The sequence below is a fragment of the Vicugna pacos genome, chromosome 27 (assembly GCF_048564905.1).
Source record: "Vicugna pacos chromosome 27, VicPac4, whole genome shotgun sequence".
NCBI classification, from domain to species: Eukaryota; Metazoa; Chordata; class Mammalia; order Artiodactyla; family Camelidae; genus Vicugna; species Vicugna pacos.
The window spans coordinates 19,882,940-19,986,974 of NC_133013.1; the positions used below are offsets into that span (position 1 = coordinate 19,882,940).

At 45.6% G+C, this 104,035-nt stretch overlaps 1 protein-coding gene across 4 annotated transcripts; it reads right to left on the reverse strand.

Annotated features, from left to right (window-relative positions):
• Window positions 1-2,734: 2,734 nt before the first annotated feature.
• Window positions 2,735-88,339, reverse strand: HOMER2 (homer scaffold protein 2). Of its 4 annotated transcripts, none has more exons than XM_072950876.1 (10): window positions 86,166-86,354; window positions 42,446-42,602; window positions 30,302-30,433; window positions 20,237-20,329; window positions 16,694-16,800; window positions 13,981-14,137; window positions 11,826-11,936; window positions 11,037-11,117; window positions 9,714-9,909; window positions 2,735-5,091 (listed from the first exon to the last, which is right to left on the reverse strand). In XM_072950876.1, the coding sequence occupies exons 1-9, from the start codon at window positions 86,168-86,170 to the stop codon at window positions 9,721-9,723; spliced, it is 1,032 nt and encodes a 343-aa protein (XP_072806977.1). In that variant the 5' UTR covers window positions 86,171-86,354; the 3' UTR covers window positions 2,735-5,091; window positions 9,714-9,720. The 4 variants fall into 4 exon arrangements, with proteins under 4 accessions (XP_072806977.1, XP_072806978.1, XP_072806979.1 ...); XM_072950877.1 differs by having other exon boundaries at window positions 2,735-5,127; XM_072950878.1 differs by lacking the exons at window positions 2,735-5,091; window positions 86,166-86,354 and adding an exon at window positions 88,183-88,339 and having other exon boundaries at window positions 9,066-9,909.
• Window positions 88,340-104,035: the final 15,696 nt, after the last annotated feature.

Consider the following 104,035-nt stretch of genomic DNA (forward strand, 5'->3'; position numbering starts at 1 on the left):
ACACAAGCATATACTCTCTGCTGCCTTCTGCTCAGAAGGGCAGCCCTGCAGGAGAAAAGGGTCTCTTGGGTTTAGAAAAGCTTTGGTATCGGCCCCGTCTAGGCGGAATGTGACAGACTGGAGGGCAGGTGTCCTCTAAGCATAGCAAGCACGGGGCTGCCCCAAAGCAGGAATCAGAAGTGCTGGCATCCTCAAAAACCCTCATTGTGTTCCAAAGGCTTCTGTACCTCAACCATCCATGCTTTGGCTCAGGAAGTCGCCCCGGAAAACATCAACCTACCCCTGGGGAGATCCAGGGTTTCCAAAATAACTTAATACACAAAGGGCTTCTGAAAGATTTTTGTTCGCTGAAAAACAGACACAAACATTTTACTGAACTATGTATTTCTACATAAACAACTCTTTTACAACAAAATCAGATAAAATCCACAAAGGTATACAAGTCTTTAAAGGAAAATATTTTTTCCCTTAAGTATAAAAAGATGACTTGCCAAATAACATCATACTGAAACACATAAAGCAAAAACCGTTAGAAACACAAGAGAAACAGACAGAAACACAGCAGTAGTGGGAGACTAACACACTTTCCTCAGTCTTCAATGAGTCAAGTGAGCAAAGATTAAAGGCCCACAATATTATAATTAATAAGGTCAAATCAATACATGTAGGTTGAATTGTGTTCCCGTCAGAGGATATACCATCTTTTTCAGTTTCCTGGGAATATTTACTAAATTGAACAATTTATTAAGTCCCAAGAAAACATCAATAAACTCTAAAATGCAGAAGCTTGTACAGGCCATACCCTCTTTGACAGCAAGGCAGTAAAACTAGAAATTTATAACAAATGTTAAAAAACAACAAAAAGTATCAAACTACCTAGAAATTTAAAAGTATAATTTCAAATAACTTCAGTAAAAAATAAAGTCAAATCTGAAATTACAAATTATTTATAACTTAGAATATCATACGTAAGAATTTAAGGGATATGGATAAAGAAATAGAAGAAAAGTCATATAGCCTTATGATTGCTAGCAAATATATCTACTATAAACAAGAAAAGGTTAAAATGACATTCAACTTGAGAAGGTGAAAAAAATAATGAAATAAAGGAAATTAATAAAAATGAAAACAAACCAAAAAAAATCATAAAATGGTAAAATAATAAATTAAGATATAAGTCCCAGAGTTGGTTCTTTGAAAAGGCCAATAAAATAGGCTAATTCTGAAAAACTAATCAGAATAAAAAGGGAAAGCACAGACATGACATTATGGATGAGAGAAGAGAATACAGTAACTCCTTGTGAGCAAATTTGAAAATCTTAACAGAGTCATCATATAGGAAATTTAAATTGCCAAAAACTTACAGAACAGGAAGAAAGTTTAAAGAAGCTAATGAGCATGGAATAAGATTGAAAAAGTTGTCAAAGAATTATTTCCTAAAAAGGCACTAGACTTGGACAGATTTATACATGTTATAAAAACTTCAAGGAGCAAAAAATTCTAAATATTAAACTGTTTAAGGGCATAGAAAAAAGAGAGCACGTTTCCCAAGTTTTTTTTTTTTTAAAGAAGCTAACACAAACCTAACATCAATACCCGACAAAGACAGCAGAAAAAACTATACAACTATCCATCTTAACATAAACAAAATTCCAAAATAATGAGCAAACCAAATCCAGAGTATTTTTCTTATTTTAAAGCTCTTATTTTCATCATACAAGTAATACAAGAACCGTGTAGAAAAATCAGAAAATACAGATAAGAACACAAAATAAAAATCTACCATAAACCAACCCATCATAAATAACCACTGTTAACACTGAGTGGAGATATATCCTGGAAGAACAATATGTCATGACTAAATAAGATTTTTCTAGAAATGCAGAGAGGGTTTAACATTAGCAAATTTATTAAAATGATTCTTATTAAATCATGATAAAAACCATTTGATCATTTTGACAGATGTGAAAAAAGGCATTTAATAAAATTCCAACACCCATTACTGATAAAACTTTCAGCAAACTAGGAAGAGAAGTGTATAACTTTAATATATAAATTCAAATATTAAGAATATCTTATATTAAGAGGCAAATGTGTACTTCTGGAGAAACAGTAGCGGTTTCTCCTCTAGAGTGGAGAAACACTATATTCTCGCCAAGTAAAAAGTGTATATAAAGAAGAATGTACAACATCAGCACAATTTATAGACATGTTATTTAACATTGTCCTAAGATTGCTGGTCAATGTGATAAGGAAGTGGAATAAGATAATTAAAAATATGGAGGTAAAATTATCACAATTCAGAACTTCTTATCTACCTGAAAAAGGCAGAAGAATTATTAACAATAAAACTATTAAAATGAAAGGAAATTCAGTAATTGGCTAGTTACAGAATAAATAAATAACCAACTGCCAAGTTAAACAAGCCAGCAAACAACCACACCACTCTCTATGCAGAGTTAAGAAGAATGAGGTAGATTGATATGTACTGACAGGAAGATGTCCAAGATCTATCGCCAAGTGAAAAATGCAAGCAGTAGAAGGGTGGTATCATACGGTCAAAATGCTAAAACCTATTTTAGGAAAAAAAACTGAGGACTATGCATCAACTATTGACTTTATCTTGGGGCAGAGGAATTTTGATTATGGACAACTTTCAATTTCTAGATTATGTTTTTTCATAATGTTTACATTTCCACAACTTATAACATTTTAAGTCAGAAAAATCAGTGGATTTAATTTTTTTATAAAGTATTATTTTATTTTGGTGGGAGGAGGTAATTAAGTTTATTTATTTTTGGAGGAGATACTGGGGATTGAACCCAGGACCTTTTATATGCTAAACATGCACTCTACCATTTGAGCTGTACCCTCCTCCCAATTTTTTTTAAAAAAAGTAATGGTATACCTTTATACTAACAAGCAGCTAGAAAATATAATGGACAAAACAGCTCATTTACCATAGTAACCACAACTACAAAAAATTACCTATACTAGAAAAAATACACTGAGGGACATAATACTTTATAAATCTACTTAAATGAAAGGTTAAATATTACAAAGATGTTAATTCCCCCTATAGTAACCTATGCATTTTACACAATCCAATTTCTAATTCTTCTAAACATTACAAAATGATCTTGAATTTCTTTTGGAAAGATTAACATACGAAAAGTACTAGGACATTTTTGAAGAAGTTTAATTAATGGAGACATTTAGTCTAAATCTGCGATGATCAAACAATGTGGTACCAGCGCCAGAATGTGCAAACAGACCACAAGAGAAAGTTCAGAAGCATGCTTAACAATATTGCGTATGTAGTGAAAATGGCATTTTGTAACAGTAGAGAAAGGACAGATTTCCTAATAAATGATTCTGGGGTAGTTTCGAAAATAAATTCCACCTGGATCACAGATTTAATTGTTTAAAAGAAACAATGAAAGTATAAGAATAAAATACTGGTGAAAATTAATACAATCTTGGAATCAAAATTGCAAAGATAAGCAAAGGTAGCAACCATAAAAGACAGATTTGACTAAAAATTTTTTTTAAATGTCAACATTTTTTTAAAAAGCCATACATGCAACTTAAAAAAAAATAATGTTTATGGGAAAAAAAATTCTTAGAAATCAATGAGAACAGCTAAACACCTTGTAAGAAAACTGGCCAGAGCAGATAACTAGGTAAACTAGAAAAGAATAAAGTCTAATAAATATTTTTGCTAGTGCACTTTAATCAAAAAAATGCCAATAAAAGATGCCTATCAAAACTAGCCCGGCAGTTCCCATGGTAACACCAGCGTGAAAGAGGGAGTCCGACATTCTCACACATTGCTGGTGGGAATTTAATTTGGTATCATCTTCCTGGAAGGCAATTTGAGTCAATATATATTAAAAGTCCTCAAAATGTGTGTACTTTTTTATTGTTGGTCAGAATAAAAATATGTTATGCTGCAGTAACAAATTAACCCTGACATCCCAGTGGTGTAACCCTGAACGTTTATCCTTTACTCACACTACGTCCATGCAGGTGGGTGGGTAGCTCAGGATATCATGACAGGAGATGCAGTCACTCAGGGACCCAGGCTGACAGAAGGTCCACCCCTGGGATGTCACCATCTCTGGGGCCAGGCGACAGAGACTGGAGACCTTCACAGGGGCATCTCACAGTCTTAGCCTGGACGTTTCAAACGTCACATCAACTCACACTTCATTGGCCAGAATTAGTAACAGGAACCTGCATGACTATAGGGCCTGGAAAGTGGCGTATCCTGTGCGCTCAGGAGGGAGAGGGGACAGAGCAGCATGTGTTACCGCCCATCACACTTTTGAAACAGCAAGTCCAATTTTAGAAAATGATCCTAAGTAAGTATTCTGAATAGTTCACAAAGATGTTAGACGAATGGATTTCATCACATCCTTGAGCACAACAGTAAAAAACTGTAAACAACTTAAGTGTCCAAGGAATAACCAACATAGATGTTAAAACTGATGCAATTACATATTTACTGTTATAGAAATATATTCACAATAGAGTGTTTAAGGAGAAAAATGCAAGTTATAAAACATTTATGTATCATATGATTATATCTCATGAAAGAAGTAATAAAACACATAGAGATGCATACAAAAAAGTCTGAAAAGATATATACCAAAACGTTAACAGTGGTTATAATAAGATGGAGTAAAAACAGGTGATTTTTTTCTTATCATCTGTAGTTTCTTTTTTTTTTAAAGTATATATTATTTATGCGCGAAAAAGGCATTTAAAAAGGAAAAAAAAACCAGTATTCTTGGGAGAGGCCACTTATCCACCTCATACTAATCATTAAATTCTTACATTTGATGCAAGAAATGCCTAAATTGTCTGTCACACCAGAAGACACTGCTACAACGATTTAATAAAGTCAGGACTTTATATTAAAAGCAGTACAATAGGGGAAGAACAGTAACACGTTCCCCACAGCGGCATATCATCGGACCTGTCAATCATCTGCCAAACGTCCAAACAGCCTGGACTCCACCGTGGTTTCTTTGGGCTCCTGCCAGGTGCACCGGGGGTCTGTGGCTGGGGGGCCACTCTTCCAAGGCTCTGCATTCGTCAAAGAGAGTAGGGCACTGTACAACTCTGCTCAGAACAAAAGACCCCCATGTTCTTCTCAGAAATGGATTCCAGAACACATAGCATCACCACCAGGGTGATTCAAGACTCCTCTTAGCTACATATATTTTTTACTGAAAACTCTTCCTTGTTGTTTCTTCTGCCTCCCACTGCTTCTCCCCCAACACACACACACACACACACACACACACACACACACATACACACTCTGTCTCTCTCTCTCTCTCTCCAAAGTTCACTAGACCATTTCATCCAGCTGCCAAATTCTTACCAAAGTCACCTTCTTGCTGGCTGGTGTTTAAAGAGGAAGTGGAAACCTCATATTCTTGAGATAGGTGTACAGAAAAGACATGTAAAATGACACACGTTTCCACACAGGATTCCTTCTCCATGCCGTCACCCCCACCATCCCCAGAATATACAATATTTTTGGGGGGGGGGAACCGGGTACTCAGAAATTAGGATCATTTTAAACCATGCATGTCATCTAAAAATATATATGGATGTTGATTTGCAAGCTTCTAGTTTAAATCACTGCTTCAAAATTCAGTGGTGTTTCAAGTGAAAAAAAGAATCATAGCTTTTAGAAGGACGACCAGCACAAATCGCCACTTTTAGTGATGAGCAGAGGGCAATGGCTGGCTCTCTCACAGGGCAGCCTCTGCCGAGTGCCTCTGCTAAGTCCCATCACGGCCGCCTGCTTTCTAAAAGTGTACCAGGCCACATGACACATCCCACAATAAGGTCCCTGGCACGCCCTGGGGTTGGCTGTCATCCAAAGTTGCCCCTGATTTCTATAAAAAAGCAGTCTGTTCTATAGAAAAGGAGTCTTTTCAAAACAGGCAGATCGTGATGCCCCTAGGCAGCACATTAAGTACATTCTACCCTTTATTTGATGTTTTACGGCAAATGCAGTACATACCAGCCATGCATCGGCCAAACATCACCCAGGCTGTGCCCATGGGCTGCCCGAGTCTAGAGACGTCCATGAGGAGTCTGCAGGACGGAGACCAACTGCCCACTGTGGACAGTCAGTCCTCCTGGGGGTCGGTCAGGTCCCACTCATCTGCTCTGACCAGTGGCCGGCCTGCTCCCTCCCCAGGGCTGGCTCTGGTCTGGGAAGAGGGTAGGCAGGGACAGGTGACCCCCACGCCCCTACCAGAACTCTGCTTACTGCTCTGCCATCACGGGACTCCTGTTTCTTTTAAAGAAACTGCTGTGTCTCCTCGAAAACCATCAAAGAAAGAACTCAGAGTGTTCGCGTTTCATCACTCTGGCCTCTCAGAGCACTGACATTACTTTAACCAACAGTCTCTTGGAAGGATCCCTGCAAAACCAGAACCATTCAAAATTGGAACCAACTGTTGTAGTGAATGTAAATGCCCTTCTGATTCACTCATTTACACGCTGTCATTTGCTGTGGACATATGTTAACATAGTGTAACTGCAAGGTGCTCTTATCAGGATACAAGAGAATCTTTTTTTCTTGGCACCCAAAGGTCACCCAAGGGAGAAGAGAGCATGGCTCACAGAGCTAGATCAGGGTCCAGGAGACCTGGATGCAGCCACACTGCTGCTCCTTAGCTGGGTGACCCTGGATGTGTCCCTTCCGTCTCTGCTTCCTCTGCAAAATGGGGAGTGATCTCTGCCCTGTGCTCTCACCTCAACCAGGTCTAAAGTGGCAGCGTGCAGGACAGTGTGGAACAGACGTAGCACCGTGTGGACGCTGGCTCTCTTTCAAGGCCTGGCCGCACCATCCCTGCCTGTCACTTGGGTGGTTTTCTCTTCATTGGGCACCAGGAAGACTTCATCTCCCCTGGTCGCTCTCAACTGTGCAATGCACCCAGGGAGTCTTTACTGGGAATGAAAATTATCTTTAAGTGTCATTATAGTTAAAGGATTCCAAATTTTATTTTGCTTTTTTTCCTCAGGTTTCACAGAGGCAGGAGGGGAAAAAGTCTAATCAAGGTCCAGGCAACCAGTCTTAGAGATGTCAAATCAGGAGATATCACTTGGAAATGGAAATGCAGTCCTGGCTCTAAATCCTCCAGCAGCACAACGTGGCCGGGATGTTTGTGAGTGAAAGGTTTACACTCTGCCGGTGCTAGACGTCAGATAAGGACAACCAAAGGGCACCGGTGCTGAGCCTGGAGCTGGACGTCCTAACAACCCAGGGTGGGGTAAACTGGCTCCAGGGAAACGGGGCGAACTCAGCGGTCACCCTTGTTATACCCGGTCTCCCCCCACAGCGCCAGGGGCTGTCAGGCAGGGCCAGTCTCTCCAATGACTGCCTAGGTTGTCCCGGGCCATGTTTTTTCTTTTTAAGTAAATGAAGAAACATTAAGCTCTAGCAGAAGGAACTGAAAGGCTTTTGTAAAGTTGTGCTTTCCCTGCTGAGCCCAACTTAGCTCCCCCTTTAGAGGAATCCCCACTGCTCTTAGCTCCTGGGCTGCAGGACTTAGAGCTGGCTGGGCCGCGCAGTGCGGGGATCTCAGCTCCTCCCCCATCATCTACAAGGGCTCACCAAGCTCTTGCCCGGTTGGTGGGCGGGAGTCACGGGTCCTGACCGCACAGGGACACCGTGGCCCACCGTGGTAACGGCCCTGCTGCCGCCAGCGTTTTCTACAGTCTCTGCTAAGGAACGTGCAAGTGGCTCTGACAAGTCTGTCCTCCCATGAATGTGTCCCCTGAGCAGGCTCCAGTCAGTCAAGATGGTTCCTTCTGGATCAGCAAGCCACCTAACAGACAAGGCGGTGGGCCTCCAAGGACCCAAGCTGAGGCTTCAGAACTGCAGCACCCACTGCTCCTGGGCGGCACCTCGCCCAGTCTGCTGACAGCGGGACTGCTGGGCTGTGGGGCCGACTGGCGGCCAGCCCAGCTGTCTGGTCTCCTGGCCAGCAGGGAGCTGCTACCGCTGTCCTGCTCTGGGGACGGGGCAGGAGTGCCCGGTCTCAAATCACCAGGAGGGCTGACCGCACTTTCCACTGCCACCTGCCACTGGCCCCGTGCACTCCACCGAAGCTGCCCCACTCAGCCTGTGGGTCTCCCCTCTGTGCCCCGGAGCCCCGGCTCACCAGCCCTCCTTCTTTCCCTGTCCCAAATAAGACCTCCCTGACCAGGGAGACGGTCTCAGCCACACGAAGGAGAGCAGCAGGACTTGTAAAGTCGCCTTGGGGTCTAGGTCTCATTAGTGTGTACCCCACCCCCCTCCCCAGGCTATTTTATTGTTTATCTAAATTCAGCAGGGAGAGATTCTAACACGTGGGAAAATCCTTCAGAGGGGGCGCTCTCTCGGTGGTTCTCAAAGCAGGTAATGGGGCATCAAAGTCTCTCCCTCCTCCAAAGGCATTTAGAAATGCCTATGGCCAGGGATTCAGACCATCTTGTATGTGGCAAACCAAATGCTCACTGTCCCCCTGAGAATCTTGGTAAGAGAGGGGAGGTTTACGGCTCTGGTTCCTTCCTTAGCAGGAACCGAGAGAGGCAGGAGGCAGACCAGGGCAGAACTCCTCTAAGGCAAGGCTCAGCCTCTCTGAGCCAACTCATCCCCTTGTGGGCCTGCGTGATTTCTTTTTCAATTGTCTAAACCCAATAAAGGATACCGCCCTAGATTCCAAGCCCTGGGCAGCCCCTACACGCAGTCAGTGGTCCTGGAATCCCCAGGCCTGGAGAGGAAGGGTGGTCCCAGCGGCAGAGGGCCCAGGGACAGAGCACCATGGATGGGCTCCTGGGGGGACAGGCAGAGCACCCCAGACCAGCTTCTGCTGCTTCCACTGCCACCCTCCCAACCCCAGAACCACCCGAGCCAGTCCCCCAGTCCGACCACAAAGCTGCATTCACATCTGATCACAACCCAGCGCGCCATGGGGTGGATTGTTCAACAGGGAGGGGCTTGATGGGCTCTGCTGGGGGATTTGATTAAAACACTAAATTCTGTTTACACGTTTAATCGAACAAATATTTATTAAGCACCTACTTGGTGCCAGGCACTGTGCTAGGCACCCTCACCATGTGCTGTTCCCACAGCACAGTCATCTGCTCAGAAATTAAAACCAAGAAAAGGAACATTGTCGCAACCCTACAAACTGGGGGCGGGTGGCAGCGGGCCCAGTGGATGCAGGCAATTCCAGCGCCAGGAAACGCACCCACCAGAAACTTGTTTCCTTTCTCGGGACAAGTCTCAACTAAGTGGTTGTTCTAAAGCATCTCCTCATTTACTGAGAGGGAAGTTGCTATCACACGCCCCACGCACTGGTGCCTGGTAGACATCTGAATACTCTGAACGTTTCTCAAAAAAAGGAGGTGGAAAGGGTATTCATATTTGGATTAGAAAATACTTTTTTTTCAGTTCATATGGTTGCAACAGCCCTTAAGAAAGATATAAACATCCCTGCCCTGACTGCGTAAACGTTTAAGGTAGACCTAGTTCTGGATTCCTGAGTCAGAACTGTCCAGTGGTCCACAGCCTCGCAAGGCCAGAGACACGAGGGGAGATGCTATTCTGGAGAGGAGAGAGTGGACGGCACACCTGGTGTGGAAACACGACACACTGCGCCTGCATTTACAGAAGCGATGTGGACGGGAGGACTCACGAGCGGCCTAGTTGTCAGAGCCCAGCTTCGAGAGGCCCCGGCGGAAGTCGTGCAGGTCATCTATCTTCCCGTCCAGCACCTCCAAGAAGCTCTTCAGCTCCACCTTTAGGTGGCGCTGTCGGTACTTGCTCTCCTCGATGTCCGTCTTCAGGGAACGCACCTTGTCTTCCAGGTTCTGATTGTCTCTCTCTGCCGCCTGAAGCAGAGAGAGATAGAGGGAGAGAGAGAGAAGGGTTTGGGGGGACAGAGCCATAGGAGGGGCTGCTGATTCCCACGGCTGCCAGACCGCCTGTCCCCCTGTGGGCCTGCCTCCCTGGAGGTGTTTGTCCCCCCCGGCATCAAGCATGGGCCCCTCCTGTCCTGCTGTCCTCCGGTAGAGGTGCCAAAAGGCGGACTGCCCAGCCAACATCTGGCCTGAAAAGCGATGTCCCCACACAGAATGCTTAACTGGGCAACCTGACCAAGGGAGCCTGATGTTAATTGACGCTTTCACAAAGTGCCCCAGGCTCAGGGTGGTCAGCAGAGGCCCCCTTTGAGTTCCATTCAGAGAGAGAGAGAAGCAGCACAAATGGGAGACTGACTTGTTTCCCCGGGTTCCACTGAGAAGGTGAGGCCTCCATGGCCCCAGGCCAGTCTCTGGCCGTCAGTGAGGGAGGACTAGCCATGCCAGACACGGGGGGACGGTGGGTCTGTGCACCATCTGTCCCGTGGTGTTGCCATGGAAACATTCAAGCTCCCAGTGGCAGGACCACTGTGAGTCCTTACATGAAGCTTAGGCCCTGCACTCTTCATAGCAAATAAGAGCTTCCCTCTTACGGATATAAAGTGAGACTTTCTGAACATGTGCACAGGAACGCGTTACTAACACTGAGGTTGTGTGCCTGAACAAAGTGCTCTTGAAGAGAGGGGACCCTTAGAGGTGAAAGACATGGAAACGCTCCTTCTGTGGATCAGAAATCTGAGGCCAGAGAGCAGGGCCTGCCCAAGGTCATGTCCAAGATCACTCGCTGGGGGAGGTGGTACAGCCCAGGGTCTCATGCTCTCAGCCCTCCCTTCCGTCCCCTGCTCCTCACTCCTCCACTTTGTGGGTGGGAAATAGTCACCAACACTATGGTTACGTATAGGACACCTTAAGTGGAAAAACCAAAAGACAAACACTGCCAAGTCTGCACCCAGGGGCAGAGTGGCCTCCGGCACAAAGTTAGCTCGGCTTTTCGGGAATACAAAGTCCCTCTCCTTTACCAAGCAAGGCGTGAAAGGGAGAGGCCTCCGAGAAACGGGTAACACCATGGATGCCAAGGTGGGTGTGCTCCCCGCCCTTACCTCTAACTTCTCAGAAACGTATTCACACTCTGACATGAGCTGAGGTATGATTTCACTTTGTTTTCGGAGGTCTTTCAACTCCTTCAGGAGACAGAAATTTGAAAAAGAATGTGAAAGCAAGTCAGATACAACGTACTCTTAAAGATCTCCAAGTCCTGCATACAGTGATGGAAGCAGCTATTGGAATCTGTGTTGTCTGCATAAATAATAATGGTGATGACGCTAGTACTTAACACACATCAGGTAATTCTAAAGGCTGAGTGTGTTATGTGCACTAATGCCCAAAGTCCGTACACCACCATGAGAAGTAGGTATTCTTATGACTCCTGTTTTGTAGATGGGGAACGGAGGCTGAGAGAGGGCTGGTAACTTGCCCATGGTCTCTAGCCTCCGTGTACTTAGCTGTCCTGTTCCCCAGAAAGTAAATGACCGTATAACTGGAGGGGGCAGGGGCGTCTTGCTGCATTAACTTGACAGCAGAATGCACCTTCTGATGAGAGATCATCTATGAAAGTTTCCGGGTGTTTTGTTAATGTTCAACTCCCTCTAGGATGTGAGTGATTGACTATACAGTAAGTACAACGGGGAGACTGCAGAGGGCAATGGCCTGTCCTTTGCTCTGGACTATCTGTACCTGGGAGTGACTCTTGGCTCTGTCTTTGTGCTTATGTCCAGGCAGCTTCCAGGGCCGGTCACATGCCCCATAGCCTCCTGCTGTGTCCTAGGGTGGAGATCACCCTCCGAGGCCCAGGACACGTGAGCAGCACCGCTCAGAGCCCTGTGACTCACCGTCTCCTTTTCCCGGAGTTCTGACTCCAGCTCCTCAATTCTTCTCTTCAGCTGAGTGTTCTTCTCCTTCTCTCTGTTTATCTCACTGCACTGCTCTTCCAGCTCGTCAATCTTTTAACAAATATCACATGTTAACGCACGGATGCCAGTCTAGTCACCAAACAAAAGATCACCACAGCTCTGTTGATGCCTTCTTTCAAAATAAACCATAAACCAACCCACTTGTAAATTTTTCCTTGTGGCCACGAACAAACTCCATGGGGCTCCCCCCGGGCTGTCTTCCCCAGCTGGCACGGGGTGCCCTACTTGATACCAACAGGGTCAGATACATCACAAAACCAGGTTTCAGGATGCTCTGGGCTTCTGGTTTTCTTGCACGGCCACAGGACAGTAGCTTTAGGTTTCCTTTAAGGATCCGTCACAAGTCAGGGCCAGATGTCCCATGAATCTATCTGCTTCTTCCCAGGGTGATTTTTCACAGCATTTTAATCATGCCCCGAATGACTCTGTTGCATCTCGAGGGTTTAAGCCAGCAGGGTAGGGAACTGAGCAACCCTGTGGAACAGTGGCCACCAAATGAGGTGTGATGACATTTCAAATGTTTTAAATCAAGATGACCTTTCTCCACTGATGCATGCAGAGGAGGCCTGGCCTGGGGTACTCTTCCTGGAGAGATGACAAGTGCAGGCTGACTTGGCAAATCCCCAGAGTGCATCTTTCTCTCCTTCCCAAGCCTGACCCCCCCCCCCCACCAAGAAAGGGCGCAAAGGCCTGAAAACCTTGGCAATGCTGTCTGACTTGTGGGTGCAGAGCGGATGGTAGGAGCGGAACAAGAAACACGAGAGCACCAGTGTGCAGGTCCCCACAAGCGGGCAGCAGCAGTCCTCAGGGTGAGGGGTGCTGGGTGGTCGCCATGAGGACAATTCTCAGAGGTGACCTGCACCAACCCTCAGCCACAGGAGCTGCTGGAGATCCCACCACCTCCTACCTCCCGCCCTGGAAATCAAGTTCCCAGTGCTTCCTGTCCAAAGAGCCTGCCACTTCTCTCAGGGAGCAAGTTCTAGGAGATGCACTTCCTTGGCTCCCCTCAACTGCTCTTTGGTTCTTATATTCAAGACACAAAGTGAGAAACTCAGCTCTCTGGTTGGAGAAAGAAAGGGCGATCGATCCCCCTGGCAGGCAGGTCAGCCAGGTACTGGATGGAAAATGTGGAGTCAGCACTTTCTGAAAAAATGACACGAGACAGTTTTATGTGCCACCCACGTGGAAGTAAGACATGAAGCAGGGGAGTGGTTTCCAGTGGCTCCACCCAGGACAGGTGGGCAGGTTATAGCCGGGAGGCAAGGTGAGCGAGCACCAATCTCAACGTGACACATTCCCTAAAATCCTGCACTTACAAAGTAGACTGTGCTCACCGACTGTGGGATAAATGTGCTGACCATCGAAACAGCACAGCAACTCCAGGACCTCAACTGGGGATACTCTGGCCACCCCAAAGCTACCTCATCAACTCAGCCCAAATCCAGAGGGTGAGTGACTAATGACAGGGAAGGGTGCAGGCGAATGCTGAAAAAACTGGAATGCTTGGGCATCAAGGTCCCAGGGTAGAGGGCAAGACAGTGGTCAGCATCCACCCACCTCCCATGTGAAGGTCCGTATTCCTTTCCTCACTTTCAAACTCACAGTTTTTGTTTTTTTTTAAGAAAGAACAATTTGCACGGAAGCAGGGTTTCTGAGCTCCCATTTCCTGAATCTGTTTTCCCCACTCCCCCTCTGGGTCCTTTTTCTCCACCAAAGATCACTGAACCACAGAAAATGCCAAGGGAGGCCGCCCACAAAAGGCCAGCCCACAGCGAGTATCAGAGGGTGCTCCTGGCGAGAGACAAATCTGGAACCTCCCATTGATTTGTCTTCTCCGCAATAGGAATTATAAACCTTGGTTCAATAAAAGTCATAAATCAGCTCTTTACATGGCTCTATTCCCACCAAGGAAGGCGGGGAGATGGAGGGAGCGCCCAGGGAGAGGCAGCGAGTCTCCCTCCTGCCCGTAGGATGAGGGCCACGTGGGAGGCGGGGGTGGGAATGGAGAGGAAGTGGCGGCCAGGGTCTTCCCTCCTGTGGCTGCTGTCCCCTTGACACCCCTGCCTGTGCTCACCTTGTTTCGGAGCCGGTCGTTCTCATCCCGGCAGATGGAGAATTGCCTCTTCCACTGCTCCACGCTGGCCGCTGACTCCTGCAGAGCCGCGGTCAGCCGGGCGTTGCTCTCCCGCAGGGTCTGCAGCTCGATCTCCCATTTCTTCACGTTGGCAGCACTGCGGGGCAGGGGACAGTGGCGGCCGGGATGGTGGACACTGTCCACCCCGCTGCCCAGGGGAGGGGGACCCAGCCACCCCCTCAGTACGTCCCTGGTGGCTGCACCCTCTCCCACCGGCGAAATGGCAGTGAGGACCATGTGCCAAGAGGGCCTGGCGCCTCTCCTGAGTGGGAACATGTTGCCTTGCTGGGCTATTTTCTCAAGGCATCGCTTTAGAAGGGAACAGAATTCTTAGAGAAGGAAGAGATGGAAGGAACTAAGAAGGAAGCCACAGACTGTGGTGGAGACCTCCCTTCCTGCTTCCTACTGACCCCTGGCTGTGGGCGGTTCTCCCATGTCCCATGTCGTGTTCCTTGCTGAAAGGAGCCTTGGGGATGGAGGTTCCAAGGTGCTGGGGTGGACCACGGGCCCACTGAGATTCTCACAGAAGCCACAAATCTTTCAAAGCCCCCAGCACCTCCCCCTGGAGCCCAATGACCCAGGTTTAAGCAAGCAGACGGCCTGGCTCCAGGTGATAACCGCCCCACTGTGACTTGCGCCTCCCCAGCCTTTCAGGGAAGCCAGATTTGAGAGCCAGGGATGCAAGGACACGGGAGATGGTGGCTGGGAATCCTGAACTGGGTTTCTGACCACAGTGTGATGAGGGAGCCCCGGCTGGCCCCATGTCACCTCAGGGGTGCGCCACCACCGCAGGTCTGAGGGACGCCTCCACGTCACCACAAAACCCCGTGATAATCTTTGATCCTCTGTGATCAAAGCTAAGTTTCAAAAAACAAACTAGAATCATCAGGTTCCCCTCAGTTGCTGTTCCGTTTCAACATTCCTTCTGTTTCCTTGCTTTGGCCCACATATCTGTGGTGCTGAGACCTGAGGTGACAGGGCAGAGCTGCAGGTGACAAGCCCATCACAAAGTTTCTGGCTCCTAATCAATGCTGCCTGGCTCAGGAGAGCTCGCTAAGGACTTCTTCTTCTTTTTAAAAATCTTTAAAGTAAATACAACTGCACATGAATAATCTGTTATCTTTCATACACCTCAAGGTCCTAGGAATGTGACTGGAAAATACTTTTGGTTTCAAACACCACAGACTGAAAACATGGTAAAATATTATTATCTGGTTAATCTCATGAAATTAATTTTCATTAATTTGATGACTGGGAAGTTGAGCTGGTTTAGGGAAATGGCTTCACACCCACTCCTGTTAATTCACTTGTCTATTAAACTAGGATTTTAAAACATTTATTTTTAGGGGTGAAAGGTTTTCATCCAGGCAACCCACTGGGACTTAAACAACCTAAAATAGTCCTCACAATCGCCTGATGAGTAAGAAAAGAGACTGGTCACAGTTTTGTCCTTTGAAGCACCTGACAAAACCCACAGACCAAAGAAGGTGGATGGATCTAAGGGTCCCGTGTTCTTTCTGGAATTCCTAGTTCAGATCACAGGAGTTAAGCTCCAAGCACTGATCAGACTTGCTGGGTTGCCGAGGTGGGTGCCAACCGTTCAGTGTCTCCAGCTGTGCAGTGTGACTGGCTGCCTCTGGGAAGGTTCCTAAAGAGACTGCAACTGCAGCCTTGAGTAAAGGCAGGCAGTGTGGGGTGGTGGAAAATTTACCTGCTGTGTGACCTTGGGCAGGGCCTCACTTTACCACCTGGGACTCGGTTTCCTTATCTGTAAAATGGGGGAATTAATATGACAGAGCTCTTAAATGGGGCCACTCTGAGGAAAGCAGCTTCTCAGCCACAGAGAGACTAGGGGAAGCCGGCCATGTCCCCTGCCAGGTGAGCAGAATTTCCCCAAAGGACAGCAGCTCTGAGGGCGCCATGAGGTCCAGTCCAATCTTTGGGAGATGGGCCACATTCTCAAGATCCAAAAACCAAGCACAGCCTGGATAGTCATTAAAAATTAAAATCTTGTTGATGTCATTATGGCGACTGTGTTACATTTATAGACCAATTCAAGGGAAGTTGATACTTTTTAAAATATCGAGGCTCCCTATCACATCCCAATAAACTTTTTTGTTAAATTATTCATTTATGGCCCTCAAAAATCATTTGAGCTTTCTTTATACACTTCTTATTTATTCCTATGTATTTTATGGTTCTAGTTCATACCGTAAAGGAAATCTCTCCTTTAAATATGTATTCTATGTGATATCTGTTTGTACATAGAAAAGCTATTGATTTTTGTGAGATTTTTATATTATTTTTAATAGTTTCTTAGGTGTTTATATGTTTTTCTTGGATATTCAAGACTCAATCTTGTATACGAATAAATGATAAATTTGGCTTCTCAGAAAACAAAACACAAGCACAGGGACATACCTCTCTTTCACACACACACACACACACACATACACACACTCACAAACACTGATGCTGATGTGGACAGAGCTCAGACATGAAGGCAGCGCGTCTTCCTTTGGCCAGGAGACAAGACTGGGTGCTCCAAGCAGGACCCAGTCTCCTCTCTCAGTTTCCTGAAACCTTGCCCAGCAGGCAAGGCTGCAGGGAAGCACTGAACCTGACGGCAGCATTGGGATTCTAACACCCTCACCTCTGTGTCAGAGCGATCTTCAGCTTGTCATTCTCGGACTTGAGGTGTGTGTCAGCAGGACCCGCACAGGAAGCCTTTTCATCATCCGTCCCATTGACACTGGACGCCTGAGTAGAAGATGGGGTTTCACACCCAGATTCCTGGCCAAAGTGATTACCTTCACACGTTGTTGCTTGTCGCCACAGCAAATCAGGCATAATGAAGAACTGTGTGTTTACGAGTGTGGGAGGACCAGCGCATCCAACCAGAACACAGCAAAGACTAGCAAGTCCAGAGACCAATAACCGTATCTCTGAAGAGTCCACGAGGAGTTCAGAAAGTCTGAGCATTTTACTCACAAGGCAGCACCTGGGCTGTTAATCAGAGCTTTTTCACTCAAACTTTACAGATAAACCAAATATACGAGGATCCTTGGTCCCCTTAAACAACACAGGACAGAAGCCACAGGTTAAAAGGGGAGGAGGGCTGTATAGTAAGAAACAGTGAATGAGGACAGAGAAAACGTATAAGAAGCTGAGACAACTTAAAATTCCTGGGGCCACAGAGAGATCAACACGATCATCAAAAAGATAAAAGGAATCAGATACGGATGTCTGCTGTCTCCATTACCATTAGAATTGTTATGAATACTCTGAAACGTCTTCTGTAATTTCACATGGAGGTGAAATCTCATCTGGGCTTAAATCTTAGAAAGATCTTACTTAGCCTCCAATAAGCAGAAAGGCAAGGAAAGGAATCATGAAGTGAATGATGTATGACTAAATTTCGACATTGCAAAAAAAAAATGCCATAAACTATATTAGAGTGTAAACAACAACATGGAGAAAATATTTGCAGCAGGTACTAAAAATAAAATGCTAATACCTTTCCTATATTAAAAAAAAAACTCTTACAGTCACCATGTTTTAGAACTACACATTGAAATATTTATGGATGAAATGATAAGATATCTAGGATTTGCTTTAAAATAAAGGGGAGGGACAGGGGGACAGAGATAAACAATTGGTCACAAATTCCTACTTGTTAAAGCTTACCTATGGGTCCACGGGGATTCATTTATACAATTCTGCTGAGTTTTGTATATGTTCAAAACTATCCTCATTAAAAAATAAAGTTCTTGGAAATCAACACCAAAAAGGGGAAAGAATATGCAATTGACATTTACAGAAGAAGAAATGCATAAAATCCGTAAACAAGAAAATTTAATCTCACTGGTAAAAGAAATACAATATGAAAAAAGCCAATAAAATACATTTTTCTTCTGTCAAATTCAACAAAGCTTTGTTGGCAATGGTGTGGGAGGAAAAATCGCTCTCATTTCACTGCTGGTGGGAGCCGGAATTGTACATTTCTGTACGGATGTTTGCAGTATGCATCAAAAGCTTTTAAAACGTCCCTACCTTTAACCCAATAGTTCCATTTCAAGAATTTATCCTGCAGAAACCATCACATTTGCACAAAAGGTGTGCAAAAATGTTTATCACAGTGTTATCTGTATTAATGAAAAATTAGGACCAACGCAGATGTCCCAAATTATAGGAGTTTAATGGAATAAGTTGTGATACAAACACTGGAACACTATCTAGCCATTAAGATAGTTTTGAAAAAAGATATTTGAAAACACGAGGAAATAATCACAACACATATAAGCTTAAAAAAAAAAGTTAAAAAGAATAACATAAAAAATATACTGGAAAACTACATTTATAAGGAAGAAACATACCAAAATATTAACAAAATATCTTTGGTAAGAAAATAGGTAATTCTTATTCCCTCCTTTATAGATGGCATATTTTTTATTTCTGCAATAAATATGTATTGCTTTTATAGTTGGAAAAAACCCACATTAAATGTTTTTGTAATCAGATTGTTTAAAATCTTTAAGTATTTGGAAAGCTTGGTCAAAGTATTCATTCTCTAAGAGATTCAAAAAGCCAAGCAATTGGTTTCTAATAAATACGATTTCTAATAAAAGAAAAAAATGTACAATGATCTCTATATTTGGGGAAACATCAGGGAGGATAAATAAGAACTAAAAGCTGAGAGACAAAAAGCCAGTCATATATAATTAATATACATATATGTAAAATATCAACTTCTGGGTATACACGATTTTTTAAGGTTTAAAATACTTTTGGGGAGGAAATAAATATTAAAACAAAAACCTTAAATAAAGAAATTGAGATATTAAAGATATCACTATAATATGTGGTATTCAGAAAAAGATGGTATACTAGAAATTCCATAGACCATGGACCATTTCAAGTGCCCAATTTTATAGACCCTCAGGGATTACTCAGTACAATAATTAGTGTACTAAATTAACAGTATCATTTAGATGATATTAAAGATTATTTATAAAGATTCAGGAAAGTTCCTGTCCACCTGAAGTCTAATAAAATTCATTTCCACAAATCCATAGGGACATCTTTCATATGATTCAGCTTCAGCTACTGCTGACCGTCAAGTCTAGCGTGTTGACCTTGACCACTCAGGATACTCATGCCTCCTGGGTCTCTTCCCACCCAGCTGCCCAACATCCATCCCTTCCTGGCCTCCCATTCTCCACCCAAAGCCTCCTCGTTCATCTTCCGGATCTCAGCTGCTCCCTGACTTTCTCACCACCTTCACGCAACCCTCATACCAAGTCCTCATCAGTATCCATAAAATGTCTCCAATGTCTTCCAAATATCCCATAATAAATAATTAACTAAAACACTAACAAATAATAAATGATCCACCAATGAAGAATTCCAGGCCTTTCACAGTACCTCCAAGGACATCTCTGCTCCTCCCATAGCACACTTCATGCCCAGCCAGGAAGATTCCCACTGTCCTGCTATCACGTCATGTTTATTCCTGACCCCAGATCCCTGCTCGTCATGTCTCCCTCTTCCTGTCTCTCTACATATAACTCTGTCATTAGGTCAAGGCTTCTGCCTACCACTGCATGCACCAATCAAGACATCAGGAACACAGGTATTTTTATTTCAGTTTAAAATAAGTCCCTCCTAGTCAATTATCACACTTTTAAGTAGTCGGATTACTCAGTTCCTGGCAAAGCCACGTTTCCTTTGGCTAAATCACAGCTGTTGGAATACCACCTCCCACCTGATTTTTGTTAAAATAAGGAGACAGATGAGGACTCTCTGGCATTGATCAAGTTTTCTCTGTCATGGGCAAGGGTACCTGCATTTGTCCACAAGCATCCTTCATGCAGACCTCACCATTCAGTACAGGAAGAAAACATACTGCCTTGGCATTTGTATTTAAACAGTGACCAGAGAACGTCTCAGACCAGGGACATGTATTAACTCTAATCTCATCAAATGTTTTCCACCCAAAATACATCACCACATCCTGAAAAATTCAAGAGTCTCATTAAAAACATGTCACGTTCATCTCACTGTGAGCAGGCTAATAGCTTAAAAAGCCTACAAAATGCCCTACTGCAAAAATTTCCTGTTTCTTGTCAAAAGTGACAAGGAACAAAGAGACTCAATTGCTGATCACACTCATTTTTTTTATGGACAAATGACTTACTTGGGAATGATTACTCGAGGTCTCGATTTTCTCCTGGGACTTGTCTCTGGCTAATCTGGCAGCTTCTTTTACCTCCTGGAATTTCTCTGCAAACTGAACATGAAGAAGATTTATCAAGATTTTCCTTAACCTCATACACAGCTGATATGCAGAACCCATCTTTATTACTTTGCATGCATTTTAAGCCAATAAGTTCTGTATAAATTCAGAGGAAGAATTTTGAGATTAAAAGGAAATGAACATAAGGAATGCTTTTTCAAAAAAAAAAAATCCTATTGGCCAAGGTCAGATCTGAGTGAATTTCTAAGCTACTGAAGCTATTTTAATGACAAAATGTTAAAAACACACGCCTCTGGTAAACAGGACCTAATACAAATGCAACACAAGGAATTTAGCTGTAGCACACAAGGAATCCACAAAAAACTTCATAATCCCTATCAAAAGATCCAAGAATGCTTACAAGTCAGTGTCATGAAATACAACAACATCCAACAAGCTGGGGAGAAAAAACTGTCCTAGATTTTAAAAGACTGAGACATAAAATAGCAAAATGTAATGTGTAGCCTAGGACTGAATCCTGTTTTGAAAAGACCAACTATGAAAGACCTCAGAGCAACAACGAGGGACATGTGAACATGGACTGGGTAAAATGACATCAAGGACTTACTATTAATTTTGTTAGAAGTGCTGACAATATTGTGGTTATACTGGAAAGTGTCAGTATTTGGACATAAATGCCAAAGTATTTAGACGTGAAATGTTTTGATGTTCACAATTTACTTTAAGGCACTTCAACAATAATAAAACAGATGAATAAATGCCGCAAAGTGTTCGCTGTTAAATCTACGTGATGTGTGCATGGGTATTTGTTATACTGTGCTCTCTCTGCTTTAAAAAAATGTTTTAATATTTTCTTAATTAAAAAGTTCTTAAAATCCCAGGGTAATCATATCAATCACTTGCCTTATAGTCACTGACAAGGCAGCTGATTTTAATTAGCAAATACATCGTTTGAACAGAGAACATTCTGTGGTAGCTGACATCACACGGCAAGAGAGAGCCAAACATGGTTGCTGAGAAACAAGGAAAGCTAGCAAGTGGCAAGGCTACTGAAAATTCTGTGGCTTTTGCTGAGAAGTCAATTTCTGAGCCTAGACCACCCTTTGAGAGGTTCACAAAGCCAACAGGAGTCATCTGCTTTGGGACACCCTGCAGGGTGACAGCTGCTGGTGAACCAAGCACTCCAGCAGAAGCAGAAAAGGTCAGCCTTGCAGTGCTCTGGCTGGTGTTGCTCCTGCAGGCCTGTAAATAAAGCCACAGCTACAGGGTTTCGTTTAACCAACCCAGAGCTGTCAGAGAAAAATCACATTAACTGTTGTCTAAAAGGTGTGAGGTCCAGCAGGGATGGACAGAGCATCCCCTTTCCTTTGCAGGGGCCCCGTGAATAAAAACAAGATGTCATGAACTCCTTGATGGCAGGGTCCGTGCTCTTCCTCTCTGTACCCTCTTCCTGACACCCAGCAGAAAGCAGGCACAAATAAGTTTGTCCCATGAATGAATGAGCTCTGGGTACCAGATTTGCACACCTCCACCCATTTGGAAAAAAAAAAATCACGTCAAAGTACAGGCCAAACTTAAGTACCTAGGAAGGACTGGTGGTAAGTACCTGGGAACATTCTGCCCCATCATTCTGCTTCCTAAGCACCCCTGATTGGATAAACTTAGGAGCGAGGCAGAGCATCACTTGAAATATGAACACTACCCCAGAAGAGACTCTATGCAGGCACCATAAAGGCCTATTGACCTTATTAAGACATTTGCTGTACACCTGAAACGAACACAACGCTGTAAATCAACTATACTTCAATAAAAAAACAAACAAAACAAGACATTAAAACATGCAGCTCTTAAAAGGTATTCTCTTAAACAGCTTTGTGTCCGGTATCGATTAAAAGTCAAATCTCATTTGAAGAAAACAATAGTACATGAGGTTTTCAACAGAAACCTCTGCTAACGAAGTCTGCCGCTGCTGTGCTCAGGAAGGGGCCAGCTCTTTCCCCACAGGCGTCCCAATCTTTACCAGGCTCCCAAACCAAACGCACTGTTTTTTACAGATCCTTCTTGCCCCTGTCGGGGTTTCTTTCTCCCATGGGTCTTACTCAAAGTTGCTTAGAAACTAGATTGGAAGCATCAGGGGCCAGGGTCATGCTTACTCAGTCAACAAACATGGTCTGAGCACCACTCACTCCTTCAACGAACAAGCATTTTTTTCACCGCGAACAGGGCCGTGCACCAAGCCAGGGGCTGGGGCATGTACACTGTGCAAGTATCAGACAGAGGCCCAGAGCTGGGTAGCAGGAGACAGGGGCCAACATGTCACTAAGCAGAGCCCTGCCAGGCTTCGACAGAACAAGTCACTCCTGGACAGAGCTTGGGGCCTCCATTCTGTCTTTCTCCTCCTACCTGACCCTGAATGTCCCCAAATGGGGAAAACCTTAGCTCAACTCTTGGAGACTCTTAGCCCAGAGCACAAACCTTCCGTTCCAACAGGCCCTTCTCTCTTTGTCCCCTGACACCCCTCATGGAGGCCCCTCGAGGCATCCGCCAGGTTTGCCTTGAGTGCAGGTAAACTTACCACCCTCTTCCCCTAGACCTTCAGCACAGCCACATCTACATGTTACGGAGTGTGATGGCTTCTTAATACACATTCTCTCATTTCCTCTTCACCACTCTCTGCAAGACAGGAACTCTTATTTATAGTTTCCAGGTAAGAAAATGGAGTCTTAGGTTAAAATTTGCCCACAGTCACATGATTAGTAAATCGTAAACTGGAACTTGGGCCAAGTTCTGATTTCCACATGATCATCTACCCAACCAACTACTTTTTTTTAAATTTTATTATTTTTTAACGTTTATTTTATTTTTGGAGGGGGTAGGTAATTAGGCTTACTTATTTAATTACTAATTTTTTAATGGAGAGATGGGGATTAAACCCAGGACCTCATGCATGCTAAGCATGCGCTCTACCACTTGAGCTATACCCTCCTCCCCATCCAATTACTTTCTTATGCCAACAGGAATGCCAAGGGTCTTGCCCATAGCAGTTGCTAAATATTTACTGACTGGATTTTCCATTTGCAAAGAGAAGTCCTTACCTTAAAATGTAAAATAGAACTGTGCTCACTTCCTCTTTAAAAGAAAATTATTTACAAAAGTTCTAACTTCAAAACAGGCCATAGGAACCTTTAAGGCAAAGATAAGGCCTGAGGAACAGAATATCAGATGTGGAGAGAGGGGTCTGGGTGACAGGCTCTGATTTTACAGCTCTCCTCAGCTTTGTCATTTAACTGTCCTCCTTCTCAGTTACAAAAGAGAGACAATGCACAGCTGTCACACACATGTCAAGACTCACATCCTTCCAGGACTTCAAGGTGACAGTGCTATTACACAGGCATACCTCATTTTATCACGTTTCACAGATGCTGTGTTTTTGACAAATTGGAGGCTGGCTGCATCCCTGTGTTGAGCAAGTCTATTGGCGCCACTTTTCCAAAAGCATTTGCTCACTTCGTGTCTCTGTGTCACATTTTGGTAATTCTCACCATATTTCAAACTTTTCCATTATTATTATATTTGATATGGCGATCAGTGGTCTTTGATGCCACTTCTACAACTCGCTGAAGGCTCAGATGATGGTGAGCAATTCTTAACCATAAAGTATTTTTTAATTAAGGTATATACATTGCTTTTTCTAGATATAATGCTACTATTGCACACTTAGTAGACTACAGTAGAGGGTAAACAGAACTTTTATGTTCACCAGGAAGCCAAAAAATTTGTGTGACTTGCTTTATTACAATATGTGCTTTATTGTGGTGATCTGGAACCAAATCCATAATATCTCCAAGGTATGCATGTGAACAATCACAGCTTTGAACATCTCAAAAAAGGGGAAAAAAAGACATGTATTCTTGACTTCTAGGGATGAGGTAAGACAAGTGGTTAGAAAGTACAGAGTCTCGCTATTCACTCACAGCTACCCTAGGTGCTGTTACTACTGTCAGGACACAAATATGGGGCACAGATGGATTTTGTAACTGGCCAAGGTCACACTGGGACCTAACACAGGCCATCTGACGCCAGTGCTGGACACTACCATGCCCTACAATTTACCTGCTTAACTGCTGCCTTAGCTAAGGTGCCCAACTCTGATAAGGATCAGCCTTTCAAATGAAGACAAATGAATTGCTCTGAACCTTGGTTTCTTCAGCTATAAAATGTGGGTAATAATACAACCTCCAAGAATCACTGGAGGATGAGAGATGGGGCTTTGCTGGGTGTACAACAGGGATTCAACCAAGAGCTGGATTTGGCTTGTTTCTCAAGTAAGATGACAGCGAAGTCTTAAAACCATGGATTTTAGTAAAAGAGCGCCACAAAAGGGTGAATTCACTCTTCAAAAAAAAAAAAAATGAACTAGTTACCTCTATGTGCTAGGGATTGTGCTGGGTACACTGAAATACCAAAGAAAGACTTGGTTCCTGTCCTCAGAGGAATTCTGAGTCTGTAGAGGATTTTGTTTTACATTCAAGTGGATGAAAATCAAAAAAAATTTTTTCCAAAAATAAGCCTAAAATGTAATGAAGTAGGGAGGGCATAGCTGAGTGGTACAGTGCATGCATAGCATGCATGAATTCCTGGGTTCAATCCCCAATACCTCTATTAAAAAACAAATTAATAGAAATAAATAAACCTAATTACCTCCCCCCCAAAAACAATAAATACATTAAAAAATATTTTAATGTAATGAAATAGGATAAGCCCTGTCAGATAAATTTTAAGTAAATAAATAATTATTTAAAAAGAGGTAGTATTCACACTACTATATGCAAAATAGATAAACAATAAGGACCTACTGTATAGTCCAGGGAACTATATTCAATATCTTGAAATAACCTATAACAGAAAAGAAACTGAAAAAGAATATATATATAATATATATAAAACTGAATCCCTATGCTATATACCTGAAACACTGTAAATCAACTATACTTCAATTTTTGAAAATAAATTTTAAAGAAGTAGTATCAGTTAGTGCATGATGGAAACAGGCCCTATCATATACATACAAATTCGCTATGACACAGGAGGAATCATAAATTAATAGCGAAGATTATTCAAAATATAATGATTGAGATAATTTTAGTAAACTGAGGGGAAATGAATTTAAATCCTTACCACAAACCAGTCGCATGATAAATACTGATGAGTTAAAGGGGTAAGTATTTTTTTCTAATCTGTATGCAAAAAGAATTGAACATTCATCAGTTCTGCTTGAGGGGTGAGAGGGTAATTTTCTAAACTTGGAAGAAATAAAAGAAAATCACATAAGTGACAGATTTGACTGCCTAACAATTTAAAGCTTTTGAATATAAAAAGAAAAAAAAACTAAATCAGAAGGGAAACAACAGCCTAGGGGAAATATCTATAGCTAGGCTAGTACAACAGAAAAGGGCCATTATCTTCAGTATAGAAAGAGTTTGTACAAACTAAAAAGGAACATATGAAAACCCCAATAGACACATGGCAAAATTCACGAATAAAAAATACAATAAGCAACTTATAGAAAAGACCGTTCAGGCTTGCTGGAAATGCAGATCAAAGTAATGAGGTACCATTCTTTGCCTGCTGAATTAGCAAATGCTAAATACAATTATAATCCCCCCGGTGCTGGCAAGGTATTCCTGGTAGCCTTGGGTATTGGTACAGCCCCACTGAGAAGCAATTTGGAACTACGTATCACGAGTGAAAAAAAATGTTCATACCCACTGACCTAGTGATATCACTTGTGGGAAAGCATTCTACAAAAATAATTTAGAATATGGGGGGGGAGGCTTTCCATATAAAGACATTAATCATAGCATAAGCCACAATAATGAGAAACTGGAAGCAACCCAGGGATCCCTGGGAGAAGGATGGGAGAACTTTTCCCCCTACAGCCTCCACCTGTTTGGAGAAAAGCACTGAGGTGCCAGATGACTGTCCTTTGGTGAAAAGTCCCCTCTCTCCAAGTCTTAAGCTTTCTAATATTTCCCCCCTTATCATAAAAAAGCACATATGCTTGTATATTTAGTAAGTATTGTTTAGGAAAAACATTTTTTTAAACCTATGGTTCCATCATCCAGAGACAGATAAGCACTAACCACATAACTTTTGATTTTTTTTCTATCTGCATATATGCATTCACTATATGTTTCTTTTTAAAAATAGAATGATATTGTACATCTCTTTTTATAGCTACTTTTGGTATTAACAATATGACAATACTTCCAAGCAATTATATGATCTTCTATTACATCATCTGAATTGCTGCATAATATTACACTGAAGGATACACTGTAGTTTATTTAACTAATTTCTTACTGCTAGACATTTAGGCTGGTGTCTTTGTGTTTTTGTTTATGCTGTCATAAATGATGTGGCAAGGAAAGTTCTTGTAGCTAATTCTCTGTACTCAGTTGTAATTATTTCCTCAGAATAGATTCCTATAAATAAAACCCACAGATCAAAGGATATTCAAACCACAAAGATTTCCAAATATATGCCAAATTCTCATGTCTTTACTTATTAGGATCATTTTCTGCAGTTTTAACCGTGTGGTAACAATTTTAATCAAAATCAAAATCATCCGCATCTTCATCATATCATGATAGAAAGTGAATGACTATTGTTTTATTTTATTTATGGCTTTTTTGGGCCTTGGCTACTGAAGACCCTGTGACAGATACTACCTATCTGCTTATCTAAAATCCATTTCTTCTTTCCCTTGGCTTAAGAAAATCTTAAATCTGCCTAGAGCAGGAAATTCCCTAGAGGGTAGAGAATGAGAACTGATCTAACCTGATCATGGCAGCCCACTTCCTTGCCCTTTATTTCTCGGAGGGTGGGTGTGGGAGGGTGGCCTAGGGACCCAAGATTGACAATGGAATCCAAAAAGAAGTCTGCCAAGTGAATTTATAAGGAAGCTATATCAAAGGTATTACTCTTCTGCCTCCTCCCTCTTGCCATGAATGCAGATGTGATGGATAGAGCTTGAGACGCCATCTTATCACCATGAGGAAAAAGACAATCAAAGAAACATACAAAACATGCAGAGTCCTACACCCAATATCATGAAGCCACTGTACCAATGCTGGCAATAGCCAGCCACAGGACTTCTTTTTTGTACAAAAAGTATAAGTACTATGATTAGTTGTTACCTGAGGCCAAAGGCATTTTAACTAAAACACATCAAAAGAATGATTAATATTTCCCATTAAAAAAAATGGCCTTTAAATCAGAAAGGTAGGACACAGGGCAATGTTCTTACAACTACAGTGAGTTAATGAAGTGAACGTAAGGATTCAACTTTGCACTAGAGACGAAATAACTGAAATGGGTCGAAACCAAATGCCACATACGGGGCAGGGCCTAAATGATCCCATCCCGGCTCACTCCCCTTCATGGCAGAATGTATTTCCTTCTGTCTGCGATGAAAGAGATGGAGCCAAACTTCTCAAGGTCAGATGCCAGAAACCATCTAAACTTCAACAACTGGTTCATTCTTACACTTCGTTCTCCTTTCTTTTGTCTCTTTTCCGAAGTTCCTCCTTTTGTCAGAAAATGCAAGTCCCCTTTCAACACTCTTCAGTGGGCTGAGGTATTATGTCCTCTCGGATGGGTAGACAGAGCCCCAGCTTACCTCTGGGAATACACAGCTTCTGTTGTTTTTGGAAAGCCTATGTAACGAGCAGAAAGCGTCCCTGTAACACTTTCTGGATTTCTAGTGTGAAGTGGTCCTTACAATGGAAGCAGCAAAGACCAAGGTATCTATTTTCCTTCTAGGGGGTGGAAAGAGAAGTGTGTATAAAGTGTTCTTATATGAAAATATCTACACTGGTGTTCCTTTTTCTAGCCAACTCATAGTGTTTGATTACCAATTCCCTTTTCAGGTCTGTGGCTGGCTGCTCTGTGAACTCAGGAATATTTAGCCACAGCTGTCCCTTCAGCAACACGCCCTGGGAACCCGTTAGGCGCAAGTTCCTCTTTGCTAGCTAATTGCCACTTGTCGAGACTGCCAGCCTCACTTCAGGGTAATTTGTCCGTGTGTGGTTAATCGTTCTCTTCAAAGAGAAGGGGAGACGTTCATTTGAAACATTCTGAACAAAGGAGACATCTGAGGGCTTATTTGATAAGTCTCTGTGACAATGGCAGGTCACAGTCACAGAGCAGGACTCCAGTGCCCCAGGAGGGGACCGAGTGGCTCAGAAGACAGGGCACTCTTCCTTAATGATAGGACATTTTCCTCCATTCAGGAAAAATTAGAAGTGGCCATGCTTGGAAGCAGGTGCAGCTCAAGGTCTCCCCAGTTCTTGGAGGCACAAAGAATGGAACTTTAATAACTTGTTCCCATTTTTGCTTTGAGTTCTCCCTTCTTTCAATACTTTACATTGAAATGTTCCCCTTTCTCCTTTCTAGCCTCCTTGAGTCCTCCAAAGATTGAAGACATTGTTCCAGGAAGCTGAGAATGATCACCTCAAACCATCCTGGGCCCTGGGTGGGATCAGGAGCAGATGAACTGAGGCGGACCCCGCCAGGACCCCATTTCTGACAGAAGCCCCCCAATCCTGCCCTTCCCCAGCAGTCTGAGGCTTCCAGGCTTTTGGTCTGGATATGAGACACTCAGCAGAGGAGGCACTGCTCCCCGCACCCCTCTCCTCCCCACCAGGCACTCCATCAGAGGGAAGAAGTATGTGGTCCCCACCAGCCACTTCAGACAGAGGTTCCAGTTAATTATTCTTTCCACAAACCATCATCACGCTTCTTTGTCTCCCACACCCGCTCCCCAAGTTCTGCCAATTTAGTGCCTCAATATTTCTTAACTCTCTCCAATTCATCATCTCTGATCTGGACTAAAACAAGATAATCTGTCTTGATGCCAGAAAAAAAATCTACCTCAAATGCAAATCTGATCATTTTCTATCTTGGCTTCAAATCCTTCATAGGCCACAGGATAAAGTCCAGAAAGTCTGGCATGACATATAGGGCCTTCCAAGGGCTGGCCTCTATCAGCTTTATCCACCCCAGAAACCTGGACACCCTGTCAACAGTGTACGGTTTGCAGCCTCCCTCACACAGTGTCAGGATTCTGCTTGTGCTCCTCTTGTTGTCTGGAGGAGGATGGAAAGGGGAAATTCTCCCCGTGGCAGAACTGGGAACATCTCCTTGTCTGGTATCCCCAAACCTTTGCCCTGTACATCTATTCCACCTGGCTCTTTCCAAGTTAAACCCTTTTATAATAAACTGGTAATCTAGTAAGTAAGATCTGAGTTCTGTAAACAGCTCTGGCAAATTAACTGAACTTTATGAGGAGGGACGGGGGTCACTGGAATGTCTGATCTATAGCCAGTCGGTCAGAAGCATAGGTGTCAACCAGGGCTTACAAGTGCCTTCTGAAGTGGGAGGAATCTTATAGGACTGAGCCCTTAGCCTGTGGGATCTGATGTTATCTCCAGATAGACAGAGTCAGAACTGACTTGCACTGCAGGACACCCAGATGGGGTCTGAGAATGGCTTGGTGTTGTGGGGAGCAGCCCCCCTGGCCCCTACCTACACACACTGGCAGCAGTAACCTTTTAGAACTCTTACTAAGCATCACCTTACGCCCCCTCTCTGAGGGCTCCAACCAGAGAGTCACCAACGATGGCTGTCAGAGACACCACGGGTGCAGGGAGCGGGGTAGACACGTGGGGAAGGAAGGACTGGCAAAGCTACGTCCTGAGGCTGCATGCTCAGGCGCTGATGCAGCATTGCTTGCTATGTTTTCCTTCTCCAAACGTCTCCATTTTCAAAGAACCTGGCATTTCTAAAAGGTCATCAGTTTCGGTAGCCCGGCGGTGCCAGAAGTGGAGAAATTGAAGACAGGAGAGAAATCTCTCACCAGCGGCAGCACATGATCCCTTAGCAGACAAGCACTGAGGAAGGAGCGCATCGGACCCAGCACTCACCGGGGGAGGACCACGTTACCTTCGTCAGATGCTGCTCCGAGGAAAACCCCAGACCAAACACTGTGTTGGCTCTGCTGTCGGCCCACTGCCCAAACTTCTGCGACGTTTTGGTGAAAGTCATGTTGGGTGTGATTGTGCTGTTTATGATCACCTGTAGCAAGACAGCCCAGAGGGCAGACATTTAAACACTGAATCAGACACCAAAGTAACTCCTTAAAAAGTCCTTTGTTGGCAAAGCTGGCACATAAAGCCTGTGTCCCCACTGTTATGTCTGCTCCTGAGCTCCTCCCCTTCCGGCTCATCCCACGCTGAGTCATTCACACCATCATGATAAGGGGCAATTTCAGAGACTTAAAAACAGACAGTCGGCCTAAAATAAGACCTCACAAGTTATCAGTGAGAGAAAGTAGAGAATAATTTCCAAAGCTGCTATTTATTTTCCCAAAGCTGTCACGCATCCAGTTGCCCTGAACGGCTAGCCATGTCACACGCCTTCTGAACAACTACACTATATACCTTCTGAAGCGCCTGGAGCCCCCGAGTCCAGCTCAAACCATCCGGCATCTCCATGAGCCACTAGTGCTTGCTGCTTCCCCACGGGAAAGAAAAGGCACACTCCAACTGGGATAATTTATGGAGGGTTAATTTACAAACAGACCAATTCCATGAGTGTGGGCTGGGTGTAGGGAAATTGTAAGGGACAGTGCAGGGACCTGGGGCAAGATGCTGTCACCATTCCTTGGCTTTAAAGGATGAAAGGTTATGGGACGTGGAATGAGAGAGTTGTGGAGTCCAGGCTGCCTGAACAAGAAGAGTGACCTTCTTTCTGCTGAGGGGCACGCCAGCACCTGGTGAGCTCACAGGAGGGGGAGCTGGCAGAACAAATGCCCTCACCTCTGTCCCTCTGGTCTCCTGCCATTGGCCAAACCCAACCAGAGCCAGAGGCCCCACGAGCCCATGGATGTCGTCAGCAGGTCAGCCTCTCAGGGACCAGAGCAGGGTAAAGAAGAGTAGAGAACGTATCTGGAGGGGTAAAAGGATGGTGTCCAGCACATGGTGCCCTCATATGTTCAATAAACATTTACTGAATGTTCGCTGCATGCCTGACATTCTACCAACCCAAAGCTACAAAGATGAAGGAGTGAAGATTCCAGGTCTTCAAGTTGCTGTAGTCAGGAAGAGGGTAGAGACATGTAAATAAATAATCACTGCACAATTGATGAGTGTTACAAAGTATCAATAATAGGCTCCCTGGGCAGAAATCCTTGGAAGCCTCAGTGCTAAATACTAAACTACTAAAGATGAAAAAGCTCCTCATATCAGCTCACTTAAACCTCACAACAAACCCAGGACGTATGACCACCCACTTCACCTCGCAGGAGAAACTGAGCTGGCCAGTCACAGAGCCTAGAGACAAAACCCAGGTTGTTGGACTCAAAACCCTGTATTCTGAATTTCTCTATGTGTTTCTCCTTCCACACGTGACGACTCCTGTTCTCCCCCCCGCTGAGAAGTGCTGCCATCTTCACTGCACTCCGGGCTGCCTTTCCTTCCTGTGCTGGCTCTGCTCTAACACCAAGTCCATGTGAGTTAAGACACTTTATTGCATGTTTTCCAGACAACTGGATGCAGCAGTTCGTCAAAAGCTCTGCCTGCTTTCACTGGACACTATCAAGGAATGGGGGCAGAGGAGTGAGGTATGGAAAACACAGATCCAAATCAGGGGCAAGGATAAGGGAATGTTTCCTGGACTTCAAAAGCTAGCTGGGTTCTGGCTCAGCTCCAGGCAGGACCAATGTCGTGGAATGAAAGCAGGCCAAGGGAGAGCACGTGGCTGGGAGCTGGATCAGAGCGGATCACGGGATCCCAGAAAGTCAACCCTGATCACTTCTCCATCACCAGGCTCCTTGGACGGCAAAGCAATGACCAGACCCGTCCAGAAACTTGATTCATTCTAAATATTTCTGCTCTTTCACAACAGACCTCTGCCTCTAGGTCAGCCTCCACACCCCCTCCCTGAGGTCTCCTTGAAAGACAGATGACAGAGGATGACAGACCTCTGAAGCTAGTCTCAAACAGACTGTCCCAGGGTCAAACTGGAATAATAATAGTCATGCTGCCCCCTGCCCCTGGTATCTCCTGAGAACTTAACAGTTCCTACGATAGTTTTTCACAGTCTTTCATCTCATCTCCAGTTTTACAGACGGGGAAACTGAGGTGCAACAAAGTCCAATGACTTGCTCAAGGTCCTAAGACTAGCAACTGGTTAAAAAGAATATAATGTATGTATACAAAACAATGATTAACTAAATCTATATTTACGCTGCTTGGGGGTTCATTCAACTTCTTAAATCTGTGAACTCATCGATTTTGGAAAATTCATCAGTTTCTAGAAAATCCTCAACCGTCCTCTCTATGCATGTTGCCCCCGCTCCATTCTCCCTCTCCTTCTGGGACTCCAACTACGCATACGCTAGGTCTTCTGAGTTCTGTCCAACATGGTTTACACTCTTAACAGTTTCACCCCCAGATTCTTGATTCTCTTCATTTCAACTTGATCATCATTTCTATTGATCTCTTGTCCAGTTCACTTATCTTGGCTGTTGATATATTTGAGCAGCTGTTAAGCCTATCCATTGGGTTTCAAATTTCAGACTTTGTCATTTTTCAGTTCTAGAATATCCATTTGATTCTTTAAAAAAAATTCTAAGCTTCTGGAACTATTCTCCTTCTTTTCGTCTATTTTGTCCACTTTTCCCTATATTTCCTTGAATTTATTAATCACAGTTATTTAAAAATCCTTGATGCTAACTCTTAACATTTGGATTATTTTTGAATCTACTTCTGTTCTCTAGTTTTGCCCTCTTGATTCTAGGCATGTGGTAATTTTTTTTATTGTACAGTAGAAAATGGGTATAAAAGGACTATTAGGGCTTCACACAACGTAACCACCTACCAGGGAGAATCTTCCCTTTCCTCTGCTAGGCAAGCAGAGCAGACAGGGAATCCCTAGCTCCCTCAGGGACTGAGCGTCAGTTCTGGTAAGGCTCAGTCTGCCTCTGGTTCACCCCTGTGTTTAGGGCAGGCCTTCTAAAGCTTTCACCTGAGAGCCTGGCAGGTCTTTATCTCCTCTTCCCTGAAAGATGGCAGGAGATTCACTCCTGTCCGTCACAGGTTTTCAGCTTCATTCCGTAGCCTTCCAAATCTATGCATCTTCAAAATGTGGCAAACCTTAAAGGAGAAGCTAGCCATGTCTTTGGGGCCACTCAGGTCTCCAATTCTGTCACTCAAGTTCCAAAATCTCTTCTGCTTCTCTGTTCCCCAGGTGTAGTCTTTCCCAGGGACCAAGCCTGGTTTTTCAGCATCTTGCCGCTCCTGAGTAGGGTATGGAGATACCCAGCGTCAATTCCCCTCTCCCTCTGGGGCTTTCCTGTCTTTACTGTTCTCGTCTCAGACCCATTGGCAGGTGTTTGCTTTCTAAGCAATTTTACTCTGCCTTTCAGACATGCCCAGTTTAACCCTTTACACTGGCACAGACTTGGAATTCAGCAAATGTCCTGTGGGTAAAACCAGCCATGGGTTTGAAGCCCCTCAAGTGTCCACTTTGTCCCTCTAGCCCTGTGCACCGCCAAATGTTTTGTTAGTGTCTCTTTCTCCCAGCATCATCTCCATACCTGGCCAAGCCCCAATCTCTACCCAGACACCCAGGACTGGCAAATGCTCGCAATAGAGAAAAGAGCAACTGACTGTCACCTCTGAGTGGTCCTCAGCTGTCTGGAATTTCAGTCCCTCTAGTCCCCAACATTTCTACAGTTCCCTGATGCCTTCAGGTTGTGCTTATCCAACTTTTTCTAGTTGCCATCAGAAGGAACACTGGCCTGCTGGAATCTATGTATTTTACTCAAAAGCAGAAGTGCTGAATTATGGAGATGTAATTTACTATGTGTCTCAAGTGACACTTTCCTATAATGTTTATGGGAAGTATGCAACCTCTCATAAGGTTGCCGTTTATATCAAGAAGCAAAATTGAACTTCAACATGCCAATGTAGCTTATTCGTTATAACTTCAAATAGGTAGCTAAGATTAGCCACAGACACTCCCCAAGTCCTCCGATCACCCAGGGCTCACTATAAGCAGTGATTTCAGACCTCTCACCTACCACCCAGCTCTTTCCTCCTCTCCTGTATTACGTGGGTGTTGGTGGCGGCTGGGGTGGAGGTAGAGAAATGGATCAGAACACCCAGCCTATAATTTAGTTCACCAAACCCACCCTACTTCATTTTCTCCAGTCTTACAAGAGAAGGGTCCATTCACCTGCCCAGAACTAAGCCTCCTTCAGTCCCCTAGGTCCCATCTCCTCCCCCCCACCCCCAGGATGTCCCTCCTACTCAACTAATGCACTAGGTGCTCATCACCACAGACCCAGAGTAGACAAAATGTCTATTCACTCCTGGAACATGAACTCCCAGTCTTGAGGGACCTCTTCATCAAAACTTTGCAGTGGGAGTGCCTTTGTCCTCCTCATCCCCTGCTGACATGCCCGCTCTGCTGGGGGACTGCTTTGATCCTGGTTCAGCACCACTACCTCTCACTCTGTCACTGGCATCAAGGTGTCTAGGCGTTTACCAAACACAACCGACAGGATCCCATGAACTGGAGGTCAGCCAGGAGGGAGAAAAAGGAAAGCCTGCTCCCTTCACTGTGCTGCTCCTGCAGTCCCTCGGGCTGGTTCTCTGTAGACCTTGCCACATTCTGGCTGTCTCCTAATGACTCACCAAAGGCTCTGGGACTTCTGGAACTTCCAAGATCCATCGGGGAGGAGAAAGAAGAAAGAGGAAGAAAAGCCATCATTTATTCTCCAGTACCCTTTACACTGCCACGACTCACCAGAGGTAGCTGGTCTGAACAATCTCAAGGTCATAACAGTCAACCCATCTCTACAATTTGTGAGGCAATTGACTGGCTATTCTCCCAGGAAAGGCAGTGCACTGAACCTTCTCAAAAAGCAAGACTGACAGCTAGGGCAATCTAGCCATCAAAAAATGGTCAATCCTAGAACCTTATTCCTTCCTTTCCCACTAACAAGAGAACTCCATCCTGTGCTATACTCGGCTCAGCCCACCAAGACCAAGTCCTCTCCTGAGAAGCTGGGCAGATGGAAGCTTCTAAGGATGCATTCCTTCTGTGTATGTTCCTCTTGGGTCCCCAGATCACTTCCGGTTAATTGCTCTTGCACCTGGAATCCACCTCAACGTCTCTGTTTCTCTTTGAGGCTCTGACTCATTTTTGACTTTTGCCCTCCTCAGGCATGCATGAAGGAGTGAAAGAAAGTGGACACATATGAAAAGAACTTTTGTCTACTCTGGGTCTGCTACGGTGAGTGTCCAGTGCAGCTGTGAGAGCAGGAGGGACGTTCTGGCAGTAGAAGATGGGATCTGAGGGAGGCTTAGTTCTGGGCTGGCGAATGGACCCCTTTCTTGTGAGACTGGAGCGAATAAGGTAGGTTGAGTCTGATGGACATAAGTTACCAGCTCAATTTCACTAGTAATGTGGAAATTCCATTACCATTACCGCTATATACTCACCAAATGCAAAATACGTCTGATGATACCAAGGGTGGGAATGAGGGGTGATGGGAGCTCTCAGAGATGGGCAAAATCACTTTGAAAACCAACGTGGCTTTCTGTGATAAAGTTTAAAATGCACATCCCCTACCACCCAGCAATCCACTCCTAAGTATATACCTGAGAGAAACCTTTGCATAGGTACACCGGGAGAAACGTACAGAAACGTTCACAGTAGCAGCGTTTACAAAAATAAACGTCCACCACCAGCCGAACGGATAAACTGTGGGATACTCATATAATGAAATACTATCCAGCTGTGAAAATTAGCCGAAGCTACAGGTTTCAGCATGGATGACAAAAACATAATGTTAAGCAAACAAAAAAAGTCACAAAAGAAGACATCCAATATGAGCCTCCAGTATAATTCTATTTATATAAAAATCAAAAATAGGGGGAAGGTATAGCTCAAGTGGTAGAGTGTGTGCTTAGCATACACAAGGTCCTGGATTAAATCCCCAGTATCTCCATTAAAAAATAAAAAATAAACTAATAATAAAGAAATAAATAGACCTAATGACCCCCCCCAAAATTTTGAAAAATAAAAAATAGGTGTAAGTAAATAATATACTAGGGCAAAGGTCAACAAACCACAGCTCCCAGGCCAAATCCAGCCTGCTTTTATAAATAAAGTTTTATTGGTACACAGCCATACCCATCCACTTATAAACTGGCTTATAGCTGTTTCCTTACTACAAGAGAAAAGTTGAATAGCCCTGAGAGAAACTATGATTCATTTAAAAAAAATTACTATCAGGCCATTTAGAGAAAGTCTGCCAACCTCTGATTTAGGGATTATATACACAGGTGGCAAAAATATAAAGAAAAGTAAGGGAACGCATAATACAAATTTCAAGAGAGTGGTAACATTTTGTGGGATGGTTGGCAGGTGCATACATTAGGGAGAGGCCGAGAACGGACTTCTGAAGGACTAGTAGAGGACGGACTTCCTCAACCGGGTGTCGGGTACATGAGTGTTGGCTTTATTATCAGACATTAAATGGCACAGATACACAACTAAAAATAAAGCACACAAAACTAACAAAGCTGTCAGGGAGGCGAATCTGCAGGGTGAGCAGAAGCTTGTGGAAAGAGAAGGTGGTACCCTGTGCCTGAAGACACCGGAAAACTGTGTTAGGGGCAGAGGAAGTGGCCAGACCTCTGGGTTCTGGCCTCAGGGGAAATGGGGGCTCAGCAGACTCTGGGGTCACAGGATGGAGGATGTCACCCAGCAGGAGGGGAGGGGACAGAAGTTCAAGAGCAGAGCCTGGGTAGAAGGTGACTCTAGGCAGCACCAAGGAAGAGCCAGCAAAGAAGTGAAGGAGTGCAGGGGGCGGTCGGGACAGTCAGGAGGGAACAAGGAAGAATGAGGCCCTGGGTGTGGATGAAAAGGGCACATGTGGTTGTAACTGCAGCAGACTCAGCAGGACCAGAACTGGTGCCTCCCTGGGACTGGGGAAGGCCAGTTGCTGGGTGGGGGGGTGCACTTAGAAGTGAAGTCCAAAGTGGGGAGAGGCCAATTTAAAGCACAAGCTTTAATCTGGGCTCCCGTCCCTATGCCTCTTCCTCTTTTTTTGTGAATTCTCTCTGAAACTTTCACTGAGAAAAAAAGAGACTTGAGAGAAAAAGACCCAGTTCCTGCAGATCCCTGGAACCAGGTTTTCGGAAAATGCATAAAACACCCATAATCGAGAGGTACTTGGAAGAAGCAAAAAGCTAAGCTCTCTAGTCTCTAGTCTAGTTCTGGTCTTCAGAGAAGGCTGCTTGTTGCAAAATGGGAGACAGGTCCCCCGGATTCCTCTCCAAGGCAAGTTTTCCCAAATCCAGGGAAATTAACTTTGAAGTTTCCTACAAGAAGTTGGGAATGAGTTACAGCAATTAAAACACATGTTGCCTGCTTCCAGAGTAGGTAGTAATAGATGCTTTTATTCTGGTTTTAATACCACAGTCAGGGAAGAAAAGATACTGACATTCATTGAAATCCTACTGTGTGCGGAGAAACTTCCATACGCTCTCTCCCTTAACAGAAGGTGCTCTGTATTTATCCAAAAGAGGAAATGATAACGGTGGGTGGAGGAGGGGACCCTGACTGTGTTTTTGAGAACAAGTTCACATTCTCAGAAGAAAATACCCAACAAGTCAGGATTTCAGAGGCTTATAGCCTCTGAACCGTGGCGATCAGGCAGTACATAGCAGGTGCTAAATATTTGTAGAAACAATGACCTCCAAGATCTCTTCCAATATAGGTTTCTGTGAGCCTATAAATAACTGAGAACCAAGGGCAGGAGAGCCTTCCAGAGCACACGGGAGAAACACCTGCTCCAGGCACGTCTTGTCTACAGGCGCAGGCAATTTCTCCCAAGGATGGCAATGATTAACTCAGCCTGTAAAGACTGCCGACAGCACAATGAAATCGAGTGCTGCGATGGCTCAATTAACAAATGCTCTGGAAACGGAGTTCCCTTTTAATGGAGCTGGCTGATCTACCCAAAAACCTCACCATCAATCATGTCTGTTGGGGGTGGCTGTCGGTGATGGGACGGCTCCCATCAGTGGTCCGGGAAGCTGGAAGGTGGGAGGCGCCCTCACGTGGCTCCCATCTGTCCACGCACGGGACTGAGCCTGGGTGACATTCTGAGGTTTTGGTTCTGGTTCCTTCTTGTTGGGGACGCTACCCTGGCCCACTGTCCTTCGGTGGACATGGCACATCTACTGCAGCCTGACTCATCACCCACTCACTAACCCACCCATGTCTGTGGTGTTGCCCACTCTAGCTTGGTGCTGGGAATCTGAAGTCGAGCCAAGCCTGGCCCCCAGAGAGTGCAGTTTCCTGGTGGCACAGAAGTGGGTGAACAGACCCCTGGGCAATGCTGGGGTGAGGCACCACAGGATTCCCACCCACTTATGCCTTTAGCAGCAGCTGGACCTGACGAGTGAAATATTTTCCCCGAGACGAAGGAAACACCTTAGTGTTTCAGGAAGAAAGAAGAAAAAGTCTGAGCAGAGACTTTTCCTATGATGAGCAGCACCAATGGCTTTCAGGGGAAAGAGGCCTCCCCTGCGTCCCTCCCAAGGAGCACACGACAACTGCTTGGGCAGGGGAGAGGAGCTTGGGCCCACGATGGGCCCTTTGCTCACAACGACTTCCAAGTCTCTTCCATCCCAGCAACTTGTTACTGAAGCACATCACCTCCTTCATTAGGGAGGGTTGAAGCAGGCTTGCCCTCCCAGACTGCAACAGCCTCCTGCCTAGGGAGGGACGGCTGGCCCAGAAGCACCAAGCAGAAGCTCAAGGTCATGGACTCAATGTGGCCAGGCCAAGAGAGAGAAAGGCAGGACCCGGGGCCCTGGGCCTGCCCAAGTTCAGAGGGGCAGCCTATGGGCCAAGACAGCCCCAAAGGCCAAAGGCATCAGATCATCTGTCATCTTAGTTCAGATAACACTTGGGATCAAAGGCCTAAAACAAAGTGGGGCTGTCCCAGTGTACTGGGATGCAACGATGGGGACGCCAGGGGTAGGGTGGAGTAGGGGCATGAGGCCAGAGCCCCGTGACAGGAAGGGACTGGCATCCGCTCAGCAGAGTGCACCCGATTCCAGTCCCTAGAGAGGAGGGAGATCTATCTGGATTATTCAGGCAGGGTGGAAGCTGGGGATGGAAAACTAGGAACTCAGTCACAGGTCGGGAGGAAGACACTGCAGAGGACCAGGCAGCGGCAACAGCTGCCACAACGCTGGGGCATCGCCATCCTGGGGCCCTTCTCCCTGACCCACCTGACCCGTGGGGCAGCGGGAGGCGCAGGGTCTGACCTGGACCTGGGCTATTGGTTTTGCACGCTGTTGCTCATCAGCTGGAGGAAAGGTCAGCAGGGCTGAGGGGGCACGGGGACCATGGTGTTCTGTGCTCTCGTTCTCAGGGCAGGAGACGTGCCCTCCACCCTGGGCCCCAAGTGCCAGTCACAGAAACTAAACAACAAAGGCTTGTCCCTACCTCCCCACTCCCCTGGGCCTTCTGTCCCTCACAGGACACACCCTTTTGCAGAACAATGCCCTGTCACAGTTGCGGTGCCCCAGGGGCAAGGCAGGAACTCTGGGTGAGCTCTCGGAACCCAGGTGACCCCAGGTGGCCCGGTACCACAGGAAGGGTGGCCTGAGACCCTTGGGCTCTGTCTCTGGACCCCAGTGGTGCCCCACAGGCTAGGCTCCCAATTCCCACTTTTTAAGTGACTCCATAACTTGGCAGATCCCTCTGAGCCGGAACGAGCCCTGTCCTGCCGCTAGGGGCTGGCCCGTCCGCCCACACCATCTGATTTCTTAGAGCCGGCTCATTTGGCTCAGACCCCACACTGCCTCAGCCTTCAGGAACTGCAGGGCCGTCCAATGCAGTGGCTGACACACTGACAAATCACTAAAAGCCCAGCTAATAGGACTAAAGCACTTTTTCTAAGAAAATCACTTTATCTGTATTTAAGCCACTTAGATCCTTGGATAACTTAACCAACAGAAGCGCAAACCCATCTCAAGGATGGCAGGTGAACTGACAGACTCAGAAAGCAGGTCAGCTGGGTTTACCACCCCTAGGAGAACACGCTAGTCAGAGCTGAGGAGATTCCAGCCCAAAAGCACGGAGAGGAAAGTGGGGATACAACTGCGGTATCACCACATCTCCCAGAAGGAGAAGACACAATAAAGGCCCCTTTTAGATATTCAGTCCTCAAACACAAGGTGCCTCACCAGATCCCTGCCCTCCCTCGTCTTCCTGCTCGTGGGGGAAGCCTGCGCCAGCCCGGAGGGTCGGGAGCTGGGGTCCGAGGAGCTGGGCGCAGGCACCAGCCCGGCAAGCCTCACCGGCAGCGTGAACTCGGCAGGTCATGGCCTCTGCTTGACCCCAGCCCACAAAATGAGGACTTCTGGGCTCCCCTCCTGAGTAGCAGGAAGGGTTGTGGCAACTGGAAGGAAGAGAAAGAGGATCACGGGGCCAAGCTCCTTTATCTGCAGCCCCCACGGTGCTGAGAGTACAGAGGAGGCCCTTACTAAAAGGAGAATTTTGCCTTAAAACAGGAGCCTCATCAGGAGATCAGGAGGCACTACAGCTCTCACGCTTTCCCTGGGGGATCTTCAGTGGAAGCTTCTGTTGCCTTCTGCTGTGTGGTGGTGGGGGGGGTCATGAAGGGAGCAGCCTACAGCCAGACCCCGCTGTGCTCCCCAGCCCCCACCCACGTCCCCAGCCCCCACAGCCTAGGAACGCTGGCCAAGAGGCAGAGGTCAGGACGGACTGCAGTGGGGGAGAGGAGGCGGCCAGTCAGAGGCTACTGCAACCATCCAAGCAAGACTGTACCAGGACAAGAGTTATGGCTTTGAAACAAGGTATGAGATATAAACATGAGACACTTCAAAGGCAGATTCATTTGACCAACTAAAAAGGGAATAATTCTGTGCTTTTGTTTTCTTTCTTTCTTTCTCTCTCTCTCTCTTTTTTTTTAGCAACAAATGACTGGGAAATGAAAATGGAGAGGTGATTTAGAGGGCTATTAGAGGAATTCTGCTTCAGATACACTGAATTTCAGGTGACAGAGGATAATCCATGTCCATCAGGATAAACCCAGATTAAAGACAGAAAAGAAATTACAAAGCATCAAGTCTACTTCATTTCCTTTTGTGAACTGGGTGATATGTCTATTGAGATCCCTTTTTTATTCCACACCCATAACAATGTGGCAAAAGTATAGAGGAAGACAGCAGAATGATAAAAGCACCAGGTGAAAAATTATTTTAAGAAACTCCCATGCCTCATAGCACCAAAACCAGATGTGCTACAATACCTAGTGCTGGCAAAGGGGCAGTAAACTGGCATTCTCATCCATGCTGGAAGAAAGAACTCTTTGGAAAGCCATTTGGCAACACACATCAAGAGCCATAAAGCGTTAACATTCTGACCTATAACATTACTTCCAGGAATCTATCCTAAGGAAACAGCCCAAAGAAAGCAACAGATATGATGAATGAGTGAGGGTTTTTGTTTCGTGAAGATGCTCATTATCTATAATAGTAAAAAACTGGAAGCCGTATCAGTGTCTAACCATAAGGGAGGAGACTGAGAACATTATAGGCCCTTAGAGGAATTATTAAAATAGCATTACAATGCTAGTTATGAAGACAATGTGGTAACAGGGAAATCTTTTTTTTTCATTTGCCATAATTTTAAACGAAAAAAGTAAAAAAAGTGGGATCTGTGATTATAAAGACATGATGACAATAACATCTCTGTTAAAAGGTGGTAGGATTTAGGGTGCAGCCTTTTCCCTTCACTTTCCACTTTTTGTTTTGTTGGGTTTTTTTGTTTGTTTTGGGGGGAGGTAATAAGGTATTTATTTATTTTGATGGAGGTACGGGGGATTGAACCCAGGACTTTGTGCATGCTAGGTGCGTGCTCTATCACTGAGCTATACCCTCCCTGTCCCTCCACTTTTCACATGTATCATGTTGCTTTTGATGAAAAATAAGTGACTGGGAATGTTAAAGTTAGGCGGCGGGATGGTACCTTGGCTCCATCCACACTGATGATCCGATAGCTGTTCCTTGTGACATCGTAGAAGTAGGAAACCGTGACCGCCTGCTTGCTCGCAGGCACCCAGTTCTTCTTGGTGTTCGGGTCGATCTGGAAGACGTGCGCGCGGGTGGTGAAGATGGGCTGTTCTCTGCAAGTGGAGAGATGGGCACGTGAGTTGATGGAACATGACGTTATGTATAATTTATGATTTCTAAGCCACCTAAGATCTTAATCGTTTATGGGGAAACATACATATGCATGAGAACAATTAAAACAAGAAACAAGAAGTGAGGAGAAAAAAGAGACACCAGTGGAGTCAGAGTCGTTACTGAAACCCAACACCCTGAGGCTGTGGGGCAACTGACCTAAGGAACAATTGGCTTAAAAGGCAGCTCCTCATGCAGTGTTTCTGCATCCGGTCAAGTGTCCTGTTCTTTTTCTGACATCCCGTTGGCATTTTTAGGATTTTGCAACAAATTTATTTGGGGGGATTCTGTAACAATTTTAGGATTCTGCAAACCATTTGTGACTTCACATTATATTTCTATTAAATACTTCTCAAATTTGCAGCATTTTATGAATAATACATTCATTAATTGACCAAACCTTAAAGTTTTATGTTTCCAACTTTATAAACCTTTGGGTTTTATGTAAAATTCATCAGATCTATCTCTTTTGCTATTCGTGCCTCTGGATTGTTGTGGCTTTTTCACTCCACATGTCTGTAAATTCCTAATGTGATTATTAACCAAATTAACACAGTATCAACGTTTCTTTCTGTTGAGTGGGGAATTAATTAGATCTTGACAATAAGCATTAAGAAATAAGGCAGATGGATAAAAATGGTAATTGATTTCACTGCATTTCATATTTCAGGGTATCTATTTCACAAAGTAATACAAAATGAATCACGGGCTCATTACAAAATATAATTATTTTTGAAGAAAGTCTTCAGGCAAACTGGCTTGAAAATCCTTTTAAGTGTTCTGAATAAGACAAAATAAGGGGGGAAAAGCCACCAGTATGTAAAAATAATCCTATCATTCATAAAATGCTATAGATTGGATAAGCACTTATTAGAGATAAAAATTAAATCAAAATTAGAAAAATTATTTTTTTAATCCTCACAATGTCAAAGAGATGACATAAAAGAATAGGACACCCAAGTGGATACAAAAAATAAAATCAAAAGGGAAAAGTGAATTTTAAATATTCTGGTCTCTGGATGGAGTGGTTTCAGGCAAGCCGCCTCTGAACCCATCCTGACTATAGAAGGCTCATTATTGGAAAGAAAGCTGTTTTCCTAGCAGAGAACTTTTTCCTAGAAAAGCAATTTACTATGCATTTGAGCCTCACGCAAGGGATACTAAATAACGCCATGAACACCAGCATGAACCGTCCATTGTGGTTGTAGAGAAATGCAAAAACTTTTTCATGACTATTCCCCTGAATGAATAAAAGCCAAGGGCATGCTCTTCATGCTACCTAAGTGCAGCTGTCTCTAGAGTCCAGCTTTCCAGAAGAACGGACAGAGCCCAGCATTCCCAGCCCCCCTGAGTCTTCCCTTCTAGGTGGTCCCAGGAGCAGGGAAAGTGTCTCTGGGATGTGGGTCACTAGGACGTCTGTCTTCCCTCACCAGTGACCAAGTTCACCCACCCACTCAGTCCTAAACTGACACCCAGCCGCAGGGTGACAGCCGCAGAAACAAAAGGAATATTCTCACTGTAATTTCCCCGCATCTGTGGTCCAGAAGGACCAGCCAGTGGGGGAGCGTGCGTGTGCCCGTCTCGTCAAGTCCACATGGGGAAGCCTGACATCTGCACCCCCAGCTGTGCTACTGCAGCCCAGGCTTCCCGTTTTGCTAATCATCCAAGTACAGCATCATGAAGGAAAACACTTGCTCACATGGAGTTCTGCATTTGGAAGAGGAGGGAGCGACTGAAAGGGCAGTAATACAGAAAAGGTTTTCTGAAAAGTTAAGTTATGCAGTGTATATAAATATCAAATCCTGTGCACCTGAAACTAATATAACGTTATAGGCCAATTATAGCTCAATTTAAAAAAACCTGATTTATGCTAAAATCTCTGTCTCCCTGGACAGAGCACTAACAAGCGGGGCCGGGGCCCACGATCAGGCAGGAGAGGAGCCTCCCAGGGGAAGGGGTCAGGCTTTCGGTCTTCCCTTGTGTCCTCCACACTGAGGAAGGGGGACTGGGTCTGGGTTTTGCACCCTTAGACCAGTGTTCCCTAAACCTCTGATAGGAATGAGCTGGAGCACTTAGGAAAAATACAAGTTCCTTGGCTCCAGCCAGGTTACCCCTGCAGGAACCTGGCTGTCCAGGGAAGGGGTCTGAGTAGCTCTGTTTTTAACAAGAGCTACAGGTGATTTTTATCCTCAAGGAAGCTGGAGAGAGATTCCCATTAGACATTATCAGATGATCTAGAAAAACATAGAAGTGACCCCCTACAGCCAGCATTGCTCCTCCGGGATGACACAGAAATGACTCCAGGACATCCCACAGCTTGAAGGGGACAACAGAGGGACCAAGGATCAGATCTCTGGGTGCAAAGGATGGGGGAAGGGGTCTGGGGAGGCAGAGGTGCTCTGGTCAGGACACAGAGCAGCCTATGGTGCCAAGCAGTGACCTTCAGAAAGCACTGTGTGTCCCTGAGACCTATAGGAGTGAGAAAGTGAGGAAAGCAAGGTGGAGAGAGACAGAGGTGAGGACTGGGAGACAAGAGAAGGTGGTAGAGCTTTCCAACTAGGGACAAGGAAAAGCCACTGTGAGTCATCTGCTTGGCATGTCTCGGGTCCAGGCGAGTACGCAGACAAGAAGGGTCCCATCTCCAAATCTGTCTGCTCAGCTCTGGGGATGGACCGATGTCACTGCAGGTTGCCCTTGGGACCCCAACCAGAAATGCAAGGATGTTGGGACAGCGCCGTGGGCTCAGCTGGCCACACCCTCAGTGGCTGCAGCCCTGGTCACCATGGTCAGGCCTCTGCAGGGGAAGTGGCTGCTCCTTGTGGAGAGAGGCACTGAGACCCGGGAAGGGAGCTGCGTGTCCTGCCAACCCCATTCTTAGGTCGGCACCATGGGAGGAGGTCTAACTCCTGCATTCCTCAGGCCTGGGGCTCTGGGCTAGACAGGACCAGCCTGCCAGCAGCTGTGTGCCCAGGAAACTACCCACAGTACTGGGATTTCCACATGAATAACTAAGTCTGGGGCCACCAGGGAGTTCTATTTTATTCTTATAAAATTAAAAAATCTAATGGTATTTAAAGAAAAGGCAAAAAAGAAAGACAAGATGGAAAGAAAAGCCAGTTAATATTGAGCTAACATTTAGTTACTAGCCAGCTAATATTTACTGATTATTTGCCACCTGCCAGGTTTTGCACGCGAGCTCTCATTTAGGATCACGATGATTCTATGGGGAGGGTGCCCACAGTGGGAAATGGACCTCAGAGAGGCCAAGGATCTACCTTGGGTTACACAGTGAGTAAGGGGCAGATCTGAGACTTGAAGTTAGTTTTAAGTGACACAGATAACCTCCCACTTAACCATTACACTCTTTTCCTAAAAGTAACAGTTTCTGATGGGACTCCCAGTGATCTCCACCATGATCTTCACGCCCCTGTGTGATCTCCTTCCTGTAAGCATGGGTGGGACCTGCGACTTGCTTTTAACCAACAGAATATGGTGAAGGTGACAAGATGTCACTTGTGCAAACAGATTACAGGGGACTGAGACTTCTTTCTTGCTCGCAGACTCTCTCTTGCTGGCTTTGATGAAGCAGATTGCCATCTCAGGGAGTTCCACCCTGCAGGAATTGAGGGTGACCTCCAGCAAGAGAGGAATGGAAGCCCTTAGCACAACACGCCTCAAAAACTGAAATTCTGCCAACGACCACTGAGAATCTTATCTTTCCGCACTCAAGCCTTCAGATACGACCCCAGTCTTGGCTGGCACCTTGACGACACCTTCTCAGAGACCTTGAAGCAGAGGCCACAGCTAAGCCATTCCCAGGCTCTTGACCTACAGAAATGTGTTTTGTTTTAAGCCACTATGTTGGTGGCACTTTATCACCCAGTGATAGGTAACTAACATATTGACCTTCACAGAAAATTCACTGCACACCGAGTAGATTGTATATGTTCTCATTTACCCTCTGGACGGGGCTGTGAGTGGGTATCATTATCTACATAGAAAACTGGGGGTCACAGGTTGATTTCAGGCAACTTGGAAAACAAATCTTTCCATTTTTATGGGCAAAATCAGAGTACAAACCTCACCATGAAATTCAGAAAAGCAGACCCCAACTCTGAAAGCACTGCCCTACCTGAGAAAGTAAAAGAGCTGGAACTAGGACACAGAAGTCAGTTCCTGTATGTGTGCAAATCAGTATAAATAGAAAAATTCAAGAGAGGCAGAACTTTCCAAGCCAAGAGGCCACCTCTCCTTCCCAGCAGGGAAAAGCTGAAGAGAGTGTATATCAAGAGAACAGAAACTACCTTCATACCCAATTTTATTCTCCTTTCTTTAGTGTTTGATGCTTAGGGAGTATATTTCAAATATACTCCCATTCCTTCTTCAGTGCTTTAAATAGAAAGCAGATGTTTCCGGATGGCAAAACGTTTCTTTAGGCAGACAATATAACCCACTGTTCCCTTGCATAGTCTTTTTAGAGCTGAATAAACACCAATTGCTGCTCATTGAACACATTTTGGAACCTGACAGTAATTGTCCCCAAGAATAATCAGACACTCTGTGGAACACATGTATGTTTGGAATATGAAAACCACTCGGCAGAGACCACTCCTGCTTTGAACGATTTCTGGCTTTGTGTGAAATGATTCTGCAAAGAACTGGCATGATTACTTTTTGCAGGAAAAATTTAAAAAAGAAAAATAATATTTTATCATAATCCTTCACTTGCAATGCTCACCAGACTTTTCCTGATGTGAACATGTAAAAACCTCACGATTCTTATTATTCCTACTTCTATTTGATTTGAATTAAAACAAACCATTCAAACATTATTTTACAGTCATTTAAAGTGTTTCAGAGTCTCACAGGATGCCCTAATTAGTTTATCTGTGTTGAGTCTTGAATCCTTCCAAACATCATTCCTACAGCACCAAGAGAAAGGCCTGCCCCCAACCTCGAGGGGCGCGGCATTGCCCCCCCCCAAGTTTCAGAGGCCTTCCCTGGCTCTATGCCCCACAGAACCAGCTCCAGGTGCATCAGAATAAGCCACAGGCCCCTGACCACCTGGCCCTGCCCCTTGCCAGACAGGCTCTGCTGCTTTTCTGTTAGCACTTCCAAAGCACCTGCGTTTTCACATGACCAGGCACATGCCCTTCGCTGGGCCTAAAATGTCCCTCCCCCATGGCCAGCCAGAAGGGCTCCTGTTAGTCCTCTGAGTCCTACCATAGCATCTTGAGACCTCTAATTTGTGCTCTCAGGATACAGGCCCTGGACTGAGCGCCTGCCATGAGGGACCAGAGCATGGGCTCAGCAGGCTCTTAGGCTTTGTTCTAGAAGGTCAGCAGGCCCCTAGCTGGCAGGGTCAATCATCAGAGCCTAGGACAAAGATCTGGGGGGAAAAGGAGAAAATGGACAAAAGGTTCTAGCATATTCTTCCATGCAAAGAACTTCACTAATTAGTGTACTGTGGTTCTACCTTCGTACAAAATCCCCATAATAAAGTTACCATTATTTGCAGATCTAGAACACCCAAGAAAATCAACTGAAAAAGTGAATATGAATAATAAAATTCAGTAAGGTGGCTGGGTGTAAAATTACTAATAAAAATAAAATCAATAGCCTTTCTATATACACAAATAACCAGATAGCCAATATAATGTACTTCTTTAAATTTCCATTTATAGTCACAGTCAAAAAGATAATTTCTAGGAATCTGTTTAAGAAGTAAGCAAGATCTGTACTAAATAAATAAATAAATAAAGATAACTTGTCAGGCATGCAAAAGAAAACTTTAACAAATAAGACATCCTGTTCTTAAACGGGAAAAATCAATACGAAGATATCAATTTCCCCTAAATTAAAACACACATTTAACAAAATACAAATGCCAACATAATTATTTTTAGAACTAGAAAGGTTATTCATGTGGAAAACTTAACATGAGAGGATAGCCAAGAAAATTCTGAAAATGAAGGGCAACGAGGAGGTTTAGCCACATCAGACTTTGAAATATATTTACTGTGAAGTTACAGCAAATGAAACGAGGCAGTATTAGCAAGTATATAGACAGACTAATGGAATAGAACAGAATCCAGAAACAGAAGCCCAAGGAATTACATATACGATGCAGGTAGTACTACCTGTCAGTGGGGACCAGGAATCATTCCATAAGCCCTGTTAGAACAATGGTCTAGCAACTCCCTGGGGAAAACCTGCACCTGCTGGACTTTAGCCACAAGTCTGTCTCCTTGCCTGGTCTGGGCCCCTTCAAGTGGGTCACAGCAGATCCATTTAAGTTATTTAAGTTATTTCTACCTGCCCTCAAACCGCCCAGATTAACAAATCTGATAAATGAGAGATCTCACGTCAGTCACATCTGTCACAAATCTTCCTGCTCCACTGAGTGGGGATTCCCTTTTTGGGTCACATTTACTTCAGGGAATAGAATGAGGCGAGGACCCCTGATGAACGCCGACAGGCTTTCCTGATGACGCTACCTTCTATCGTACAGGGTTTGACAGTTTTTCAGGAGCTCTTAGCCCACATTCTCCTGGGGGTCTCCAGTGATGTGAGTTGGACTAAGCTCCAGGACTGGTTCACAGGCTGAAGGCTGCCCCAGGGGGCCCATCAGGTCCACTGCCGCGTGCTTTGGTAGAGGGTCTGTCCTCTCCAAAAGGGGTAGTGGGTCCAGAGCAGTGAGTCTGGATCCCGACAGTTGGGAGGGGGAGAGGGGCAGAATTTCAGAAAAGCAAATCTGCAATGGAAGACAAATATTTGCATGGGGCGGGTGGGGGGGCTTCTCTGAGGATGCAGGCTAGGTAAACAGATTATGGGAGGACAAGACCAAGGACAGGATCAAGGGAGAATTTAAAACACAATTTAAAGCCAGCAATATTGCAATGCCGTCTCGTGTTCAAATGGCACCCTTCTACTCCTATACAGAAACCTCCTCCCTCCCTCACCCATCTCCTTCTACCCCAGCCCAGAGCCCAGAAAATCTGAGGGGTTTAGCAGGTGAGGTGGAAATGACCCTCCAGGCGTGAGCAGTCTGCTCAGAGACCAGCAGGTGCTACTTGTGGTTATAGGAGTGTGGAGGTGGGTGGTGGTGTCAAGAGATGAGAACTGAGGGTGGGCTAAAGCCAGAAAGCCATGGTCTGAGAAATCGGTCTTGATCTTGGGGACCACCATCTCCAACTGTGCTCCATGGAAAATTTATGTCAAAGCTATTTTCTCTCCCAAATACATTCCAAGAAATGTATATGTAGGGAAAATGTTAAATGCACGTGGATAGTTGTTCTCATAATTATGTGTTATCACTGTTAAGCAATTGTGTTCACTGCCCAAGACTGCTGGGAAATCACGTGTGATGCACCCACATCTATCATTTGAGCCACACATGGGCATGTGATCTGCACTTACAAACTTGCCACCACCTTGACAGGCACCTTCCATGCGTGATGTTTCACTGATGGAAGGGTTTCAACATATACTTGTGATTTTATTCCACATGTGGCATATTGAACATTTATACTAAAAAAAACTCATTCCACTTGGATCTACGGTGGAAAACAGGAGTTTTAAACAAACAAACAAAAAAGCACAGTTTTATGATTCATGTGCTGTGAACACCAAAAGCCAAGAATCAGAAAACATCCAAGTGATGATTTCTAAAAAACTAGGTGGCAGGCTGCTAAGTCATAAGGATTAATGATTCCTGGGACAGTTAATTCAAGAGAGGGCAAAATATTGTCAAAGGAACAGTTTGTGTTCTTCCTTTTGCTGTAACACATCTGTGCACAGAGATTTTCCTATTACACTGCAGTGAAAACAAAACACAGAAGGCTTTATGCTGTACCTGAAGATACGACTTGGCAACATCATTCCTAATATTAAGCAGATGAGATTTTCTTATAGAAAATGGAAAAATAATGCCCTCAGTTTTAAATGTTGAGGGCTTTTGCATTCATCTATAGTCAAAATAAAATGGGGAGAATGGGGAGCGACTGCTAACGGGCTCTGGGTTTCTTTGAGGGGAAAAATATTCTAAAATTAGACTGTGTTGAGGGTTGCACAAGCTCTGAATACAGTTTCAAAAAATTGATGGATTGCATATTTTATATAAGTAACCTGTAAGGTGCATGAATTATATATCTCAGTAAAGCTGTTTTGTTTTTTTTAAACATCAAATGTGGAAGAGGCTAAGAGAAAAAAGACCTGTTTTCTGGCTTGAGCAGCTGAGAGGAAATGTGAGTCACAACGATGGCCTATGGACCATCTAGAAGGGACGTTAGAAGGTCAATGGGATACCTTTTTGGGGTGACTCTACAGAGTTAGAAGATCAGACTAGGGAACCCAATGCAGCAGCTGAGTAGAAACACAGGTGGATGAAATCTCTCAGGGAGAGACCACAGGGAGAGAGGAGGAGAGAGACAAACTAACGGGGCGGGGGGGCACCCAGGACAGGGGCAGGAGGAGGGGCCATCCTCAGAGATGAAGACCAGGGGCCAGCATCATTAAAAAGTCCACAAATGAAAATGCTGGAGAGGGTGTGGAGTAAAGGGACCCCTCCTACACTACTGGTGGGAATGTAGTTTAGTGCAGCCACTATGGAAAACAGTATGGAGATGCCTTAAAAAACTAAAAATGACTTACTCTTGATCCAGCAATCCCACTCCTGGGAATATTATCTGGAGGAAATTTTAATTTGAAAAGATACATGCACCCCAATGTTCACAGCAGCACTATATACAATAGCCAAGACATGGAAGCAACCTCCATTGACAGATGACTAGATAAAGTTGTGATATATATACACAACAGAATACTACTCAGCCATGAAAAAGAATGAAATAATACCATTTGCAGCAACATGGATGGATCTGGAGGTCATCATACTATGTGAAGCAAGCCAGAAAGAGAAAGAAAAATATCATATGATATCTATTATATGTGGAATCTTAAGAAAAAGATACAAATGAACTTATTTACAAAACAGAAACAGACTCACAGACATAGAAAACAAACTTATGGTTACTGGGGGAAGGGGGTGGGAAGGGATAAATTAGGAGTTTGAGATTTATAGATACTAACTACTATATATAAAATATATGAATAACAAGTTTATACTGTATAGCACAGGGAACTATATTCAATATCTTATAGTAACCTATAATGAGAAAGAACATGCAAATGAATATATGTATGTATACGTATGACTGAAACATTATGCTGCACACCAGAAATGGACACATTATAAACTGACTATACTTCAATTAAAAAAAAAAAAAAGAAGTCAAGGGCCAGGAACGCAACCAGAGAGCAAGGAAAGAGTGCTCCAACTCAAGAGTCCTCTGGATCCTTCAAGCCGAAAGACCTTTCCAAAAAGCCATCTGGCTTCATATCATGTTACCAGCCACCCTGCTGCCCCACCTGTACCAGGAAAGGGAAGCAAAGAAATACATACCAAAACGATTTAACAGTTCGTCATTTTGTCCCAGGAATATAACAGGGTTTGGTTTTAACTTTGTCAGGGCTCTTTCTACCTGTCAGAGACAGAGTTGAAGAAGAGGAGGGATGCTCCACAAAACCATGCTTGTCTCTTCTTCAGGAGTAAGAGGGGAACTGGGTCAGGCCGCAGAACAGCACACATTCCCTAGGGGCTCCTGATCGTCTGGGTGACCTTGGCCAAGTCACTTCCCTCAAGGGACTGTTAAGATTCCCACTTCAAGGGACTGTTAAGATTAAATCTGACCACGTGTGCAAACTGCTTTTTTGTTGTGAGTAGCAACCTGTGGAAGGAATATTATAACACGTTAATTACAGGCGGGGGTAATTCTGGGAAGACGATCCCTTTTCCAGCTTGGCTCAACGTGCCCAAAGAGACCTAGCTCTCTCTCCCTGTTACTGGGGGAAAATTAAACAAACAAAAAAAATCTTCAAAAAGAATAACTGTGTACTCTCATAATTTAAAAAACTCTTTCAAGTTTAAAACATTCAGAAGCCTGGGACTTGTTCTCTCCTCTACTGGCACATCAACACTAGTCATGGCAAACTGGTCTCGTGGTCCATTTTCCTCTTTTGATTCCCTGGGTAGCAGCAAGGGGGAACCTAGTACCATTTCTAGAAGCCAACCCTGGTGAAGTATCTGGATTACCACTCCAAATTTGGGTTTGGGGAAAAGAGCTCTTTTTGTTTTCCTAGAAACCATTTGTTTAAAATTAGAATCGCATGGTGCGAAGGGGCTGGTAACTTGCCAAGTCAATTGCAAAAGGTGTAAAACACAAAACCAGAGGTGTAGACATACCTCAAAAGAGCGTTTGTGATGTTTTCATTTACACTATTCAGTTGATCTCTCAGGCTAATGTTTTATGTGTGTCTTACAACAAAACTTTCTTTACAAAAATGGGTGGCAAGTATAGAGTTGCCAGATTTGGCATACGTGCTCGTGCACGCACAGAAATACAGAACTTCTGGCTAAATTTAAATTTCACACGAACAAAGGATAACTTTAAAATTATTTTTATTGCACTATAATTCAGATGTCTTAAAACTCACCCCTTTCATGTGTACAGTTCAGTGGTTTTCAGTTTATTCACAGACTTGTACATCCATCAACATCAATTTCAGAGCATTTTCATCACCCCTAAAACCCCATACTCATTAGCAGTCACTCCCATTCTCTACCATCTCCAGCCCCAGGAAACTCCTGATCTACTTTTGGTCTCTATGGATTTGCCTGTTTGGGACATTTCATATAAATGGAATCATACAACATGTGGCTTTCATGTCTGGCTTTTTTTCACTGAGCACAATGTTTTCCAGGTTTATCTAGGATGCTGCACATATGAGAGCTTCACTCCTTCTTGTGACTGAATATTAGTCCATTCTGTCTCTCCATTCATCAGTTGATGGACATTTGTACTGGAATCCTTTTGGCTGGAAGAGCCACCTTTTGGCGATTAGAAATAATGCTGCCACGAGTAGCTGTAACCTGGATTTATGTGAACATATCTTTTCTTGGCTCTTGGGTGTACACCTAGTAGTGGAATTGTCATATGGACAGATGGAACTCTACGTTTACCTTTTCGAGGAACTGCCAGGCTTATTTCCAAAGAGGCTGCACCATTCTGCGTTTCCACCAGCAGTGTAGGAGAGTTCCAACTTGTCTGCGTCCTTGCCAAAACTTGATATTGTCTGTCTTTTTCATTATAGCCCCCCTAGTGGGTGTGAAGTGGAGGCTAACAGACACAGCACGTCTCTAGAGGAACTATCGTGTACCTAACTGAAGGTGACCTACATACACCCTAGGCAGACAGGATGTGTACCCACTCCGTGCCTCCACTGCCTTTATTGGGTTACTGCTGTCCCAGGGACGAACCCACGCACACTAGGCTGCCCACTTCAGGGTCTCTTATTAACAGGAGAATTTTTTAATGCTTTTAGAAATACTGAAAACACAGAAAATGGGGGTTTAGAGAGAGGCAAGAAAGGAGTTCAGTAAATACTGAAGCAGATGATTTTTATGTAAGGCAACCTTCGGAGATACAAGCAAACCTGTAGACAGTGGGTGGAGCCATATTTCAAAGACTAGGAGGATGTCCTCCTGGGCTATACCATCCTCCGCTTGTCTGGAGTGGCCTGGACAGAGCTGACGCTCAGCCTCCCCGTGCCCTGGAGAGAGATGGTCATAGACGTCCCGCCCCCAGTGCCTCAGGAGCCCGTCCACTGTTCTCACTTTGCCTCCAAATTACTCTGGCCATCCCGCAGAGGCTTGAGCTATAAGAAGAGAGCTCCAAATTCTTCTAGAACTTCTCCTGTGCAGCTGGAAGCCCCTTGGCTGCTCTTGGCCACTGGCGCCTGCTGGTAGGGCCTGAGAGTCTGACCTAGTACCCACAGCCCAGAGCACACCACATTCCTGCCCGCTTGGCTCGGCCACCGTCCTTGCTTCTGACGTGTCACCCCACTGCCACAGCAGCACTCCCTCAGGCCACCTTCCTTACAGCCACAGAAGCCACTGTCAGAAGAGTAAAGGACAACGGACAGACAGTGGATTACATGGTGGAGCTTTGTGTGCCTTAGGAAGCGGTTCTGCCTGAACCCTTTTCCCTGGACTCCAAGGTTCAGGCTCCCCACAGGGCAGAGTCCCTCAGCCTGGCTCCCTGGGGCATCTCAGGTGCCATCTCTTCTGCATCTGTTCAGAAGGTGTGCTGGGATTGTGGGAAACAGCTTGGCAATTCCTCAAAAAGTTAAACACAGAACTACCATATGAGCCAACAATTCCACTTCTAGGTATATGCCCAAAAGAAGAATTGAAATCCGGGGCACAAATACCTGTGCACTCATTTTCATAGCAGCACTATTCACAATAGCCAAAAGGTAGAAACAACACAAGTGTCCACCAGCAGATGAAAGGATAAACAAAATATGTTATACACATACAATGGAATACAGTATTCAGACATAAAAGGAACGAAATTCTGATCTACACTACATCACAGATGAACCTTGAAAATACTATGTTCAGTGAAATAAGCCAGACACAAAAGGACAAATACTGGATGATTCCACTTACATGAATCAAATAGTCAAATTCATAGAGACAGAAAGTAGAATGGTGATTACCAGGGGTAGGGGGCAGGAGAGAACTGGGTGTTACTGCTTAACGGTACAGATCTGCAGTTTGGGAAGATGAAAAAGTCCTGGAGGTGGATGGTGGTGACAGGTGCACAACACTGCGAATGTTCTCAGTGCTGGGGAATTGTGAATACACCTAAAGATGGTTAAAATGCTCAACTTTATGTTGGGTATGTTTCCAACAGCAGCAGCAGAGTGTGCTGAAAGCAGGGCCTCGGGGGACAGGGCGGGGAGGTGCACATAGCAGGGGCGAGGTGGACCAGCAGGAGGGAAGCCTGCCTACAGCCAGCCTGGGAGCGCAGAGCTTCTAGGGGGGAGATGTCCACCGCACTAAGTGACTCGAAGGAGCCCAGGAGCTGCGCCCGCAGAGGGCCCGGAGACAAAAATGTCCACGGCACTTGCAAGCAAGCTGTACCTTCTCAGTAGAAAAGCACTGCGACTAAAACAACAAGAGGGTTTTCAACATCAAATTGCAAAGACTTAAAAATAAACCAACTGCCTGCTTAAAGAGTTCTGGGGATGGATTAGTGGTGACGGTTGTACAGCAATGCAAAAGCACTTAATGCCAGTGAAGTGCACACTTAAAAATGGTCAAGATGGTCCATCATATGTTGTGTACATTTTACAATTAAAGAAAAAAAGATTAAAAAAAAAATCCAGCCTGCTAGAGCAGAACGCATCTGTCTCTTTTACACCACTAATGGGGTGTGACTGGATAGAACTCTCTGGGAGGCAATTTATCATTTTGTATCAAAAGCTTTAAAACTGCATCCTCCTGAAGCCAACAACTCCACTTCCAGGAAGCTAGTCAAGGGTAATAAATGAGCATACACAAAGGTACGCAGGCATAAGGACAGTCACCCCAGAGCTGTGTATTAAACACACACACACACACACACACACACGTCCCTCTTGTAAATCACCTAAATGCTCCAACATGAGGTGAGGGCTTGTTTAAACAAAGCATAATATACCCATGTGAGAAATACCATTCAGCCTGTAAAAACTGTAGTGTTTACTAACATGGAAAAATGTTTTTTTTTCTTTACCCATAATGATTTATTCTCTACTTCATTAGATTATAGTTCAATGATTTATATCCAGAAGTTACAGAATAAAAAGGCCAGCAAGCGTTGCTGAGTCCAGCCTGTGTCCCCTTTCCTTCTGAACAGAACTAGCTGGGCCTTGAAGGACTTCAGTGTCACTGAAAATCTCTTTTTTTCAGAGAAAGCAAACAAAACAAAGAACTCATAGATTCCAGAATTCCATCAAAAGCTAGCCCACACTAGGACTGTCGACATTAAGGATATATACAGTATTAAAGTGAGAAGAGCAGGTTGCCAAAAAAGCATCATACTATGTTCCCATTTTAATAAATACGCATACGAATTTAAATATGTATCAACTTAGCAAATGTTTAAGAGGCAGCTCCACAGAATTGCTGCGCTGAGCACTAGGAACATCCCAGCAACAAGACCACCATGGTCTCTGTCTCAGAATCCAGGAAGCTCCGTCCCCACTTATGTCTGAGCACCTGTGTGTGTGTGAGAAAGATGATGGAGTGGGGACCACAAAGCTGGGGTTTTCTCTGGCGAGGGAGGGACAAGTTTACTGAACACATGCAAGGCGAAGACAATGAGCCTTCCTGCACCGTGAAAAAGTGCTTGGGCAGGGGTGAAGCCAGTGTCTCAAGCTACAGGTCACATGTAGAAGAACCACCCGGATGAAATAAGACAGGTGTGACAGGACTCCACATGCCACGGGGGATGGAGGGGTAGCTACTCTGGAGGACTTCGTGCAGCACAGTGCCTACAGTGAATATTATACCGTATATTTAGAATTTCACAAAGAGGGTACCTCTTGTGTTAAGTGTTCTTAACAATATGCACACAGATAATAAGCAAGGAGGCCAAGAGGAAGCTTCTGGAGGGAAAGGATCTGTTTATAGACTGTGGTGATGGTTTTGCAGGCATGCTCTTATCTCCAGACTCACTACTTTGGGTATGTTACGTACGTACAGCTTTCTGTATGTCACGTACATCTCAGTAATGTGGTTTTTCTTAAAACGCTTAAGTGACAAGGGAAAAGAAATGACAGAAGCTGGGTAGGGCTTTAGCACCAAGGGAACTGAGCCTCCACAGTGCCTTCTCAGCGCCCAGGTGCTCGGCTGGGAATCTCCAAACCACAGGCTGCTCTGGAAAGAGCCAGAGCCCCTGCTTTTAGTGGTTGTTTGGGCTGGTTAATCCACTGGTTTCCAACCTAGGGACCAAGAAGGAGCCATTTATTATCCGTCTCTTCCCTGTGGACCCCATTTGTTGAAAGATTTTTTCCTTCCAGGCAGTATTTATGAAAGAACAATTTGTTTTCTCACTTCTTTATTGACCGAAGTCACGTACAACTGCCAAATAGCTTTCTAATCAGCAGGATTTCACCAAGGTGGCCTCAAGATAGGACTCCAGCCAAAGAGGAAGGTCCATTAGTTACCTGCTCAAGCAGCCCAAAGCAGAACAACTGCCCTTTGTCTGGGGGAAATCATGAAAAAGCTTGAGCACTGGTTCCTGCTCTCCCAGGCCACTGGGTAGGAAATGCTGGACAGTCATCTCCTTTGCACCCAAGGACACTGCACATGACACCAAAGACACAGGCAGGGAAGCACAAGCAGGGAGGATCTGCCTCTGTGGGGATCGCAACAAGTCCCAGCATCATGTAAGGGAGCAGTGACATGTTTAGCATTTAACAGTACAAGGCTGAAGCACTATACATCTTAAGGGAAGGAAACCTAGCAAATAAAAATGAATCCATTGTTCTAGAGCCACAGTGAGTTTACAGAAATAATGCACCCTCCTCTAGCCTTCTATTTGCTGCAATCCCACGCACATAGTAGGTCCAAAATATTTGCTATACTTAATTATTTGGCTTTGATGTAACGTGGAAATTATGTCAGATGTACCCAGCAAAGCAAAACTCCTTTCTATTATTTCCCACAATGTCCAGGGCAAGAGTGCAACCAGCTTATCTGGTCCAAAAGGACAGGTGTGGGGGCCCTGAAGCAGGCCTCCTTCAGTCCCTGGGAGTGTCCTGGGGACAGCTGTCAAGGCCAGAGTTCTGCAGAACTGGACCATACGCTCTGTGGAGCAGCTCAGTCGGGGGCATGGAGAACATGTGGGCAGTGGATTCCCAAGGAAACGGGGGGCTGAGAGCAGGCAGGGCTGCTGGAGCCCTGTGTCATCCAAGCATCCAAGTCTAGACCTCTAGCAACACTCATAAAAGCCCTTCAGAGTGGGGGAGGGTATAGCTCAGTGGTAGAGCAATGCTTAGCATGCACGAGGTCCTGGGTTCAATCCCCAGTACCTCCATTAAATAAATAAATAAACTGAATTACCTACCCCCACCAGAAAAAAGCCCTTCAAAAATCTAACACTTGGTCCTAGGGACAGAATGATGAATGAGACGCCATCCTGGACAGCACACACTGGCAGCGACACCGAGTGAGGCCAGGGTGTAGAAAGCCAGCACCTGAGGGTGCTGACCTAAGGGCTCAGGGATGGCAGGGATCCTTGACCTTGTTGGGACAGCACCCATAAGCCACACGACAGGACAGCATGGTGCTCAGACTCCCCGCCCACTCATGTCCATGCTCTACTTGAACATGGGACTTGCTCATTCCTGAGTTCTTCTCCTTGAGCTTTTCTACACGCTCACTTCTACAGCTTCAAGAACCATCTCTATGTGACGACGCCCAAATGTCTGTCTTCAGCCCAGGTGTCTCTCCTGAACTTAGTGCCCACGCCTTACCTCCCTGCTGCTGCCCTCCCTGCAGCCCTGTTTCAGGGACTCCCACCTTTGTATCTGCCAGCACGGCAGAAACCCGGGAGTCTCATGCCAGCAGACGGCACAATCACAGGATCAGCTCTAGTCTCTGTCCTCTCTTCCCAGCCATGTCCTCCAACGGGCCACGGGTGTGCTGAGCCATGGATCTGCACGGCGCAGAACTCAGAGGGTGCCAACCACCGTGTGCTCAGAAAAGATCCGCACACAGACTCTGTCAACTGCCTGGCAAAGGGTAGACATCTGGAAGGCGTCTTGAGAAAGAAGTGGCTTTTTTCTCATTTGTACAAAGATGTCATTGGATTGGGAGGAAGCAGCTTGTTGACAAAGGGAACTCCTCCACCCTCGGGTGCAGAGCAGAGCCTGGGGCAACTGGAGTGCCCAGGAGGGTCACTTGTGACCAAGAGCAGTCTTGTCCACTTACCATATGCTGTACAAATATTTTCCATGTGTCCCTGTCATCAAAAAGATTGGGAAATGCTGACCTCGCTTACAATAGCCTCTCTCTGTTTCTGGATCTTTTGTGTCAGCACATAAACAAGCTCAAGTTTCTCCCATTGGTACCAGACCTGTAAGTCAGGCGTGCCTGCTCCGCCCAACATCCCATTCTGCTCTCAGGTCACTGCTCGTCAATACACGATCCTGGAGGACCAAGGCCCAGTAATGGGGACAGGCTAAACGAGCCAATTAACCACCTCCCTCCAGAATTCTGCCATCTTTCTCACCCGGGGTGCCGCCCTGCATTACATATAATTATACATCACTAGTCTAACAATTTAGTTCTTCAATTCTTCCGACAAAGAGGCTTCACGGGTCAAACTGACCTCAGATTCCAGCATTATTTCCAAAAAAAACCCCAAAAGTCAGCCAGGAATTAAATGGAATGTCCAGTCCAGGAAGAGTTCAGTTGATATATTAATACAATAGAGTACTATGTCAGCATTTAAAAAGAGAACATGACTGTGACTGTATAAATATTGTTCCCTGCAGAGCCAAGAAATGTGCCGGAATGATATTTCCTTCCGTACAGTTCCAACGTCAAGGGACAAATGCTCCTCAGAGGAAGACGTTCCCAGCATCCAGCCCAGAAAGAAGCTTCTCCTCCCTCCCCGTCCCCCACTGTTCAAAAGCAGGCAGCACCTTTGTGTGCTTCACGTTTGGAACACATGCTTGTGATCATTTTTATTTTTTGTGGAGTTTTTCTATTGCCTTCTTTTTTCCTGTTGAGAAAAGAAACACAGCCCACCTTCCTGTAACCCTAGGGCCTTCCCTTCCCGCTTCTTGTTCATTCTGAACGTTGCCTGGAATTCATTCTGGTCTCGGTCCTGGAGGTAGTATTCTTGGAGCCAAAGGCTTCAAGTTCTAACTTGGACTGGGTGCTTCAGAGGCCCTCCCCACAGCCGTCGGTCGGGAGCTCTTTTCCTTAGGTTCCCAGAAGCTACCGATCTCTTTTTGCCCCTAGCTGCCTCCTTCGTATTCTTGACCCTGGTTTAGCTGGTGCAGACCCTCACGGTGGGTGGGAAGTAAGCTTTCTGTCCTTGCACACCTGTAACTGCCCTTCCTCTCCCCCTGACTCTTAATGGGTTTGGTGTGACTGGGTGGCTTAAAACAACAGTATCTTATTCTCTCACAGGATGGAGGCCAGAAGTCCGAAAGCAATTTCACTGGGCTAAAACCAAGCTCGTCAGCAAGACCGAGCTCCCTCAGAAGGCTCTAGGGGAGAATCTGGTTCCTGGCCTTTTGCTTCCGGGGTTACATTCCTCGACCTCCTCCTCTGTCTTCAAAGCCCTCTGCTGAGGTCCTCACGCGGCCCCCTCTTCTGTCTGTGTGTAGTAAAATCTCCTCCTGACTCTCCCTCGTAAGGACACTTATGACTGCATCAGGGCCACCGGGATAATCCAGGATAATCTCATCTCCAGACCCCTCCCATAATCACATCTAAAGACCCTTTCACCACGTAAGGTAACAAGTACAGGTTCCAGAGATGTGGGCCTGATAGCTAAGGGGGACACTTTTCAGTCTACCACACTGTATATAAAATTTTTTTCCAATGGTTAAAAAATTATTTTCCCTCAGAGCCTTGAAGGCCTGGCTGTACTATTCATTGTCTTGCATCCACGTTATCTAATTAGACGCTGATTTTGCTGGCTCTCCCTATTCCTGACTCCTCACTGCCAGAGCTCCACGCTCCCTCCCTAGCTGATCTGACCTAGTGGTACCAAGGCTTCAAACACCGCCCATCAACCCCGGGTCTGTGCTGGACCAAGGAAGGCTTTAGTCTCGAACGCCAGCACTCACACTTTTCCGCCTTGCCTCTGCCAACGAAGTTCACTTGTCCTCATCTTCCCCTAATAAACACAGTGTCCCTGAGACCTTCAATTAAAGTTCCAGCTTTCAGAGGGGGCGGGGTGTAGCTTAGTGGTAGAGCGCATGCTTAGCATGCACGAGGTCCTGGGTTTAATCCCCAGTACCTCCATTAAAAAATAAGTAAATAAGTAAATGTAATTACCACCACCCCCGAAAAAAAGTTCCGGCTTTTAGCATCCTGTCTCATTCCTGCCCTGGGATGGACCTGGGGGCTTGGTTAGAGGCTCCCTGGGGTTCTGCAGGGCGGGCTGGCCCCCACCACGTGTACTCTGGTCTCCTCTGCTATGACATGGCCCTGCCTCCACCTGCTTTCCATCATCCAGAAACTTGTTGCAATCGTTCAGCTGCTGATAATTCCCTCCCATTCACTTTACCGTCATAGGATTATGCTTTTAATAGTCTCTTTATTATCATTTTAATGGGTTCTGGGGAGACAAGGTATAAATAAGTGCATGTGCTGAATCCTCCATCTTGAACTCTGAGTTAATCTCATTAATTTTTCAGTTATAACTTACATATGCTTAAAAGATAACAGACATCCTATTCTAAGCCCCTGATTCATGGGCTCCTGTTGGCGGGAAGTAGGGGTGGGCACGGCCGGGTTCAGGCTTACACCGCAGCTTGTCACCTCCCACCCGCCTCCGACACACACAGACCTTCCTTGTCTGAGCACCGCGGCTCCTGACACAGATCTGCCAGTACAAGTTATGGAACTGGGGATCTGCATGTGGATTTCCTCTTTCCAGGATTTTTTTTAAAAAAGCAAATTACTTCTGTGGCCTTCCTGTAATGCCAGGATACAGGCATTGGGACATTAAATGAAGAGAAGGTACAACTTTAAATGGGGAACATCTTTTGCAGGTTTCATGAGCCCAAGAGAACCTTTTTACTCAAAAGCAAAGTCTGCCTGGTACATCCCTGCTTTACAAAGGCTCAAGTTTAAAAATAAACACGGGCATTTGAAGGAGCACAAAAATAGTTTGTGCCCGCAGCTCCGCCAAGCCTCACGGCACTAACGGTATATGCTGGCTCAGGAGGAGCTGAGAAAGGCCACGCTGAACTGAAAGTTCGCCCTTGTGGGCCTCGAACAAGCAAGACACTAGTAAAGGGAGCCTTTTTTGTGCTTGATTGCCTTGTACGAGACAGTGTCAACTGCACCCCATTCAGACCAACCACAGGCGTCCACCTTGTCTAGCTATTCAAAAAAGGGCTGTGAAGGCAGCCCTGGAGCTGAAATCCGAGACCTCACCCAGCCTCTGTCTCCATTCGACTTTGTGGCCTCCTCCCCATCAATCCCTGTACCAGCCTCCAGGATTAACCAAACAGAAGTTCCTGCTCATCCACACCTGTGCCATCAGGTAGGCTGTGCCTTCCCCCAGAATGCCTCTTGCACATGTCCACCCCCTAGTCAGTCGACTGGCACTGGACAGAACCCTACCATCTTTCAAGGCAAAGTGCAAATTGGTCACCTCTTCCATCAGAGGCACCTGGCTCCATCACTACACCCCTGGAGCCCAGCTTTCTCTATCTTCTTTGTGGTCCTCATATTATTCTGCCTTGTCTTTGGGTAGCTACACCTCGAGGTGTTGTATACTTTGAATGGGGCTGTAAGCCCCCCTGGGCAGGAATCGGGTCTTCATTTCCTGAGCCCCTGTAGCACCTTGATAGAAGAGGTGCTTGAAGTTGTGGCCCAAAGTCACAGAAGAACCACAGTGATGCACTGCCAGCTAATGTGACCCTGTGAAATTCCACAGGACTAACAAGCAGATCTTTGCTGGACAGTGGTGGGAATCCCTGTCTACAGGACAAATGCTAGGGAATGTTCTCCTCCCAGGCACGCGTGCATACGCGCGCACACACACACACGGGCCTGCAGAGATACATTGACCCTCTCAGCTCCACCAGGACAGCTGGAGGCCCAGCTTACGGCTTCCCCACCAGCAGCTCCTCCCTTCACCCCAGGTGCTGCACAAATGACTTTTCCCAACGTGCCCTGCCTGACCTGAAAGCACAGCTTTACTGTGGCGAGCTTAAGGGCTGTGACTACATCTTCTGTGCCATGTCACAGCCAGAGCCTGGCACCCAGAAAATGTGTCTTAACAAAGGACTGAGAGAGAAGGGTGCGCAGAGAGACAACAAAAGGGTCGGAGCAAACACCCGGTCAAGTTCCACTTATACTTCTTTGGGCTGAAAAGAAACGTACAGAACATAGGTAGGTCTTCAGTAGACAGAAATGTGACTCGGGGAAGAACGACAGGTTTTCCTATCACTGTGCTCTGGCTGTAACACGTTATGAGGAGTCAGCCGGGGGCCATCACACTGGACCTTCTACAGGTTCGTGGAAAAGGTCTGATACTCAACTGTTAGCAGAACCAGGCAGCCAGCAGGTGTCCAGACAACAGGCGCCTCCGTGTGCCAGCCTGGAGTCCGGCCTGGAACAGCCGGGGCTTCTCCCCATGCACTGAGGACACACTGCACGTCTCCTCCAAAGTGCCAGATGGCTCATGTGAAGACTTCTCCCAACTTCACTGCCATCTCTTCCAAGTGCTCTGCTTCAAGCTTCCATCCTCAGGTTCGCAGGTTTCCATGCACGTTTCCACCTTCAGTGCAATCCGTGTTCCTCTCCTAAGAGATCCGTTTTTCAAATAGGAAATGCCTTTCCAGGTCACACAGAAACACGGAGTTCCACTCAGCAGGTCTCGGCAGTACCTCAGGAAAGGTACTTCCTAGAGGTCCTGGTGTGTGTTGATCATCTGTCGTTGTCTGGCAGCATTAGTCTGGGCGCTGACACACACAGCTCACCTCATTTGCTCAATAACCTTGAGAATCAGTGTCTGTGTCTTCATTTTACAGAGGAAAACATGGGGGGAAAGATTAAGTCACTTGCCCAAGGACACACACATGTTAGGTGGGAGTCACTGGGGTCACCTAAGCCCAACACATGCTTCAGGCTCCCTTCACACTTGCTCCACTGTGCGTGTCCCCAGGGACGCCCCACACCTGTGCTCCCCTGACCCTCCTCTCCAGGTGGTCCCCGTCACTGTCCTCTCCCTTGCCACAGGTTCAGGCACAAGCCCTCTTGAGGACCTCAGCAGGTCTCTGAGCAAACACGTTGGTTTACCTGTCTCCCTCTCTCACCAAGGCTGACATCCCTGAAGGAATTTATCAGAAATCTAAACTCTGTTCACCTACAGCGTTCCCACAGCCTTTCCCAAAGTCCCGACAGTCAGCAGAAAACCTAGAAAAAAATCTGAGTTCCCCAAACCTTCAGGTTCCAGCCCAAAGGTTCACAGCTCCGAAAGGTGCCTCTTGGGCCCGTCTGGATGCGGCAGCAGGCAGCAGCTGGCTCACCTGGTGCTTCTTCAACAGCTGGCCTCCTGGGTGGCCACGGAGACTCTCCATCTGGCCTGCCTGCATCTCTCGGCAGCCACCAGTCACCAAAGCAGGTCTCTTCCTACTACAGCACTGAACAATTAACTTAGGAAACCCTTTCCTCTCAAGTTCTTTGTCCACATTCACCCTCGACCTGTGAGGCAGGCCTCCTCCTGACTGTGTAGCCATAGACCTCCTGACCTCCTCTGGACCACATCTACCCACCGGCCACCCTCTCAAACAGCACCTCCTCTGGGAAGCTAAGATTCTGCACCCAATTTCCCCTGCACCACCAAGCAACTCTCCGAAACACTGGGTGTCCTACAATTCAACTCAATTCTGACACTATCTACCTGGAGACAGCTCAGTCCACAGGTTACAGGCTCAGCCCCACAAGACTCCCTCCTGCCCCCACTTCACATGTCAATCAGACCAGCTGGCTATATAGATTTCAGGTTCCAACCACCTGCTCCTTGGGTTCAATTAATTTGCTAGCACAGTTCACAGAACTCAGGGAAACATTTTACTTACTAGATCACTGGTTTATTGTAAAAGGATCTGACTCAGGAACAGCCAGCTGGAAGAGATACACAGGGCAAAGGATAAGAAAAGGACTCGGAGCTTCCATGCTCTCTCTGAGCACGGCACTCTCCCCAAATCTCTGCGTGGTCTCCAACCTGCAAGCTCTCTGAACCCTGTCCTTCTGGGTGTTTATGGAGGTTTGGTTACATAGACACGATTGATTATATCATTGGCCACTGACAACTGATTCAGCCTCCAGTCCCTTGCCCCTCCCCAGAGGTGGGTAAGAGGGGAACTGAAAGCTCCAATTTCTTTTCTCTTTAAATATATTTTTATTGAAGTACAGTCAGTTTGCAATGTTGCATCAGTTTCTGGTGTGCAGCACAATGCTTCAGTCATATAGGAACATACATATATTCGTTTTCATATTCGTTTTCACCATAAGTTACTACAAGATATTGAATATAGTTCCCTGTACTATACAGTATAAACTTGTTGTTTATCTATTTTATATATAGTAGTTAATATCCACAAATCTTGAATTCCCAATTTATCACTTCCCACCTCCTTACCCCTCTGGTAACCATAAGTTTGTTTTCTATATCTGTGAGCCTGTTTCTGTTTTTTAAATAAGTTTGTTTGTTTGTTTGTTTTAAGATTTTGCATATAAGTGATATCATATGGTATTTTTCTTTCTCTTTCTGACTTACGTCACTTAGAACGACATTCTCCAGGTCCATCCATGTTGCTGCAAATGGCATTATTTTATTCTTTTTTATGGCTGAGTAGTATTCCATTGTATAAATATACCACATCTTCTTTATCCAGTCATCTGTCAATGGACATTGAGGTTGTTTCCATGTCTTGGCTATTGTATCTAGTGCTGCTGTGAACACTGAGGTGTATGTATCATTTTGAATTAAGGTTCCCTCTGGATATATGCCCAGGAGTGGGACTGCTGGCTCATATGGTAAGTCTATTTTTAGTCTTTTGAGGAATCTTCATATTGTTTTCCACAGTGTCTGCACCAGACTGCATTCCCACCAACAGTGTAGGAGGGTTCCCTTTTCTCCACAGCCTCTCCAGCATTTATTGTTTGTGGACTTTGGAATGATGGCCAGACTGGTGTAAGGTGATACCTCACAGTAGTTTTCATTTGCATTTCTCTGTTAATTAGCGATATTGGAAAGCTCCAACTTCTAATCGCACTGTTGGTCCCTTGACAACCAGACCCCTTCCTTAGGTGCTTTCCAAGACCTCATTAACATAACAAACAACACCTTTAAGGCTCGCTCAGTTGCAGGAAATTTCAAGGATTTGAGGAGTTCTGTGCCAGGAACAGGACAAAGAGTAAACATATATTTCTTACTATAAATCACAGTATCACAGAAGCCTTCCCCAGCCTCTCTATTCCAGGCAGATACCCTATTATCTGCACCCCGCCACACACACAACTGGAACTCTCCTTCAGAGCCCTTTTCACAGTTGAAGTACCAGGCTCCTCACTGCCCACTCCACACAACTCTCTTCCCTCCTCCCTAAAGCTCCCCAGCTTCAATCTCCGGTCATCAGATGCTGTCATCCACTACTCCTCACTGCCGCTGTCAACCACCAACCCCCGTGTCACTCCCCCTCATTTCTTGATGATTTTAGTTCCTGAATCACAGGCCCTCTCTCCTACACTACTCCTGTCCTGATTCTCAGTCATTTCAATCCACACACAGATGATCTTTCCAAATGGCCTCCCAGTTGCTTGAATCTCCCTCAACCTCTCCAGCTCCCTGTCATAACCTGTCATTTATCAACAGCTCCAAATACACCTACAATCTTCATTTCATGCATCCCACCTCTGCAGCTGACACACACATACCCACCTGTCCCAGCCCACGTGCCCAAACACCTTTATCTGTTCTGCTTCCCACGGCATCATCACCTCTAATATGCCACAAAATTTACTTACTTGTTATATATATATTTTTATCGTGTGCCTCATTAGGACGTAACCTTCACAAAGGCAGGGATTCTTGTCTGCCTGGTTCTCCGATATCCCCATCACCATGTTATACCAGATACTCAACAAACACTTGTGGGTTTTTTTTGTTTGTTTGTTTATTTTAGGGGGGAGGTAATTAGGCTTATTTATTTTTAGAGGAGGTACTGGGGATTCAACTCAGGTCCTCGTGCATGCTGAGCACGCACTCTACCACTTGAGCTATACCCTCCCCCACAACACTTGTTGACTGAATCAATTTTAATTAATTATTTTTCTAATTATTCTATATCCATTTCCCCTGCTATACTGTAAGCTCTACAAGGAATGTTGCCAAATCCTTCTTAGCCAGCCCTAGAAATACTCAGTAAGTATTACTTAATTGAGTGAACGGAGGAGCAAAGTTAGGATGTAAGAGCTGCACTGCCGGGCTAAATCTGCTATTTGCAAGGGTAACCTCCACTTGGACTACTTGGAGGCAGCTCTGTTCCCACTGGCTGCCACCTGAATACAGGTGACTTAAATAAAGCTGTTAATTCTGAAAAGCCCAAGCACGAAGCATCAGAAGCCTTCAGACAGGGAGATCCGAGCACATACAGTGCTTTCTGTCACCGCCATGCAAATATTTGACCCCGTGGATGTAGAGGAAATTAATTTTATCTGTCACCAAGAATAGTTTCAGAGGCTACCTGAAAAATTTCGTTCTAAAAACAGGTTACCTAGAAGACCCTCAACCGTGAACTTCCTCCTAGCAAAAAACACTTAGCAACTTCCTACCTAGGTTTCAGATCATGATTTCAGTCTGTGACTTCCTCTTTAAGCTGCATGCAGGATTCACTAGGTTAGTTTGGCGGTTCGTGGGTGAGAGATTTGCTCTAGGAAAAAGAACGTATAAGTAAACCAATCAGGTTTCGTAAGAGGCACAAAGAGAACTAAATTTCACTACTTCCAACTTAGTCTGACCTCTCACTAGGATGGAGGGGCTTGAAAACCCCATCTTCTACAGAGATAAAGTGCTGACAGCAAAAGCAGTCCTGAAAACCACATCCCTAAAGCATCTTCCCACTCAGGTTCCCATCAGGCGGGTCCTTCTATCACAGGCAGAAGAACCCCACCTACAACACACGGAGGGGGGGGAAACATCCTCGTGCATCTTTGAGATGAACAATGCAGGCAGTCACCTAAAGCCTTGAACCACTGGCCGGTGTGGGAAAGGGCCTGATTCACCGCTAAAAAGCAGGTGAGAGCAGCCTGGGCTTTGGAGAGCTTACTGCACTGATCTGCATCAAGATTAACTAGTTATTAGACATAACTAATCAGATACAGAGCCAGCCTGACAGGTTTACTTATTGGAGACTTAGATTCCTGTTACGTGATCTGACTAATGTTTTAATAGATATGATCAACATACAACTCAAGAAGACTGAAGAATTAAGTCATTCTGAGACCTTGTACTGCAATCTGAGAAAAAGGACCAGAGAGAAACTGGAAGAGAGAAGGATGAGAAAGGGGAGACCAAGGAATGGCTCAGTAGAGTCAGGGTGAAAGAAATCTGTAGAAAACTCAGCTGAGTGAATAGCGATGGTTCACAGCAGAGTAAATACCTGCTTTTAACCCCTGCCCTCTGGAAGGTGGGCTAACAGAGCTTCCTTGAAGCATGACTGCTTTTCTTCTAGACCTCTAGTTGTACTTTTGAAACAAAGACTGTTTTTCTCATGAAACTGTAAAAGTCTCAGAGTCAGACAGTATGTATCGTCACCAATCCAGTGTCCTGGCTGTGTGCTGTTAACCAAGTAACTAAACCTATCTGAACTCACTTCCTCATCCATAAAACACGAAGCTTAAATTAAATAATGCCTATAGGTAATCAACAAACATCAGTTCCTTTCCTCCTGGCAGAACTCACTCCTCTACAGAAACTAAGACACCACCATGACCCTAGGTCTGTCCAGCACACCATTCTGGGGCCTCAGAGATAAAAAGCCTGTGTAATCATAGAACAGGCAGACAGCTGGAAATACGCGGCTAGTTCTGAGATGCCACTGCTGCTCCTGAGGGGAGAGTCATCTGCCAGAAGATAAAGTAACATTCTCTTCCCTGAACAGAGACTCCAGAAATCTCCACCAAGTACACACAGAAACCAGCGCCAACACTACAGTGGTTGGGAGGATACAGAGGTGGCCTGAGGCCCCAGTCATCCCACGTGGGCAGTCACGTGGCAGTGTAGGGACAAATAAGACCAACTAAGAATCCACAGGGCTTATACAAATCAGCTGATGGATGCAGCCTCTCAGGGGAAAACTTACATCATATCACATGACACCTGCATCCTCTTTCGTGACATTTCCAGGGTTGAGCCAATTTCACCGACTGCTTCAGAGGCAGCTGTTTGAAGCTACATCCATTTTCCTCTGAGGACAACCTCCCCGGCACCCACCAAAGCTCTCCCCCAGAGAGAGGGGCTTCCAGGGCTACAGTGCCACTCTCAGTGTACCCTACTTAACTATTTAAGGAATGAGGCATTGTTTCCTTTGTGGGCAAAGCTTTCAGAATATTTAAAACTCATGGGAGAAGCCAAGGAGTCCCTTTTTTTTAGCTCCCTCCCTTGAAGCAAGTGATACAGCTTTCAATCAGGTTGTGGAATTCCAAAGCCAATTTTCCAGAATATTCCATCCTTGGTGAGACATGCCTGCCTTTTTTAAAAAACTGAGAAAAGAGAGAGAAAAACGGAGAGATCTCTGACAAAAGCCAAACTTAATTAAGAATCAGTTTTGTCCCATGGGAGGTTCTGCTGGTGCCAAAGTCAGGAAGGAGCCTGTTCCCACACCACAGGGGAGTCAACTGAGGCCTCAGGATGAGGGGAAGGCCCCCTCCCCAAAAGGACAGTAAATGCACTGTCTCCAGAAAGGCAGGCAGGCTTCTGGGGGCCTGTGCACCACAGAGCTGCACACCTGAGCCCCTGCAAGGCCTCATCTCTCCCAGCAAAGCTCAGCCCGAAAGACAGTCTCCCTGAGGATGAGGAAAACCTGGCAACGCCCAGCGTTGTTTGCTCCTCAAAACAAGAAGGTTTGAACAAAGCTTTTGCTGGCATCATATGCCACCATCTCCTGTCCCTGCACTGCGCACACCCCACCTGTGGCAGGTGCGCCCCGGCTCCCGCAGACACATACAGAGCCCAATTCGGCGCCCTGTGCCACCCTCCCACTGATCTGAGTTCCACCAGATGTGTCCACACCGAGCAAGCCTCCTCCCCCAAATGGCAGCTGGTCATCTACGTGAAAATAGCCCTCACCTCTTGGCCCAAGTCCTCCCTTCTCTAAGCGGAACATGCCCCAAGTCCTTTAAACAAGTGGCTCTTAACTAATCTCTTTTGGGTCAAGGAGCCCTTTGAAAATCTGATGACAACTATGGACATCCTCCCCAGAAAAGTACACACATACACACAATTCTCTGTACAGTTCATGGGGAGAGGTGTTCACAGATCCCAGAACTGCATGGAGAGACCCTGCTTTAAGAAACCTTCCTTCAAATCACCCTCAGGGAACATGTGTCCAGACCCCTCCCACCGTGCTCTCCCTCCTCCAAATATCCTTCCACGTGTCTAAAACTGGATGAACTCTGGCCCCAGAAGCAAATACAACAGTCCGGATGCAGACTGAAGCAGGCCAGCACCTCCTCTATCACGGCTATTTCATACTTCGACTAAGGTCTCCAGGTTTTGGCCAGCCTTTGAGACAATCACATCACCTGGGCTGACTCACAAGGAGCTCACCATCAACTTGAAATCCCCAACTCTTTTCCACGCTGGAAAGATCTGCCCCACGCCCCACCCCAAGGCATGAATACCTCCCACCCCTTTACCTTGGGGAGAGCCTGGAGACCACACCCTCCACGTCACCCAGCAGCATTCAGGCTCTTGGTCCTCCCTGCTCTGTTCACTCCCAAATTGGAGCCAGTCCTCCCCTCCTCCCTCTACTCTCAGATGCTCCGCGGGCTGACTGAAATCCTTGGAATCAGTGGGTATCCCGGCAGCACAGCCAGAATGTTCCCTTCACCTTCATGCCTTAACTGAAACTAGGCTGGTCCCTGAGCACACACTTCCCCCACCCCCCAGCACAGCTGGCTGCTCTTCTCACCTCCCACAGGAGCAGAACATAAGGGGACACACGCTGGACCCTCCAGCATGTGGTTCTCTCCACGGCCTTGGAGGCGAGGCCATTCCAGCCACCTGCCTCCCAACCACCCACCCACCCTCACCAACCTCCAAGTTGTTTCCTGCTCTGGATAGGGGGCTTCATCTCTAAGCCCAGCTTCTTTCTCCACCCAACCCCTGTCACCGTCACCACCCACATGGATAACCCCCAGCACCCTGGACTCAGTTCCTTGACCTCCTCCAGGAAAATGCCTTCTTCCCCACACCCTTCGGGGACTTCACTTTCTTCCTTGAATGGCCCATACCCATCCCACGGTCGATCACTGTCCCCAGTCCTGTGAGAAGACCCTGCCTCCAAGCCTGGCCAAACCCCACCCCAACAAGTATGCCACTGCCTCCTCCACGCCCACACCCAAGCACCTGGGCAAGAGCACGGAACTGGGTGGGCATGTTTCACTCTGAATGTCTGTTCTCTGACCTCGAACTGTGGCTCAGCAATGGCCCACAAGCCTGGGTTTCTCTGAGAGGCTTGACACCCACTCCCAGACCATTTCACACCTTTTTCTTCACAAGCTTCCCACACCCGGTCCTCCAACCTTGCTCTCAGCTGATGACCCTGCCTCATACGTCCTGGAGAAAACAGGAGCCTTGGACCAAAACTCGATGAATCTTCCACCACACCCAGATCTGCCTCTATCTGCTCCCACTGTGGCCTCCTTCCCTCCTTTCCAGGAGAGGGTGCCTCCCTCTCCCCACTCCAAGGGACAATTCTTCCCCTGGTGTCCTGAACCCCATCCTTGTCATCTTCTCAAGGCCTGGGCCCCTCTGGCATCCCCTCTCTTGGGCAGCATCCACATCAATGGCCCCGCATGCTGGAGTTGTGCTATCTTAAATACCTTCTCCCCTTTACCTACAGTTCTCACGTTACTGTCCTATTTCTCTGCTCCGTTAACTGTCAGCTACTTGAAAAAGGGGTCCTCTCCCACACAACCCCCATCCCTGCCTCCCATTCATCTTCCAGACCACCTCTGCCCGTCCCCACCTCGCCACTAAATGTATTCAGGTCAGGGCCACCAGTGGTCACCATGCCACCCAGTCCTAGCCCACCTCTCAGCAGCACTCAAAACTGATGCCCAAGCCCTCCTCCCTGAGACACCGCCCGGCTCCTCCCCCATCCTTGGGCACTCCTCCTCTGTCTTCCTTGCTGGGTCCTCCTCCTCTACCACCCGCTCTACAGTGGGTGCTCCTGAGCCCTCTCCTCCTCTGCCTCCACTCTCCATTGTGACCCCTCCCAGTCTACCTCCAGCCTGACCTCTGCTGAGCCCAAGATGCATGTAATTAACCACCTTCTGCCCAGCTCCACTCACCGCCACAAACCTAATGTGTGGCTACTTGAACTTGACCCGCCACACACACTCCTAACCTGCTCCTCCTGCCAGCTTCCCCACACCTATTGCCTGCTTAACCCACAAACCAAAGGAGTCATTTTTATTTCCTCCCTCTTCCATCTCCTTAACCCATGTCCAATTCCTCTGAAAATTCTAGCAAATCCACTGCCAAGCCATCTGTGGAATCCGCCCACTTCTCTCCCTCCCCTCTGTGACCTTCTTAGGCTCAGCCAGTATCCTCTTTGAGCTGGAACCCTGTAACTTCTCCTTGATTCAGGTCTTGTCCCCTTCCAATCCATTCTCCACAGAGTACCAGAGAAGTCTTCTTCAAACTTAAGAAGGGCCGGGCCACCGCCCTTCAATCTTATTCAATTTCCCGGCATCTCAAAGAATAACCATTGTCCATAAAAGGTCCCTCATCCCTGCCATCCTCACCTCTGCCTACTTCTCCCCAACCCCCAGGCTGGGCGCCCCCACCCCCTGCCCATCACTTGCTGCCAGCCAGGTCTGATTCCAGTTTCTCAAACATTCTGGGCAGCTCCTTCCCACGCTAGGTCTTTACACCTGCTCCTCCCTCCACCTAGGACAGTCTGCTGTTCATCACATGATGTAGCAGCTTAAATGTCACCTCTTCACAGAGGCATCTCATAACATACATTCTAAAGTCAGTCTCAGCCTTTGCTTCTTTCCCTCATGGCACCGAGCACAACTTGCAGTTATTTTGATTGTGGATCCATTTACAAAGGTTTTTTTTTAGGGGCGGAGGGCTGGGAGTGGGCAGACAGGTGGAGTGTGTCTCCCTCAACAGAATATAAATTTCATGGGGAGAAGAGGGGCTATGTCTAATTTAATCATTACATGGGAAAATATTAACATTTGGATATACTGGGTTAAAATCATTAAATTTATTTCACCTGTTTCTTTAGTTTCATTTATTTATTTTTAAATTTTTCTAATGGAGGCACTGGGGATTGAACCCAGGACCTCATGCGTACTCATGCATGCTAACATACCCTCTGCCACTGAGCTATACCCCACCCCCTGCTTTTGCTTTTTTAATGGACAATAGAACACATAAAAGTACATAGGTGGCCTTCATATTTCTATTGAACTGCACTGGTCTGGTTGGTAAGGCTGGGGGAGAAGTGGATTATGATATTATGTTGACATAACACTGTATTATAATGAAATGTTTTATGTGATAAACAATATAGAGGGACAGGGGCCAAGTATTCAGGTACACAGAAGACAGGTAGGGCAGGCTAGTTTAGAGCAGGCTTGAACCGCCAAACTAATGAGGATGAAGTCATGAATCATTGCTACTTACTTGGATGCCCTGCAAGTAGCTTATGCCAACTCTCCATTACATGTGCAGATTGGAAGGCCCACGCTGGAACAACAGAGCGTGTGTTTTAACACAGTCCTACAGCTCATATCCTAATAACCCTCCCAACTATAGTGGATCCCCAGGCCTCTGTGAATGGACACAGTCTAGAAACTCTTGTCTACATAAGACTCAAAAGCTCCCATCCCCTTCTTTCTCCTTCCGATACTCAAAGAATTAGACTCATCCAAAGGCACAAGGTTTTTGTTATGGTCTGGTTTTTCTGACCACCTCAACTTTGGGCCCCTGCAAGACTCAGTGTGGGGCCATGGGGAGAAGTACTCAGTCCATCTTCCATGGACACACGCTAAGTCAGATGGTGGGGAAGAGAGAGAGACAAGCCATCCCCTCCCTGCCTCTGCCCTCAGGTGTCCAGCTGACCCTCCAGGTCACCATATTAATGTTCATTTCCTCCAAGAGATTATCTGCTCCCACGGAGCAAGGACGTTTGCTTCTCACAGAGGTTAATAAACTTACAGATTTCATTACTCAAAGAGGTCACACTGGCAAGAATTTTAATGCATTTTTTAGAAAAGGTCTGGAAGAATTATTAACCACAGAACAATGACTGGCTACTTGGAGAAGCGAGGGCAGAAGGGTGACTGATGAAGATGAAGCAGGCTCTCCCTGCTCCCAGGCAGCACCCCCTAGGGCTGTGGACAGCAAAGCACTTGGAGTCCAACCAGGGTGGCCATCTCTGACTGCCCACGATCTGGGTCTGGGACTGCTTGCCCAGGGCACTCGGAATGTCAGCAAGCCATCCAGCTGTGGTCTCGCACCTTTATAAACTCACATTCTTGAATCTCCAACTGGCTCCTCAAGGCTGCTCACAAATCTGTATTTGCCCCAGCTAACTCCCTGCCCCAAACTGCACAACCAGCTGTATCAAACCATCTCCTCTCGTCCTGATCTAGCCCCTGGTCCTCAGATCAATTCCTTAGCTCACACTGAGAAGGAAAAGCCAGTCGACCCAGCTCCCTCATTCCCCTTTCCACCACAGCCTCAAAATGCCTCCATACTGGCACCTTGTGTGGTCTAAGGATGATCCTCCCAGCCCCCTTCTGGAGGTTCACTTCTCTAAAGTTCTTGTTTTAGTTCCCTCCTGCCTCCAACTTCACTGCACCAACCTTGTTGCCTCTCATCTTTCTCTATTACCTTCAATCTCCTCTTTTTCTTTCCCCTGTGCCTCCCAACATGCTTAACTAATGAAACAGAAATCAGCCTTTCTTCAACTCTGATTTCTGCAACACCTCTCTCCTCCAGCCTTTCTCTGATCTTATCACATCACAGTCTCAATCATTGGTTTCTTTTCCTTCTCCTCAACTGCAGTCCTTCCCCAGAGCTCCATCCTCATCTTTGACCCACTCTCTCCTTGGGTGATCAAATACATCTCAGAAGTGATGGCTCTCAAATCTGTACCTCTGATTCTATCCCAATTGCTGAGTGCTAGAGCTGAATTTCTGCTGAATAGAGGCCACCCTGTATGAACCACCACAAATGGAAATTCACGATATCCACCCAGAACTAAACCCTCATCAATCCCACACCCCTGAAAAACTGCATCTCCCTTGTGTTCCCAATCTTAGTTAATGGCACCACCATCCACTCAGTCATACAGTCTAGAAACAGCTGAACTGCTGGCAACCCCACCTCTCCCTTTCTCTCATTCCAACAATCAAGATCCATGGGTCCACCTCCCATGTGACTCTCAGCGTAACTCTGGCCTCCAGAAAGTGCATCTTAAGAACATGGATTCTGCTCTCAAACAGACTTGAGCTTGATTCCCGACTCTGCCACTTCCTGGCTGGGAGCTTCAACTGATTACTGAATCTCTCAAGCCCGGTTTCTCCAACTATGAAAGTGAGTGTTGTTGTGAGCATTAGATATTGTATAGACATAGTAATTCCATATAAGTTCTCACTAAATAATAGTTTAATTTGTATCCAATTTAGCAACTTTAAGGGAAAGACCTTCAAGCTTTCTATCTCTCATCTCTAGCAAGGTGCCTTATATATATATTTCTATTTTACTGTATTACATATATTCCTAGAAGCTGCCTCAGATCCAGGACAGAACAGAGCAAGGTTTACATTACATAAGTCTGTGCCATAACTGCTTTCTGCCCTCAACACTTTTTTCTTTTTTAATGGAGGTACTGGGGATTGAACCCAGGACCTGGTACATGCTAAGCATGCACTCTACCACCGAGCTATTTCCCTCCCTCCTCTCAGCATTTCTTGCCTGGACTATGACTAGTTCCTATGAGATCTCTTTCCTCCAGTCTCTTAACTCTGCTTGTCATTACCATCTCTGGAATAACTGTCCTAACACAAGTATTATTCCTCTCTTCAAAACTGAAAATGTTCTCTCATTGCCTATAGACTGAAGTCTGTATTCCTTAGGATACAGCACATTTCTGCCTCCTACCACAAGTCACCTCTTCCTCTCTGAGCCCACTGCCTGCCACTGCCTGGGGGTCAGGCCTCACTCTTTGATACCAAGACTATCTGCTTCCCCTACCTCCAGCCTCACCCATGGCTGGCTTCCTGCCCCCTGCAGGGTTAAGTCCCAGCACCTGGGCACAAAGGCCTTTCCTTCACGCCTGTACATTCCTGACCCTTATCCACACTCACCGTGTATCCCACATTTCTCTCACCTCCCTGCCCACTACTAACAGCTAACACTCAACAAAACGTGTATCTTATTGAATCTTCATAACCACCCTGTGACGTTGGTACTATTATTATTCCCATTTCAGAGATTAGGAAACTGAAGCTCAAAAAAGGTCAGTATCTTGCTCTGGGTCATACAGCCAGCGAACAGCCAAGCCAGGCCTGAGTCCAAGGTCTGTTCTTGACCTCCATGGTTCACCACTTCCCATGGGCAGCTCCCTCCATCTAAAGGCTTCCCCTCACCTTCCCATTCTGTCTGCCTGGGGAACTCCTATTCATCCTTCAAGACTCAATTGCAAGGTCACTTCCTTCAAGAAGGCTTCTCTAACTTCTTGCAGAGTTAAGCATTTCATCCTTGTTCCTACTTCAATAACGGGGCTCATCTCATTGCCCTAATTACCGGCCCACAATCCATCCCCCTCAGGAAGGCAGGGATCCTGTTTTAACAACCTCTGTCTTTCTGGTACCTGGCCCAGAGCAGGTGCTCAAGAGCTGGGTGGTGGTCATTGGTCAAAGGGTCAAGAAATTTGGTGAACAGATGAAAGGTCATCAGAAAGGCATTCAGATCCATGGGTGGGTGAGAGTCAATGATATGAGACCCTGAAACCAACTACTGTATATAGTCCACATGGCCCCTGGTCCCATGTCCTCCCATGTCAATTCATTCAGTAATGTTTGTTTGATGTTCACCTCCTCCACCGGACTGCAAGTATCACGGGGCCACAGATGTTCATTGTGTTTGTTCCCAGCACCTACAACAGTGCCTAACACAAGGTAGAGGGCCGCTATGTCTCGAATGAGTGAGTGAATGAATATACAAATGATCAATTGAAGGGGTCCCTAAAGAGCAACACAAATCTCCAGTCTGATTTTCACAATGGGGAGATACCCCTTGGGTTTTTTGTCCACACTAGCACTTCCCTATGAAAGCAACCGGATGGCAGACTGGTTTTCCTGTTGGCAGAGGTGGATCAGCTTACTGACCTTCCCTGTCCTCTGACTGGTAACATTCCTCCACCCACACTGCCTGAGAGGCTTAGCGATATGAGGGAAGGCTTCAGAGGGCAAACACATTGTCTGAGCTAGCTGAGGACAGGGAACCAATTCTGGTACCACTCAGGACTAGGAGCGAGTGGCTGAGGACTCAGGGAATGCCCCCAGAGGATTAAAGATGAAGAAAGGACCATTCCCAATCATGTGCTCAAAAGACACCTCGCGGTCACCTGCCGACCTCCCAACCAAAGCAGAAACGGTCATGATGAACCTGGCCACCATTTATGGAGCATTTTTGTGTCAGACGTGGTGCACAATGCTTCACGTACATTTTTCTCATTGATCATCTCAGTCATTTAACAGACGAGGACAATGAAGCTTAGAGAGAGAAGATGACTCGTCCAAGCTCACACAGCCAGCTGGGGCTAGGCTCTGTCCTTAGCCATCCTCCCCAGGCCCCCGACAGGTGGGCCTCCATAGCAAGGGGCTCATCACTTGCTAAGGCAGCCAGTTCTATCTTCAGTCCACTCGGAGGGGTTAGGTAGCTAAAATCAGCCCCCATTCCACCTCCACCAGGAGCTCCTTTTCCTGCCCTTCGGAGCCTCCCGGAACAGGCCCCATTCCTTTTCCCCAGGAGTACCTTCTCTGTCACCCTTCTCCCCCAGGACAACAGAAACCAAAGCAACTCTCCTGGTCTCCATTTATCTGGACAACTCCAATTAAAAGCTTTCCCAATTAAAAACCCCAAAAGGGATCCAACGCCCGGGCGGCAGGGTCTGCAATGCTCCTCACTAATTGGATCCCTGTGGACAACCCCTACCGCATAACCCACAGACAAGATTCCCCCCCGAGGATGAAGGGAGGAGAGAGAACAAAGGGCTAGCTGGGTGGGCCTGCCCCTCCCTGGTGACCTGGACCAAGAGCTCCCCAGGGTAAGGCAAAAAAAGGGGGGTCCTGTCAGAGCCCCTCCCGTCGATGGGACCAGCCTCAAATCGGCTGGGAGGCACCTGGATCCTAGAGGGTCTCTTAATGCACAGCTCTCAGGTGAATTGCTTTGGCTGGTGGCCATGCCTTCTTCTAAGCTTTTCTGCACAGGGTGGGGATGCCACGGTCCCCAAATCCTCAGAAGAATAATAAGACTATCAACCAGGCTTGTGAATAAAAATGTAAAAAAAAAAAAAAAAACTCTAGTCGTTGACAAATGTCTAAATGTGTTCCCCACAAGCATATTTTTATTCTAACAAGCTAATTTGAAATATAATTTAAATAAATTCTACCAGAGTGATACCATATGACTCACAGCACCGGGTGGCAGGACTACTGGAGACTTCATCGTACATTCAGCAGAGGCTTCAAACCTGAGGCTCTTCCCACACAACGTGCGCCCCGCGAGGAAGCCGCTGGGCGGCGATGCCCGTGCTCACCTCCAAACCTATAAATACGACTTGGGGGCAGCCTGCCTGCGCAATACCTAGAAGTGCAGACGTGTAACCAGCGGTGCCTGGAGACAGACCGGTGTACCCAAACCAAAGCAAATTCAAAGCTTTTTGCCCCAATTCCTCACAAGGCTTCTTTTGGCTTAATTTATTTTCATGCCAGGAAAAAAAAACACACACACACACACAGAGTCTAACTCTCAAGATTTATATAAGGTTGGGACTTGGTGCACCTGAGACTATCCTGGAAAATGCTTTTTCTCTGTTGTGAGTCTGTTTTGGGGGCTGATCTTCGTGTCACTTTTAACAAAGGCAAAAGAAGTTTTTCTTTTCAAATGGAAAAGGCGCTCCTATCCCCACTCTATATACCAAAAGGAAGTTCTTTTTCCAAAGGTTTTAGATTTATCTAAAGGCAGAACTAATCCAGGTGTGTTTTTTTTTAATTGCCTGACAACTGAAGCAGGGACTTGCTGTCCTTCTTGTATGTATGTCTCTGCCAGTCCCCCCACCCCCGCCAAGGGAACGCTCTCTGTAGGAGGGGACTGTTGCCCACTGGACAGAGGGCTCTGCAGGGGTGCTCAGGGGTAGGCATGGGTGCTTTCTGCCCACAGAGAGCCTTCTCATCCAGCTCTTAAAGCAGAATCACTCTGCTCTGATATTTCCAAAGAAGCAGAAACAGTTTGAGCAGCTGGGTCCCAGTCCACCAGCCACCCTTAGCAACAACGACGAATCCTTGCTGTTCTTACCAAGACTCACTAAGGAGGCAGTGACTCACCCAAAATTATACAGTCACTGCAAATCACCCAATGTTAATTGTGATCGTGGTCTCCGCTACCATTTCTTTCCTTTGGTAATTCATTTAAAGCAAACAACTGCTTTAAGAGATGATCAGATGTCTTTTTTATTTTTTAAATTATACAGTGCCTTGTTCTAGAAGGGATTTAATCAGGTTTGAAAAGATGTATAAAATTCAGCAAAATGACAAATGAGAAATAGGTTTGGATTTAAATGATGATGTGTATTTATACTTATTGGCATGGAAAGATGTCCATTCAAGGTATTTTAAGTTGAAAAACTTGTTACAAAACAGATGTATGATATGATTCCATTTTGATAAAAATATACTTGCTCTCTATGTAGACATATATCGAGACACAGAGACACATATACATGGGGAAAAAAGTCTGCAAAGACAAGACATCTGAATGCTGATGGAGGTTATCTCTGCCACCTGGAATGACGAGTAATTTTCACTTCCTTCTTTATGCTTTTATGTTTTAGTATGAACATGTAGCATTTTTATAATTAGAAAAAAAGCAAAGCTATTTCCATTTTGCTAAAAAAAAAATAAGTGGTAGATGAGAAAGGGTGAAGGAAAAACAAGGGTAGGGCCATAAAATTGAATGAGGAACAAAGGTGAAGGATGAGGCTTGATGAATTTGCGAAGGGTGACCACACATCTGACCCTTAAGTTCCCCAGGAGCCATTATAGAAAAGAAACCTAATAATTTACACAAATCACTGAGTCCATCAGGCAAAAACAAACCACCTGCTCTGCTCTGGGTCCTCCTCCAGGGGACTGTGTACCAGCAGCAAATGTGCCCTTGACTCCATCCTAAAACCTTCAAGGCCAGGAGTTTCAGGATTGTTTCCAACAAGAATGATGGCATCTCCCCAGAATGAAAGTCAACCCAAAGAGTGTATTCACTCTTTCCTATTCACTCATTCATTCAACACATAGCTATTTAATGTCTACCCCATGCCAAGTACTGGGAATTTTTCCAACTCTGACCCTAAGGGTCATCTAAATAATTAGGGTGATCCTAAATGCTAACAGTCTCTCGAAGCGTCTCCCCATAGTGTATGGGGGCACCTTCCCTAAGTTCCCTAAACAGTTCCTCTGACACCCTATGGATGACAACATTTTGTATAAATACACCCATAAAGTGGGTTCTTGAATATGTGGCTTGTCTCCTCTTCTAAAACATAAACTCCACAAGGGCAGGAACCCACAAGGGTAGGTCTGCTCATCCTGGACCCCAACAGACTCTCCAGTTGCCTTACAGATGGAGAGACTGAATGAACCTCAGAAAGTGAAGTTAAAAAACACCCACAACAGGACCAAGAGAAGATAAGTTCCTTCAATATATCTGAGAGACCGTGCCTATTTTAGTCAACACATACCCTCAAGAAAATTCTGATATTTGTAAGAACTACATAGTTAGGTGTGTGATTCAGGAGGAATGGAAAATTAAAGGAGAAGGAATGATCATCAGAAGAAAGCTAATCGGTATAGATTACCAAAAGAAGGCCCAAGGTTTTAGATAACCAAGATTGTGGCATCTGCACATTGCAACATAATCTTGGCTGCACAAAACAAATGAGTGTAAACTGAAGCCAAAACGAAATACAGTAGATGTTTGTAAACACTGACAAAATCAGCTAAGAGTCACAACAGCAGACAAGCCGGCTTTTCTGTTAGTCTTCTGCAGGCGGGTAAAAAAACAATTTACAATCCCAATACTCGGATGACAGTCCACAGCCTGAAGATTAACCCAAGTCACAATAAAAGCTAAATGGCTTGCTTTAGCATTAGGGAAAACTGCATCCAAATGTGATTTCTTTCTTTCTTGGCCCTTGCAACTCTCAATTAAGCATGCAATATAAAAGGTAATCCAAAAATTATCACAACTTCCAGGCCAGCATCCAAGCAAGGCTGCCCACCACATCCAAGCACTAACTCAATCAAAAATGTTTATTGTAGGCCTATCAGGTGCTAGACACTGTGCCAGGTATTGGGATACACTGGGGAACAAGGTTAAGGCCCTATCCTTGTAGGATGCCACTTGCAGAAGGCAAATGACAAATAAGTAGACAGAGCCTGAAAGACAGCAGGTGTGCTGCAGTGAGCAATTGCAGGAACAAAGCGTGGCTATGTTAGTGAATAAACAGGGGTGATCAGGAAAGACCCTGAGCAGGTGATCCTGATGTTGAAATCCCATGGATGAGAAGGAGAAAGGTACCTGCAGAGCCAGGGCAAAAGCATTCCTGGCAGAGGGAAGAGCAAGTTCAAAGACCCCCAGCAAGGGCAAGAAAAGAAAGGAGGCCAGTGTTAGCAGAAGGCAGTGAGGGACGACAGAGTGGCTGAGAAGACCCTGTCAGCTGGAGCGCGTTTAAGGAAAAGAGTGATGCGACCTGATTTAAAAGCTAATCACTGGGACTCTCCTGTGGAGAATGGACTGGAGACACCCCAGAGTCAAAGGTACGGGGACCTGTTAGGAAGTTAGACCAGGAAGCGATGTTGGCCAGGACTAGGGTAGGAGCTATGATTATAGGGAGAGGTGGAGGCACTCCAAATAATATCCCCAAAGTGAAACCCCCAGGTTTCAAACTGACTGCCTGGATGTGGGGGTGAGAGAGAGAGAAGAATCAAGGGTGACTCTTACAAGCAGGTGGATGCTGGGGCTACTGACTGGGATGGGGAAGATGGAGGGAAGGAGAGATGTGGAAGGACTATCAAGAGCTCCATGTATGGACAAGAGTAAGAAGCCCTGAGAAAGGGCTATGTTAGAAATACAAACATGGGAGTCATCCGCATACAGATAGAATCTAAAGCCATGAGAGGGGAGTGGGGTTGGAAAGGGATAACATTACCTAGGAAAAGAGTGTTGACAGCGAAAAGGAGCCAGGACCAGTCCCTAAGCAGCCCCATCATTCTGAGGTCAGACAGAGGAGCAACGAGCAGGGAGCCTGAAAAGGAGCCATCTGAAGGGAAGAGGAAACCCAGGAGAGTGTGGTGGCAAGGAGGAGGGAGAGGCCATGGGTGAGGAACCGCTGCTGGGAGGTGGCAGAAACAAGGATGGAGATCTGGCAATGAGCAGGTCATTAGTGACCCAGCAGTTCTGGTGGAGAAGTGGGGGCAGAAGCCAGACTGTGGACTGTGAAGGGCTAACAAATGGTAGGCAAAGGAAACAAACAGAAACAGTGGGTTTGGACATCTCTTTTGAGATGTTTTCCAGGGTACAAAGAAGAGGAACAGAAGAGGGAGAGGGATGTAAAATGAGAGACTGTGCTACAGCTGTGCTGTCCAATATGGCGGCCACTAGCCACATGTGACTACATAAGTTTAAATTCAATTAAAAATTCAGGTCCTCAATCACACATCTCAAGTGAACTAAAGCATATTTGTACATTGACAGGAAAGACCCTGGACAGAGAGGGAGGTGAAAGAATGAGAAATGTTCCCTAACAAGGTGAGAGGGGATGGGATGGACAGTCCTATGTGGGGAGTGAGCCTCTGATAGGACAACAGGTGGGAAGGAAAACACAAGTGCAGCTGCATGCGGGGCTGTAGGTGTGGCAGGGAGATGAGGCTTTTCCTTGGTCTGTGGCTCTATTTTATCACTGAAAAGGGAGACAAGGCGTATGCATGGAGAGGAGAGGTTGGAGGAGGGGAGAAGGTATGAAACAGCTCCCTTGGGGAGTGAGAACACAAACTTACTGGGGAAACCACACACTTAATGCAAAATACTTCTCAGAAGAGAAGCAGGTAACAGCAGTGAACATCTGAATGAGGAAACCATCTTTAGCGGGGAAGAAATAAACTCAGATTTTTCTTCCTCTTAAGTCTTGGTCATGTCTACTACACAGTAGAGCCATGACAAAGCTGTAGGATCATAGTGAGGTTTTCTACTGGCTGCCCTTTCTTGGTTCATCCCTCCCCATTCTACTCAACTCTCGGAAAGGATGACATTGGTTCTATTTTCAGTTAAAATGGCTCCCTCCAACCTCTGAACTGCTTATCCAGCCCTTAGCTCCATCTCAATTTACAGCCATGGTTTGTAAGTTCACATAAATTACACAAGAGCTGGCTATATTAAAAATGGCAGAAGTAGGTAGGAGTTACAAACCAGCCCTTACCAACAAGAAGTAACAGACATTTATCAGGTGATGTTAAAATTGAAAGACATACACCCTGTTTAAACAAAATCCCCAAGTTACTCCTCCCAGCTTCTCTATAAAACAAAAATTATTTTCTGACATTTTCCTTAAGCTCTTATGAGTAAACATTTTCATTTCCACAGAACTATTTGATCTCAACCACAGACTTTCAATATTTGTTTTTGATCATGCAAGTGTGTTGGGTTGGTTTTGTGTTGGCTGGGGGGAGGGGGAACAGAGAGAGTTAAAATTACCAGATCCCTTTTATCTTCCATCTTGAGACCTACATTTGCCAGCTCCTTCTTCCCATATATATATATATTTTTAAGTATGAAATCTGAGAGCCTCAAAGGCTCCTATGCACAAAGAGCAGCCCTTTCATAGACTACCAAGAGGTCACTGAAAAGGTTACAGAAAAACCGCTTCCTAGCCAGGGTGCCTTTGGTAAAATCACTCACAGTTTCTGTATGTGTGAAATCTAGATTGACACCTATGTCTTAAGCAAATCTCCTGGCCCATCTCTGTCGTGTTCCAACCACCCACCTCTCCCCGCTCATGTTGGTCTTAAGTTCTCACACCTCCCTGCTAAAAATTCCTCTTGGCTTGCCTCTGGTTCCTCCAAACACTTGACAGACCCCATAGATAAAATTCACTGAATAAAAGGACTCCAGAAACTTACCTGGAATGAGGTGCAGTAAAACCACTGACCCATGCCACCAGGGACAGTCTTTCCCCTTTCCACTTCTCACCAATCCCATACAGAAAAGCAAGATCTCTAGACCCACCCAGCAGAAGTCTTTGGGTCATGAGAAGGACTGTTTGGAAGACACAAAGCTCAGCAGCAGGGGACACAGATTCAGGAACTCTGGTTCACTTATCCACCCCTGCCCCCATGCCCACTGTCAGGCTGTGGCTTTCACTCTGCGCATCAGGGCAGGGTCCTTCTAGAAACGCTCATCAGCTGCCCAACCTGGGAGAAGTCAAACCAACTACTTCAAACCTCGGTTTCCTCATCTGTAAAATGGGCATAATAACTGTTCCCTGAGTATGGACAGCGCATCATCAACATGTGCTCACATCGGGTGAGCAGATGTAAGGAGTTAATTGTGTTATTAGCACAGCAGGCTCCCTGACTCACAGCGCCTACTGCTCACAGAGACGCCAAGGAGAAATCAATCCTGCTTTTTAAATTACTTTATGTACAAAGAAGCATTAGTCACTTCGACAGAGTACTTCAACTTCTCTCCTGAGCATCCACTCAGCTATTTCAAAGACTGGAGCCTTACCTCGACTCCTTACAGACTTCCATCATCCTCAGCCATCTCAAAGCAGACTCAAAGTCCACTGTTCCTACGCTGGGGGTTATTATTATTTGGTGTGTTCCCTTTCCAGGAAAACTTCGATTTCCATTTTGTTGGTAATAAACCCAATTGTGGAGAAAGACAAACTGCTTCTTAGACTCACAAACACAGGCCCTGGAGTTGATCGCGCCCGAGCGAGCGGACCGCGGAATGGCTGAAACACCGAGGCCGGCCAGGGTGCCTGTCCGCGCCCGGTGCCCCCGCGCCCGGGCTGCCTCGGAGGGGAAGGGCCACAGGCGCGGGGCTAGTCCGCGCCCAGGCCGGGGTGCCCCTGCCAGCTGCCCGCGCGCCAGGGCGGAGAGCGCAGGGTCGGGTGGCCCCAGTCCCTCAGGCACCAGCTGCGCGCTGGCTCCAGACTCCCGGCGCGGGGAGTAGGGGCCGGCCAGCCCGGGGGCTCGGAGCCGGGGGAAGCGAGCCTCGGCCCCGCAGCTCCTCTGGGGTTGCGCGCGGCGCGGGCTCACTCACCCCATCTCCGGCGCTGCTCCGGCGGCCGCTCCGACGGGGCCTCTAGCGCTCGCTCTCCGCCCGCTCTGCAGCGGCTCCCGGCGCGACACATGCGGTGGCCCGTGCGCGCCCGGCTCAGCCCCGGCGCCGCTCCATTCCGCGGGGCTGCGCGGCTGCCGCTGCCGCCGCCGCCACCAGGCGCGGGCGGGCGGGCGGGCGGGGGCTGGGCCTCCGGGGGCTGGGCGGCCGCGCTCGGGCGGCTCCCGCCCCGCCCCGCTCCCCCCGCCCGGCTCCTTACGTAACCTCGTGGCCCCCGGGCAGCGGCGCCCAGCGAAGGGGCGGGGGGCGCGGCCGTGTGTGCTGCGTACCCCGGCGCCGCCGCGCGGTAGCCACCCGCCTCCCGGGCTGCCCGCTTCCCTTTGGGATTCGGCGTTGGCGCCCCCCTCGCCCTATGCCCACCCAGGGCTTGGCGCAGTGCCGCGAGCCAGCATCCAGCTTGCGGGACCAAGAGTAGCGCTTACAGCTGGAGGGGACTTGGGGCGACCCTTAGGTTTAGATGCAGGAATGAGGCCCCAGGAGAGGAAGTGATTTGCCCAAGGTCACACATTCAGATCTGAGCTCAAGGTCTTTAGAATGTGAGATGGGCATGGCCATGCCCCTCCTTGAAGCCCCCTTTAATCTTGCCGTCCATTGCCAGGCTGGGTGGCTCAGGGTACCCAACACCGAGAAATTCTGGAAGCCAACGTGGCAGGGAGGCTCCTACAGCCGAAGCAAGAGTTCTGGGCCTTTCCCTGGGTGAAGATGGGATGGGGTTTCCCAACTGGAGGGTAATCTCTTTTCAAGAGGCTTATTAAAACTTGGCTTAGAGATAGAGAAATTGAAACGGCAAAAATGGAGCTTAAAGAAGAGCAGTCTCTTCATCCCCTGTCCACATATCAGGTCGCGAGTCCCTACCAAAGGCTGGCACGGGGACTCCCCTAACCTTCATCCCTGCTCTGGGCCTTTCATAGGATCATTTTCTCCTGATAACATTCTGCCCACATGAACCTGGGCAGTATTTTTTTTACTCAGGACAGTAAAAGAATCAATGAACAAGCATATGGAGCAGGGCCACCACCCCAACCCTACCCTCATCTCTCCTGGGGCCACAACTTGACCTGCTAACCCTCAAGTCTACCAACCCCCTGTGAGTAATTTTCTCAATTACAAACCTGATCACATCACTCTTCTTAAAATCCCCCTATGGCTTCCTTCCTGCTGTCCCTGGGATGAAGACAAGCTACTGAACATGCCTACAGGGCCCAGCCCCATTGTGTCTCCTTTGCCCTCTCGAGCCTTTTCTTCTCTTATTCACTCCCCTTGCTTTCTACACTCAAGCCAACTGGCCACCCATCCTTCAGCCCATGTTATTCTCTCAGTCTGGGAAGATTTTCTCCTCTCTTGTCTCTGACATCCCAGCCCCCTTGCCTAATCAATTCATGCTCATTTTCAGATCTCAGTTAAACTGTCCCTTCCTTGTGGAACCTTTACCTGATGCCCTAGACAAAGCTGTGAACTTTTTTTTTCATTGCCCATATTGTTCATGATATATACTTGTGAAATTACTAATTTAATATGTCTCCCAGGCATATATGCACACTCTATGAAGCCCATAGTTGTATCTCTGATGCCTAGAACTGTGCCTGAAATTCCTCCATTAATATTTGTTGAATGAATGAATTAGCAAATAGGCCAAGCCACAGATACACGGAATTGGCCAGAGTCTGTAAGCACAGGTTAAGTTTGTCTAGAGTCAGTACTGGATAAACATTTGGCCCTGGATAAAACTTATCACAAGCTGAATTCCAAAAACCAGGTGAAGCTGGGGGTAGGGGTTCCTGGCCGTGTCAAAGGGAGGGGCATAAATGGCAGAAGCCAGCCTGGCTGGAATAGGGGCACCAGAAGATAGGTTCACAGTGCAGTTGGGCCAAGTAGTGTCCCAAATGCTGAACGACAGGTTGCTTTTGCTCCTCTGAGGGAAAGGGCACACCCAACTTACTTTGGGAAGATGTAGCAAGGCGAAGCAGGTGGGGCTGGTGAGTCACTTGGGCCGCTTCACACAGTCAGCGGAAAGCAGGGCAATGCTGAAGGTATGAGCCCACGTGAAGTTAAATACGCCATGACTAAAGTGGCTGTCACTTTGGGCAAAGGCTTCCCTATGGGGAGAGAAAATCAAACAAGATTTGGAAATGGTTGCCCCTCCTTTCCACCAATTTTGCGCTGCCATCCCTGGGAGGGTGGCCTCCATTCCTCTCCTTCAACCCCAACTCCAGGCCCAGGTCGGGCGCCATCCCTCAGGAGGTTTCCTAGACACCCAGAGTCTTGTCTAAGCTTCCAGAGTAGCCCTTACCAGCAGAATTTCATCATCTTCAAATCTCCCCTAGAGAGGAGCCACTTAATTTCCCTCGTAGTGCCTCCTCCCTCCATCGAAGCCAATACAGTCATCCTTTCTCTGTGGAAAATTTCCCATCAACATGGTCGCATGGCCCCTGTTGTCAAAGGAAATGATTGGGGAAGTCTCTCCTTTCAAGAGTCCCGAAGTCAAGGGAAGAGATTCCATGCTGGCTGCAGAGTGAGGTGAAGCCAAGTCTTTTTAGGCCAAAAGACTTGAGTATCCTTTTAGGCTGAGCAAGAGAAGCCAGTGAAGGGGGACAAGACTGAAGATATGAGAAAGAAGGGAAGGTCCTGGGGAGAGCAGGAAAGGATGGGGTCCAGTCCCTGGGACAGGAGGTGGCCTTGGAGAGGGGAGGAGGGTCTAGAGCAGAAGGTGAGAGGTCGAGGGAACACTTGCCTGGTGGGCTCCTTTTTCTAAAGGAAGCGAGGACACCTACTGAACATGCATGAGAGAGAGGAGCCAAATTTGAAACAACAGCCTTGGGGAAAGAAAAACTGGCGTTTGGTTAGATCCAGAGTTGTGAACAAGCAGGGCAGAGATGCCTGCAGAAGTCTGGGAGGCCAGACCTCGACCAAGACAACCTCAGGGACCTGGAATTCCTGCCATTCTAATGTGGGTGGAAGAGGCTCCAGGGTCTGATCGCCAGGCAAGGATAGTTGGTGTGAGGGACATTCTGTGCTTTAACCGGGGCAGATCAGATAACAGTGGGTGGCTCACCAGAGAGCCATACGAGCCTGCGAAACTAAGGAACAGGGAATGGCTCGATGTGTGCCCTTCCTCTGTACTGTCAACAAATTCTCCCAAGCATCCCACCCTCGGCACCTAAGAGGGTGACATTCTACATCTCCGGCTTCTTGTCTCTCAAATGGGAGCTCCTGGAGAAATGGCTGGTTTTAATCTGGGGCAGGGAAAATACAAGAACAGCATAAAGCACCTTGTAGTACCAAAAGTAAGGAGGTACTCGAAAAAAAAGAAAGGATAGGGGCACATTGAAGGGACACCGGAGCTAACTGAAAGGGCTCCCAGTGGCCAAAGCTTTACAATTTGAGGAACACAATAAATAATATTGTACAGAATATAAAATACAAATATAAAATACAGAATACAGAATATAAAATAAATATATGAGTCCATACTGAGATAAATTATTAAATAAGGGGGAAAGAAACAAATCTCACCTACAGAAGAACCCCGATAATATGTGTGGACACTCTCCCCTCCAGGAGGTGGAGTGTAACACCTATCCCCTCTTCCCCACCTCTTCGAGAGTAGGCTGGCCTCAGTGTCTTAGTGATTAGCTTCTAAACAATAGAGAATGGAAAGGGAAAAACAGTCACTTGACAGTGGAGAAACCTGGCCGACACCAGCTTGACCAAGTGATCAGGGTTAACATCACCAGTGATAAGCCATGTTGGTACCACATACCCTCCGATAGGATGTGATGAGAAGTGTACTTCACCTGTATGTTATTTTCCCCCTAAGCCCATAACCCAGTCTAATCATAAGAAACATACGAGACAAATCCACATGCAGGGACATTCTACAAAATACCTGATCGGTACTCCTCCGAACTGCCAAGGTCATGACAAGCAAGGAAAGACAGAGAAACCGTCACAGACCAGTGGAGACTAAGATGAGATGATGACAATGCATATGGGATCCTGGAAGAGAAAGAAGAAAAACCTGTGAAACACAGATAAATTCTGGAGTTTAGTTAAGAGTAAAGTACCAGTGTTGGTTCCTTACTAATGCCATGTGTTCTGCGGTAATGTAAGATGTTAATGATGGGGGAAACTGGGTGGGGGTAGTCAGGAACAATCTGTACAATTTTTGCAACTTTTCTGTAAATCTAACACTGGTCCCAAATAAAAAAGTTTATTAAAAAACAAAGTAGCCCTGGGAGTTCCCTGTACACCAAAATCCTCCAAGCAATCTAATCATTGGCCATGATAGAAAGGTAAACATGTGGAACACTGAACAAGTAACTCATCAGGTGATGCCAGGGGCTTGAAATTGTTTGTATAATTCTGAAAGCAAGCCCTTAAAATCCTTGCTTTTCCATTTTTTTAAACTGTAACCCATAATAAGTCGATTTTACACTGTGACCCAGCACATACTTCAACTTTATCTACAGTTAAATCTATACAAAAAAATCTTTATCTACAGTTAAAATCTATGACATACAAAATGGAAACAAAAATTATATATATATATTATATATATAAATACAAATGAAAGTTATACAATTCTTATCTTCTCACCTGCAAAGCATTGATTTTCCTTTCTGTTCTAGTTTTAAAAGTAATGCTGCTCACAAGCCACTAAATTGATTTCAAAACCTAAAATCCATAGTTTTTTTTCTTTCAACAGCAAAACTAGGCTCACTATGTACACACGTAATATTACTAGGGTGTTCAGGTTTCTAATATTGCTGATCTAGGGACTCAAACTTTTTTTCTTCTAACCATAAAAGGTCAGTTCTCTCAACTGCATATGAAACAAGTGTCTTATTAAAGCCATTAATTAAATGGATAACTATCAAGTATTATGTAGCTATTAGGGTATGTTTCTCAAGATTATATAGTAACATAGAAAAATATTTCTTCTTTAAACAAATATTGATCATCTCCTTTGTATCTGGTACTATGCTGCACATTAGGGACAAAGTGTTCAGCAAAAGAGAGGCAGTCTGTCCAACATGGAACTGTAAGAGTGGGTGGGAAAATATTAATTAAACACTCACACAAATATATAAACTGTGATCTGTGTGCATAAGAGAGTCCTAATGTAGGTTGAAAGGGGTGGTCAGGCCTGAAGAAAAGAGGCCAGGGAGAGCGTGTAGGGAAGAGGTCCCAAGGAGAGAAAACTGCAGAGGCACTGAGGTGGCGGAGAACTGGGAAGTTTTCAGAAACTGAAGGTTAGTGTGGTTAGAATGTAGTGAGGTTAGCAAGGCATGTGATGAGGTGGGCAAGGCCTACAGGGCCCTGAGTTAGGGTTAAGGATTTGGGATTTATCCAAATGCACTGAGAGGTTGGGGAATGCCAGGATCTGGTTTACATTTTTTAAAGATCACTCTGGCTACTGGGAGGAGAAGAGATAAGAAAGAGACAAGAGCAAAAATATAGAGACCAGTTAAGAGGCTCTAGCAGATGCCCAGACAAAAGATAAGGGCAGAGATGAAAGGAAGCAAATTACAAGTTAGAGATGCATTTTGGAGGTAGACTCAACAGGACTTGGTGATGAGTTGGCTAGGGTATGTATTATCACATAAATTCAGAAAATAATCTATGTTATTATACTCTTTGTACTGTGACTATAATTAGGTAAAAACTACTAGTATACATGGACAGGTCTGGAGTATAGAAAGTGAAAAATTGATTTGTTGGGACAGAAAAAGGAATATAGGGTAAAACACAAACATTGGCGTCAGACATGCCTTAGCTCTGCCACTGACTATCTCTGTGATGTTGGGCAAGATTTTTAACCTCTGAGCCTCGGTTCTCTCATCTGTAAAATGGGGATACCTCACTGGACCGTGAGGAAGATGAAATGGGAAAACATGTAATGTGCTTAGCTCAGTCCCTGGTATAGTACATTCTTAATACACTGCAAGTATTTTTATTACTACTGGCTATAATGGTGGAACTGGGGTGAAATTCTCATTCTTTATTATGACTGAATTAATACTGTTATGGTATTTATATAGTTTGTAATTTAAAATTTAGTAGAGTCTGTTTGAGGATTCTGAAACTGTATGGAAACAGCCTATGTACTTTCTGCCTGGTAACATTTTGCCAACCTGTGTCCAGAGTTCTTCATAGCTCCGGGATTTCTCTGCAGGGCACCTGAGGGTTAGAGAAGACCATGGGCCATCTCATTAAGATGCCACCCCCAACCCCTCTGTTTCCAATCCAGCCAAGGGTCTGCTCTTAGAGAGGCAAGCTCTAAATTGCTCCTAACATCCCTCTATGCCTCCCATCCAGGATCTCTTAAATTTATCTGTCCTAGATGCCTCCAGGGATTCTGAAAGCTTTCATTCATTCATTTAACCTTCACTGAGCACCTATTCTGAGCCAATCTATGTCCTCAAACAACCTAATAAACAAAATATAATGTAACCAAGGTATGAATAAGTTCCATGAGATACTGACTTTACCTGGGGAACGCTTCAAAAAGGGACATCTTAGCTGGATCTTAAAGGATGTATGGGAGAGAGGGCAAGTTCCTGCAAATAAACCAGCACATGCTAAAGCATGGTGGATTAAAGGGCATGACGCATGTAGGGAATGACAGGGAATGTCCACGTGGTTAGCTCAATAGTGTGTGATGGGAAGTGGTCGGGCATGAGAGATAAGTTGGTACCACATTGTGAAAGACCCCTGGGGCATGTTAATGAGTTTGGACTTAATTCTGAGGGCCACAGGGAGCAAGTGAAAGCTTTGAAGTAGGAGGATGGCATGATTAGATTAGCATCTTATATCCTCTGGTAGCAGTAGGGAGGATGGGCTAGAGAGACAGAGACTGGAAGCAAGAGAAGTTTGTTAGGAGGATCTAAGCGAGGTTTCAGCCAAGGCCAGAAAAGGAGAGTAAGTATCTTGATCAGCCTCCAGGAAGGGATGGGAGCCTGAATTATGAGGGAGGAACTGGGGATCTCCTTCAGTGCAGGGTCCTGGGAAGCTGCAGCTGCTGGTAAGAGGGGTCAATCATGAAACAATCCAACAGCCTTAAGGAGAGGCTGCGCCTCCCTGGCTGACTCCCAGCAGAATTTAACTACAAGAAGCAAAACTGGAAATGACCATGTGGGGCAGCTCAGCCAGCTGCAAGGGCCTCCCAGGGATATCCGGGTTATGCTGTTCTGCTGCCCTGAGCTAGCTCACTGATTACCCCTTTACTGCTCCTTTGGGATGTGTCAGCAGGTGAGTCTATTCCACTAGACAGTGTTCTTCAGGGGCAGGGTCTCTCCCTGGGTATTCCTTGCTCTGTTTGGGCTCCATCTTCAGACAAGCTTTAGTCTCACATTCATACGTAGCGAGAAATAAGCAAATTTCCAAACAATTCAAATCAAAGTCCCAGAATTGAGTTATACTGTGTCTGACTGGCCTGCCTTGGGGCATGGACACATCCCTGAGCAGGGGGACCCGTCACTGTGGCCGGGGAGATGAAATGCCCTTATTGGCTTAGTCTAGATCATTTGCAGCCCTGGAGTGAAGTGTGGAGGCAGCTTTACACAGAAGACCACGGACTGGGAGTAGGACTGGAGCAGACACCCACAGGAAGATCAAGGCTTGGGAAAATCAAAGTAAATGAATACAAGATGGTGGCCAAAAATAATTGATGCCCACTATAAGACGAAGCTTTATATGTTTCCCAGTGCCAAGTAGAGAATAGATGGCTGAATTGTTGGATGAAAAATAGTCAAGGATGTAGTAGAGTCATTCTAAGTTAACCTACTCCTGGAGAAGAACTTGGAAGGGCCAGTCCCAGAAAGCTGGAGAGCAGGCACAATTCTGAGAACTCAAGGCAGAGAGAGTGGAAATGGATACTTTAAACTAGTCATTTGCAACCTTGGCTAAGGATTAAAATCTACCTAGAAAGCTATGACAAAATGCCAGTGCAGGGGTGCCACCTCCAGAAAGAATGATTTAAACTCCCCAGGTGGTTCCACTGTGCAGCCAAGGTTGCAAGCTACTGCTCTAAGCCTCAGTGTCCAGAAAGAAGTGATGTGAGACCCAGAGCCCCATGAGCTTGGAAACTGGTAGGAACAAAAAGGAGCACACCCTCTCTGGTTCATTGGCCAGGCCTTCTTGAAACGCAGGACTCTGGAGGGGAACTAAGAAACCCAAGAAATCTGTGAGGCCAAGGGGGTGCAGTACCTCCTCTGAACACAGAGCAGAAGGAATGAGTTGTGAAGCCTGCTAGATCTCTCTGAGGCACTGGGGTTGTACGCATGAATTGCCTCTGATTGGCAGCAGCAACGGAGCCGAAAGGTGCCTGTTTCTACATCTGGAATGGCTGGGGTGGGGCAGGCCCAGACAGGTGAGGCGAGATTCCAGAGCCATGTCTGAGGTAGACTCAACAAGACTGAGGATGAATTAAAAAGATGGTGGAGTCACGTGTGGCACTGAGGTTTCCAAGTGGAGCTGTTGTGCACATGATCACGCATCTCAAGGACACAGGGAATCCCTGAGGGAGAGGAGCAGCAGAAAATCAGAGAGGAGAAATGGTGAGTGCAGTTTTGGGCATGCTGAGATGCAGAATACTGAGGAACAAACAAGAGATGTCCAGGAAGCAGTCAGCAATGGCGACATACAGCTCAGAAGAAAGACGTGTGAGCCATTAGCAAGACAGTATCTGTGTCGAAGTAGCAGAGGTGGGAGGCAGGAAGGCATAGGGGAGGAAGGGAGGCTATGAAGATGAAAGAGTGGCCATTAGCAGCAATCAGGGGGCCATTGTGTTCTAGGTGTGGATCTATCCCCTTTTAGCTTGATTTAGCTGAATCAAATATCATCTCTTTTTTTAAAAAAATGTAATAACTCTTAACCAGAAAACTAAGAGCATAACAAAAACAAACAAACAATAACAAATAATGCAGAATAGAAACAAGTGGGTTTTCAATTCTTTTCAATGTAGCAAATATTTACTGAATGCCTACTACGAGCCAGACCTGCCCCAGATGGCTCGGCTGGCATGCTTAGCTTATCAGACAAGCCCCACTCCTACTCTCTTCCCCAGCCCCATCTGGGAGGCCGCAGTGGCTCTGGTTCCTAGCATCTCTGACTCTAGTAAGGCTCAGCTCATCCATCCGTTGTTCTAAGTGAGGTTCCCTTACAAACCTCGGTCCTCGTGGTGAATAACACCTCTCCTGAAAGCCACCTGTTTCACATCAGCTGCCCAGCAGGTTTCTGGCTCTGTCTGTTCCACAAATCCCTTGACTATGCTGGGCTCCGCAGTTACAGCTGGCTTCTCCTCCAGCTCTTTTCCAGCTCCTGCACAAGGCAGTGATGCTTGATCTGGCAGTGGGCCCAGGAATGAGTACACCTTTCCTGGTCATTTCTAACCATCTCTCCAACAGCTCACCCCTCAGGGGTCTCCAAGAGTTTCCTTTTGGTAACTTCACAGTAATGATACCAGAATACTTAGCAGAAAATCACTTTGAATTATGACAATGCCTCTCTGCTTTCTCAAAGCAAGAAGCAGGTTGATCCCTCACAGTCACCAGCCACCTACATGGACTTCTCTTTTCACTATTTCCTTCACGATTCCTCATCATCTCATTCCCCAGCAAACACTTTCCATGCTCAGGTGGGTCAGTGGTGTGAGGGCTACCTCTTTAACAGACCCTTCCCTTCAGAAACTTGCTTTCTGTTGGCTATGCTCTGTCAGGCTCTTTGTACGCACCATCTCTTTCATCTTCATAATTCTCCAGTCCACCAGTTCTTCACCTCCCTCAAAACTAGCACAAAAGCTGTCTGAGCACTTGGTCCACTTTACTCAAGTATCCCTTTAAATTCATGTGAACCTTTACATTTGCTGGTTTATCACTTTGTAAATGTCTTCCTCAGTTGGTTTTTGGGAACAGTTGCCTGAACAAGTTTTTTCTCCAATTGTGGTAAAATATACATACCATAAAATGTATCATTTTCATAACTTTTAATTGAAATATAGTTGATTTACAATATTGTGTTAGTTTCAGGTGTACAAAATGATTCAGATATATATATATACACATATACATATATATAATTCTTTTTAAAGTTCTTTTCTATTATGGGTTATTAAAAATATTGACTATAGTTCCCTGTGCTATACAGCAAATCCTTGTCATTTATGTATTTTATATATGGTAGGGTGTATCTGTTAATCCAATACTCCTAATTTATCCCTCCCTCCTCCTTCCCCTTTGGTAACCATAAGTTATTTTCTCTGTCTGTGAGTCTGTTTTGTAAATAAGCTCATTTGTACTATTTTTTAGATTCCACATATAATTTATATCATATACTATTTGTCTGTCTTTGTCTGACTGACTTCACTTAGTATGATAATCTCTAGGTCCGTCCATGTTGCTGCAAATGGCAATATTTCATTCGTTTTTATTCCAGTGTATATATATATACTATATATACTACATCTTCTTTATCCATTCATCTGTCAATGGACATTTAGGTTGTTTCCATGTCCTGGCTATTGTAAGCAGTGCTACTATGAACACTGGGGTGCATGTATCTTTTCTTTTTTTCACATGTATCTTTTCAAATTAGAGTTTTAATCTTTTCCAGATATATGCCTAAGAGCGGGGTCGCTGGATCATATGGCAACTCTATTAACTCTATTTCTAGTTTTTTAAGGAAACTCCAAAATGTTTCCCATAGCGGCTGCACCAACTTACATTTCCACCAGTAGTGTAGGAGGGTTCCCTTTTTGCCACACCCTCTCCAGCATTTATTACTTGTAGATTTTTTGATGATAGCCTTCTGACCAGTGTGAAGTGATACTTCATTGTAGCATTTTCATAATTTTTAAGGGTACAGTTCAGCGGAATTAAGTACATTCACATTGCTATACAACCATCACCACCATCTATCTCCAGAGCTTGTTTTTTATCCCAAGTCCAAACAAGTTTTTCAATGCCCAGAAAGTAGGGACATGTTTAATTTACTTTTTATTCCTAGTTCTGCTCATAGTATGTGTTCCATAAATACCCTTGGCTAATTAGAGGAGATAATATAAAAGATGATGTTTAATATAAAAGGCACCAAATGGGCACCAATAGCCTACCAAACCATCTAAAATTAATTCTTACTAAAACAAGAAGGGGAATGCTGACCCAAGAAAAGGGAGAAAATATACAAACTTATTGTAGCTGTGGCCCAACAACAGGCTATGACCTGGCCTCAGCCAGAGGGGCTAGATGTCCAAAGACCTTGAAGATGATGAAGATGAGGAGGAGAAGGTCCTTGCCATCTCTGAGAGAACACAAGACCCTTGTAGAATCCCAAGGCCAAAAAACGAACTGACAGTGTAGGGGCAGAAAGTTTTTTTTCTTCTACCCTTCATTGGCTGGTTTAATATTTAAGTTGACATAAGACAGATGAACGGGAGAAAGACAAATTTCTTATGTATGGGAGCCCCAGAGACATGAGACCCAGAGACAGTCAAGCAATTGAGGCTTACAAGCTAAGGAGAAGGGGGCAGGGGGCAGGGGACAGGGGCTTCAAAGGGGAGGAAGACAAGTCACAGGAAGATGAGAAGAGCAAATGTTTGGTAAACAAATGTTTGCCATGCCATGCAGATAAGTCCTTCTGTTATAAAAAGTTATCTTTGGTATTAGCTCTCTTCCTGGCACATGCCCTCTATCTAAATTCTTTTAGTCAGGTAAGGGAAGGTAAACAGCTCTGAGTCTGTGGGGCCTTGATTGTCTTCAGCTGGAAATAACCCACATGTCAAAGTGGCATATTTTGGGGTGGCATGTTCTGTTCCTCCTCACCAGGATATAAAAGCGCTTGGAGGAATGGGCTGAGCTCATTACTACTAAGATCCCTTGAACAACTAAAGCAGTGTTTCCCAAACTTGCCTCATCATATTGATCACTCAGAGCATTTATTAAACAGACCAGTTTAGCATTTCTGGGGTGGGGTATGGAAATCTGCATGCTTAATAAGTGCCTGGAGTGATTCTTACGAAAGGCAAATTTGGGAAAGAATGAACTGGAATGTTCCATCAGCAAGATGGGGCCAACCTAGCTGTCTGGGGCAGTGTAGGTAAAGGCTCCCAGCCAGACTTATTTCATGCTTCCAGAAGCTACCTAGACTGTTGGGCTACTTTCCCAAACCCTTGCAGGCCCAGTGGGCCCCAAGTCTCCTGTTAGCCTGCTGCCTCTGCACACTTGGCCCTCCCTCCTCCAGCATCCTCCAAGCAAGGCCCATGGGCTGCCTCTTATTTCTACCTCTACTCCTGAAGACCTCGGATAATCCTGAGTTCTGGCAGACCTGTCCCTGTCCCCTGGCTTGGTTCCCCACAGTTGAGGGATGACAATGAGATGTAGTCCCAATTTAGAACAAAGAGTCAGGTATTCACTGGCCAGGTATTAATTAGGGAGTGACTAAAGATAGCTGGTGACATCATATCCTACTTTTAGACCCAGCTGGGTCATTGGATGGAAATAAGTTGGGAAGCTTATATTGACCGAATCTAAGGTCGGTGTTTACAGAGGGAGACACTGGATACCAACAACACTGTCTGAGCTGAAATTTCACCTTGAGGCCCTTCTGATACAAACCAGCTGCATGCAGCCTGGGAGCCTCATTCTCATTCCTGTTGCTCCAGTGGGCTGCCCCACCCCACATACAGCGCAACCATAATATGACATCCCCACTCCCTATGCAAAACAAACCCAGGATACAATAGGTCAGAGGGGCTTATGGCAGGCTAGAAACTCAGATGTGCCCTCCTCTTAAGAAAGCCAGTAAGACTTCAATTAAAATGCAGTTTCTGAAACAGCTCCTTGTTAATGTCAATCCAGAAAGTTTCATAATGCAGTGCTTCCATGGAATATCAACAGGCGTTACGCAGCAGGGAAAGGTTCCATATTCCACAGGTTTGGGAAATACTGGGCTAAACAAATTGAAATAGGTTTCTTTACTTTTTTTTTTTTAAGAACTTTTACTATGTCAATGTAGACTCAGGGAACTCTAATAAGTACATACAATGCACTGTATTTCCTAAATCAAATGAATTTAACAATGAAACCTTAAGTTGTTTTCCAGAGGACACACTTCTGAGAAATGCTAAAATAAAGGGTGTTATTACCCAGAGCCACCTTGACCTATAAGAAATAAGCAGGTGCTACTTAAGCTTGATCTCAGATGAATCTCTCCTCCCTCTGAGGTACTGTTCTCTGTAACCACAAAAGTCACTTCTTAGTGTTAAGCAGTAGAGCATAGTGATTAAGTGAGAAGGCTGTCTGGAGTTTTATCTGAGCTCCTCCACTTATTAACTTTAGGTGTATTATCCAACTTCCCTGTGCCTCAAGTTCCTCATCTGTAAAATGGGCAATATTGGTACCTCCTCTTGAAGACACTGGTGAGGATTAGACAAAAGTACACATTGAGCTATTGTTGTTAAAAATAGAGGCACTGTCCCCTGAAGGAGGCTGGGTCCTCCAGCCTACTTCTGGGCTTGATTTTCTAGCAGGTAAACTAGTGGTCACTTTAGAGAGTATGGAACACTTGGCATTAGGAGTACAGGAGAACTGAGAGGTGAATTAAAGGATAAGAATAAACCGAAGAGAGACATTATGCTAAAACTCAGAGCATCTGGGAAGCAATTGGGAAGAACAGGCCAGGGCAATGGGCCCAGAATGAAGGAGAGGGTTCACTAAAATGTGGGGGAAAGGAAAATTAAAAAATCAAATCAATCTTTAAACAGAGTATATAGAAATATGTACTTATGTGGGTCAATCAATGCATTATAAACATAAAAAAGAGAAAAAAGTGGAGGAGGAGAAAGAAAAGAGTCAAACCTCACAATTTCTTTTAAGACAGTGTTAGCTGTAACCTGTGACACCCTTAAGTATCCCATCCTTCCCTGACTCTCTCCATAATACTAGTTTGGACAACGTGGAAAAATTACATTTACAAAGGAGTCTCCAGAGCATGGAGGGTCACGTAGAACTCTACTAGAGATGGGAACTGTTAAGGTACTAATAACCAAGAGGGAGCATGAAGAGGTTCATGCTAAACTGCAGCCTCCCAAATGAGGATTTCAATCATCTCACTGGCATTTCATGACTGACTTTCTACTGCCGCATAGCTGTGTGGGTCACAGAGGGCAAAGGCGTGCCTTGGAAACTTCTTTAGAAAATGTTTGAGTAGGAATGGAATTTTAATATCTTCTTGTTCAACTACAGTTATCTTCAGATAAGAAATTTTAACTTTCTCCAGATTTCATTATGGCTAAGAATGAACTTACCAGGTCAGTTCCAGAAAAAGCAGATTGGTCTCTTTAAAAGCATAAAACTAAAAAAAAAAAAAAAAAGCACAAAGCAACTAGTCAGCTCTAAAGAGGACATTTGTGAGGCAATCTGGGAATTGTGAACAGTGTTCTTTGATGACATTAAGAAATAACAATTTTTTTAGGTTGATAATGCATTGTAAGTTTTTTTTAAGAAAGGACCCTTACCTTCTAGAGATGCAAAGTGAAATATCTAAGATTTTCTTCAAAATAATCCAGTAGGTATAGAGGACAAGTGTTCAGGTATAAAGAAGTTAGATTTGCCATGAGTTGCTAATTGTTGAAGCTAAGTGGTAGGTAAGTGGGGCTCATTACTGTTCTACTTTTGTATAAGTCTGGAATTTTCCATTAAAACTTCACAAAGCAGAGATATTTCATTGCACAGAAAGGCCATCTTACATAAATGTATAAATATACTAGACATTTGATTCATTCATTCACTCATTAAAAAATATATATATATAATTATGGTAAAATTCATGTAACATAAAATTCACCATTTTAACCATTTTAAAGTATACAATTCAGGGGCATTTTGTACATTCATAATGTTGTACAACCATCACCACCATTCAGATTTGGAGTGTTTTTATCATTCCAAAAGGAAAGCCCATACCCAGTTAAGCAGTCACTCCCCGTTCCCTCTTCCTCCTAGCCCCTGGCTACCCCAATCTGCTTTCTGTCTCTGTAGATTTGCCTACTGTGGATATTCCAAATAAATTCAATATATTTTTTATTTTAAATTTTATTATTATTATTATTTTAAAATTTTTATGACTAAAACATTGAACAGGTTTAAAATTCAAAAGGTACAAAAGAGTTTGCAGTGAAAAGTCTTCCTCCCACCTTTCTTCCCACAGCACATAGTTCCCCTTTCAGAGCCATTCAGTTTCTTACATATCCTGCCAGAGAGCGAAATTTCCTTTCCCCCTTCTTTATCCAAATGGCAGTATTCTACACACACTGATTTGCAGTTGGCCTTTTTTCGTTCCATAACAGATCAAAAAGACCTCCCGCCTTCTTTCTACAGCTGCATAGTACTCCACTATTTGAAACAGCTTCAAACACTGTGTTAAGTGCTTTGGGGTTACAGAAATAAATAAAACATGGTCCTTTTTTCAGGCAGCTCATAGTCTAAAAAGTACTTTGTTTTGAGAAGCAGGGAAAGTTAATAAACTAAGGCTGATCATAATCTCATATCTTCACAGCCAGGCACTTGGAAGGAAAAAGAGAGATCTAAACTGAAGCAGGGTGGGGGGTGGCGATCTGAGAAATCTCTGGGGATTAGCAAGGTATGGCTGCAAAGGTGAGAGCAAATTACTGCCTCTCTTCCACCTTCCTCTGTTAAGACATAACTGATCATCTCACTTGTTTCCTCTCTTCTTTCCTGATTAGAAAAGAAAGAGATTCTCATTGGGAGAATTTAGAAAGTGCATAGAGAAGCAGAAATTGTCCACGGTTGTTTGTAAGCATTTTTAATAGCTGCTTAAAACTGCATTGCATTGATACGCCATAACTTACTAAAATTATCGCCCAATTCACTTCTGCATTTTAGAGATCCAGGAACCAAAGCCACAACAGATGTTTATTTTAAGGAGACAAAGGGACATCTAAGTGCATCCACTAAATGAGACAGGTTAGACAGCTGGAACCAGATATGCATATTTGAAAATTATCTCTCTGAAACTGAAACTATATTAATGAATAATCTTAGGGAGGCTGCAGGGAGAGAAAGAGAACAGTAGTTCACAATTAAGACTTCAGGGATTCCTGCAATTATTGGATAGTAAAAATATAAATAAAGAAACCCTGCAAATTAAATAGAAGAACATTCACTTAAATAGAATGGAACCTCTGTATCCTCCAAAACTACAGAAGATGCCTGCCAACCATATGCAATAAATGTCTGTTGAATTGAACAGGCAGCCTAATGAAAAGGGACCTGGGATGTCCAATGGGGGATAGAAGAGGATTCATGCATGGAATACACTGATGCCTAAACACAGTCAGGACCATACACTACAACTGAGCGTCAAAGGCTCCAGTATACAGGTGGCGGGGAAGTCACAGGAATAAATACAATTCACATGAAGAGCATGGAGAATGAGAAGAGGCCAAAGGTAGAGTCCTGGACACACTGACCTCAGAGAGAGCAGTGTCATGGCAGCCAAGAGCTTTGAGTAAGACCTCCTTGACCTCAGGCCAGAAACTCTTCCTGCCTGAGGCAAGGGGAGTACAGAGCCAACAGGAGGCTCTGGGAACCTTCAGGGGTGTCTACATCAGCAGAGGTTCTGAGAAGGCCCAAGAGAAGGGGAAGCTGGTCAGAGGCCTGAGACCAGATCTCCATCATCAGGGACCTTAGCATCAAGGCTCTGACAAATGGACAGGACTATTCTTCCCCTAACAACATAATTTTCCCTGAAAAAGGAACTAATAATGTGCCTCACACTACCATCAAGGCTAAATTGGACTCCACTGACTCATAAGTCTTTTTACATCTTCAGTTCCGATCCTTGCTTCCCATACAACCCAGTAAATGACAGCACTCTTGTTCTTTCTACCGAAGAATCTATTTCAGGAACACACAGTGGATGGTCTATAGTTGTATATCCTGTTATTACCTGTAGCACAGTGGGATCCTTTATAGCATTCATTTCCAACATAAAGGAAAAGAGAAAACACAAAATGAAGTAGAGTGATTATCTGGCTAGGTAAATCCCCTGAGATGAATTTTCCTTATAATGAAGTCAGCTGTGAGGAAAAAAAATCCAACAAATGGCTACTTCATAAATCTTGCCATGCAGTGTTTGCATGGATCCTTGTGGCTCAGAAGCAGCATTTGACTAAGCTACTACCTGGGGTAAAAATATCTCTGCACCCTGTTTGACTAAAAATGGCTGAAGATACACAGCTCTTATCCCTGGAAAAATTCAATTCAGTTTGGCAAATATTTATCAAGCACCAACTGTGTTCCAGGGATGGAGGCAGAAAGCCATAATCCATGACTCCGAGTAGCACCCAGAATCCCAGACACCAGGGAAGGGGCACCTTGAATCACTGATGAGAAGGAAGAAGTCCATTCAAAGGGAAGGAAGGTGTATTTTCCACTGTAAATTAATAAACCAGTATCTCAGTCAGTGAGAAACCGGTATGGTAGTCTGGTTAAATAAGCCTGGTTAACACAGCCAATCCTTGATAACAAGCAACTCTGATTTCTGGCTTTTTCACCTGAGGCCTGGGCTCCAGATCATGCTGCAGGTGCAGGTAATTAAAATCATTTTGGGAGGGGAGAGGAAGCTCATGTGCTCCCTCTTGTCCCAAATTCCCACAGTGCACTAGGCACAGTCCTTGTTTCTGGTGACTCCTGGCCCTCCTCTCTTAAGCATTCTGAACCAGGTGAGGGAAGAAGTGGTGGTCAAAGGCAGGAGGGACGGGGGGGGGGGGAGTT

Excerpts from the sequence above, each read along its gene's own strand:
- HOMER2 (XM_072950876.1), bottom strand. Across the intron at positions 14,138-16,693 it reads AAGATCGCTCTGACACAGAG|TGCTGCCAACGTGAAGAAAT; the intron begins GTGAGGGTGTTA and ends CCTGCCCCGCAG. Across the intron at positions 9,910-11,036 it reads ACGTTTCTGAGAAGTTAGAG|GCGGCAGAGAGAGACAATCA; the intron begins GTAAGGGCGGGG and ends TCTCTGCTTCAG.